General features: G+C 35.3%; 1 pseudogene; it reads left to right on the top strand.

The window, feature by feature from the left end:
- The first annotated feature begins 16841 nt into the window (after positions 1–16841).
- Positions 16842–110227, top strand: LOC149554596 (uncharacterized; annotated as a pseudogene).
- The last annotated feature ends 33952 nt before the right edge of the window (positions 110228–144179 follow it).

Raw genomic sequence — 144179 nt, forward strand, 5'->3', positions numbered from 1 at the left:
CATCTTTGACAAATTACTTTAGGATTTTTGTTAGCTCAACTTTTGAAGGCCATAACTCACGAACTGTTGCTCCAATTGGCTATTATAACCACTTTTCAAAAATACTAGCTCATGATCTACAGGCTTGGAACATTGCTAGTGCCCTTTTGATGAGTTTTTAGACCTCATCTAGGAACTCTAAGGCTTTCAATGATGATACTGAATATTTTTCTATAAATTTGTCCACCAAAAATTTGCAATAACTTGTTTGATACTAATTCTTGAGCAATGAGATTTTTATGGTAGGTTTACAACTCTAAAAAAACCTCCCTATAGAAAATTAAAAAATTCTAAGCTCATATGAAAAAATTATTAAAAATAGTAAGTTCCCATAAATAGTAACCACCCTGTCTATTAGTCCTTATTAAAATAGAAAAGACTGAAAATAAAATATTTTTGGGTGATGCAAGATTGCCCTTACACCCAAGATGCTCTTGTATCAGTCATCAGGGTAAATTGAGAAGTGACCCTATCATGTCTCAAGTGTTTAGAGGAAAACCAAGATGGTTAATATCCTCCTTTGCTAGCCATGATGAATCCTCAACTGGTCTTCCTTTCCATTTGACCAAATATTCCTCATAAGTTCTATTTTTGGTACTTTTTCTGACACGACTGTCTAGTATCTCCTCAATCTCCTTTGTAGCTAAACTAGCTACTAGAATGCTCCACTATGCTTTTGTAACTTCATCTCTATCACCTCCTTCATAATACTCTGTCAAATTTGAAATATTAAATACTAGTGAAATATTTAATTTAGCAAGCAACTCCACTTATACACATTACCAAAATCATGCCTATTCACTATCTTGCATGGTCCAAATTTTTTCATCTTCAACTTATTATATGAACCCACTAGAAAATGCTCCTTTCTCAAATGAACTATGACTTCATCTCCAATCTAAAATTCCTTATATCTCCTTTTCACATTTGCCTTAGCCTTATACTGTATAGTCATCTTTATAATGTGCTTCCTCACCTCCTCGTGGATGTTCTTCAAATGTTCATAAAAAATCTTCTGCTTTAACACTACTTATCTCTCCTTTATCCAAATGCCTTAGTTTAGAAGCATTTCTGGGACTACTCCCATATACAATCTAGAATGGTGATTTACTAGTACTCCTATTGACAGAATTATTATATGCAAATTTTTCCTATGGTAAAATCATATCCCATCCTTTTAGTTTAGCTCCAACCAAGCATCTCAACAAATTTCCCAAACTATGATTCACAACTTTTGTTAGTCCATCAGTCTATGGATGGTGTGATGAACTAAACTTCAAATCTATCTTCAACTTCTTCCACAATGTTTGCTAGAAATACTAAACAAATTTAGTATCTTGATCTGAAACTATACTCTTGGGTAGACCATGTAATCTCACCACTTCTCTGAAAAAAAACTCTTCTACATGAACAACATCATTAGTCTTATTGCAAGGAATAAAATGTGCCATTTTTGAAAACGTGTCAACCACCACAAAAATAGAATCATGCCTATATTATGTCCTCATTAATCCAAGAATGAAATCTATGTTGATATCCTCTCACATTTTCTCTAGTATAGGTAATGGCTGATACAACCCTATATTTTACTTCACTCCTTTTGCCATCTGACATACTCTGCAAATTTGTAAAAACTTCATCACATCTTGCTGCAACTGTGGCTAATAGTAATTTTTAGCAACCAAAGCTATGGTTTTATCTTTGCCAAAATTTCCAGCCAATCCTCCACTATGCTTCTCTTTGATGAGATTCTCTCTCATTGAACTTTTGGGAATGCACAACTAGCTTCCTTTGAATGTAACATATTATCCTAGATCATGAAATCCAGCCATTTTTTCCTATCAAGTGTAATAGGTTCTATAAAAGCCTTCCATGCTTCACCAAAATTAGGATCATCTGGATACAATGTACTGAGTTCCTTGAACCCAACCACCTCTATTTGCATTTATGTCAGAAAAAGTTGTCTTCTACTAAAAGCATTTGCAACTTTTTTAGACTTCCCACTCCTGTGTTTCAAAACAAATGTATAACTTTGCAAAAACTCAACCCACTTTAAATAACTTTGGTTCAATTTTCCTTGACTATTCAAATATTGTAAAGCTTGATCATCCGTATACAAAACAAACTCCTTAGGAAAAAGATAGTGTCTGTACTTCTTCAATGCTTGAACTATAGTATAAAATTCCTAATCATAAAAAGAATATTTTATTTTTGCATCATTCAACTTCTCACTAAAATAAGCAACAAGTGTACCTTCTTGGCTCAAAAAAACTCCTATTATAGTACCACTCGCATCATAGTCTACTTCAAACACCTTATTAAAAATCAAGAAGTGCTAAAATAGGTTGCTCAGTAACTTTCTATTTCAACAAATTAAAACTCTTATCTACTCCTACAGTCCACTTAAACTCTTTCCTATCCCCTCTCATTTTTTTCATCAAGGGTCCACAAATACTGCTAAAACTTCTTATGAACTTTCTATAAAATGTATCCAATCAATGAAAATATCTTACCTCTATCACACTCCTTGGAGTAGGCCATTCAAGGATAGCCTTCATTTTCTCTGGGTCAATTTTTAGACGTTCTCCTAAGACTAGAAATCCTAAGTATACCAACTCCTTCTTTACAAAATTACACTTCTTCAGGTTTATCAACAACTTTTATTCCCTCAACTTATCACACACCTTGCAAATTTGAATCAAATGCTCCTCCAATGTCTTACTAAAGATCAAAATATCATCTAGGTAAACAATGATAAACTTACCTATAAACTCCTTCAGTACCTCATTCATGAGCCTCATCAAAGTGCTTGCTACATTGGTTAGCCCAAAAGGCATGACTAACCATTCATATAGTCCTTCCCTTGTCTTGAAAGTAGTCTTCCACTCATAAGCTTCTCTGATACAAATCTAATGGTACCCACTCTTCAGATCTATCTTTGTGAAATACTTAGCTCCACTCAAACAATCCATAATATCATCCATCCTTGGCAATGGAAATTTATACTTTATTGTGATCTTGTTGATATCATGATAATCTATGCACATCCTCCATTCTCCATTGTTCTTTGGCGCTAAAAGTGTTGGTACAACACATGGACTTAGACTCTTTCAAATCAACCCCTTCTACAACAACTCATGAACTTGCCTGTTCAACTTTTTACTTTCTACTGGTGTCATTCAGTGTGTTGCCTTGTTTGCCAAACTGGCTCTTGGAAGCAAATCTATTCAGTGACTAATCTTCCTCATTGGGGGTAATCCATTAGGTACATTATCTAGTACAATATCAAAAAACTCTTCCAACATATCTGCAACTTCTACAAGTACCTCCTCTACTTTTTCTTTACTATCTTTAGGAATTATATCAAAACACATATAATTATATTTCATACCTTTAAGAAACTATTTTCCATCAATAAAACATATTCTGATAGTACTACATACCTTTTCTTCTTTATCGTTCAGTGGTTTCAACTTATGTTTCACTCCATCCTTAGTTAGAGTGTAGGTATTTGCTCGTCCATCATGTACAACATGCCTGTCAAACTACTACGACCTACCCAATAACATATGACATATGTCCATAGGTATGATATCACATAGTACCTCATCTTGGTAGCTTCCAATCTTGAATTTCACTGAGCACTACTCATTGACCATGACCTTGTGGCCATCTTGCACCCAAGCAATACAGTATGGACATGGGTATTTATACCTCTTTAGCTTTAACTTGGTGACTATAATTTTTGACACTAGATTGCTAGTACTTCCTCTATCAATGATCACATCACAACACTTATCCTCACATCTACACCTTGTGCGAAACAAGCTCCTTCTTTGTTTAGGTTCATTCTTACCACTTAGCAAGACTCTTTGGTTAACTAGGACTTCTTCTCTTTCAACATCTTTAGAATGGGAGGATCTAGTATCTTTATCACCATGTGCAACTCTGGCCTAGCCTTCTATTCTTTGATCTATCCTTCCTTGGTGCTAAGTACATTCAAATGCTATATGACCTTCTTCTCCATAGTGAAAACATTTTCCATGAAAGCCTCCTCTTCGAGATCCTTGTCCTCTACCTCTTACTCTCTAATTGCTATTGTTCTGATCATGGAAATAATTGAAATTGTTTCCCATCTAGTTCTGACTGCTACTTCTAGCCTCATCCTTATTATTTTGATCATCATTACAACCATCATAATATTGTTGACCAGATCTTCCACTGTGACCTCTTCCACTATTCTTATTGTCAAGCTTCTTGCTAAGTTTCTCCTCCACTCTTAGGGAAAACTAGTATACCTCCTCAATACTGCTCATTTGAACTAGACTTAGCTCATCCTAAATGTTGGGCCTTAACCCATTAAGAAAACAAGTGACTTTCTCCTTATTAACTTCTACATGGCCTGTTCTAATGAGAACTCAGTAGAACTCTTCGATACACTCTTGAATAGATTTTATTGCTTGCTTCAACCCTTGCATCTTCTTCAACAAATCAAGCTCATAATCCACAAGAATGAATAGTTGCTTCAGTTTATCTTTCATCTGATCCCATCTGGTGATTTTGTCCTTTCCCTTTCTATTTCACTTCAACTAAACCTCTTGCCACCAGATCTTTGCATGTCCCTTTAGTTTTTCCTTGACAAACTTGACCCTATCAAGATCATCAATATCTTCATACTCAAAGTACTCCTCTATTTCATTGATCCAATCGATCAAATCCTCTGAGTTAAGATTTCTCAAAAATATGGAAACTTTAAACTTAGGTCTTTTTCCAATCTTGGAGATGGCCCTAAAAATCCTCTATTCCTCTAGATTTAGAACTGCCTCTACTTCAACATTTTCTTTTACTTCATGCTCATCCTCACTTTTATCTCTTATGGGAAGATTCATTCCTCTACACATTTTTTCTTTCAATGCCCACATTTGTCTTTGGAGGGCTCAAAAACCCTCAAGTGTAACACCTATAGCTCTTTTTCCATGCTCTCTTCATGGAGGCATTTTCACACTTCTGCTAAAACCCTAGTGTAAACTACCTCACAATTGGTGATCTATCTACACACTCAGCCAAAACCATGGTCTTGGTGTAAACTACCTCATAGTCAACAATTTGTCCACACAGTCAAGAACTCTAGCTTTGATACCACTTGATGTAGGGAGCTTCCCTTAATACCATAAACTCATAACATAAATAAGAAACAACAACAAATGTAAGAACAAAATATGGACTTCTTATTTGTACTACAAATGTAGAATTACAAAATTCATAAGTACAATATGCTAACCCACATGGGTGCCTTCAATACAATAATTTTCAAGATAGGTTGTGAACTATCACCTAGAGCTCCCCTAGACAATGTTTGAGCCTTTCTTAAATAGGCAATTTTATGCTACTTGGGAAGGTTCTAGATGCTCAAACTTAATACCTAGGGCCAATAGACCCTAACAATATACATAGAGTTGGCCAAATACATCTTTAACAAATTATTTTAAAAATTTTGACAGCTCAACTTTTGAAGGCCATAACTTATGAACCATTTCTTTGATTGACTATTATAACCACTTTTCAAAAACCAGCTCTTGATCTATAGGCTCAAAACACCACTAGTGCCCTTTTGTTGAGTTTTTGGATCTCATCCAGGTACTCTAAGGCCTCCCACAGTGAGCCTGAAATTTTTTTTGCAAAATTTTCCACCAAAATTTTGCAATAACTTGTCTGATACTAATTCTTGAGAAATGAGATTTTTATGGTAGGCTTACAACTCTAAAATGAACTTTCCTATAGAAAATGACAACATTCTGAGCTTCTATGAAAAACTTACTAAAAATAATAAATTTCCATAAATAGTAACGATCTTGTCTACTAGTCCTTATTAAAATAGAAAAGACTAAAAATAAAATATTTTTGGGTGATGCAAGATTTCCCTTGCACTCAGGATGCTCTTGCATCAAAATGTTGGCATCTTGAGCTTGCAAAGCTGCTAATTGACCTTAAGCTAACATCAAATTTTTGAAATGAGACTAACTTTGACCAAGAGATTATTGTAAGATTTTATGTGTTGACTTTAAATCTCCCTCCAAGTGGTCAATGTTTCTCTTCACTTCTTGTGTGAATAGAGGTACATCACATAACTTGGTGTAAAGAGAGAAAATGTTCTCTAACACTTTCTTCACAATATTAATTTTGGTCGCTAACTCAACCTTACTAAGTGCAATGGTACTCGATATATTTTTGATGACCTTGGCATTAAATTTCTTCTAAACCATTCTAACAATTTTGCATTTGTGTCTAGGTCTTTATAATCGATCTTCTCCATAATTTTTGCCAACTCCTCAATGATTGGCTTGGCTTCATTAGGTATAGGTAGGCTGAATGCATCAAGAAATAGGTCCTCAATGTCATGAGGTGCTTGTTTCTACCTATGCTCCCTTGTGATCAGTTCTTGGTGTTTCATTATGGCTAGAGCATCCTGTAATATGCCCATTTTCTCTATGGTGATTGATGTTAAATCAAACTTTGGTAGTTTAATCACCTCATCTGAGTTAATATCAGCATAAGATGTGACCTCATCAACCTTAGGTTTACTAGGACTAGGCCTTTGATGATTGCAAGGGTGTAGCTTCCATACTCAGCCTATGCATTGCTTGACTAGGAATAGGTGTAGTAATATCTGGTAGGGTAGCCAGTGTCTAAATTGCTATCACTTCCTCTAGTTTTGTAGTCAAGGTTGAATCTTCAGGCTTATCTTTCTCCTTTTCTATGACCTCTTTTTCATCTTGTGCTTGTGTTTTAGGTGTAGCACTGGCTTCCTGACCTGTTTGGACTGGTGTCCCATCTTTCTTATTTGTTGAAATTACATGTACAAAACATTTTGTACAAATGTTCTTACATGTGAGGGTACTGTGTCCTTCCTTTGATATACTACTATAGGCATGGTAGTTTTCACTTCTATAGATTGTGGGGGGGGGGGGGGTAGGAGTGATATTAGATTATTCTTGAGTTTTCTCACCCGTAGATGCCAATTTTTCCTTCTCAATATCATGCACACTCACCAAAATAGGATGGCTGCATATTTTTTCCTTGGTGGTGGTATCAACCAATATCTTCTTCATATCCTCCTCTATTAAGGGATTGATGTTCTAAGTGGTGTTGTCAAAGACATCCTTGATCTTTACTATTTCTTCTTGTTGATATGCTTTGTCCACATGAGGGGGACTAGCACTTGGCATATGTACCTCTGGTACATTTTGTTCTTTCTATTTCTCTTCCTTATCTATAGCCTTTGTATTTGCTTCTTTTACTATGCCTTCCTCATGTCCTTCCCTTATAGATTCATCCTTTGTTATCTCGACAACCTCTTGTTCTACTTTTTCTTCACCTTCTTCCATAGGTGTCTATTTGATTGACTCATCTATTATCAACCCATATATCACTTTCCATAATTGGATGGACTTTTGGACAATATCTTCAATAATGTTTTTTAAAATGTTAAATTCTCTATATTTTGGAGCAAATTTTCCATTATGTTTATTTGCCATTGTAGACTTGTCCAATTCTGGCATCACTCCTACTAGAGTAGTCTCTTTTATGTTCCTTGATTGTTACACTTATGACAATTACCCATGAATTTATTCTTAGGGTTCTAATTTACATTGTTTCTCTTGTAAACTTTTTCTATATGACCTATCTTTCCACAATTATGACAAGTAGGTTTGTAGCTTTTAACTTTTTTGCTTCTTTGTTCACCAATTTTAGATGATTCTCCTTCTTTGGTGATGGTGGAACCCAATCTAGTAGTATCACTATTGGATCTAGGAGATCTCATCAATTTCTCAAAATACTTGATGGCTTCCCTAGGTCTATTAAAACTTTTAGCAAATTCTTTTCCTCTTTTTAGATTATTTCTTAGTTGTTCATTTTGCAACTTCAATGTTGTGACCTCAATATCCTTTCCATTCAATTCATGATTGGACATCATCATTTGATTCTTTATTTCCAATTGAATGTGAGAAATCCTATTTAGCTTTGATGTCTTTTCTTCTAGTATGTTGGTCAGTATCCTTTTGTCATCTTCAATCATAAATTTTTCTTCCTCAGCTTTCTTTTTCTACTTAGTCACCTCACATAGCAATACTAATAGGACTTCTTGTTCTATCTTAAGATTTATAACCTCTTTAGTTAGGGCATCATTCTTTACCATTAGATCTACAAGTACTTCATCAAATTCACTTGTGTTTCCATCTGCAAACAATTCAGTAGTGCCTTCCTCTTGGTAATGTGTGTCATTTTCCTCAATGGCTATATATTTCCTTCTCTTCAATGAACACTTTAAATCATATATTGCTTCATTCAGCTAATGTAGGACAAGATGGATTTCAATATTCTAAGTTTCAATGGTCTTTCCTCAAAGATGTAAAGCTTTCCTTCCCAAAGAACTAGGCTCTAATACCAATTGTTGGAAATATAATAGAAAAAGTAAAATCTAAGAGGAGAAGGTAATCATTCCTTCAAAATTTTAGCAATATAATTATTTACCACATATCCATCTAATAATTTTCATTTGAACTAAAATAACTAGCTAAACATATTTATCCATAGCATGAAAGAAAATATCATTCAACACATATATGACACAATATATTCAGTTAACCAGAAACCCTCCAATGAGAAGGTAAAACTAGGGTGCAGATAACACCCACAAATCTTCACTACTATAGTTGTAAAGTGTGTCCATTGAGGGTTACAATCTTTAATCATAAGCTTTTGAGAAACAATAGTCCACCAAGATAACTGGGAAGGGTGGTGGGGGGGGGGGGGGGGGGTTGAATTAGTTGTCCAATAATTAAAACATTTATTAACCTTAAACAATATTATCCATTTAACCAAAGTAAATAGTAACCATAACAAGATGCACATAGACAATTACACCAGATATGTTAACTAGGGAAACCCTTGATTAGAGGGATAACCCCAATGGAAATGAAATTCATAAGATGATGTACTAATATAATATAAATATTTCTTATTAGAGGATGGACCCTTTTAGGAGTCTATTACAACATTTAGTACATATGAGTGACTATCAAGAGAATTTGAATTTCTATTAGGAGATTCCAACCTTGTTAGGAGTTGTAGAAGATAATAGGACCCACTGTTCAAACAACTTCTAGGGAAAGACCATTGAATTCACTATCTAATTGATCTCTCAACTATTTATTGTAGAATAATTATGTGTATTGTACTTCAACTTCTTTTCTCTATCTTGTCAAATGAACCAATCACTTTTAGACCTTATAGACTAGGTCACAATCCTTGGATCCAAGTATCCAACTTCAGATTATACAATAAAACCTTGACAATGAAGTTTCCTTCACTTCCACTTAGCTCTACTTAATTTCACATTTTTCTCCTCAATCATTCACTTTCACAATACATACTTCATACATTTTTTTCTTATGATAAAGGAAAATTTCCTTCCTTATACCTAATCCATAAAATAATCCCTCGAGTCAACTATTACACCTTCTCAATTAATTATTATAAGACCACATTAAGAACATGTTACACTTAACGATAACATTAATCTTTCACCCTACAACTTAAATAACTTTCTATACATGTAACATTATGATGAGTGATCTTAGCCACATCATCACCAACATGTCTTCTTCACATCTATAACTTCAACTTCTTAGAATAATAAATCTACTAAGAGATATAACAAGTTTACCAGAACATGCCTCTATAACTCTATCTCATAATAGTCTTCATCAAAACTTGCGTACTTCTTCTAGACTTAATGTCTTATTCTTTAGAGGTTAGCTACATATACTAAACACATAGTATAATCTCCCTTTAACCTTGCTATTGAAAGTACTCAATGATCTATCAGTACCAACTTGATCTTTTAGTTCTTCTTCTATCAGATACCATAGAAATTTTTTATATTGACATCAATGACAAATAGAGTCATGAATGTAACATATCATCATGATAATGATCTAATCACATTTCTGCAATACTCCCCCATAGGAATATCATCAGCATTCATGCTTCTAACAATCTCCCCCTTTGGCATGGATGGCTACATATATGAAAAATATCTAGCTCCAAGAATACCATTTGCAAAAGACTATTAACCTTTCTTTTCAAATCCTCTTCATCAATCATTCTCCCATGTTGTACTTCTCCCAAACTATTTTCTTCTCCCTTCAATGTACTCAAACTTTTTTTCATGCTAAACTTCACTCCTATTGACATCAATGTCAAAGGTTTCAACAACTATCAAACTCTACAACAACTTATTCTTACTTAGCTAAAGTGTCCAAAGTCACTATTCAAAAACAACATCCAACAAGAGTCCTAGATGACTCTATACATCACAAATACTCCCCCATACAAGAAGCATTAGCATTCAATTCAGACAAATAATAGTGCTCTCTTACACTAGAATAACGCATTCTTGCATCTTCTACTCTAATGTAAGATGGGGCATAACCCATAGAATACCTCACAAATACTCAAAAGTCTCTTTGGGAAGAGGCTTAATAAAAATATCTACAATCTAATCTTTAGTGCTCACATACTCTAATCTATTTTTCTTTTCTACAACTTTCTCTCTCAACATGTGATACTTGATAGAAATGTGCTTGGTCTTAGAATGCAACACTGGATTAGTAGACATATTTACTATACTTTTTTTGTCACAATGTATGATGACAGGTTCACTGAATTCTATCCTTATATCCTTCATAATCTACTTCATCCAAACAACTTGATTACAAATGTTTGCTACTACAACATATTCTTCTTCTGCTATACTTTGTGAGGTACAATACTACTTCTTGCTTAGCCAAGAAACTAATCTTGCTCCAAGAAAGAAGGCTCCACCACTAGTGCTCTTTCTACCATCCATACTACCTACCCAATCAACATCAGTATAAGCACATAGAATGAAATCATTAGACTTATCATACCAAAATTTGAACTCGGGTGTTCTTTTAGGTATCTAAATATCGTTTTGACTATTGTAGAATGTGCTTCTCTGGGATCAACTGGGAATCTTGCAACAATTCCAATTACATTTTCTATATTCATCCTTGTGAGGGTCAAATATGACAAATCTTTGATCATAGATATGTGCTTCTTCTACTCAACAGTACGTGTATCATCCTTTGTAGATAACTTGTGTCAAGTTATCATAGGTGTTTCAATGGGTTCACATGTTTCCAAAATATACCTTTTCAATAAATCCTTCAAATACTTAGTTTGAGAAATAAGGATTCCTTCTTTATCCTATACACTCTATAATCCTAAAAATTATTTCATTTCTCCTATCACACTCATTTAAAATTCCTTCTTTATTTCTTCTACAAACTTGTCACTTTCTTTATTATTACCAAAATCATTAACCATCATCAATTTCTTTTCAATAGAGATTGTTATCTACCATACCCTTGTTATCACCAAACTTATTCAAATGCTTGTGTAACCTTGCATACTAAGTTCTAGGTGCTTGCTTCAAGCCATACAATCCTTTCTTCAATCAGCATACTATGTCTTTGTCATCTATTAAAGGACAACCTTTAGGTTGTTCAATGTATATCTCTTCTTCAAGTTCTCCATTCATAAATATTGACTTGACATCCATCTAATATACTTTGAATTTCTTATATGCTGCATATGCTAAGAATAACATTACTACTTCTATTCTTTCCACAAGAGCATAGATCTCATCATAGTCTATTCCTTCTTGCTATGAGTAACCTTTACATTCCAATCTTTCCTTGTTCCTTATAGCTTCACCTTGCTCATTCATCTTGTTCCTGAATACCATTTAGTTCCTTTTACATTCTTATCTATTGGTCCGGGGACCAATTTCCATGTCTCATTCTTTACAATTTGATCCAATTCCTCTTTCACAACTTGCTTTCAATAGTTATCTTTATATGCTTCATTTGCATTCTTAGGTTCAACTTGAGATATCAAACACAGTTCTTCATTGACTTTGCTTCTTGTCATCACACCTTTATCTCTACTTTTGATGATCTACTCAAGTGAATGATTCTTTATCATATGTTTACCCAAAGTAGGAGTTGTTATCTCAACACTTGGCTCTGCTGAAGGTTTCAAGCTTTGTTCTTGCCTTAGCTCTCCTTCAATCTATAAATCATTATTAGTCTTAGGGAATAATTCATCATTCTATGGTTTAGTAACAACATCATCATTTAAATTGTAATAAACTATTCTATCCTAAATTTCTCATCTAACTCTCACAGTTGTACCTTCCATAATAGTTACCAAAGCTATCTCTTCTATTACTTTGTCTTCATTGATCAATCTAGGCTCATTATCATATTCATTCAAGAATATTTGCGTACTTTCTTTAAATTCTTCAACTTGATCAGAAAGTAAACTCTTTCTAGTTTTCCTTAGTGGCTTAGGTCATTTAGATGAAAAATGATCAAATTCTTTACATGTCCAATAGACAAAAATTTTCATACCTTCTAGCTCTCTTTTTGTAAGTAGATCAATACCTTCCTTTATCTTTATGTCTTCTTTAGATCTAGACTTATCTTTTCTTGGGCTTCTATTCTTTTGTATACAATAGAAGAATTTTGGATCTGAAAATTCAATGATCTATTCTTTGCACAAATTTGATAACTCACCAAGAATTTCCACCATCCAGGTGTTGAAGTTTCTTCTATTAGATGTGATGGTCTGATTTTCCACAATGAATTTTTTTTCCTAAATTATGTTTGAAAATCAGATAAATTTATGTATATTTTGCAAGTTAGGGGTTGAACTTTTCAAAATTAGTTAACCCTATGAAAAGACCTAATTAAAAATAGTTTTGTGCCCTAAGTAAACCCTTTGGGTCATATGCTTTTACTTTGAAGATCAAGCAGGAAAATTATTTTGAAAAAGGCATATGCTTTTGAGAATCTTTTTAAGTTTTTCATTTTTGGCTTTTTTTTTACCCAAAATGTTTCTTACCATCATATCAGTACCAAAAATTGTAAGCTTTTTATCATTCACAACATGACGACCATCACAAAATAAATACATGGTAAGATCCAATTCCAAAAGATGGGCACTATGATTTTAATTACTATTTGTGAATTTTGGTGACATGATGGGATGTCAGAAATGTTAGGCACTATAAAAGAGATATTGGTTAGAACATGCCTTGTTTTACAACATTGGTTTTTTTTGAAGTCATGGTAGTTTCTATGCCACCAAAAATTGTAAGAGTTCTTTCGATAACGACATGGTGACCTCCCTCAAAAGGAAACCATAGTGGGCCAAAATTGAATATGGTGCTGAAAGTTCTATCTGTCATTAATGAACCATGTCCACACAATAGACTATTAGATGTGTTAGAAGAGCAGTAAAAATAGTCATAACTAGAGCATGTGTTATTTTCATGGTGCTAGAATTTTTTAGAATTATGGTGGTTGCTATGTCACCACCAGAATGTGTAAGAGTTCCACCCGGAATGACATGGCTACCTCCTAGGAAAGTGAAGCACGGTGGGGACTACTTTGAAGGTGGGCATATATAATTTCTTTGTCATTTACTAAGAGGTGTCATTATTGCAAAATATCAAAAGATGCGTTAAAGGGGCATCCTAATGAGAACATGCGCTTTTTCTTGGTGACTGGATTTCAAAAAAAATACAGCGGTCACTATGTTGGCACCAAAAATTATGAGATTTTATGACTTCCTAAAAATTAAAACATGATGGGATCTAATTTCAAAAGAGTGGTGACAAAAGGGTTGACATCTATAAATGACTATGCTAGCATGTCAAGAGAAATTTGATGTCACATACTACATGGACTTGCACTCATATAAAGATACATGTTGATTAAAGCCGTCAGATTGAAGATGCATCAATGGTGGTCATCTTGTCGCTATGGAAACTTGTTCAATGTTTAGTGCATGTAACATGGTGACCAAAGAAAAAAAAAAAGGACCCACCATAATTGCACTAAAACACTTATGAAATACACATCATTAGATTAATGAAGAATCAACAATGGTCACTATGTCGCATGCAAAAGTTGCTCAATGTTTATGCATAGTGACATAGAGAGAATTTGACATGTGTCTATGAATGCCAGTGGGGCCATAACAAGTTGTTGGCAATGGAAAGAAAAATCTATGTAGAGAAACTTGATTGGGTTGACTACTAGCCTATAAAATTGAAAACAAGTCATCCTTAGATAATCAATTTTTTTAGAATTGATGGCATGCTTTCAAAATAAAAGGTGTTGCCACCCTATTTCTTCTTATAGTTCATTTATGAAAATTGAAGGCTCCCCATATGAACTAGAACTAGAGATATATTGCAAAAAATTTCCAGTTCTTCTCTACATAAATGAATTTCAAGATTATAGAGAGCTCAGAGCTAGTTGAAGAATTATCCCTTGCACATTTAAAATTGAAAAATATTTTTAGTATCCACCATTTGTGTAGAATTTCAAGAAGGATAGCAAAGAGCCAAGTATCTGAATTTGCTATATAGTGAAGAGTTCTGGTATTTCTATGTTACTAAGTAAACATGCCTCCAAAGAAAGTTTTATCAGGAAAGTTAGATTATACTAGTAGAAATATACATTATGACCTTCTTGAATTATTTCCTGAGTCTAAAAATGAGTCTACCTAGATGAAAAAGCTATTTTCTACAAACCCTAGGCTCAAGATAGCAGATGGGTTTTATGATAGAGGGAATTGGGTTAGAGATACTACCACTACTAAAACAGGGCTCCATCTTTTCAAGAAGTGGTTCTCAGAAAGGAAATTGTTTAATGCTCCCCACAGGAATATTGTGAATTTCGATTTGAGAAAAATTGTGGTCCCTAGTGTTTTTATGGATTCTAATCTACTAATGGCTATTGCCCAAAATTATAACCTAGTAGCCAGGATAGTGAGAAGAATGGATGGTGAATGCCTAGTTAGAATAAATCCTGAAGAAATTTGAGAAGTTTTTGGTATAGAATTATTTTCAAATTATCATGTACCCATTGACCTGCTAGGATTAGAGAAAGAATACTTATCTAAGAAGGATAAGATTAGGTAGGGTGCACTGAGGGTACACATAGGTTCAATTGGAAAATTTTCAGTAGTCACAACTTCTACTAAGAAACCTTTTAAAAGGAATTTTTCACTTCTAGGGCCATAGAAATATATATGACTATGTGTAAGGTTTTTGGTGAGGATGAGGAAAATTTTGTGCCAATAAAATCTATGTTTATGTTGATTCAAATTTCTTGTTTTGGTGCTGATATTATTTTTTATTTTACATCTTATTTAGCAAAGGAAATTCATATAGGGTTAGTTGGAATTATGAAGCGCAAGGTGGAAAAAACTTTTGGCCATTATTCACTATTAATGCACATGTTCCTATTTAAGGGGGCCACTTATTTTAAAAAGGAGATGATTTCAAACTAAAAGTAAAGAGAATAAGATCTGCCAATCTAGTTGTGGGGTGTAGACATGACCTGGGATGTATGGGAGGCTAGTTTTGTTAGGTTTGATAGGTACTTTGCATCTAGGTTAATATGCCTCATATTAAGGGACAATCCCAGAATCCCCAAGGCATTAATGGATCTTATCAGACCCATGGATAATCCTTCTAACTTGAAAGTATCACATAATTGGGAAGATATCATACCATACTCTATTTCAACTATTTTTAGGGTTTATGGTTTCAAAGGGACTCCCCATATTTGCCCTACTAGGTGGCTTTGAAGGTAGGAATAGATGAGATGTTGTGGTAGTTAGGGGGATTAGAGGAGGCATATTTGGTTAGAAGAAACACAAGCTCAATTTTTCCCACTTGTATTGTAACTCATAATTTCATAATCACAAAAGGTGGTTGGTTATTCTTGTATAAATTCCTTGTTCAGTACAAGATGACTATGTCGCACCCCCATTTTTGTGATATTGAGGTATTTTTTGATATGTTTAGACTAAGGGCTAAAGTTGGTTCCAAAAAACATGAACCTTAATTCCTTGAGGATATAATAAGGAATGAGTTCTCTTTGCAAGAGCAAGAGATCAAGAAAGAGAAATGGAGAGTTTATTCTAGAGTTTTTGAATTCATCCATTGTTTTGATAATAATTACCAGCCTCTTGTCAATGCAAAAATAGAGGCAAACAAATTGAATAAACTCATGACTACCTTTCTTGAATTTTTGTTCATGAATAAAAAGGAATTATTCTTTATTAATTATTTTCTAGACAAAGCCAAAGAGGTCATGAGGAGGTTATCTTTTACTCCCATAGTAGGATCAAGGTAGTTCATCATTCAAAAGAGACCTAGCTACAATGTGATTCAAAATAACATAACCACAATAGACGAAGGTAAACAAATTATGGGATCAACCAATGTGGTTTTAGAGGAAATACCTAATGAGCCTTCACCCAAGAGGTAGAAAATAATAAAGGACCAAACACCTCAGGTTGAGGAATAATCACCTACATGGTCCCCATTGCAATTAGGAGATGCACAACTTACTGGGGAGTAGATGGAGCAAGTGGAATCTCAAGGGGGAGAGTTCATCATTCAAGCAGAATTAGAAGAAGGAAATCCATAAGAACCTCCAATGCCAAGCCTTGAGTTAACAGTGGCAGATTATAGAGTAAAGGAGCTAGATCCTATAATGGAATAGGCCAACCATGAATTCATCTCTGTTGACAATTTTGTCAAATCCTAAGCCTTCTATCAATTTGTTTGGAGAAAAAACATGGGATAATTTGAAGAAAGATGTAATAAGATGAAAATAGAGCATCCAAAAATGGAGGAGGTAGATGTGAAAGTTCAGATAAAGGAAGAGATGATGCAAGAGTTCAAGAACATGACCTCTGAGGAAGGGAAACAGATTATAAAGGCATCCAGTGTTTTACTGCTACGTGATTGGGATATTGTAGATACTTTGGTTTATAATTCTATTGCAAAAGAAATGAAAGGTACCAAATTCAGTGAGGACCATGCTGCATTAGTCATTTGGTCAATAAGGAAAGGATCTAGGACTGGCTTTTCCCAACATGATGATACTAGGTTGATAGGCAACCTAATTATGAAAAGGGTTAAAGAAACCACTAGTGTAGAAGCTGCACATCTATGTGTTGGAACAACCCACTTTACCTTAGCCACAACTCTATGAGATGTGTTAGCCATATTGTGAGTTTCCCTATTTTGAACTTTTCCTAAATTGCCCATCTGGTTATTGAAGCTTCATATTGCCACTTCATGTTCTCTTGATCATCAAAAACACTATACAAAGCCTTCCAAAGCTTCCCATCATTCCTTGTGTTTGTCTAAATCTCTTTGAACCACTTAAAACCTTAGTTCAAAGTAGTTCAAAGAAATTCAATCAAAGGGTTCTGTGCTGACCATTTTCTTTTGTAAGCAATTCACACAAGACTACAAAGTGTTCTTTTGAACTACTTTGAACCCCTTTGAATCTTGGTTCAAAGCAATTCAAAGTAGTTCTACGGCTAAGGCTCCTTAGTGGAAATTGATTGTGGGTTATTAAAAGCTGTTGTTTTCCCATGGCATTAATTACCATTTCAGGAGGTAATCATTTAAAGGAGTGCTTTAATTTCAAGCCTGGGAAATCATCATCATGATTTAAAGTGGGAGATCTTTCACCAAAAAAAAGGATTGGGTGTCAGACAAAGTTAATCATTATTAGTATAGCCACAAAGGGAAGTATTTAATAAAAGGGTCATATCAAAAGATTTAAAATGTGTGAACCTAGCTGTAGTTGATTTGTTATGAATGCCTCATTATGAGGCTGTACTTTTGCATGTATGTTCTCTTTCCCTTAAAAAGAGCATAGTTTTTCCTTTTGTTTACCATGTGAAAAAGGGATTTGAAGAAGGAGCTACAAAGGGACAAGAAAAGAAGTCATTTTTCTAGACAAGTTGTAGGTGAGAACATAGAAAAACCTTCTTTTTGTTGTACCATCTATGTGTATTTCAAGATAGAATCAGTTTGAGCCTTGATTTCTTTATTTAAGATGAAATCTATGTTAAATTTCTTTGGGAATGTTTTAAGTTTGCAATGAAAGAGACCTATTATTTGTTATACCAATTTAGAAGATGTTAGACTGGAAAAGTTGAAATTGATTTTCCTTGAGCAAGCTGATGAATTGAATGGTTGTATGGAAATTTTGACTAGTGGTCTAATTGAAGCTACAAGTTTCCCTCTTGCCCTATTAAGCCTTGAAGTGCTCCAACTCTGTATTGATCATTATGATGTGAGGAGTAAAAGTATCTTAAACAAAGATGGGGAACCTGTGCTATCAATCTCCATGGAAACTATTGCCTCAGTGCTATGTCTACCAGAATGCACATTCACTACATTTTCTCCCATACAATCCCTAGTTGAGTACCGAGAAACTCCAAAAGAATACTGTAACATCTTAGCTAGGAAGTGGACAAAAAATAATTATGGCAGAGGTTCAAGGATACCTAAGATAGTCACAAGAGATCATTTAAAACCTCATATTCATGATCTTGTAGTACTGTCACACTGAGTTAAGGGTTTTGTTGATGTCTTCCTTTTTGTTATGTAGAGATCATTTTAAAGGGGGAACAATGGATGGATTGGACTAAAATAATTGCTATCTCATTAAGAACATAGCTTAAACATGCAAAGGAGTCTAACAAAAATTTCTATATGACCTCTTATCTCACATATTGTATTGCTTGTGTTAGTAATCCTAATTCCCTACCTCATGAAATTTGTAGTGAGGAAATAATAGTCTATCAATATTGTCCCCTACTTCAAAGAGATAAAGTGTTATAAAATTTTAGAAAAGTACATGATGTATTGGTAGAAAGTGTGCATCTATCTCTGAAAAAGGCACCCATGCCCATATTGTCCTTAGAATCCTAAAAACTAGTTCAAAACTATGGAAGCTGTTACATACAATTCCCTAAGTTCACCTATTTGAGAGTAGGTGGGTTTGAGGATGAGCTAATGAGGTTACCACGTTATGCACTTGACTATTTTGTTTTAGCTAAATTCTACAGGCAGTTATTCTCTATCATTAAAGATAATCTACCTAAAGAGAATTGAGAGTTAGTGTTTCCTATCAAACTCAATTCTTTGACTTGTAGCAACATGATCAACACCTCAACCATAGGAAGTAATTTTTTTGGTTTTGGTTTTGGGTCTTACCAAGGCAGAAGAGATTTTGATAATAAAAGATTTGCGGCTCAAGTTCTTGGTCTGAAGGGTTAGTCATTCACAATTCCACACTTGAAAGACCTATGGTCGGATTGTAAAGATGAAGAAGAAGTGTTAAAAAGAGACCACTCAAGATTAACACTTCAACAAATTAATTCCCTCAAATTGAAATTTTAACTAGGAGTAGTTGAAGATGGTTTAGACATTGGTTAACTAGAGTGGGAGGAGGCTAGTGAGTCAAGATAACTAGAAGTGGATTGGAATCAGGAAGAAGAAGATGACATAAATCTAAGAACTAGCTCCATTCTCACCCATATAGATAATTGGCTAAGGAGGTAGAGCATGAAAGTAGTCAATGAACTATCTCCAAAGATGGTTTCTTTTTCTAAACCACTGACCTTTGACATCCAAGTTTCATCTCCTGTTGCAGGTGGTGTGTCAACTCTTGATAAAAAGAAATAGGTTCCAACTCATACACAGAACACAACTCCTTGAACCAGATCTAAAACAAAGTCTAAAGCTTTGATGCAACAAGAAGTTTAGAAGGAAAAGATGTTGACCCAAGGATAGGATTCAGGTGATGGTCTTGGTTTTTAAGACAATCCTGATGGTGACATACAATTCATTGAAGCTCCTAGGGTGGACCAACCTAAATTCATGACCCCTACCTGAGGTACTCAAACAAACTCTGCTAATCCCATTGTTCCATCCTGGTTATCTAACTCATTCAGTAAGAAAAGGAATTTGCAACCAGTATGTACACTTGTGAAAGATATTGTAACTAAGTATACAACTCATGGTTCCAAGGTTAATTAGCTAAAAAATGATGCTTATTTAGTTAAAGATCCAGTAATTGGGAAAATCATAGTAGAATTGGCCATGTATAAATAGAAATTTGAATCTAAAGAAATTGATAGCAAAGGCTTCAAGATTACTTCAGTTGAACTTGGGACCATCAACAAAAATATAGGTAATAACTTCTTCAAGTTTTCTATTGATCATATGTTAACCCAATTAGAAAATGATAGTAGGGAGAAGGAACTCAAAGCCTTAGTGGTGACCATGGTCACCTATATAGATATACTGATGAATCTGAGGACCCTACTAATTGTTTAGACTCCTCAATATTTTGATCCTAATTCTATAGATAACCAACAACTGGTTAAATAGATGCAAAAGGGAAAGTTGATTTTGGATGCAATGCAGGATTGAGTGAATTCCATCATAAAAGAAGGTTAAAAGTTCATCCTAGATTTACCACTATGTATGCTAAAGGGGAAACACTCTTGGGTTGAATTCAAACCCTTATTCCAAGGTGGGAAATCAAATAGAGTCGGTGTCAAGCTATTGTGTTCCAGATGATTGAAGTTAAAAAGTATGGAGTGCTCAAATTTCTAAGTGAGATCCCTATGAAAATTTTAGATTCTTGTATGTTGTTCATTATGAAGAATAATATGGGTTGGAAAGAATCAATCTACACAGAAGCTATTAAAGGAATGTAGTCCATTGAAAACAATATTGTTGGGGTGCATGAGGAGCTTCTTAAAGATATGAATATAGTGAATCCTACAAGAATTATATAGTTTGATGATGGAAACATGGATTTTGAAGCATTAAAAAAAATCTTCAATGATGCTATTGCAAAGATTAAAGAAAATGAATCACCTACCGCTAGTGATTTCACCACACTAGTAAATATTAAATCCATGCTATGTTTAATTAGGAACCTCATGCCGCAATAGAGTCTAAAGATCAAAGAATTTAAATGGCAAAAAGATGTTTGTATGTCTAAGCTACTGAGTTTGAAGAACCCCCATTCCCATGCAATGTAGGAATTTATGAACACCTTCAGAAGCTGGAAGCAGATAAGAAAAATTGTGGGTGAGGGGGAAACAATCGGCGATGAAGTCTAATTGAGATAGTTACTTCTGGTTGTGTATTTTTGTAACCGTTTTAAAAATATTTTTATTTTACTGTAACTATTTCAACTGAAATGGTTGGGCCTTCATGGAGGCCTTTTGGATATGTAGAAAGACTATAAATTTTGGGGTATTGAACTGATTAAGGGTTAGAATAGAAAGCTAGAAAAGACTTTGATAAAATAGGTACTTTTTGAATAGCAATAGACATATAGCATATATATATTTTCTTTTTGAATGATTGTGTAGGAAAGAAGTTATATATATATATATATAAAATCTTTGATCCCACTTTAAAACTTGGTGTTTGAAGTGATTAAATCATTGTTACTTTGTGAACATTTGATTTATCATTTGAGATATCTATTATTGTTTCTTCTACAATTTACATTGATTAATTTTCTTGAATGGTTATTATGAAGTCACTATAGCATTCAATTTCTTTGAATAAGTGGTTATGGTGAAAATACTATGAGATTTTATCTTTATTGTATGAATGAATTATCACCTCACTACTTAGAAGTGCATGAGAGTGCCTTATGTGCTTTCTAGAAAAAAGTGCAAAATTGGTTTTTAATTCATTGAAAAATCTCATTAAGGAAGTTGTACCTATAAATACAAGAGAAAAAAAATAACATGAAGTTTTCTCAACTATTGTGAATATTTTTGTGCTTTCCAAGTCTTGGGCATAGAGTAAATTATCATTGTGTAATTAGAAAGACAATATGTTCACTAACAGATTTTTGGTGACTCTACTAGGGAGAGTCCCTATTAAATAGAATCAAAATTTTAAAAGGGCTATGAATTATGATGGTTCTCCCACATAATGATGTGTTCCCTGTGTTACAACCTAATCTTAGATTTGAAGATACACAGGAGGATATAGTCTTAGATTTAACTGCAACTGCCTGGACATTATGGTGAGATAGCCAACAATTTCAACAAGTGTTGAGTGTCCTAGAAAGAGAAGAAGAACGAGCTAAACAATTAAGGGGTGTGCCTAAAGTTCAGGAAGAAGTGATGGTTAATAGGCTTGCCCAAGAACCTATAAGACCTAAACAAAGAAGTGAGAGGTAGAGCTGGCTGCTAGGAGATATACAAGAGGAGAAAGAGAAAAGGGGATCCTAGATGAAAATTTTGAACCTCTAAAGAATTTGACTTTCTTGCCTAATTTTAATAATCCCCAAAAGAAGAGAAGTCTTGTAGTAGACCCAATTTCCCACCAAAACAATCCCCTTTCTCACCTTTAGTGTAGTTTTTACTCCCATTGAAAGCTCTTGTTCCTTCTCATTTGAATATCCAACCTCTACAAGTCATATTACCAAACATGGCTATCAATCAAACATGGGGGCAAAATATAGGTCCATGAAACCTTGGTGTCAATCCTGCAACATTACCTAAAGGTGCCATAGAAATCTTGCCTAAATTTAAAGGAGATGGTAAAGTTTCAATGGACGATCACTTGAGTGCTTTTCATATAGCTTGTGGCATTATAAGTGTCCCTACCCAAGAAATTGTTGTTAGACTATTTGTCTCAATGCTAACTAATGTTGCTACTGATTGGTTCAATCACCTACCCCAACATTCCATTACTAGTTGGAATGATATGAAAACTATGTTTTAAAATAGCTTCAAAGCTCCTGAGAATGAGTGCTCCTTGTTACTTCAACTTAGTCAAATGAAAAAGGAAATACAGGAACCTATGAGAGAATTTGTGACAAAATTCAATAGGTTAATTCAAAGAATTCTTATAGCATCTAGACCTAATGCAGAAAACTAGAAGATATTATTTGTCAATGTTGTCCCTCTGGATGTAATTTTCATCTCATTAAAGATGCAGTTGTCAATTTACCCGCTACTCAAAGGCTAGCTATTCAATTGGAGGATGCATTTATTACTACTGACAAATGGAGAAGACAAGTTCAAACTTTTGGGACCACTTCATCCTCTGCTCCTGTAGATCTTGTCATGTAAAAGTTGATGAATGATGTGGTAATGATGAAAACATAGTAGAATAAACCTCATGGCCCTTACCAAGCCCCTTATCAAGACATTCATAGGCATCAATAGCCTTCAAATTATGGAAAAACTCCCGCATTGATTGCCCCTCAAACAAGGTTGTAAAGAGATGATGTGTTCCTTTCATATGACCATGGATCATGATAAATGAACTTGTGCTGATTGGTTAAATTGTCTTCAATTAGAAAAAGATGCTCTTGCAGTAGAACAATCACCTAAAAGTGAAAAAGTAGAAAATGAAAGTGTAGGTGTTTATTTTCTTGAATATGAACTAGACATTGAAAGGGGACATGATGTTTTTCATGACACTTCAAGACCCTTCTTGTATAGTAATGACTAGGGGTCAAAGAAATAAAAAAACCTATGTAGGAACTAGCCCAAACCCATCAAATGCTAAAGGAAAAGAACACATACAAGTTGATTCTACAAAAAATGCAGAGCCTAGAATATTATCCAAAATAGAATTATCCACCGGTATGTTGACATTTGATATCATAGAATTATGTAAGTCTTCTTCTATATCTATTTCTCCAACCAAATATTTAAGATTAAATCCTAGGAAATTAAACAAGTTAGTCCAATATTTAAAAGGAGGTTTTGCTACTAATGCTCAGTTTACTGATAATATGATTGAAAACCTAAAGGCTTCAAGTGAACCTATTTTTACATCTAAAGGATACAAAAAAATGCTCGTTATAGGGAACCAACTATTAATACTATTGATGGAGAAACAAAAGAGAAGAAGCCCAACCCTTTCTATGTATCGTTATTATTAAATGGATAGAAACTCAATAACTAATGCAAGAGCATCTAGTGGTGTAAGGGCAATCCTGTATCACCCAAAAATATACTTAGAAATAGTTTATGTTTAATGTTTTTAAATTTTTGGATACCCATTTGGGTCGAATAAAGGTTCCAACTCTCACAGTTCCACTATTAGTTTTCATGGTTAGAGTTTTTAAGCACCTTAAGCACCTTGGGATACATGTAAATGTAGAAAATGAGTTATTTTGTAATTGAGCCAAAATTATGATGAGTTAGAGGGTGTAAATTGGAGGGATGATTATACTTGTAATTTACAATGCTCCAGAAAAAGAATCAGGTCAAAAGGTTTTACAGTTAGAAAATTATTACAGTCTTAATTTTCTTGGAGACCTCCTAAGAGCACTTCAAAGTTAGATTCAGGGCACTAAACACACTTGTGTAGGGCCAAAAAATGGGGGAGGGGCAAAGCTCATCCATAGAGCTATATAGTGCTTTGAGAGCTTTCTAGAAAAGTAAACAATTCGTCAAACAGAGTCATGGTTCAAAAGTTATGCCTCTCGGAAGTTGGACTACCATTTATGGATTCTCCTAATTTTACACCAACTTCTAATGTGATTTATAGAACCTTCTATTTTGGTGGTGGATGCCAAATGGCATATTCTAGAATGTGTTCCTAACCCTAGATGAATTGGGGTCTATTTAAGAACATTTCTAGCATTGTAAAAGTAGTTCTCGGTGGAGTTTGAGAGAAGGTACTATGTGGAGGATTTCTTTCTCTAGAATCATACTATTGTAAGCCCATAGGGTATTTTTCATTGATAATAATATTTCCCTTTTCCTGTGTGTTCTTCCTAGTCTTTGGTTGTGTTCCCATCAGCAACTATATTATTGACTCTAGAGCATCAGATAATATTATGCCAATACCTATTGCAAAAGCCCTCGGCTTAGATCTTACGAAAACTTTTGGGTGTTGTTATTCTATGGATGAGAAACAAGTACCCCTAGTTGGCCAAGTGAAAGATGTGAAAGCTGTTCTTTATGCCTACCCAAAGAAAAGGCTAAAAATTACTATCTTGTTAGCTGACATACCATCCAGTTATGGAATGTTGCTCAGTAGGACTTTCTGTAAAGATGTGGGTGGAGAAATCAAGATGGACTAGTCTGAAGTTTACATCCCAGTAAGGAAGAAAAGGATAAAACTGGAGCCAAAATTGAAGAATAAATACAAAATTGTACCTTTAGACAATCTTAAAGCTCAGATATTATATAAAGAATGTCAGTTTGGAAACTATGTTATATTGCTTGAGAAACAATGTGCAAAATTTGAAGAAGTGAATTATGATGAAGCCCTGTGGACTCTGGAGTTTGATGTAATGCCCTGCCTGGAGATCCTTGGAAACAAGGATGAAATAAAAGCTAAGAATTTTTATTTTTTTACAAGTATGAATGCACATGAAAATATCATACAAGGATCACAACAATTGCAACGGAAGACTTCACCACAATCCTAACAACCAATGAATCTCCAAATGCCACTACCAAACTGACACACAAAAAAAAAGCCAACAATGACAAACACACATGATGAGGGCTCAAGAAATGACCACTCATCAACAAAACACCAGGTTGGGGTAGAATGTAGAAACCTAAAATTTGGCTAAGCTTGAAATCTTGAAGCCTTGAAAATTGGCTAAGTCTGAATTTTTGCAGCCCTAAAATTTCCTAGAATCTTTAACTTATCTCCGGGAGGTCTGAAATCTATCTCAAAAGATTCGTTGCATATATTAAAATATATCTTAAGTATAAGAAATTAAATATACATCAACTTGTCATAAAAACCATGTGACAATTTATGAACACTATGTGATACTTTACCAGTGTTGTGCAACATTTCTCCAAAAGGAGGGTAGCACAATCAGGGGTTGGGTGATACTTCTCCAGAGGGCGTGCGATACTAGAAGTGTATCGTATGACATTTCTTTTGAGGGTGTGCAATAATTTAAAGTATCATATGACATTCCTCAAATGGGCATGCGACACTATATTGTATTGCACCATGCTGACACATGGTCACCTAGGGAAAAAGCAAGAAAACTCTAAGGACAAACAACAAGCTAAAATAAATAAAAACCTCCACACCGGGGAGTATTGGATCCACATAGATTGAGGAGTGAATAGTCAAGTGCGTAATCAACAAGATGCCAAGATCAAGAAGGAGATACATCTATCCATCTAAAAACTATAGCAGAAAAGAATGTACTGAAAGCAACATCACAGTGGACATAAGAAACATCGCAATGTACAGAGATAATATCACAATTACAAAACAACCAAATTAAGTATGCGGTTCCTCCCAACCATCAATAGCATCATAAGACCATCATGGATCCTAGCCATCCCCTACGTGTGACATCCCAAGCCACCGACCATATCGTCAGTACTGTCATAATAGGGACGTCACTACTAAAACATGCAATGATATAAGCATAAGGAATAAGCATAAGATAATCCTACAGTAGATAACATCACCTATCACATGCTAAACATCAATAAGTAATAGATATGCTACTACAACAATTCACATCATCTAGTCATATGCTAAACATCATAATATGGGAATGTGTCGAGTAAACTAACATCATCTAAACATGATATCCAAGCATTCCAATGAAAGCATGAATCACAAGAAAGCATACTCTGAAACCTAAAGTATCAAGTGAAAACATCCAGCAATGGTCGCACTAGGATAAAAGATCATCTTTGTACACTGGTCCCTAGCAGTGGTGAAGGTAGCTATGGCTCCCAACCATGTGGAATCTGTAGATCCACACCTATCATCTTGATGGAGATAATGATCCAACCACAAACACACAAAAAGTACAACATCCAAGGCTAACACTCACGCCAGATAGTATGATGGCTGCAACCAAGAACCTGAGAAAATGCAAGGAGTATAGGTCCTGATCAAACACTCAATAGGCTACTAAGTAGGGGCTAACATCATGGAGAGTTGCTTGGCATCGAAAAGCCCAAGCTCGGATTGTGTGTCCTCAAACTTAAACGGGTGTTCACACATTGTGTCCTCAAACTTAATCGGGTGCTCACACATTTTATTTTCTTAAGTTTTATTACCATTCACACATTTTTTTAAATTATAACTTATTTAAAACTTCTTTTGCCAACCCTATGGGACTAAGGTCACCAGTCTACAAGATAGAAGCCCTCTCCATATGCTACCCTACCCTATCCATGCTCATCCTATGACAAGTGCCCATGGGCATGCATACTCCCATCCCAACTCCAATGATCATAACTTTCAAAAGTACCACGAAAGATCGAGCCTCGTAAGTCACTCGATAAATGTACATGCACATACTTGTGTGTGGCACACCACCATCGTGAAGATCATAACGCAAAGATAGGATGAGAACACAATGCAAAACAAAACACCCAACCAAAAGCAACTCAAGATGAAAGATTCTACATGAATCCCAAAGCCAATAAAACCATACATCATAAAATCACTCAATTGGCCTCAATTTGAGAGTATGTATTCTACACGAATCCTAATGATGCAACAAGACCAAACATCATGAACTCACTCAATAAACCTCAATCCAAGAGTATGGATTCTACACAAATACTAGCGCTCATGAAACAAAAGCAAAGGTCTAAAAGAGACAATAACACCACGTATAAAATCGCTCAACTAAACACAACATCGGGAGTACAGATGTAACATGCATCCCAATGCAACATAAAAGTGCAATAGTGGTTTGACTGATATCCAAATTGATCATCCAAGTCCACGACCCACATTGTGTCAAGAAAACTCGAGAAAATAGGGTGGCACACAAAATGAGGTAAAAACTCCAAAATTTGGAAAAAATGCGAAATTAAAACCCATTTGGCCTTTGGGCACAAAAATCCCAAAAATCCAAATATAATCAAATTTGGACACCATATGCAAAAATGGCCAGCATAAGAGCGTAAAACCCTAAACCCTCATCTCAAAAAATAACTAGGTAGAACTAACATATAGAAATGGAGGGGAATACTAGTTCTAAACTTCCAAACAAATGGATACCAAAAACAAAAGCAGAAATAGAGCAGAAACAATAAAACAAGAAAGCCCTACCTCACAACTAAAAGGGCAAAACGGGAATCTGAACCATAAAATAAATATCTTGTAGAAGTAGATGAAAATTGTGGAAATCCAAGGTTTCCCTGAGCTGGATCCAATGAGCCTAACCTCGGGATGATCCCATGCCCGTAGCTCACACAACAAACAAAATAGTAAATCCTCATGAAGAGGATTTTGGATTTTACTCTCCAACTTTCTAATTCAAAAGTGAGAAGTGAGGAATTAAATTCCTTTTTGGATATTTATTCACTTTTCGAGTGAATAATTGATTAGGGCAAATAACTAGCCAATCTAGTTAAACCCCAAATCGACCCAAACAAAAATAGGCTATTCCTATAAATAGGAATTCATCTATGGCAAAGCTACCAGAAATTAAAATAAAACAATTTAAAAAAATTTGAAAACCCAAAACACAGAAATCTCCTTAACAACTTTCACGACAATGCGAAACTCTAAATGCATAGACACGCTTACTAGTCAAATCACATAATGCAAATGAGTTCAGATTTAATAATCACCAAAATGTTTAAATTTAACATTTAATTAAGGATAGGTTGACCATACAAGGATAACATTGGTAAAATATGAAAGGCTGAATCACTAACTCCATGTACCACTGCTAGGGATATAAATCCTGCACACTAAACAAAATGATCAAGTGTAATTGCATATAATAACATAGCTGAAGTAATAAATGCATTAAATCACCTAATTTAACCATTTATTAATTTATATTAAAATAATCTATTTACATCACTCACATTTGCATAACGCATACAATGCAGGAATAAAGTAAATAAGCACAGCATTAAATCCATCACAACATAATCAGAGGTATGTCCAAATACCAAATAACCAGATATCATCATAAAACACACTATCATCTCAAAATGGCATCGTCATGCAATATGATCAACTGAACAACATAGTAGTCTAAAATCTATGATACTTAAATCAAAGTATAACACCTGACCCTCAGGTTGTCTCAAATATAAAATATCACATAAGTAACAGATATCTCACAGATCAAAATATAACAAGGTAAATGTCTGCAACACACATGAACAATCCATTTCTAATTACTTAAGCATTAAATAATGATTGTTTAAAGAATCAACAAAAGGCACTTAAAACACATAAGCAAACATAGTCATAAACATGACTAATCACTGCTACAGGAACCTAGTCCAGTGTAGCATGGTAAAAAGTACACAGTGCAATCTCTGTACACATCTCAAGGTAATCACAGAACAACCTTATGATACCACATTGATCTTGGTAACCACTAGCACAAATCTCAGTGAACCAAAGATCACATCATAATCTCAAATCAATCAAAGCATAAAAAAAGCAACTGATACAGAAACATAAATCCAAACACCTCAATGGTGTAGACCACTCATGGTCACAATCATGACCCATCACAAAAAAAGATCAGCAAGGTTGCATCCATTAGGATGAATTACAGAAGTCAAATGGGAGAGGCACTACATTTGATGGAAGCTACTCAAATTTAGGGTCAAGTGTAGGTGTTGTTCTGATTTCACCTTCAAGAGACATATTTAGATTTTCTTTTAAATTTGATTTTCATAATTCAAACAACACCACAGAGTATGAAGCATTGCTCCTAATTTTTTAGGAAGCACAAGCAAAGGGGGTGATGTAATTGAAGGCAAGAGGTGATGCTAAACTCATTGTAAAATAGATAAGGAAACAATTTTCTAAAAAAAATGATAGCCTGAGACACTATAGAAATTTGGTTTGGGATGAGATTGAATCTTTGGAAGCCATTTCTATTGAATTTGTACCTCATTCTTAAAATACTAAAGCAAACTCTATAGCTATTTCAGCTTCGTTGTTATTACCACACCTAGAGTTCAAAAGTGATACCTACATGATTGAAATGATTTATAGACCTAGTGTCCCAAATACTATGAATCACTGGTAGGTTTTTAATAGTGATGCACAATTGAAGGATTTCATCAAATGCGTTTGAAATTTTGTTGAAACTTTCTTTGAAGGATCAAACCATGAGGGTAAACTTGTCAGAGAAGAATCAATTGATTTAATAGAAGTTGTTTAATTGAAAGGAAACTAGATCCCAAAAGGGTTGGTGTCTTTGGAACATCTCTTTGGAAGAAAAGATGATAGTGCCAAAAAAAGGAGAATTGACCCTAATAAAGGTGCAGAGGAACATGACAAAATAAATATCAAAAATGAAGGAAACCCCAAATGGATTTCCATTGGCTGAACTTGCTTCAAGAAAGAGAAGGACAAGTTGTCTAAACTCCTTGCCCAGTATTATGATGTCTTTTCCTAGGGATATGAAGACTTGAAGAGCTTCAGAAATGGAGAGTTTGTACATCATATACTTGAAGAGCTCTAAAGCCAGAAGCTACTACCTTTAGACAAAAGAGGTCACCCTGTTATGTTTTTCTATGATCAATTTATAACATGATCATATGAAAAAAACTTATGATGTTGCCAAGGATCTTTTAGAATTTGATGATAAAAGAGTTGAGCTATATAGGAGAATTGTCAGCTACCTAGATAGGTATAAGAGTGTTAATTTTGATTTTTTTCCCACATGCTCAAGGTAAAAAGAATAAATTAAAAAGTAAGGAGGAATGGGCCCAAGAATTATATGACCTATTTTGTGTAAGGATGAATAGAGTCATAAATGAGAGAGGAAATGCATGCTAGGTAGCTACTATTGAAGAAATTGTAAAAATTCAATTATTCTTTAATTCTTTTTTTTTTTTTTTTAAATTGAAATTGATAAAATTGTTGAATATGTCATTAAGAAACAACATGATATTTTATAGTTTAATTGGCTAGATGACACACCTTTTGACAAGTGGATGGTAGATATAGCTCATGGTAAGAAGTTAGAATATGTTAAAATTGATGATGATGAGGAAATGGAACAAGATGAGGTATAGATAATTGATACATCAGTAGGAGATAAAAAAGAATTAGAGAATAAAGGTGAGCAACCAATTGTAGTTGCTAGCATAGAAATCCATAATGATGACTTGGCAGAAGATAAAATAGATATAACTATTTTCTTATGAGTTCATGATGATATACATGGAGAGCCTTGAGTGGAAGATAGTTTACAACAAGCAAAGCTAGATATGTTATAGTCAATCCTATTGGCTACAACTTCCAAGGAGTAATAATAGGTAATAGAGCCAATCATCAAATTTTTCACTCACAAAGAAATGCAAAAAAAGATGTAATAGAAAATTATCCCACTAAAAGGCTTTATGATGTAAAGTTTTTCTTGTTGAACATTTCTTTGTCTCTTTTGATAGTAATGATGTAAATATTTTGTCTTAAGGATAGTTGTTGGTTCTCTATACCTAAAGCTTGTTGCATCTCACCCTATATAAGTGAGATCTAAAGGTTAGAGAAAAGGTCTATGAATTTTGTAATTTTGCCTTGTCTAAAAGTATAGTCGGTGCACTTTTATGTTTAGTCTTCTGAGTTTATTTTCAAGCTTTGTAATTTCTTAAAGTTTTCATATCTATGAAAAAATTAGTAAGATATTCTGAGTTTCATTGAGTTTCTATTATTTATTGTATCAGTCTTTTTCAAAGGATAATACAAAAAGGCACTTACACTACATCTGTATCATCAATCTTTGTCTCCATTTTATGAATTTGTCTACTTTGAGATTAGTTAAATAAGGTTTAATTGATTGAATACAATTTGGATAGGTTGTATATTGATTCTGTTGTTGCTTTTAATTCAAGGAGTTAAGGAAGTGCTTCAATGAATTAGTAGGGTCTACAAGTTTATAAGAGGGATATTTCATAAAAATGGGAATTGGTGATTACAGTTTATATGATTAATTTACAAGTTATTTGAGTTGGATCCCCTGCTAATAGTTGACTCTGTGTAACAATGGATAAGGCACTAGTCATATGAATTAGAGACCAACTGAAGTAAATTATGTTGCATGCATCCAATTTATATTCAAATCTAAATCAAACAAATATTGTATCAAGTGTATAAGGGTGATCATCATCTATATGTGGGAATTTATGGGTTATTGTTGGCTACTGTATCTCATCTTTATCTCAGAAATATCAAAGAAATTGGACCATGTCTGCTATTTCTAAGGATTAAGGATAAGATTCAAGAAAATATTTGAATCCCTAAGGTACTCCCACCTTGGTTTTGTAGAGCCAAAAGTGTATGAAGCAATTGGGCTTTATGCAGTTGGTCTAGAAAGATAGTTTATTATGCTAAATATGAGCACTGACTACCTCTAGGTATAATAAATTTTATTGTCTGCTAGTAATAATAATCATTGTTAAATTAGGAGCCAACAAGATGTAGGACTATCTTTCTTGAACATGCTTGCCATGGATCTCCCAAATTTTTTTAACTTCATCTTCAAGGACCTGATGGTCTAACACCAATTTTTAGAAACAATAGTCCACTAAGATAACTACGAGGGGGGGGGGGGTGTGAATTAGTTGTGCAATAATTAAAACATTTATTAGCCTTAAACAATCTTATCCATTCAATCAAAGTAAATAGCAACCATAACAAGATGCACATAGACAATTACACCATATATGTTAACTAGGGAAACCATTGATCAGAGGGAAAACCTTCACAGGAATGATGCCCACAAGATGATGTAGTAATATAAGTATTCCTTGTTAGAGGATGGACCCTGTTAGGAGTTTTAGAGGATAGAAGGACCCACTATCCAAACATCTTTTGGGGCAAGATTGTTGAACTCACTATCCAGCTGATCTCTAAATTATTCCTTGTAGAATAATTGTGTGTACTATACTTCAACTTCTTTCCTCTATCCTATCAATCAGACCAATCACTATCAAACCTTGTAGACTAGGTAACAAGCCTCAAATCCAAGTATCCAACTTTGGATCATACAATAAAACCTTGGCTATGAAGTTTCCTTCACTTCTACTTAGCTCTACTTAACTTTGCATTTCACTCTTCAATCATTTGCATTCACCATACATACTTCATACATCCTTTTCTCATGATAAAGGAAAATATCCTTCCTTTATACCAAATCCATAAAATAATTTCCTAAGTCAGTTGTTACACCTTCTCAATTAATTATTATAGGACCACATTAATAATATGTTACACTTAGTGATAATATTAATCTTTCATCTTACAACTTGAACAACTTTCCATACACATAACGTTATTATGAGTGAGCTTAGCTACATTAGTACCAACATGTTTTCTTCACATCTATAACTTCAACTTCTTAGAATAATAACTTTGCTAAGAGGTAGAACAAGTTTAACAAAACACGCCTCTATAAAATCTATCTTAGAACAGTCTTCACCAAAACTTGCATAACTTCTTCCAGACTTAATATATTATGCTTCCAAGGTTAGCTACTTATACTAGAAACATAGTATAATATCCCTTTAACATCACTCCTAAAATCACTCAATGATCTATCCATACCAACTTGATATTTCTGTTGTTCTTCTGCCAGATACCACAAAAAATTGCTATGTTGACATCAATGACAAACATAGTCATGAATGTAACATATCATCATGATAATGATCTAATCATGTTTCTACACTACTCCCCCATAGGAATATCATCAGTATTCATGCTTCCAACAAAACTCTGATCTACACTGTTAAAGGTCTTCCCTATTAAAGGCTTACAAGATTGTTAGTCTTGTTGGAAGCATGAATGTTGATGATACTCTTATGGGAGAGTATTATAGAAACATGATTAGATCATTATTATGATGATATATTACATTCATGACTATATTTGTCATTGATGCCAACATAGCAGTTTTCTATGGTATCTAACAAAAGAATGTCAATAAAGATCAAGTTGTTATAGACATGTAGTTGAGCATTTTCACTAAGTGAGGTTAAAGGGAAGGACATGAGGAAGGCATAAGTTATTAAGTCTAGAAAAAGATATGCAAGTTTTGGTGAAGATTATTTTGAGATAGAGTTTACAAAAGCATTTTCTAGTAAAGTTATTATATCTCTTAGTAGGATTGTTATTCCAAGAAGCAAGGTTAAAGACATGTAGAAGATATGTTGGGGATGGTGTGGCTAAGCTCGCTCATCATAATATCACATGTACAAAAAGTTATTCAAGTTATAAGGTTAAATATTAATGTTATCACTAAGTGTAACATGTTCTTAATGAGGTCATATAATAATTAATTAAGAAGGTGTAATAGCCGACTCAGGTAATTTTTTTATGAATTTGGTATAAAGGAAGGACATTTTCCTTTGTTATGTATGAATGAATCAATGATTGTAAGAATAACAAAGAGTAGAATAGAAGAGGATAAGAAGAGCTAAGTGAAGTTGAAAAGAACTTTTTTGCCAAGGTTTTATTCTAAGATCCAAGGTTTGATATTTGGATCTAACATTTGTGACTTGGTCTACAAGGTCTGACAATGATTGGTCTAGTTGACAAGACAAAGGAAAGAGGATAAAGCATAGTATGAACAATTATTTTGTAATGAATAGTTGAGAGATTAGTTAGAAAATGAAGTTCAGTGGTCCTAATAGAGATTTCAAGTCTCTTAATAGGGAATCTTATGTACTAAATATTTTTCTAGGCTCCTAACAGGGTCCATCCTCAAACAAGGAATATATATATTAGAATATTTTTATGGGCATCATTCCCACTAGGGTTTTCCCTCTTATCAAAGGTTTCCCTCGTTAACAAATCTATTGCAATTGTGTATGTGCATCTTGTTATAGGTGTTGTTTACTTTGATTAGATGGTTAAGATTAATTAAGGTTGATAATTTTTTTAATTAGATAACTGATTCACCCCCCCCTCTCCCCACCCCTCGCCCCCATCCTCTCACTTATCTTAGTGGACTATTATTTCTAACAATTGGTATTAGACCATCAGGTCCTTGAAGTATAATCTTAAAAACTTTGGGAGGTTAGTGGTGAGTTACTTTAATAAAGATAGTCCTAAATTTGATGGAGGAAATTTTGACATCTAGAAGATGGAGCTTCCTAGTGAGAGGTCAAAATTGTGTATAGAATTGAGCATTGACTTGCTGGGTAGAGGCACAAGTAAAGATAGACCTAGATCTAAAGAAGACATGAAGATCAAGGAATGTTTTGTTCTACTTGTGAAAAGAGAACAAGAAGGTATGAAAATTTTTGCTTGTTGGATATGTAAAGAATTTGGTCATTTTTTATCCAGTTGTACTAAGAGAGTAAGAAAATATAGAAAGAGTGTGCTTTCTAATGAAGATGAATAATTTAAAGTAAGTATGGAAAGATTCTTGAATTCTTATGATGATAAGAGCAAATTAAAAAAAGGAATTATTAGAAGAGACAACTATGGTAACTATTATTAATAAAAGGTTTGGTACTAATGAGAAGATGGTAGATTACAATTCTAATGAACAAGAGGATAATTCTAGAATTATTAGACAAAATGATAAATCATTCTTTAAGGCTAACAATAATTTGTAGAATTAAGGAGAGAAAAGGAAAGAACAAGGTTTGGAACCTAGAAAAGAACTAAGAGTTAAGATAACAACTCCTACTTATGGTAAGAGTATGACAAAGAATCATCCACCAGAGCAGATCATCGGTAGCAAAGATAAAGGTGTGATGACAATAAGTAGAATCAATGAAGAACTATATCTGATATCTCAAGTAGAACCAAAGAATGAAAATGAGGCATGTAAAGATGACTACTAGAAGCAAGCTATGAAAGAGGAATTGGATCAGATAGTGAAGAATGAGACATGGCAATTAGGACTTCCCTAGACTAGAAGACAAGAATGTGATAGGAACAAAATGGGTATTGAGGAATAATATGAAAGAAAAAGGTGAAGTTGTAAGGAAAAAAGAAAGATTGGTATGTAAAGGAATAGGCTATGATGAAACATATGCTTGTGTGGGAAGAATTGAGGCAGTAAGGTTATTCTTAGCCTATATAGCACATAAAAAATTCAAAGTGTATCAGATGGATGTCAAGCCAGCATTTCTAAATGGAGAACTTGAAGAAGAGGTATACATAGAAAAACTTAAAGGTTTTCCTTTTACAAAGGACAAGGACATGTTATGTAGATTGAAGAAAGCATTGTATGGTTTAAAGCAAGAACCTAGAACCTGGTATGCAAGGTTAGACAAGCATTTGACAAAACTTGGATTTAGCAAAGGTGTGGTAGATAGTAATCTATACTAGAAAGAAATAGATGATGGATTGATGATTTGGGTAATATTTGTTGATAATATCATATTTGGAGGAGATGGTAATGAAAGTGACAAGTTTGCAAAATAAATGAAGATGAAATTTGAAATAATTGTGATAAGAGAGATGAAATAGTTCTTAGGATTATAAATTATGTAGGATAAAGAAGGAATCTTTATTTCTCAGACTAAGTATTTGAAAGATCTATTGAAATAGTTTGGTTTGGAAACATATAAACCAGTTGTATCACATGTGGTAACTGGACATAAGTTATCTATAAAGGATGAGACACCTGCTATTGAGAAAAAGAAGTATAGATTTATGATTAGAGGATTGCAATATCTAACTCACACAAGGCCAGATATCGCAAATGGAGTTGGAATTGTTGCAAGATTTCAAGCTGATATCATAGAAGCACATTATGTAGTTAAAAGGATATATAAATATCTAAAGGGAACGCCAGAGTTTTAATTATGTTATGACATATCTAATGATCTCACTTTATATGCTTATTTAGATGCTGATTTTGCAGGTAGTATGGATGACAAAAAGTGCACTAGTTGTGGAGCTTTCTTTCTTGGAGGAAGATTAGTTTCTTGGTTTCTCAAAAAGTACAATAGAGGCAAAATATGTTTCAATAGAAAATAATTGTATTCAAGTTGTTTGGATGAAGTAGATGATGAAGGATATAAGGATAGAATTCAGTGAACCTATTATCATACATTGTGATAACACAAGCATAATAAATATGTCTAAGAATATAGTGTTCCATTCTAAGACTAAGCAGATTTCTATCAAATATCACATGTTGAGAGAAAAAATTGCAAAAATGAAATCAGATTGGAGTATGTAAGCACCAAAGAGGACATTATAGATATTTTCACCAATCCTCTTTCCAAAGAGACTTTTGAGTATTTGCGAGGTATGCTAGGGGTTATGCCCCTATCTACATCAAAGTAGATGATGCAAGAGTGCATTACTCTAGTGATACATAGCACTATTATTTTTCTAGACTAAATGGTGATGCTTCCTATATGGGGGAGTATTTTTGATCAATAGAGTCATAAAGGACTCCTAACATATGTTGTTTTGAATAGTTTCTTAGCACACTTGAGAAAATCAAAGATAGTTGTTGCAAAGATAGATCGTTGCTAAAACCTTTGACATTGATGTTAATGGGGAAGAGATTACAACATCAAAAATAGTTTGATATAGAGTACTGTGAAGGGATAGATTATAGTTAATATAGAGTACATCGAGGCATATCAATGGGGGAGAATGATTGATGAAGATGATTTGAAAAGAAAGGATAACAATCTTTTTCAATTGATACTCTTGGAACTAGATTTTTTTCATCTATGTTGCCATCAATGCCAAAGGGGGAGATTTTTGCAAGCATGAATTCTGATGATACACCTATGGGGGAGTATTTTAGAAAAATGATTAGATCATTATCATGATGATATTTTACATTTATAATTGTGTTTTTCATTGATGTCAACATAGCAGTTTTCTATGGTATCTGATAAAAGAATGACAGTAAAGATCAAGTTGGTATGGATAGATACTTGAGCATTTTCACTAAGCAAGGTTAAAGGGAGATATTACTAAGTGTCTAGTATATGTAGCTAACTTATGAAGCATAAGTTATTAAGTTTGGAAGAAGTTATGCAAGTTTTGGTGAAGACTATTTTGAGATAGAGTCTATAGAATCATGTTCTAGTAAACTTATTATATCTCTTAGTAGAGATGTTATTCTGAGAAGCAAGGTTAAAAGAACATAGAAGAAGTGTTGGAGATGATGTGGCTAAGATAGCTCATCCTAATATCACGCCTATGGAAAGTTATTCAAGCTACAAGGTGAAAGATTAATGTTATCACTAAGTGTAATGTGTTCTTAATGAGGTCCTATAATAATTAATTTAAAAGGTGTAATAGCTGACTCAGGGAATTTTTTTCTAGATTTATTATAAAGGAATTAAATTTTCCTTTGTTATGTATGAATGAATGAATGATTTGAAGAAGCACAAAGAGCGGAAGAGGATAAGAAGAGCTAAGCGAAGTTGGAAAGAACTTCATTGCCGAGGTTTTATTCTGAGATTTGAGGTTTTATATTTGGATCCAAGGTTCATGACTTGGTCAAGAAGGTTTGATAGTGATTGGTCTAGTTGATAGGACATAGGAAAGAGGATAAAGAATAGTATGAACAATTATTCTACAAGGAATAGTTCAAAGATTAGTTGGAAAGTGAAATTCAGTGGTCTTACCCCAGAAGTTGTTTCGACAGTGGGTCCTTCTGCCTTCTACAACTCTTAATAGGGTTGGAATCTCCTAACAAGGATTAAAATTTTCCTAACTACAACTCTTATGTGATGAATGTGTTTATAGACTCCTAACAAGTTCCATCCTCTAACAAGGAATAAATATATTAATATATCTTTGTGGGTATTATTCCCACTAGGGTTTTCCCTCTGATCGAGGCTTTTCCTAGTTAACAAATCTGGTGTAATTGTGTATGTGCATCTTGTTATGGTTATTTTTTACTTTGATTGGATGGTTAAGATTATTAAGGTTGATAATTGGTTTAATTAGATAAATAATTCACCCCCCAGTTATCTTGGTGGAGTATTATTTCTAACAGATCTTACCCTGTTAAAGGATTTCAAAACCTAGTTAGAAGTGTGCCTAATTAAAGGACTTAAAACTTATAATGAATTAAGAACCTTGTTAAAGGACTTACAACATCCTATTAGGACTAATGTGTCAAGAGATTTAACTAATTCACCTACTAGAATGTTTCAACAATGATCCTATAGTTAGCACTTTGCTACTAGATAATGGATCACCTCTTTGCATGTATCCTTGATCCTCTCTGATTAGATGTATCTCTTCTATCCTCTAACTCCTTTCCTTTCTTCTCCTTTAACTCCTTTTGTAATGTATCTCAATTCACAATTCCTTAGCCACCATGAATGCTCTGTTTCTGCATGGAAACTTCTTTTTTCACACATACAATGTTTAGAGTTTGTCTTCCTTAAGAAGACCTAGGTGACTTAGGGTTAGATATGAATCAACAATGGTGATTCACCCATTTTTTCACTTAATCCATCCCTTTAACTAATTTTTTGCATGTATTTCATAGGGATCCATAATATATATTCATCCTTATCATCTAGAATCACAAAAAAATCCTTAAGTCAATTCAAAAATAGTTTACATAGAAGTTTGTGCATTACAAACAACTATGTCCAAAACTATTTTACTCAGCACTTGAAGTCTCTCATGCTTGGTACTCAATGTATCTTTAATACTATAAATTGGCCTCTAAATGACTTTCCATTCATTGATCACTCCACTTTTCATTCACTTGGCATCAACTATCTGCTCGACACTTACTAGTTACTTGGCATATATGGTATATCTGGCTCCACATATACTATCCGACAACTTATGCTTAGCATATATTACTTTTTTAGCATGAAATAAGTCCTATCTTGTAAATGAATTAAGTGTATTGTCAATCATATGTGAAACTAATCTAATATTAACACAACCAACTATAAGGTGAAAATTGAAAGCACTAATCTTAAAGAACATGCATGACTATGGTGGGAACATCTACAAACCAATAAAAGAAGAGGAAAAGATAAAATCAAGGTATGTGATAAGATGATTAAAAAATTGAAAGCTAAGTTTCTACCCTATGAATATATCAAGGAATTTATCATTCTGATATTAAATTTGGACATTTAGATGATGAGGTAGAAAGGGTTTCTAGACATTTGAATGGTTTAAGGACATCTGGTTAGGATGAGAAAAGTTTGGTTAAGATGGATACTATTGAGGAGAATTATCAATTTGTATTAAAGATTGAGGATACATTGAATAAAAGGCATGAACAAAGGCAAAGAGTTAGAGGTAAAATAGTTAAACGAGGTAGAGGTAGATCTTATGGTAAAAATGAGAGGTCTAAATCAAATTTTAAAAATCAGGACAAAGGAAAGAGAAAACAAAAAATGAGAAAACACATACCAAGGAAGAGGCGAGTATCAACGAGGTGGTTACAATCAAGATAAAAGAGATGATGGGAGTTGGTTCAAAGGAACGTGTTTCAAGTATGGAGAATAAGGGTGTAGATATTTTGAATGTATGAATGGAGACAAAAAATCTCAGAACAGTAGGTAAAATGCATTAATAAAGGAAGAAGTACATGATCTGAAGGGTATGGCTTGAGGATGGAGGAAATCTAATGATCAAAAGAACACTATAGGATGAGAAGGTTGATGGAGATCCTTTAACGAAGATTTTTTTTCAAAACCAAATACAAAGTCACTAAAAATTGTTGTAAACTAATCAATAGGCAATGACAATTTGAATAATTTGGCTTCAAAAGAGATGGTTTGAAAATTACAGTTATCAAGGCTGAAGCATTCTAATCCCTATGAGATTATGTGTATTGGAGATGAGCATAAAATCATAGTAAGTGAAAAATACCTTATGAAATTGAATATTGGAACATATCATGATGAAGTTTTGTGTGATATTATGCCTATAGATTATCATCACATTCTTTTGGGTAGACCTTAGCAATACAACCAATGAGTTGTGAATGATGGTAGATTGAGCAAATACACTATTATTGCTAATGATATGAGATAGATATTGATACCCATGTTTGAAGCATCTACTAATGATAATTTCATTGCTATTAGATTTTTTCTAGTAGAAGGAATGAAGTTAGTTAAGGATTTGAAAAGAGAAGATGAGTGTTATGCTTTGACTCCTAATAAGCCTATTCAGAAGATGACAGAAGAGATACCTACATAAGTGAAATGATTTCTAATAAAATATGAGGACACCATTTTTTATAATTTCTAGATGGATTCCATCTATTAGGAACATAATTTATTGCATAGATTTTATTCTTGGATCTTTTTTACTAAGTAAGAAACCACATTGGTTAACCCCTACAATGAACAAAGAATAGAATAGATAGGTTCAAGAATTTTTGTAGAAATTTTTGACTAGAGAAAGTTGAGTCCTTATGTAGTTCTAGTTGTAATATCACCTAAAAGGAGAATGTGCACCAATTCTAGAGTGATAAACAAGATTACAATGAAGTACTTATTTCAATTGTCAATAATGGATGGTATCATGGATAGCTTGAGTGGAACAAGATATTTTAACAAGATTGATTTGAAAAGTGGCTATCACAAGATTATGATCAAATAAGGTGATAAATGAAAGGCTTTTTTTAAGATGAAAGAATTTTTACAAGAGTGCTTTTGATTTAAGGAGTAGACTAGCTACTAAGAGGGCGGTGAATTGGATTCTATAACAAATTATACTTTTCAAAAATTCATCCACATCTATTAATAACTTGTGCATGAAAAAATATATATGTAAAAATGTTGTAAAATGTAAATCACTTCAAACAAATGCATGAAAGTAATAACACATAACACAATATTTGATACTAGAAACCCTCCAAGGTGAAGGTAAAACTAGGGTGGGGATGACACCCACAAATATTCATTACAATAGTAATAAAGTTAACTAGTTATGGTTACAATGATTTACCATAAAATATTATCTACTCTGTGAAGAGTCTATCTTGTTAAAGACTTGAGAAATTATTAAGTTTCACATTGTTAAAGGATTTGACACTTACAACTAAGTAAGGACTCTATTAGGAGATTTACAAAGATCTATTAAGACCACTCTATTAAGAGATTTACCCCAATTCAAGTCTATTAAAACAAATCTAGTACTTGACTCTCAGTTTTCTCTACAAGCTAATTTTGAGTCTCCTCCATAATAACTAATCCTATGCTCTAGTTTGATAAATATTGACTTTCCCTTTCACATTCACTACTTATGAATAAGTCACTTTCTCTATCAAATGATAACAAAACCCTTGAATGACTTATGATCTTCTCAGTCCTTCATAGTACAATGTTTCAAGTTCCCACCTATACTCTTCTCTTCTTCTCTTGCACTTCCTCTCTCACTCTTACTTTGATCTAGGTTAACATCATCACTATTTAAAGATTCCATGAAGATTTTACTAGATGGTTCCATGTTTTTCCTCTTCATCTGGATGGTTGAACATACACATAGGGATATTTGATCCATGTCATATAAATATTTGGTAAAAATATCTTCAAGTATTAAATTTTTGATAAAAACTTCTTCAAAACCTAAATAAACTTTCCAAGTTGGCCAATAATCATTTTGCCTAAAACTTTGTTCCATTCCTAACTTTTATGTAAACTCTACATTGCTCAACCTTTACTTTTTTTGATACTCAAATTTTTTTTTGCTCATCCTTTGTTAACCTTTTGATGCTTGACATATATTGTGGTTGACACATACTACATCACTCAAAACTTACATACTTGGAATTTCACTCAGTCGTTGATAACTCACTTGATTGCTAATGAGCTCGGTACATATAGAAAATTACTCCATGAACATACACTTACTTAGCTTCTATTATAACTTGCTTGGTACATACTATCTTATGTATATGACTCATCTTATGTAGAGTATCTTGATCATAGTGATGATCGTCTAACTCTGCCTTGTAAATGATTAAGTGATTGACACTAATAGATGACAATGGTAAGAGATACCAACAATCCCCCCTTCTTGACATGAGTGGAAAAAACACTTTTTCAAATAAAAAAATGATAAAATGACCTCTCCCCCTAAGTCTTTTGACTTATTAAAAATGAAGACAAAAATTCATTACAACCTTTATACTATGCATGTATATTTCTTATTTCCTTCTGCAATATAGTCCTTCTATATACATTTCTCCCTTGCATACATTTCCCCCTTATTTTTTAACACTTGATGTCACTACCATTGGGGTTGAAAGAGTTGAAGTAATCCATATGTTTTAATGAATTCCTTGTGAACTCTGGAAATCATGCTTATTGCATGATTCTATGTGGTTATTGCTACCTCTAAATTCTAATTCTACACTTGTAGTTTTATCGCTAAATAAATTATACTCTCGACCACTAATAAGTTATAATCTTTTGTAATAAGATCCTAGTTTGTTTTTAGTTTTCTCTACATGACCTCCAAATGAGGTATTATCAATGTTTGGATTGAGATCAATTTTGATATCATGATTTTATCAACTCCCTGAAGCTTAGCCATTATGCCTTGAGCATTCAGTAATATATTTTAGTGACCAATGTGAGATCCTACTAACTCAGAGATAATACTATTGGATGTCTTCATCTCAGCCCGAGTCTTATCTATCTGTGTCTAAATATTATCTGTAAATCTTGGCACATCTTAAAAAATTATGTACACATGTTGTACTCTCTATATAAGATTCAGCATTACCTATTCTTTTTCCTATAATAGCAATTTCTACTCATCTATAGCTATGAAAACTTTATTCACAACCTTGGTCTCAGTTTCTCTTTCTAACCAATCCATTAGCTTCTCATTTGATTCAAAAAATTTAGCATTTACTTGATCAATTATATAAGTTGGTCAATGATTGGTTTCTCTTCATCTAACTTTTTTATGTTAAAATCATCAACAAAATATGATTTACATCTTGTAGTATTGGTTGTTTCTTTTGCCCTATTTGTAGCTCTTCTTACCTCTTTTTCTTCTTCAAATTTTCTTGTAGAAGTTTTTTTTCTACAAGGTGAGATTTTCTAGATGAAATTGTGGCATCTCAATGATTTCATCTAGACTAACCTCAATATATGGTAATATATCTTTTATTTCTTTTATCTTCCTATTCAGTGAAGAGGTGTTGTTGCTTGACACTACCTTAGGAGTAGTTGAGGGGGTGTCACCACTTGGTCTTTCTTGTACATATATGCTCAAGATAGCAAAAATTGTACTTGGTTCAGCCTTATTTAATTCTTTATTTTCCTCAATTTGAGTTTCTAAAACAATCTTTTCATTTTCATTATTGTCTTTATCTTCACCATCTTCTTCTTCATCTTAAGCTTTGACTACTTAGTTTCTGGCATATTAGGGGTGTCAGCATGTATAGGATACATGATGCCTTGTAGACTTAGTATACTTAAGCTTTCTCTAATACTGTGTTCATCATCAATATTTGTAGTCTCTTCTTTCTTTTTAGTTAGCTCAAAAATACTTTTCCAAAGAAACTCATCTTTCTTTTTTGTCCAATTTCCTTTTTATTTTAAAATAGTAAAAATATTTTTTACTTAGAAATAAATCTTCTCCTATATTTCTCCAAAAATGTTTCTTGTTATTCTTGTAATAGATTAGGCATGACTCTGACTAATGTGTCAATTCTTATCTATGTTTCTAGTTCCTCTATCTATTGCTTCCTTTTCTGTAATCTTTTATAAAGGTCTTGAGGTATCCTATCCTCTATTTCACTAGGGGCTAGTTTATTATTTGCAATATTTTTCACCATAGCCTCTTCTACCTTATTTTTATTAGAATCATCTAATGTATCATACTTTAAAAATCTAAAGCTAGATAATCATGTTGATCTTTTAGATCTAAGCATACCTCATCAATAGACTTGTGTTTCTTTTAATGTGTTCCTCTAACCAATCTCCTTCTCTTGGTTTGAGGTTCACTTGGCTCGATAGTCTATTCTACTTTCTACTTGGCAATAGCAGTTGCCCTGGTCCTTGTCTTGTTTGATGGTGGAGATGTCACTAACTTCTTCTTCTCTATTCTTTGAGCCTTCTTTCTTAGTAGCATGACAAGAACTATGGATTTACCCTCATTAGCTTCTACTTCATCTTCATCATCACCACTATCTTGTTCTTCATCTTCACCAAGACCTTGTATTATTTGCAATGGTTCTTTACCCTTGCCTAGGGTGCCTAGTTTATCTTCTAGGTCTTTAACCATCCTCTTTATTTTCTTCTCCTTGGAAGCTATCTTTATGTTAATTATTATCCTTTTCTTTTCTTCTTCATATCTTCCAAATGGTTCAGCCTTAACATCTATTTCTTCTTTGAACAGTGCATCAATGCTTGCACTTACATCATCACTATCTATCTCATAGTCAAAGCTCTGTAACAACACCTTCCTTGGCTTCATAGCTTGTATAAATGTATTGTCTATATCAACAAGAAAATATATGTCATAGTAATACTTTGTGACCAATTCCTCTTGAATTCTCATTCTCCTTTTCATACTTAACTTGAATTCATCAAAATATGTATTCATTGCATTTTCAAAATTGTCTCACAATTGAGTAATAAATTCATTAATTTTCCTTGTCATTGGTTTATCTTGTTCTCATACAACATTACCTATAATAGGAGAGTACTTTTGGATATAAAATAATATGCAAACTATTAGGGAACCAAACTTACACATTGAATTATCTTCCTTTCTTATTTATGATAGATTTTTTGCCAATTGTAACATTTTTAGCTTGGCAAGATCATACTCATGATCTTTCATCACAATCTCGCATGTGTGGTCCAAAGTCATAATCAACACACTATTCAATATACTCAATTGATAGAATTTGTGAGCAATGACTCTCACTAAAAATTCTATGAGTGGATTAGAAAAAATTTTAATGGAAAGACCACATCCATTCCACTTGGCTCCTATATTTTCCTCAACTTCCCCTTAGCTCAAGCATCACATGGTTTTATTATTTTCTAGGGTTGGATAACATGTAACCCTATGTATCATTTTCTTCATGATCTCACTTGGTCCATTCTGTAACTAATGCTTCATATCATGAACTCTTCTCAAAATAACTTTGATTTATTTGATTCTAAAATTCCTCAAAAATTCTAGGGCTCAAGTTAACCCTTTCCTCTCAACAATCTAAAACTTATCCTTCAAAGTTTCTTCATTATGCAGCTTCTCATAAGCTTCCCTAATTTAAAAATCTCCCACTTCTCCAATTTTGCACATGTAACAACTTCTGACATCATGAAACATAATGACTTTAGGTAGTATCAAGGATAACACACCCATTGAGTCTCCTCTAATAGTAATTTCTTGAATAGAACAAAATTTAGGCAGAGGACAAGCGTCACTTTTTACCAATTAAAATTTACTAACCTTTTGACTCATCTAGCATTCGATGATGCTCTCACAGTTATAACTAGGGTTTGATGTTCCTCCTTTTCAAGATACTCAACACTTGTTCATGCTCTTTTTACTTGTTTAAACTTCTTGATTGAGTTGCTCCTTGAAATATTTGTTGGTTTCTTTAATTTTATTAATCACTCTAAGCTCTTAGAAAGATCTAGATGTAAGGTATGAAGTAATATCATTCAAAAAAATTATATACCTAATATTTTGATCAATCAGGTTCATCGTTAATGTGCATACTTCATTGAGTGGAAGTTAGCTAGCATAATAGCTCAATCTCTTCTATAACCTTTGGTCTCTACTAGAATGCTCAGTCTATGTTGAAATGCTTGGTCAACATAGACATATTTACTCATTCTTAGCAACATTCCACAAAATTTGTTCTCATGCATCTTATATATGTAGATATGAACTTTTGGCACACATTTATGTAAGGAACTAATGTATGAAATATTATTTAGGTATACAGTTTCATACATACCTATTTTTCTCAATTAGAGATGACATGATCACCTTTTCCATTGGATTTGGTGATCTTAGTTCCATTAGCTCCACCATTTCCATCTTTTGGTTTCTTTTTCCATTTCTAGTTCATTTCATTCCTCACTTTCTCAATGTCTACTTTTCCTTAGCCTTTAACCTTTGCCTACTTTTCTGAATGTACATGAGTCCTATAGTTCTTTCTTTGATGTCCAAACTTGTGATACTCTGAACATGTACTTTTAGATGCACGATTCTTCTTCTTCTTATTTGGATAGTAGGGTTTTGTCTTTGATTTGAATTCAAATTCTCTATGCCCATATTTTTTACAGTTATATTAGTATCCTTCAAATCTAGGTGCACTAGGTGTATTCATCAGTCTTAACCTACACTCATGTATTTGATGTCCTTGTTTCTTGCAGTAAAATAGCAACCAATCACCTTAGGTTTAGAATTTTTCATACCATGTTTTCTTTGACAAATATTTTTAGTATGGCCAATTTTTCCATAGTGATAGCATGTTGGTTTGTCTTTTGGCTTTGCATTTCTCATTTCTCCATTCCTGGATGATTCTCCTTTCTCAATACAAGAATTTCCTAACCCATTAGAACAACTTGATGACTTCATAAGTTCTTCAAAATATTTCATTACTTCCTTTGGTTTATTAAATTTCTCCATAGATTCCTTATCATTCTTTAGTATCTCACTATGAGATTTCAAATTTGCAATATCCACATCTTTGTGATTCAATATTTAATTTGCAGTCATTAATTGATTCATCATATCTATTTTTGTATTTGTGAGCTTTTGCACATCTGATATTCTTTCTTCAAGTTTGGTAGGCATTACCCTTTTGTTGTCTTCTTCCATAGTCTTGTCTTCTTCAACATTCTTTCTTTTTTCAATCACTTCACATAGTCTCACTAATTGGATTTCATGTTCTCTTTTCAGTGCCCTTATCTCTTCATTGAGGAGTTTTTTCCTTTCAAGTAATTTAGTACACAATTTGTCATTGGGATTGATTGGTTCAAATAGTCCTTATTTTTTAACTTCTTCACACGAGTATTGCTTTATCTAAATGCCAATTTCCTTTCTCTTTTTAGGTAATCCATCAGATCTTGTCTTGCCTTCTCAAGTTTTTGCAGTGTGAGTTGGATGTCAATCACCTAATTATCAATAGTCATTTCTAGTTTGAAAGCCTTCATCTTCCAAGATCTAATCTCCAAGCCTTTACGCATCTTTTAGAGAACTAATGCTTTGATGCCAATTGTTGATCTATGGAGGAGTAAACTAGATACTAACAGGGGGATGAAGGGGGTGAATCAAAATCTATAACAATTTATACTTTTCATGGATTCATCCACATCTATCAATAACTTGTGCATGCAAAACTACAAATGTAAACTTGCTATAACATGTAAATCAGTTCAATCACATGTATGAAAGTAATAACACAATATCTGTTACCCAGAAACCCTCCAAGGTGAAGCTACAATTGGGGTGGGATGATATCCACAAATCTTCACTACTATAGCAATAAAGTTAAACAATTAAGGTTATAGTGGTTGACCATAAAATATGATCTACTCTGTAAGGATTATGTCCTATTCAAGATTTAAGAAACTGTTAGGTTTCACCTTGATAAAGGATTTGACATTTACAACTAAGTAAAGAAATTGTTGGTAGATTTACAAAGATTTGTTAAGACCACTCTATTAAGAGATTTACCCTAATTCAAGTCTATTAAAATAGATCTAGTACCTGACTCTCAATTTGATCTGCTAGCTAATTTTGAGTCTCCTTCTTGCTAATAGATCCTCTCCTATGATCTAATAACTCTTGTCTTTCCCTTTCACATTTATTATTTATGAATAGGTGACTTTCTCCATTAGATGATAACATAACCCTTGAATGACTTCTAATCTTCTCAATCCTTCATAGTATAACACTTCAAGTTCTTACCTATATTATTCTCTTCTTCTCTCACACTTCCTCTCTAACTTTGACTTTGATCTAGGTTAAGATCATCACTATTTGAAGATTCCATTAAGAGTTTTCTAGATGATTCCATGTTTTTCCTCTTCATCCTAATCATTGAACATACACATAGGGATATGTGAGCCACACCATGCAAATGTTTTGTAACAACCTCTTCAAGTATCAAATGTTCTACAATAGCTTCTTCAAAACTTAAATAAAATTTCCAATTTAGATTGATAATCATTTTGCCTAAAAATCTTTTCCATTCCTAACTTTTATCTAAACTCTACATTGCTTGACCTTTATTGTTTCTGATACTTGGCATTATTGTTACTTATCCTTTATTAACCCTTTGATGCTCGACATATATTGTGCTTGACACATACTACATCACTTAGTACTTACATAGTTGGAATTTCACTTGATTATTAATGAGATCTGTATATATATATATATATATATATATATATATATATATATATATATATATATATATATATATATATATATATATATATATATATATATATATATATATATATATATATATATATATATATATATATATATATATATATATATATATATATATATAGAAAATTACTATGTGACCATACACTTATTCATCTTCTATTAGAGCTTGCTCCATACGTACCATCTTATTTACATGACTTGGCCTATGTAGGGTAGATTAGCCATAGTGATGATTTTCTAACTCTGACTTGTAAGTGACTAAGTGTTTGACAATAATAGAAAATAATGGTTAAAGATACCAATAGAGTGTTTGGTTATGCCATTTGATTTAACTAATGCACCAAGTACTTTTATGTGGTTAGATGAAGTTCTAAAGAAAGTCTTGGATAAGTTTTTAATTGTAGGCCTAGATGATATTTTGATATTTAGTAGGTAAAAAGAAAAGTATTTGACACATTCGATACATGTATTATAGAAGTTGAAGGAAGAAAGGTTATTGATTAATTTGAAGAAGTGTTCTTTCATGAAAGTGGAAATTGTGTATTTGGGATTTGTTATCTCATCTGATGGTTTGAGAATGGATCTTGAAAAGGTTAAGGTGATACAAAAATTGGCTACACCTTTAAGTGTTGGAGAGCTAAGATCATTTCATGGTTTGGAAAGTCTCTATAGAAATCTTATCATAAATTTATGTTTATTTGTAATGTTATGACTAAAACAATGAGAGTGGATAAATAGGATTTCAAGTGGACACATAGAAGTGATAAAAAAAATTAAGTCATTGAAGAAGAAGGCTGTAGAGTTACTGGTACTAGCTTTTCCCAATTTAAATAAAGTATTTCAAGTTGATTTTGGTTCAAGTGGTTGTGTAATAATAGTTTTTTTGAGAAAAGAAGGTATAGTCATTTCTTTATTTAGTGAGAAGTTTAATCAAAGTTTAATCAAGTGAAGTCAAATAAATTTTTTGATGTGTTGAGCAGAAGAAGATATTTGTTGACTGAGATGAGAGTTGAAGTTCTTGGCATTGATGAATTGAAGGCTTTGTATGAAAGTGACCCTCCTTTTGCACAAGCATGGAAGGCATGTAGGGCACTGATTGATGACTGATAGAGTAAGTGGGATGACTAATTTATTTAGCAAGTTATGTTGTGAAAAGGAATTTATTTGTGTATACCAAGAAGTTCTATGAGGATAATTTGATCAAGGAAAATCATAGTGGTGGATTAGCAGGATGCTTTGGTGTTGATAATATTGTGATGTTTTTAAAGGAGAAGTACTTTTGATCATAGTTACATAGGATTTATAGAAATTTATGAGTGTAATCACTTAAAAATGGTCATCTAGACTATTAGCCCCTTCTTAGCATTTTGGCTAATTTAATTAATCATTTACTTAGACCAAATTGCTAGTAATCAATTAATTTTATTATAACCTATATTTTGACTATGCTATCCTAAGTTTATTATTTGATTAAGAGAACATGTCCCCTTTTAATTAAATAAAAGACCCCATTCATCTTTCAAGGATGTCATGGACTAGAAGATTGGGGGCATGGGGCATGTTTTCTCAATTTTTTCTTGTGGGTATACTTTATTTGTCTATAGTGTTTAAAGCATTCGTGCTTATCCTATTTGACACTTTGACTTATAAATGTATCATCCTTTCCTATTTCACAAAACCACACTTAGGGGTTATCTTGGTGCTTATGCCTTGATACAGGTGTAATCTTGCTATACTAAACTTAGGGAATCTAATTGCATAGTCATCTTGACTTATATGACTCCAATGCTTAGATTGGATTTTCACATACCTATTAGATATTGATCATATTCATGTTCTCATAGTTATACTAGTGATGGTTGTATGATCATGATGTCCCTAATAAATGCTCAATGATGAAATAAGAGTCTAAATGTTATGTGTTTCTTGCTGGTAAATCACTTTGCATATTAGCTTGCATTATAGGTTCATTCTAGTCTAGTTTTACATTCATGCATATGGGGAGAGCTCTCTCTTCATTCTTTTTTGAAGACATACTAGCTAACTATTTTTGCATCTTTCTTTGATTTCTTCTTTATCATGTCTTTTCACCTTCTTGATCTTTTGCTTCATCTCTATTTTGCTATCATGTCATCACAAGTGGTTAATCTAAACATCACATTTAATTTATCCAAGTGTACATATTTTCAAAAACATATGTCTATATCATACACATAAGAACTAAAGCATCATACATGAGAGGGATACATGATCACATACACATAAACATAAAAGCAATGCATACATGAGCAGGAAATAGAAACTAAAACATCACATGAAACATAAAATGTTGAAACATCCATCAAAATGAGACAACTGCACAAATTTTTTGATCAAAATCTAGTATCTCATATATATATCTCTATGTGTCATCATACATATATACAAATGTGAGATCCACAAATCTAGATATCCATCTCAAAAAATACATGGTGTACAATGAAAAATGTCAAAATTGTGACAAATCAGCCTATGATTGGCCCACACCCTCTCCAGCTAGTGGTGGCCATGGTGGTGGAGCCTCTCTCCTATCTAGAAGTTGTACTACACCCTCTAACTTGCCTACCCACTATGAGTAGTCAAGAAGCCCTAGCCCTAGTGGCACCACACCTCTATAGGTAGCATAGTAATATGTGACATGTGTACCATGATGAGATGTCTCTCACCTCGGCACATCTTTCTCCCTACTAAGCTTATCCCCCCATGCTCAATCATCTAGGAGCTACTGATCTCGTACTACAATGGTCACTTGGGCTACCTGTAACTCTGCCTCCAAAGTATGGATCCTCACATCCTAATCATCATCCCTTCACACTAGCTACTCTACCTCCACCTCCACCCGTACTACTTGTTGTCACCTTAGTGGCACCTCCTCCTCCTCCTCCTGCTCCCTAGTAGCTTGTGCCTATGTCCTCCTCCTCCTAGAGTGGGAACTCTCCCCAAACTCCAACTATCTCCCTTCACTACCTTCACCTCCTCCTCTACCTTCACCTCCTCCATCTCCCTTGCTATAAGTAATGCATCTAGCTTTGTAAAATATGGAAATGGATGTCTCTACATCTCATATAAATATGTTGGATCTACTCCTACATCTACCACATCTAGGTGATAATCTCAGGGAGTCCATACTAGAGCTGCCATCTCCTACACTACTATTTAATAATCCAACATTAGTAGCCATACCCATGCCTCATCAAAGTGATAGTGAGCATAGGTGGTGGTCTCCACTGATATCACATATTGCTCTGCAAACTACCACTATACCTGACTGATCATGAATCACTCCATGATCTCTAAATGCCTACCCACCACTAGCCTGCTATATCTCATGTAATCTAACTCCTAAGCATTTTACCACTTGTGGCACTCTCAGTAGGGCCACCATTTGAATGTTGTTAGCTCATCAAAAATGTGGTGATAATAAGTCACATCCCCACTATGAGTTGTGAGGAAAAACTTATATACCCAAAAATGTAGGGTTGGCTCTGCTTTCGAGGCTACACTTGTGGTCAGATCACAACAATATGCTCCTAGGCCCAGATCTTTGCTAGTACTACCCCGCATGCCCAAGAATGACCACTATGGTATAGTATCTCATGAAGCTCATGATACATATCTACCACTCTCACTAGCCCCCATGCCATCCTGCATGGTCGTGTAATTAGATCAACCACCAATCGACCCCATCCTAGTGGGAAGCCCTTCTAGCTCCTATCTGTCACCAAGGCCTAAGCTATTAGAGAACATAGCAAGCTTAGAAGAGGGTGATCTACCCCCTACTCATTAATGAGTCACTCCCAACTCAAATGTTAGTCTAGGAAAGTGACATCCTAAAACATCTGCTACATCATCGCTCATCCCTTTGTTAATGTTTGATCATAGTATATCTATGACACATAGTCAAGCTTGACATCGGTACACCTTACATCAAAAATCAAATTGCAAAAACTCAACAAAACAATCAAACTTACAACTTATTAGATCAACATAACAAGGCACTCAAAAAATATGATACACATCCTCTAATGTGATCGAGGCCTCTTCAATTTGCAGATGGAAGGTGTTATGCTCACTATGCCACTACTCAGCAAGTGCGGTTAGTAGCTCATGGTTCACCCATATATGGGGCATCTGTATAACCCATCTCAACCTCATAGTCAATATGGTAGAAAGATCATCATTAGTGAAATTTTGTACAACTCACAACCCCACCACTTTGGGGGCTTTGATAAGAAGTGCTAGAAACACCTTGATGCAGGAGCATCTAGAGGTATAAGGGCAATCCTATGTCACCCAAAAAAAGTACTAAGATTTAGTTTCTATTTCATGTGTTTTCATTTTGGATACCAATTTGGGTCAAATAAAGGTTTCAACTCTCATAGTTCCACTATCAATGTTCTGGGTTAGAGTTTTTAATCACCTTGGGATACGTATAAATGCTGAAAAAATAAGAGTATGAAATTGAGCCATCATTTTGGTGAAATAGAAGGTGTAAATTGGCTAAATGAATGTAATTGTAATTTAGCGGATTCCAAAAAAATAATTAGGTCAAAAGGCCACATGGTATAAATGTTATCGTAGTTTTTTAGTTTTGGAGACCTCCTAAGAATGCTTCAAAGTCAGGTTAGGGGCATTAAATGACCTCAAACAGGGCCAAAAAATGGGGGACAAGCAAAGCTTTTCTATAGGGCTATAGAGCACTTCGAGATATTTTCAAAAATGTAAATGGTTTGTCAATCGAAGCTACGGTTCAAAAGTTATGCCTTCCGAAAGTTCGGTTACCATTTCTGGATTCTTCTAATTTTGTGCCGACTTCTAATGCAACTTCTAGAGCCTTCTATTTGGTCAGTGGATGCCAACTAGCACTTTCTAGAATATATTCCTAATCCTTAACCCTTTGAGGTCTATTTAAGAACATTTTTGGCATTGTAAAAGGTAGTTAGGAGTGGAGTTTGAGAGAAGGTACTGGGAGAAAAATTTATCTCACAATTTATGCTATTGTAAGCCCATAGGACATGTTTTGGAGTCTGTTTCTCTACACTAAGTGTAATAGCATATTTTTTATAGTTAATAAATTTTTTCCTTTCCTATTGTGTCCATTTTTTTCTTGGGTCATGTCCCCATCAAGTGGTATCAGAGCTGGTTTTCTTGAGTGTGTAGATAGAGCGCTGACTATGAGGCAGTTTGCACTAGGATTGTGTGGTTGTGGGTTTGAGTTAAGAAGATGCCTCCATGAAGAGAGTGCGGTGGAAGGGCCAGAGCTATTAATCTTGAGGAGGTTAGAGCCCTCCAAAGGCAGGTTCAAGCATTGTAGGAGGAGCTTCGTAGAGGAACAAATGTTGCTACAAGTGACGAAAGTGAGGATGACAATGAAGAAGAAGAAATTGGACTAGAAGGGGAAGTTGACAAGAAAGTTATGGATCAGGTAGAGGAAAGGCTTTTTAGGGCCATTACTAAGTTTGGTAAAAGACCTACAATTGATGTGGGTGTATTTTCAGGAAATTTGAAACCAGATGAGTTGATCGATTGGATCAATGAACTGGAAGAATACTTTGAGTATGAGGATATCAGGGACCTAGATAGGGTTAAGTTTGCAAAGGCCAAACTGAAAGGACATGCCAAAATCTAGTGGCAAAAGGTTTAATTGGAAAGAAATAGAAGAGGAAAGGATAAGATCACAAGGTGGGATCGCATGGTGGACAAACTAAAGAAGTTCATTCCTATTGACTATGAGCTTGATTTATTTAAGAAGATGCATGGGTTAAAGCAAGCAAAAAAATTAGTCCAAGAATATACAGAGGAGTTTTACCAACTTCTGATTAGAGGAGGGCATGCAGAAGAAAATAACAAGAAGGTTGCTTGTTATATCAGTGGGTTGCGACCTAGCATCTAGGAGGAATTAAGTCTAGTAAGAATGATCAGTGTTGAAGAAGCATACCAGTTTCCCCTATGAGTTGAAGAGAAGCTAAATAAAAAGTTTGAAGGGAGATAAAGAGGGCATGGTCAAGGAGGAAGGGGTAGTGGTAGGTCATCTAGAGGCCAAAATGAAACCCAAAAGAAAAATGAAGATGTGGGTACTAGCAGGAACCAGAGGAACAAGGGTTTCAACTTCTCCTGTGAACAAGATTTTGGAAATCAAAGAGGAAGAGGGAGAGGACGTGGACAAGGAAGAGGAGGCTTCTGTGGTACCTATTTCCATTGCAATGAAGAAGGTCATTGTGCCTTTGAATGCCCCCAATGACAAGGAAGGATAGATAGGAGAGTTGACGGTCAAGCTACGGTTGCTCATGTGGATGATGATGCACAATCATCACATTTAGAGGATGTAGAAAGAAGAGAGACTTTAGTAAATGAAAGGGTTCTACTAAATGGTGAGATTGAACTAGGACAAAGGAGGAGTTTATTTTGTACCAGGTGCAAGTGTGAGGTTAAATTTTGTGATGTGATCATTGATGGTGGTAGCACTGATAACTTGGTATCAGAGGAGATGGTCTCTAAGCTGAAGCTCAAGAGGGAGAAACACCCCCAGCCCTATCGGATTTCTTGGGTGAAAGATGATCATAAGGTCCTGGTAAGTGAACAATGTTTAGTGAAGTTTAAAATTGGGAGTTACCATGATGAAGTTCTCTATGATGTTATTCCAATGAATGTTTGCCATTTATTATTGGGTAGACCATGGTAGTTTGATAGGCATGCAGTACATGATGGTCATGCAAACACCTACTCTCTAACAAAGGATGGAGTTCACCACAAACTGAAGCCCATGAAAAGGGAATCTGAAAAGGTATGCAGCAGTGCTAGGATCTATTTTGTTGATGGAAGGAAGTTTTTAGATGGCATGAAACATCAGCGTATGTGCTATGCTTTGATTCCTAGGAAAGATAAAGAAGGTAGTAGTGAAATACCACTTGAAGTTTGAGATTTACTAGGTGAGTTTGGAGATATCATCTCTAATAATATTCCAGAAGGATTGCCACCGGTAAGGCAAATCAGTCACCAGATAGATTTAATTCCAAGAGCTAGTTTGCCTAACAAGGCTACTCAGAGGATGACTCTTAGTAAAACTAAGGAGCTAAACAAACAGGTTCAAGAGTTATTGAGGAAGGGTTTGATTTGGGAGAGCCTGAGTCCATGTGCAGTACTTGCAGTACTGGCACCAAAGAAGTATGGAGAGTGGAGGATGTGTACAGACTCTCAAGCTATAAATAGGATAACCATCAAGTATCAATTTCCTTTACCAAGAATGGATGATCTTGTGGACTGCTTGAGTGGAGCTCAGTACTTCACAAAGATAGATCTCAAGAGTGGCTATCATCAGAATGAGGTACAGCTTATGAATGAGGTACTTGAGAAGTTCTTGGGAAAATTTGTTATTGTCTATTTGGATGATATTTTAATTTTCAGCAAGACTTTGGAAGAACATTTATTGCATATTTGTAGTGTCTTTGAAAGGTTAAGGGAAGAGAAACTATTAATTAATCTGAAGAAGTGTATCTTTGCAAAAAGGGAGTTAGTCTACTTAGGGTTTGTTATATCACCTGAAGGTCTCAAAATGGATCCAGAGAAGGTAAAAGCCATCTTGGAATGGCCTACTCCAAGGTCTACGACTGAGGTAAGATCATGTCATGGTCTGGTTAGTTTTTACAAGAAGTTCATTAAGAATTTCAGTGGCATATGTGCACCCCTGACTGACACAATAAGAGGGGATAGAAAAGAGTTCAAATGGACTACAACATCTACAAGAAGTTTTGAATTGTTGAAGAAGGTGATAGAACAATCTGTGTTGGCACTTCTAGATTTTAGAAAGGTGTTCCAGGTGGATTGTGATGCTAGTGGCAGCGCTATTGGAGCTATATTAAGCCAAGAAGGTAAGCCTATTGCATATTTTAGTAAAAAATTTAACGATGTGAAAAAGAAATATTCTGTTTATGATCAAGAGTTCTATGCAATAGTTCAAGCCTTAAAGAAATGGAGGCATTATTTATTGCCAAAGGAATTTTTTTTGTATACTGATCATTAAGCATTAAAGTACCTAAATAGCCAAGGTAAATTGAATCAGAGGCATATGAAGTGGGCAGAGTTCTTGCAGAGCTATACATTTGTGTTGAAGCATAGAAGTGGAAAATCTAACAGTGTTGTAGATGCATTAAGTAGGAGGCAGTTGTTACTAATAGTAATGTAGGTTGAAGTAGTTGGGTTTGATGAACTCAAGAATCTGTACCCTGAGGATCCTAATTTTGCTGAAGCATAGAAAGCTTGTAAAGAGCTTGTTGCTATAGATAGAACCAAGTGGCTAGACTATTTGATTCAGGATGGTATGTTGTTCAAGGGCAGTCAATTGTGCATTCCAAGAAGTTCCATGAGGGAAAATTTGATTAAGGAGAAACATAATGGAGGGATGGCAAGACATTTTGGTCAAGATAAGACCATTGCTATTCTCAAAGAACATTATTTTTGGCCTCAAAAGTCATAGGATGTGAAGAAGTTTGTACAGAATTGCCAGGTTTGTCAAGTGGCCAAGGGATTTAGTCATAATATTGGACAATATCAGCCATTGCTTGTTCCATCAAAGCCATGGGAGGACATAAGTATGGATTTTGTTCTTGGATTGTCGAGGACACAAAGGGGTAATGACTCAATATTTGTGGTGGTTGATAGGTTCTCCAAAATGGCACATTTCATTCCATGCCATAAAACTCATGATGTTGTCCATATTGTAGACTTGTTTTTCAAAGAGGTGGTAAGACTACATGATCTCCCAAGGAGTATAGTTTCTGACAGAGATACTAAATTTGTGGGGTATTTCTAGAGAACATTGTGGAAAAAGTTGAGAACAGACTTGAAGTTCAGTTCTACACATCACCCATAGACTAATGGACAAACTGAAGTGGTAAATAGAAGTTTGGGCAATTTACTGAGATTTTTAGTTAGGGATAAGCCCAAGGGGTGGGATTTGATTCTACCACAAGCAGAGTTTTCTTACAATAACTCTATAAATAGGAGTACTAGTAGATCACCATTCCAAATTGTATATGGAAGTAGCCCAAGGACTACACCAAAATTGAGGAAGATAGAGCAAGGGGAGAGGACAAGTGCTAAAGCTAAAGAATTTGCTGAACATATCAAGCATCTACATGAGGAGGTTCAAGCACACATTACCAAGATGAACCAACAATATAAAGCTAGGGCTGATCAAAGGAGAAGACAAAAGGAATTCCAAGTAGGGGATCTAGTCATGGTACACTTACGAAAAGAAAGATTTCCAGCTGGTACTTACAATAAGCTAAAAATGAAGAAATTTGGCGCCTGCAAAATTTTGAAGAAACATGACTCAAAAAATACATATGAGGTGGAGTTTCCAAATGGTATTCACATTTTTCCTATTTTCAACATTGCAGACTTAATAGAGTATCATGATGATGGTGCAGATGAGGAGCTGATGTTAGAGCCATTTCCAATTCTTGCTTCTAAGAAGGAGGAGATAGAAGACATTCTAAATCATCGTGTGGGTAGGAGTACCAAAAATAGGTAGTATGAAGAGTATCTAGTCAAGTGAAAAAGATGGTCAATAGAGGACTCAACTTGGATATCAGCAGCCGAGGTTTCCCATTTGGGATTTCCTCTACCATTCATAAAGTGATAGGGTCACTTTTCAATATACCTTGGGTGTCTGATGCAGGAGCATCCAGAGGTATAAGGGAAATCACGTGTCACCCAAAAAAATTTACTTACATTTAGTTTCTATTTCATGTGTTTTCATTTCTAGATACCCATTTGGGTCAAATAAAGGTTCCAACTCTCACAGTTTCACTATCAGTGTTCTAGGTTAGAGTTTTTAATCACTTTGGTATATGTGTAAATGCTAAAAAATAGGAGTATGAAATTGAGCCATCATTTTGGTGAACTAGAAGATGTAAATTGGCCAGATGAATGTAATTGTAATTTAGAGCATTCTAAAAAAAGAGTCAGGTCAAAAGGCCCCGCGGTTTGAGAGTTATCGCAATTTTTTGGTTTTTGGAGACCTCCTAAGGATGCTTCAAAGTTTGGTTAGGGGCATTAAATGACCTCGAATAGGGCCAAAAAATGGGGTACAAGTGAAGCTTGTCCATAGGGCTATAGAGAGCTTTGAGAGCTTTCCAAAAATGTAAACGGTTCGTCAATCAGTGCTACAGTTCAAAAGTTATGCCTTCTGAAAGTTCGGTTACCATTTTTGGATTCTTCTAATTTTGTGCCAACTTCTAATGCAACTTCTAGAGCCTTCTATTTGGTTGGTGGATGCCAACTAGAACTTTCTAGAATATATTCCTAATCCTTAACCCTTCGGGGTCTATTTAAGAACATTTCTGACATTGTAAAAGGCAGTTAGGAGCGGAGTTTGAGAGAAGATACTGGGAGAAGAATTTATCTCCAGATTTATGCTATTGTAAGCCCATAGGGCATGTTTTGGAGTCTGTTTCTCTGCACTAAGTGTACTAGCATATTTTTTATAGTTAATTAAATTTTCCCTTTCCTATTGTGTCCATTCTGTACTTGGTTCGTGTCCCCATCATATGTACCTCCTGCAAACACAGACCATGTAAACATCAATAATGCATCATAAACATGATCACAACACAAAAATCCATGAAAAATGCTCAAAAATAGGTTGTGATACTTCATCCTACATGAAAATGACATAAAATTTTGAAATGATATCATATGATACTTTTTCTAAAGCAGTGTGATACAATTTTGTCATGTGATATTTTGTACTAGTTTAGGTGACAATTGGGTGTGTCCCATATGATACACCTAAATATACTCATGTGACAATTTTTTTGATGCAAAATATTGTGCAATATTTTACAAATTACGATGCAATACTTTTAAAATATCACCCTATATTCTGCATCATACTTCTAAATATGTGTGAAAAGACTAATAATTCTGAAAAAATGATAAAAAAGTAGTCACTTACCGGTGCCCTATAGTGATCTAGTTGATTGTGCAACTAGTTGTGCTTGAAATAGCATCGGTGAGTTGGAATGTTTGCTAAATCCATGATGCTCTCTCAACCACTCACAAGCTCTCAAAAAATCACAAAAGAAAAATGAATTTGAAAATGACACTTGGGCCCCTTTTATAGCCTCCAACCTCATTTTGACCTAATTTTCAAACTCCTCAAAATTTTGAGAAAATTGCACCCCTGGCTAATTTTGACATCCTGGATCCATTTTTGGGATCAAAATTAAAATCCAAGTTCATCTTGATAGTAAAAATTGCATTGTAAAATTCTACCTTCTTCTGAATAGTTAGTTGACTTTCTGAGGTCTAATCTTTGAATCATCACAGGGGCATCTTCATGTCTTCATCATCTCTATGCTTCATATCTACTAAAATTCACCCTTTTATGTCTAAAATAATCTTTTTACTTGATTTTACCTTTAAAAAATTATCATATATCCTTCATGGTCAACTCTAGTCAAACTAAGGCACTTTTTTACTCCTTAATAGTCACTCTTTGGTTCTAATCATCTGTCTATCATCTTAGACACTACTATATCTTAATTTACTCATATCTAGCTTATTTCTAAATCCCCTTATCTTATTTTTATTTTGATCTCAAGGGGGTAGAAATACTCTATCATCACTTGCTATAGCTATCTATTTCCTAGGAGCATATGTGTGATCTTTTCATTTGCTCTTGGTCTATCTACTTTGCTAGGTGTTAGCATTCTTCTTGAATTTTGACATCATATTTTTTCTAGTGTTCAATACTACTGCTATTAGGCTATACATTCAAGATGTTCTATCTTTTTCTACATTTCATTCTTCAAATTTAGATATCTATATCTATCACTACCTACTTGGCTTCTATTTTCTTTGATGTAATGTGTTCCCAGATTGATCATGCATTAGACAAAGCAGGGCAAATGCAATCATCTAATAATGGTCATCTATACTATTAGCCCCCTTCTTAGCATTTTGACTAATTTAATTAATCATTTACCTAGACCAAATTACTAATAATCAATTAATTTGATTACAACCAATAGTTTGACTATGTTATCCTAAGTTCATTGTTTGATTAAAAGAACATGTCCCCTTTTAATTAAATAAAAGGCCCCATTTTTCTAACCCACTTAAAGTGCACACATAAAGTCCTTTTCTAATTTTCAAATTAAAAGAAAAGGCTTTGTGACTTTTGTCTTACATGATGAGTCAACTTATATTCTATTTGTTGACTTGTGTGTGCACATGGATCACTCCGCTTTTTAAATTCCACTGTTGATCTTCCACCATCTTCATCTTGATCTCTACTATATATATGACTTTAAAAGGGAGAGAGCTTTCCCCCTCAAAGGATCCACACACTTTAGTATTATTTTTTATTAGATAAACAAGTTTTACAGGGAACCTAAAACCTGAAAGTTAGTACATAAGAAGGTTGATAATAAGCGTGACATCCCAGCCAAAAAAGTAAAAGTTCAAAGGCTGATAATAAACATTAAGCACAGTCAAAGGAAAGAGTACTGAGAAAAGACCTGGGAAAGGAAACAAAAAAAGCCATGGCCAAAAGCTAGAACAAAAAGCCAAAAGACAGCGATAAACAAAAGAACAGGCAAGAGTTATTCCTCATTCTTTTGCTCCAAATCATGCATCACCTGAGCAGCCTCAAAGGCCTGTTGATTCTCCTCCACTTCCATCTATTGTTCCCTTTGATTCACCTGGTCCTGAGCAGGAGTGGAGTTTTCCTTTTCAGGGTCATCCTCCATTCTGGCCTCGTCCCTATCATTTCCATCCTCATCATCGTGCATTTCTTTGTCTTTGATCCAGCCCATGGGAGAGATGATGTTGTTATTGATGGAACTTAATAAGGAAAACATCTGATTCGCAAGGTTGTGATTGTAGTTTTCTAGATTGTGTATCCTCTATTTCGCCAGAGTGAGCCTATCAATTGCATCTATCTTCCTATTGGCATCCATTCCTTTTCTTGTTGCCTCAATGTGTTTCACTTGGTCTTTAACCTCCTCAAGCTCGTGGAAAAGCCATTTGATTGATCTAAAATTATCAATCATGTTTCTATGAGCATTATTTAAAAGGTTCATCCCTGTCTCCTTGGCTCTGTTTGAAATAGCCACAATCACCGAATCAAATAATTCTTCTAGCTGCTACTCTTCTTGATTATCCACAAGGATTTGGGGATTCATGGCCTCCGTAAAGATTCCCATTTTGGCTATTTTGACATTGAAGTTGATCCATGCTTTCCTCCTATTATTGGTTTGCACTTCCCCTTCTGCATACACATCTTTCTCCTCTTTCTGCTCCTCAAGGTGGAGATGGACAGGAGAAAGGGGTAGCACAGATGTCTCCTCATATTGAGAGCACACATCCTCCAGACTCTCTGTCTTGCACTTCTTCCCTCCAGTGTCCTCCTTTGTTTCCTCCTATGTCTCCTTCACCACCTCCTCAGAATCTAGATCCTCCTCTTCTTCACTACTTCCCTCCTCAGCCTTCTCAGCCTGCTTCTGCCCTAGATCCCTAGGGCTTTTTCTACTTGGGGTAATGGGGGGGGGGATTTTTTTACATGATAAGTTGTTACTTTCCCTGAAGAGGAAATCTCGCCTTTCTCAAAACTGAGGCTCTAAATATCATCTGAGTCAAAGGAGTAACTAGAACTTCTAGACTCCACTATCTCTTCTAAGGGGGGGCATTTCTAATAGTCTAAGCTTTGAAGTGCTCATGGATAAGTGGCAGTAGTCCCTCATGCAAAGCCGGGTTAGCAATGGGATTCTTTTTGAAGCTGTCCATCTCCTTACTCATAGAGGTTAATAGATAAAAAGGGAAAGAAATTCTAGCTTTCTTTCGAAAATGATTTAAAATAACAAAGTGGTGCGTTCGGGCTCTATCAAACCTTGGGTCTAGAGTGATATACTCAATAACAGCTTTCAGAACATACCTTCACTGCTTCTTCATGGATTCGGGGACATAGTAGGTGTCAATTTTTTTCAATGCCTTCAATTCCTTCTCACTCTCCACAAAATTCTTAACCACATTGGCTGAGAGCTTCTTATCCCTGAAGAATTTGAAACCCTTGATAGGGATCCCGGTGACAGCCGCAATCACCTCCTCCATAATCTAGAAATTGATGCCATTCACCTTAACCCTGCCATCTTTCCAGGACCCCACCATACTGTTGGTCACCTCCTAATCAAAATTGTGCTTCATGAGATACTTGGTTACCCCACCCTCATCCATCTTTTCCCAAACTTTCAGCCTGCTTCTCCATTTCTCAAAGTACCCCACCGGCTCATTTCTGCATCTCTCGCCCACCATCTCCACACACTGCACACCTGCTTTACTGATAAGCTCTTCACTGTGAGACTGGAATGGACCACTAAGATTAAGCAAAGAGTAGAGAAAAATAAATCTGTTGTTGCCCTTGAAATGAATGCAATAAACAACCCACAAAGTGTGGCAATTAATCAATGAAGGATATCTACATTTACAAATTCCCACTCTTCTATTATGAAAAGTACCCATATATCTTAACCCTTTCATATTCATAATTACAACTTGATATCCTCTGTACTTCCTTGGATTTTATTCGAGTCAATCTGACACTTGACGTCTACCAAAAAAGAAGTTCTAGGAAGCCAAGTCAATTTTTTGGTCTGTGTTGACCCCTATATTTTCCAACCTATCAGCAACTGGGTGCTTCCCAAAAAGTATGGGTGACGTGGAATTTTTTGAATTTGGCAAGGGTCTCTCTAGTCTCATTGATAAGATTTGCAATTGTCCAAGATGGAAACAAATTGCCATTGATGCACTTAATAATGTTATTTGAGTCCCTTTCTAGCCATAAATTGGTGACCCCAATTTCAAAAGCCAGTTTAACAACATTGCACATGACGTTGGCTTCCAAAAAATAATTTGTTTGGAAACCCAATGAGAGAGCGAAAGCCACAATACTATCTCCATTTTTATTTCTAACCACACCTCCACTATCCGAGGATCCAGAGTTGCCCTTGGAGGCTCCGTCGAAGTTGGGTTTGTGCCAACCTTCAGGGGGGAGGAGCCACTTGGCTTCCTATCTTTTTCTCATTTTGTCTTTTACCTTCTCCTTATTCCTGCCTCTTGTCTCAAAAGCTCCCCCCTTCCTCAGGGAAAAATTTTCCTTTATGTTACTGAAGATCTTCCTTCCAACAACCAAAGTTGGCTCCTCCCTGTCTCTGAAAATCCAATTGTTTCTCTCCTTCCATATGCTCCAATGAAAATGGGGCATGAGCTAGGAGCTAATTTCCTTCAAGACAAACCCATTGAACATACCATGCCATTGGCAAAAAAAGTCTAGAAGGTTGGAAGGAATGCACCAGCTGTGGTCAAGGTCCTGGGTGAGCAAGTCCTAGACTGTCCTGGAGCAAGAGCAATGAACAAACAAGTGATCGCCAGTCTCTGACTCATCTTTGCATAAAAAACATCTATTGGGCATGATATGACCTCTTTTAATAAGATTTTCCTGGGTGAGATTTTTGTCTTGAAGTGCCAACCAAAAAAACATGTTGACTTTTGGCATTAGGCCTGGGAGCCAGGCCCTCGACCAAGGGGGGGACACTTCTATGCTCCATAAAGCAAAGTACCCAGAGGCAACCGAATAGAACCCATTGGCATTATCCCTCCAAACCATTTCATCCTTGTTAGTGCTAAGGGATAAGGAATTAAGCATGATCATAATTGGTTTAAGGTCCTCTGAGATAATAGAGAGATCCTTCCATCCCTTTTCAGTCTTGTAGTTGCTGACTTTGTGCCCAAAAAGGTTCATGCAATCATTAGCCCAAACACCATAGCTAGGGTTATTAATGAGGGGGCCCTGAGGAAGCCAACAGTCTATCCAGAAAAGAATGTTCTCCCCATTTCCCATCTTCCAAGAGACCTTAGAGTTAGCCAAATACCTAGCTTTTAAGAAGCCATTCCAAACAATTAAGCATTTGGGGATATCCTCACTGAAAAGAGTGAACTGAAAAGAGGGCCTTTTATATACTTGTTCACCACAGTGTCTCTCCATTCCCCCGTGCTACTAAAGATGCACCAGATTTGCTTTGTTAGGAGAGCCTTGTTGATATGAGTGAGTTTCCTGATTCCCAAAACGCCATTCTTTTTAGGGAGACAAATTTTGTCCCAAGCAACAAGGGGGTACCTTTTAATCCTTTTAGTTCCCATCCATAAAAAATCCCTTTGGATTTTCTCCATCCTCTCGGTGTATTTATCGGGTATGGTAAAAAGGCTCAAGGCATATATTGGCAGGTTTTGATGGATGGATTTAACTAGTTGACATTTTCTAGCTTGGCTGAGAGAGGCTCCTTTCCAACCAACCAGCTTCTTATTGAACCTATCCAAGATGTCATTCCAGAAGGAATCAAAGGGGGATGTGCACAAGGGGAGAGCCAGGTAGGAAGAAGGAAGCTTCCCCACCTGACATCCCAAGATTTTGGAGATTCTCTGATGTCTTCCCTCCGGAGTGTTGATAAAGAAAATAGAGCTTTTGTCCCAATTGATGAGCTTCCCTGACCCTCTGGAATAAGTGTTCAAAGTGTCTTTCAAAGCCTTGGCCTCCCTGACCGAAGCCTCTCCTCCCATAATGGTATCATCAACGAATTGCTGATGTGTGAAGGGGGTGCATTTGGAAGAAGGTTTAAAGCCTTTCATTCTTCCTTCTTTCTTTTTCTTCTCCATGAGTCTACCAATACATTCCACCAAGATGATGAAGAGAATCAGTGATAGAGGATCCCCTTGATGAAGGCCTCTAGTAGGTTTGAAGAAATCAAAGGGGGATCCATTCACTAAGACAGCTAGCGAGGGGGTGGTGACCAGCTTAGAAATTAGCTTGCAAGATTTGACATCAAAGCCAAAATCCTTCAACACCAATCCACCCGATCATAAGCTTTAGACATGTCAAGTTTGAGTAACATCCCTTCTCTCTTACTAGCTTCCATAGAGTGAATTACTTCATGCACCATGATAATCGAATCTAAAATCTATCTACCCAGGACAAAGCCTGATTGTTATTGAGAGATAATCTGGGGGAGAAGCTTAAGTAGCCTCAAAGTGAGCACCTTCGAGATGATCTTATAAAATGAGTTGCATAAGCTGATGGGTCTGAACTTATATAGAGTGTCAGCCCTTGGCACTTTGGGACTAAGAACTAAGAATGTGCAGTTGATTTCCTTCAGAATGCTTCTGGCTCCAAAGAACTCCTGAACTGCCTTAACAATATCCTTCATAATGATAGGCCAGTACATTTGGAAAAAGAAGGTAGGAAAACCATTAGGTCCAGGCAATTTATTTTCTAGAAGAGAAAAAAGAGCTTCTCTCACTTCAGAATCAGAAGGAATGGCCCGGATTAGATTATTATGGTGCGGTTGGAGGATCTAAGGGATACAAGAGACAATGTCTTCCTGGTCCACCTTAGAGAGAAAAGGATCCCAAGAAAGAAGGGAGGAGAACAAACAGACAGCTTCAAGTGAAATATCATCTTCCTTAGTTAGCACACCCTGATCTTTCTTCAGGCCATAAATCCTGTTGTTAGCTCTATGTTTAAGAGTGGATAAATGGAAGAACTTTGTGCTTTGGTCTCCTTCCTTGAGGCAATTGATTCTAGATCTTTTCCTCCAAAACTTTTCTTCCTTACTAATGATGTCATGTAAATTAGAAAGGATGGACAGTTCTTCATCTCTTCTCGAGGCATCATACTCATTTTCTTGAATGGAGTCTTGGATGGAAGTGAGATTAGAAGAAAGATCCTCTTTCATAGAGAATAAATGACCAAAATATGACTTATTCCAATCTTTTATCATCCTTTTAACATTGTTGAGTTTTCTAGCTACCCTGAACATAGCAGTGCCTTCCACATCTATACTCCACCAGCCCTTAATTCTCTCATGAAGGTCAGGGTAGAACGTCCACATTTTCTTGAAATGGAAGGGAGGAGGTCTACAGGGGTCAAAAGGGACAATCGAGAGGGAGATGGGGGAGTGGTCGGACCCAATTCTAGGCAAAAGAGCTAATTTGCAAGAAGAGGATTGCAGCCAATCAAGAGAAATGAGGGCTCTATCTAGTCTAACTTGAATACACTCCTTGCCTAAGAATTTATTGGACCAAGTAAAGTCACCACACATAAGGTCCAAATCCAGAAAAGCCAAATCATTAATGAAGTTAGAAAGATCATGCTTGCTATCCTAGTCCTGAGGTAGACCACCCTTCTTTCCCTTATCCAGAAGAGGGGTATTGAAATCTCCCAAAATGATACCTTTTTTTAGGTTACTATTCTTAACCAGCCCTTCTGTTCTAGACCAGTAGGATTTACTTTCTCTCTTGTTATTGGGGGCATAAATGTTGAGAAAGAACCAAAATTCATTGGAATGAATATTGAACATTTTACAAAACAGAAAGTTACCTACATTGGAAATTGATTCCACCCTAAAAAGATTTGACTTGTATAAAGTTAGTAGGTCCCCAGAGGCTCTATCAGAGTCTAAAGCCTCACCGCTCATCATGTTATTAAACTCTATGTTTCTCAAAGAATCCTTTTTCATTTTTGTTTCTTGGATCATCAAAATATCTGGTCTCTGGTCTCTAATCAAATTCCTAATGATTTTTTTTTTATGGGTGCCATTTAGACCCCTAATATTCCATGAGATGATCTTAATTTTTTACTCTTGGAAAAGTCCTTTAGGGTGCTTTGGCACCCATTTGCCAAACACCTTTTGGTCTCCTCTTCTCTGGACTCCCTTTCTGATTTCCTGCCTGCTTTGGTTGTAGAGCCCACATCTGGTTTGCAACTGCTCCTCGTTGCCACCAAAGAAGCCTTGGACGGATCTCTGATTTGGTTTTTCCTAAGTATCTCTCCCTTCTTTTTGAACTTCAAAGATCTAGAAGCCTTATTAGCATTCCTTGGGGTGATATGAAGATCAACCCTTTGGTCCTAATCTTTCACCAAGTCCTCCTTATTTCCTATTCTGGTCGCTACATCTCTGGTGGAGACCAAGTTTTCCTCTGGTTCCTGGAAGATGATAATTTCCTTATTTTCTCTTTTTTTGATCTCTTCTATGGAGCCCAAAACTGTCTGTTCCTCAGTGGGGAGATGGTCCAAACCAGCCTACTAAAGACCTTTTTGCAAGACATCCTTAACTTCCTCTTCTCCAAGCTTGAGGGTCCTTTCCTTGACCTAATCAACCCCTAACAGCTGGGGTTTAGTTAAAGGTAGAGAGGAACTAGGTCCAGACTTGAGTAGTTCTCCTTCTTTACTTGTCTTTCCCTAAAGTTCTGGGTTTGTCCTCTTTGGGGATTCTACTGCATACTGGGTCTCTGAAGATAGGTCCTTCTGGCCTTATGCAGAGGTCTTCTTTTTCCAAACTTTCTTCATCCTCAGTTGAGAAGAAGAAGGGGGATTCTTCTTTCTAGTCAACTTAGATTTTGGGCATTGAAATGCCTTGTGACCAATTTTTAGACAATGAAAATGTAGACACCTAAATTTGATTACACCACTTTGGTAATCCTATTTAGTTATCTCTAAAGACATCATTAATTAAATTCCTATTTATATAATCCTTTGCCATCCCCTAGCTAATTAATTTAATTAATTATCTATAGTCCTAATTGATAAATCAAATAACCTATTATTTATCAATTAATTCTATTCTTCTATCTATTTCAAAAATCCTCATTTATTAAATAAATCTATTTGATAAATAAAGCCCTCAAATCTAATAACCCCTAAACTATCCTAAATCCCCTTTTTAGCCTAATCCACCCCATCCACCCTACTAACCAAGCTTAGCCACTAACTCACCCACCCTCATGAATGCCATCCACTTGCATATCACTAACATCCCTAATCTAATCCTAAAACCAAGCCTAATCCACCCCCTAATGTTGTCACATTCCCTAAGTAAGCTTAAGACTTTCCTAAGCCAAGGAAAGTCAACAATCTCAACTCCCTCCAAAATATCTCAACCACCAAGCCTTCAATGCTCTTACAAAGGCAATAAAGACTCTTACAAGCTCTTACAAGCCATAATGAAGGGTCTTTTTGAAGATATTATTACTTGAGCCTCCTTTGTTGACTCATCCATCCCCTTGCTTCCATCCACTCACCTTGTGACATGTGTCACTCCCTGGTTGGTACTAAACAAGCACAATCCATGTGCTCCCCTTTGAGTGCATCCTAGCCCTCCTTAAGCTTTCATTTTTCTTTCCATCTTAGCCCTCCATCGCTCAAGCCCTTAGCCTATAAATTGAATCCCCTCCCAATCCATTTCATCACAACTTTTGAGCTAAAGTTATAATGCCATTTTAAGACCAAGTTTTATACCAATCTCATACATCCACACCAAAAATTCCAAAAATCTCCATTGAAGCTAGTTTGAAGCTTGAGCATACATCCCATAATCCTACCAAACTAATCCATTAGACTCATCCATACATAAAGAGAATAATCTCATTGAGAGAGCCATTCCATGGCTCATATTCTCATTTGAGGGTTTCTCTTTTGGTCTCTCTTATATGTTATGGTTTTTATGCTAGTTAATGCTTTTGTTCTTTTAATAGATTATTATTACTTGCTAACATATTTCTCATATACATTTTGGCACACTTGGTGGGGCAACCTTCTTGCTAAAACATCTTTCTCATATTTCTCATATCTCTAAGTCTAGTCTCTCCTCTTCTTATCTGAGATTGGGGCAACCTTGTTGCTAAAACATCTTCCTCGTGTTGTCTTCATTTGAACTTCTTTGAAATAGTGTTGTCTCAACACTATGTCAAAGAGAGGCAAAATTTAGACACTTAAATTTGATTACACCGCTTTGGTAATCCTATTTAGTTATCTCTAAAGGCATCATTAATTAAATTCCTATTTAATTAATCCTTTGCCATCCCCTAGCAGATTAATTTTATTAATCATCTATAGTCCTAATTGATAAATCAAATAACCTATTATTTATCAATTAATCCTATTCTTCTATTTGTTTCCAAAATCCTAATTTATTAAATAAATCTATTTTATAAATAAAGCCCTCAAATCTAATAACCCCTAAACTATCCTAAATCCCCTTTTTATCCTAATCCACCCCATCCACCCATACTAACCAAGCTTAGCCACTAACTCACCCACCCTCATGAATGCCATCCACTTGCAAATCTCTAACAAGCCTAATCTAATCCTAAACCATCTCTAATCCACCCCCTAAACTTGTCACATTCCCTAAGTAAGCTTAAGACTTTCCTAAGCCAAGGAAAGTCAACAATCTCAACTCCCTCCAAAATATCCCAACCACCCAACAATGAATGCTCTTACAAAGGCAATAAAGACTCTTAAAAGCTCTTACAAGCCATAATGAAGGGTCTTTATGAAGATATTATCCCTTGAGCCTCCTTTGTTGACTCATCCATCCCCTTGCCTCCATCCACTCACCCTGTGACATGTGTCACTTCCTGATTGGTGCTGAACAAGCACAATCCATGTGCTCCCCTTTGAGTGCATCCTAGCCCTCCTTAAGCTTTTATCTCTCCTTGCATCTTAACCCTCCATCCCTCAAGCCCTTAGCCTATAAATTGAATCCCCTCCCAAGCCATTTCATCACAACTTTTGAGATAAAGTTATAATGCCATTTTAAGACCAAGTTTTATACCAATCTCATACATCCACACCAAAAATTCCAAAAATCTCCATTGAAGCTAGTTTGAAGCTTGAGCATACATCCCATAACCCTACCAAACTAATCCATTAGACTCATCCATACATCAAGAGAATAATCTCATTGAGAGAGCCATTCCATGGCTCATATTCTCATTTGAGAGTTTCTCTTTTGGTCTCTCTTATATGTTATGGTTTTTATGCTAGTTAATGCTTTTGTTCTTTTAATAGATTAGTATTACTTGCTAAAATATTTCTCATATACATTTTGGCACACTTGGTGGGGAAATCTTCTTGCTAAAACATCTTTCTCATATTTCTCATATCTCTAAGTCTAGTCTTTCCTCTTCTTATCTGAGACTGGGGCAACCTTGTTGCTAAAACATCTTCCTCATGTTGTCTTCATTTTAACTTCTTTGAAATAGTGTTGTCTCAACACTATGTCAAAGAGGGGAAAAATGTAGACACTTAAATTTGATTACACCGCTTTGGTAATCCTATTTAGTTATCTCTAAAGGCATCATTAATTAAATTCTTATTTAATTAATCCTTTGCCATCCCCTAGCTAATTAATTTAATTAATCATCTATAGTCCTAATTGATAAATCAAATAACCTATTATTTATCAATTAATCCTATTCTTCTGTCTGTTTCCAAAATCCTCATTTATTGAATAAATCTATTTGATAAATAAAGCCCTCAAATCTAATAACCCCTAAACTATCCTAAATCCCCTTTTTATCCTAATCCACCCCATCCACCCATACTAACCAAGCTTAGCCACTAACTCACCCACCCTCATGAATGCCATCCACTTGCAAATCTCTAACAAGCCTAATCTAATCCTAAACCATCTCTAATCCACCCCCTAAACTTGTCACATTCCCTAAGTAAGCTTAAGACTTTCCTAAGCCAAGGAAAATCAACAATCTCAACTCCCTCAAAAATATCCCAACCACCCAACAATGAATGCTCTTACAAAGGCAATAAAGACTCTTACAAGCTCTTACAAGCCATAATGAAGGGTCTTTATGAAGATATTATCCCTTGAGCCTCCTTTTTTGACTCATCCATCCCCTTGCCTCCATCCACTCACCCTGTGACATGTGTCACTTCCTGATTGGTGCTGAACAAGCACAATCCATGTGCTCCCCTTTGAGTGCATCCTAGCCCTCCTTAAGCTTTTATCTCTCCTTGCATCTTAACCCTCCATCCCTCAAGCCCTTAGCCTATAAATTGAATCCCCTCCCAAGCCATTTCATCACAACTTTTGAGCTAAAGTTATAATGCCATTTTAAGACCAAGTTTTATACCAATCTCATACATCCACACCAAAAATTCCAAAAATCTCCATTGAAGCTAGTTTGAAGCTTGAGCATACATCCCATAATCCTACCAAACTAATCCATTAGACTCATCCATACATCAAGAGAATAATCTCATTGAGAGAGTCATTCCATGGCTCATATTCTCATTTGAGGGTTTCTCTTTTGGTCTCTCTTATATGTTATGGTTTTTATGCTAGTTAATGCTTTTTTTCTTTTAATAGATTAGTATTACTTGCTAACATATTTCTCATATACATTTTGGCACGCCCAGTGGGGAAACCTTCTTGCTAAAACATCTTTTTCATATTTCTCATATCTCTAAGTCTAGTCTCTCCTCTTCTTATCCGAGACTGGGGCAACCTTGTTGCTAAAACATCTTCCTCGTGTTGTCTTCATTCGAACTTCTTTGAAATAGTGTTGTCTTAACACTATGTCAAAGAGGGGAAAAATGTAGACACCTAAATTTGATTACACCGCTTTGGTAATCCTATTTAGTTATCTCTAAAGGCATTATTAATTAAATTCTTATTTAATTAATCCTTTGCCATCCCCTAGCTGATTAATTTAATTAATCATCTATAGTCCTAATTGATAAATCAAATAACCTATTATTTATCAATTAATCCTATTCTTCTGTTTGTTTCCAAAATCCTCATTTATTAAATAAATCTATTTGATAAATAAAGCCCTCAAATCTAATAACCCCTAAACTATCCTAAATCCCCTTTTTATCCTAATCCACCCCATCCACCCATACTAACCAAGCTTAGCCACTAACTCACCCACCCTCATGAATGCCATCCACTTGCAAATCTCTAACAAGCCTAATCTAATCCTAAACCATCTCTAATCCACCCCCTAAACTTTTCACATTCCCTAAGTAAGCTTAAGACTTTCCTAAGCCAAGGAAAGTCAACAATCTCAACTCCCTCCAAAATATCCCAACCACCCAACAATGAATGCTCTTACAAAGGCAATAAAGACTCTTAAAAGCTCTTACAAGCCATAATGAAGGGTCTTTATGAAGATATTATTCCTTGAGACTCTTTTGTTGACTCATCCATCCTCTTGCCTCCATCCACTCACCCTGTGACATGTGTCACTCCCTGATTGGTGCTAAATAAGCACAATCCATGTGCTCCCCTTTGAGTGCATCCTAGCCCTCCTTAAGCTTTTATCTCTCCTTGCATCTTAACCCTCCATCCCTCAAGCCCTTAGCCTATAAATTGAATCCCCTCCCAAGCCATTTCATCACAACTTTTGAGCTAAAGTTATAATGCCATTTTAAGACCAAATTTTATACCAATCTCATACATCCACACCAAAAATTCCAAAAATCTCCATTGAAGCTAGTTTGAAGCTTGAGCATAAATCCCATAATCCTACCAAAATAATCCATTAGACTCATCCATACATCAAGAGAATAATCTCATTAAGAGGGCCATTCCATGGCTCATATTCTCATTTGAGGGTTTCTCTTTTGATCTCTCTTATATGTTATGGTTTTTATGCTAGTTAATGCTTTTTTTCTTTTAATAGATTAGTATTACTTGCTAACATATTTCTCATATACAGAAAACACCCAAAAGGAACACTTTCAAAGTCCAGCTGTTGGATATGGGTGCCAAGTTTGGACTAAAAACAAACCACTTTGGGCATATCCTCCCCTTCCCGCACTCCAATGTAGATCCTCGCATAAGTTAGCCTACTCTTTGAAGCAGTGATTGGGTCAATGGAGAGAAGCTTTTCGAAAGAGCTGGCCACTCCCTTGAAGACATCCTCATTCCAGAATTCCAATGGTAGCTCCGAGAGTCTGACCCATACCGGAGCTTGCTGGAGGAAAGATTCGTTTAAGTCCAATTGGGACAACCATCTCTGAAGCATGAGGGTGGCCCTTTCAAAGCTCCAGGGACTTTTACATAGGATGTCAGCCATGTCCTCTTGATAGGTGAACTCAAAAGAGAGAAAACCCTTAGCCATTGCTATGACACTAACTTGACCTTTCAAGGTTAATTTTTTTAAAGTGTAGGCCCAGACCACATCAATGTTTGGTCTTGGGCCAATAAAATTTCCAACGAGCATTGAGGACATGGAGGAAATGCTATGATCAACAATCTTGTCTGGAATAGTGATTGTGCAAGATCCCTTTTCCAGACTTGACACAACCTTAACCGAAGGGAAAGAGGATTTACCTGATGGCTTGAATCCAAAGAGTGAGGCCCAATGCTTTGGGAGATTCCCTGGTATGTCCTCACGTGGGTCCCCATCTCCTGACTCCTCCCCGATGCCTACCTAGATCCCCTCCTGCATACTTGGTGATCGAGGTCCGCCTCCCTGTGAATTCCCACCTGTCTCCAGATTTGAATTTTGGACTTACGCTCCCACTCCCATGTCTCCCATATTTACTCTTTAGTATTATTATGTTGTAGGTTTACCATTTGAATTCTTAAGAGTTCTTTGTGGAGAACTTCTATTTCTTGTCTACATTCTCTCATCCATGGCATTTTTAGCATATAGCATTTTAACATAGTTACATGTTAATATAGTTTCTTTACAATAGCTTAGCTCACATAGTAATTAGTTGGATTTGTAACACTTGAATATTTCTTAGAATAGTTGCACTTTATATTCTCATTTCTAGCTTAGCTCCCATCTAGCATTTCATCATTAAGGAACTCCTTGTAGAAATTTGCACTCTTGCATCTTGTCTTTGAAACCTCCCATTGCATGGTTTACTAGCAAGAAGAGTATTCCTAAGGCTTAGCTAAAAGCTCTTGTACTTGAAACACACTCTCTTCCACTTTGTGGATAGGGAGCTCCATGCCGGCATCCAAGCATTCAAAATTCAATGCAATCCCTTGGATAGAAGGGTTTGGAGTGGGACACTTTCTTAGTGTACAATGAGAAGTTACATAATTTTTCAATTTGAAGAGTGAGTGTTAGAATATTGGAGTGTATGCATTGTTACATGTTTCTTGTAGACCTTGGGAAGATATTAGTATGTATTTTTTTCTTGGATCACTGAAGACATACGGAGGTAATGATTCTATATTTTTTATGGTGGATAGATATGTGAAGATGTCATAGTTCATCCTTGTAAGAAAATGATAGATGAAATTCATCTAGAAGAGCTTTTTTTTTAAGGAAATTTTTTGATTGCATGGGTTACTGAAGAGTCTAATAGAGATAGTAGGTTTGCTAATTATTTTTGGAAAACACTTTAGAAGAAGCTGGGTTTATATTTGAAGTTTACTTCTACTTCTCACCCACAAGTTAATGGATGGAAAGAGGTTGTGAACAAAGATTTAGGAAACCTTCTACGATGTTTAGTTGGAGATAAATTATGTACTTGGGATTTGCTGTTAGCATAAGAAGAGTTTGCATATAATAATTTAGTGAATAGAAATATAGGGAAAAATTAACTTCAAATCATTACTAGGCTACATCCTAACATAATATCATATTTGAGGATACTTAGTTTAGAGGAAAAAAGGAGTGTTAAAGGTGAGAATTGTGTAGATTTCATGAAGATTTTACATGATGAAGTAAATCTTAGTTTAGAGAAGGCCAATTAGAAGTAGAAGGAGATAGTAGATAGGTCAAGAAGACATAAGTTACTTGAAGCTAGGGATGAAGTAATAGTTCACCTGAAGAAAGGTAGATTTCCTATTGGTACTTATAGAAAGTTGTGTATGAAAAAGTTTGGCCCTTGTAAGGTCTTGAAGAAGTTTGATAATGGAAACACTTATGAGATTGAGTTATTAGATGACATGGATATTTCAGCTATCTTTAACATTTTGGATTGGCACAAGTATCATGAGAGAGGTGACAAAGTTAATGTTAAGTTTGATTATCTTAAGAATCATTCTAAATGAATTGAGTAGATTATTGATGCCATAGTTGGAAGAGGTACAATAGGAAGAGATTGTTGATCTCTAAGCCTTGTTGCCTATTAGTGTCCAAAATTTAGTCATTTCTAGGTAGCATTGGTCATTCATCATTGAGAGTGAGCCACCTAATGAAGGTTGAGCTACATGGACTTGTTTATATTTTCATTACAAGTTGAGAAAGTCTAAGGTTTTCAAGAACTCTAGTATATATTGAGTCACAATATATGTCAAGTAAACAATAGGAAAAGCTGAGAACTATGAATATAGTTTATGTCGAGTGAGTCAGTAATTGTTGAGCATATAGAAGTTGAGGGACAACATGAATATCAGTTATGATCAAGCATCAAGATATTCAAGTGCCAAGTAAACTAGTTTTGGCATATGTATTTTTAATGGCACAAACACTTATGTAAATCATTTTGGCCTACTTTAATGCAATATTTATGGATTATAGAGATAGTTAAGGAGATAATTACATGTTTTGTCAGAGGACATAAATTCCTAGGAAGGAAGAGTAAGGAATTAGAAAATTAGAATGATTAAGTAGCAAATGGGAGAATTCTAGATTGTTGATCTTGATCTAGAACCTACTCTAGATGTCTATTTAAGAAGGGTTCAAACCCTAAATCATAGAGAATGCAATGACAGATGATCATGTATGCACAAGAAGAGAAGGTCAAGGACAGAGTGAAGGAAGGCCAAGTTTGATAATCAGAGATAGATATTAGACTGAGAAACCTAGAAGTGAAAGAAAAAATAGAGTTTATTAGATTAGGAGATCAATATTGACAAGGATAGAGGAGATCTATCATCTAGCATAAAATTCTATTGTAAGGATTAGGTACTAAGACATTCTAACAAGTAGAATGGGGTAAATCTCTTAACGGAGTGGTTTTATTGGACCTAACTAAATCTCCTAACATAATGGTTACTTAGTTGTAAGTTTAAATACTTTAATCAAGGTAGACCTATCAATATTTTAAAGCTCCTAACATGGAAAATATCTCACAAGGTAGATCACTAGAAGTTATAAAACATTGTAGCCTCAATAGGCACACTTTATTGATACAGTAGTGAAGATTTGTGGGTGTCATCCCCACCCTAGTTTTATCTTCACCTTGGAGGGTTTCTAGGTAACCAAATCTTTGTGTTATGTGTTTACATTTCTTTTCATGTTGATGGATGTGATGCATAGTTAGTGTTAGAAATAGATAATACTAAGAGGGTAGGGGGGTGAATCAATATTCTACAAACTTTTCCCCATAATCAAATATTATTAATTACTTTATAACTTACATATGAAAGTAAACCAACAATGTTGAATAGTAAATATAACCATGCACATAGAGAACTCATAACACCATTATTTTTTACTAGGAAAACCTTGGCCAAGGGAAACCCTGTGGGGATGATACTCACTAGATGATTAACTAAACAATAGGATCATATTAAGGATATTGACCTTGTTAGGAGTTTGTGAAGTAAATATAGTGTCTCAAGTCCTTATTAGAGGACTAATCCTTGTTAGAGTCCTCAACCTTATTAGGAGTTTCTTCTACCCTATTTTGAGTTGATAGAAAAAATAAAATGTATGCAAGAAGAGCCCACTACCCTAATATGCAATTATATAATTTAGTTCTTCACAAGAATAGATATACATACAATACTTTCTCACTATTCTACTTGACACTTCTCATCGTACATTAGAACTCAATTCACATAAGGCTCATAGATAGTTCTCACAATATTTTGCATGTCATATACATGTCACATATGACACACACAACTTCTTCTAACTATGCAAGATAAGATTTTTAATTATACCTTGCATATTTACAGAACTCTAGTTAGTTGGCTTTCATTTCTTCACATGCTTGACATAATAAAAAATAACTTATGGAATAATATCAACATATGTAATGGGCACCCTGGTTATAACTTCGTGAAAAAATTTGCAAGAAAGCTCTGATACCACTGTAATGGACACCCAGGAATGCCCAAAAGCTGAACCAACTACTAAAATTATATTAATTCTAAAAAATGCTGCAATCAAGTACAAAGAGATGTATTCAAAAGGCCAAACCCTAAGGGAATGACATCTAGAATGTTACAACAGAGAATGAATGTCCCCTATTGCCAAAAAAAAGAGTGTGATTCACACATCCAAGCTCTTATCAAATGCAAGTTATAATCATCTGATACTCAGCAATGAGACTTTCAGCCCTATTTATCCTTTTCTTAATCCTTTTGGAAGGAACTAAAACATTAATTAATTGCTAAGAAGCCTCCTCCTTCCAATAATTAATGCATACCCTAGAAATTTCTCCCTGGCAATAATTAATTAAATCATGAGAGGCTTCCATCCTTCCAATAATTAATACAAACCCTAGAAGCTATTAATACAAAGTCACCTTTTAATTTTAATTGAATGACTTTAATTTTTTTATCCTCCACTTAGACTTTGGAGAACGTGAGAGCTAAAATTGGGATCATTACAAATCCGCCCTCCTTGAAATTGCTTGTCCTCAAGCAATCTGGCAATACAATGAACTCCAACCTCCACCCGGATCCCAATTGAAGTAGTATGTGACATCCTTGTGGACATTAAACTAACTACAAATTAGCATGATCAGGACCAACCACATGTCGTGCAACCTAGCACCCAATACTTGTGCTGATGGTGAAGAAGCCAAAATGTCACCAAAAGGTAACTCCATATAAGATCTATGAAATCTCTTCTTCCCAACTATTGCAACAGAAAATTGAATCTTTGTAGATGGTGAAAACTCATAATCATCAACCATTGCATTTATACCATTAAAATCCTCATTGGATGGTTCAACTGACACAGAAGTGGTTGCTGATATGACAGTTCCCTTGCATTCTCCTAGTTCCACTATTGCTACATCATCATCCCCTGGCAAGGCTTCATATGTGGTCTCCTAACTTTGCGCACATGTTTCTACTGATTTCACTAAAACACCCATATCACCAACATCATAACTAGCCATCTCTATATGTGTCTCGATCCCATCTGAGAAATCGACTACCTTCTGCTTTGGAGCAACATACAAATCATCAATGTTGATGCCCATCTGTCTAGCCATAAGTTGCAACATCATATCCATTCACCAATTCTGCTCCTATTGCATCGTATTCTTCTCATGTTGCATACATTTTCCCTTCTCTAATGTACGCAATAACTATCTGAACATCACATCTTGATCTGGACTAATATAAATCTTTATCTGGCTATCAATATGATCTCCATAGGATGGTAGGACTTATAGCTCTGATACCACTGTAATGATTACCCTAGAAATAGCTTTGATACCACTGTAATGGGCACCCTGGTTATAACTTCGTGAAAGACTTTGCAAGAAATCTCTAATACCACTATAATGGACACCCAGGAATGCCCAAAAGCTGAACCAACTACTGAAATTATATTAATTCTAAAAAATGTTGCAATCAAGTACAAAGAGATGTATTCCAAAGGCAAAACCCTAAGGGAATGATGTCTAGAATGTTACAATAGAGAATGAACATCCCCTATTGCCAAAAAAAAGAGTGTGATTCACACATCCAAGCTCTTATCAAATGCAAGTTATAGTCATCCGATGCTCAGCAATGAGACTTTTAGCCCTATTTATCCTTTTCTTCATCCTTCTGGAAGGAACTAAAACATTAATTAATTGCTAAGAAGCTTCCTCCTTCCAATAATTAATGCATACCCTAGATATTCTTCCCTAGAAATAATTAATTAAATCATGAGAGGTTTCCGTCCTTCCAATAATTAATACAAACCCTAGAAGCTATTAATACAAAGTCACCTTTTAATTTTAATTGAATGATTTTAATTTTCTTATCCTCCACTTAGACTTTGGAGAACATGAAGGCTAAAACATGGGAACATTAGAACATAATTAGCTCATCATAGCCTAGTAATTATTTTGTAACCAAAATAATTCCTAAGTTCATACAATCCAATTCTCTACTATGCTTCATTTTGCACTATTAAATACCCACATTGGTATAATTAATCATAACGCATGTCATACTATTTGTACACAACTACACACTGGCACATGTGATCATGATATTGCCATGAATATTTTGTCAATTTCACATAAGATAACTCTCAATGAGTCTTTTGTACACTTAACATATGTTCTCTGTATTGCTATAAACTATTTAACACTTAGACAATTTTCTAACTCTAAATGTAGAAATGAAATGTTGAATGTAAGTTAGCATAAATGAAAATCATCAAGACATCTATCTAACCATATTGCCAATAGTTAGATCTATTTTAGAGTTTATGATTATATTTTATATGATCTAAGATATGAGATGGATTAGGAGTGAATGTATTTAATCTATTATTTTATTTCAAGGAGTTAAAAATTTTGTAGATCTTGATTCACCCCCCACCCTTCCTCTCAATATCTTGCATCCCAATTAGAATTCCAATAATTGGTATTAGAGCCTAGCTTAGATCTTGGAGATGGAGGATTACAAATTGGGAAAGACTATTTAGAATCATATGCTTAACATCTAGATCATACTACAACAACTTGAAATAGTAAGAGAGGAGTTAAGGATATCCTTAAAGAAAAGAAAAGATATGACCATTTAACAAAATGATACACTCTACCAAGAAGTAGACACCAAATAACTATTTGAAAGTGGGAATTTTAGTGAAAGTGATGTAGAAATAGTAGACCAATTAGAAAAGAACAATATTTTGAATTAAGAAGTCAAAGGATTGAAGAGAGAACTTGAAATCCAATCAAGGGGACTATGTCAAGTGATTGAAAGCTAAAGAAAATAAAGTCATTGCTAAAGAAGACAAGAGACAAATGGCTACCAGACTTGAATAAATGTCATCTAATGTATAGAAGCTTATAAAAAATCAGTTGGACATGATAAATTAATTTTGACTTTCTAATCAAGCGCTAAATAGAAAGGACATAGAGATTGCATATCTGACGAATGAACTTAGATCTGACAAGGAAGTAATAGAGAGAATGAATAATCCTAGTGAAACTATAAGATACTTTGATGAACTAATGAGATCACCAAGGCTAATCAGTGACACCTCTAGTTTAGGACATATCAAGCACTCTTCATCTACTAAAGAAGGAGAATCATCCAATAGTGGAGAGCAAAGAAATGAAAAACCAAAATGATAACCTACATCCTATCACTGTGGCAAACTAGGATACACAAAAAAACATTTGTAGAAGCAAGATTGGTAAGAAGAGTCCTAAGCCTAAGTTTACTGGTAACTATTCTTATTACAATAAAGAAGGAAACCAAGCACATGGATGCAAATGAAAGGAAAGTGATATACCTATTGCATCTAGATTTGATGATCATTTCTACAACTATCACAAATATGGACACAGAACTTAAGAATGTAGATTCAAGAAAAAATCTAACCAGACATCTAAGAAGAAAGCACATGCACCTAAGCAAGGTAATTCTTACAATTGGGATTATAACACAATACATGATTGTCATTATTGTATATAATAAGGTCACATTCCAAAAAAGTTGCATTAAGACACATTTTAGAGGCAATTACAAGAAATGGTTAAATGGAAGCTTAGTTTGTTTTAGTTGTAACAAGATTTGACATGTCAGTAAGAATTGTAGGACTTGAGCATTAATACCAAATAATAAACACATCAAAGGAAAAGGAAAAGTTAACATAGAACAAAAAAAGAAAGAGATGGATCAAATCTAGAGAAAGAAAGTAGAAGCTGGAAGTAGTGGATCAAGTGAAGTCGAGATCACCCAATCGAATGGATTAGGTAATCACACCAATTCCAACTAAGAAAATAAATTATGATAGGACATATTCACTTGAATGACAAATTGTATACCAACTCCTAATGAGAGATGTGATCAAAAGTCCATATCTGCATGAACCAAGATACACTAGGAAAAATTTGAGACAATAATTGAGAAAAATATTCATATGCATAGTAGATGTCAAGTATTAGTGTTATTGTCTATAGTGATCAAGTAATACCATATAAGCCAAGTGTTTATACATAACCAAGTTGATGTGTTGACTAGGATAAGAATGTAAAGGCAATGAAGACCAAGTGATGGAAGGAAAGTAGTGTGGACAAAATTTTATGTGAAGGAAGAGACAATTTTAATGCACCTAATATAGTACAACACATTTATTGCAAACCTAATTCGACATATTAAAGCTATATATGCAATTTTTTTGAAGTTAATTTGCATTTACCAAGAAATTTAGACAACGTAGGTGATTCCAAAGTAATTCAAAGGTGATTTCAGTGAAAGTGTGAGTGAATCTCAGTGTGTCATCAAAAAAATTATAGAACCAAGTAAGACTTGAAATGTTTAGTTTAGTTTTTTTTGAAGTTATTGAAGTTAAGTTGATAAACCCTATTTTTTAAATGGAATCTTCCATGTCTACATCTAGAAAAGAAACATTGAAGGAAAGCAATGCACAAATTGTGAGGAATGATCAGTGTCCTCCACCAAAATTTGAGGCATAGCTTGATATTTTGATGAATGAAGATGCATCAAGTACCCTATCATTGATTCCACCCAGAGTTTTGATAGTTCATGATGTTTGATCATATTACATATGTAAGGTTGGAGAGATTAGAGATTATGAGTTGTAAGCTTCTTATGATTAACTATGTGACAATGGAATCCTAAATGACAACTACAATCTTGATTGTTGTTGAAAAAGTGCTTACTTGTGCCCTAGAATTTACAAAGGTATTTAAAGTGTAATGGATAAGTATTGTATTGAGATGAGTATAGTACATGAAATTGTGGTTATAAGGTGGACCGATCAAGATTAACAAAGCAATAATCCACTGAGTTATATGTTATCCAACTCTAGATAGGGTAAAGAGAATGAGATGTGTCACGAAGAACATCATTGAAGATCATACAAAGGCCAAGTGGAATGGTCATGGAATGTCAATTGATAGAATTAAGGATCATGTTGTTTAATTTGAAGTATGTGTAATTGCACACAAGCTATATCAGTTGAGTTGACTGAATAGTGTTCCACACATTGTAGTTGAGCTAGGTTATAAAATTGTCAAGAAGGACCACAGCTATGACCTAGTCGAGCTATAATTGCAAAAACTATCTAAAAATATTGGAGCAATTAGGAAAGTCAAGAATACATCTTGTAAGTTTGGATCTTTGTTAGTTTATATATTTTCTATTTACAAAATTCATTTCCTACTTGTTAGTTCATGGTTTTTCAGAGTCACCATTTTTATTCTTAATTTTTGGTTCACTCTTGTTTTCAAATGTTTATGTTGAACCATCAATTCTACCAAGAGTCAAATGTAATTTTAGGTATGATAACATTTCAATCATTCATGTGTGAACCTTTTCCTTTCAATTCCTTCTCCCTCCAAGCCTATTGTTAACCATGTCCAACCCCTGGGTTTCCTTTGCAAACAATTTGGTTAAGGAAATTATTAATTTGATATATTTTTCTTTGATATTTCTTGAACCTCTTCTACCATTTGTACAATTTGAACTAAGTTCAAAAGGTTCAATTGGTTCATTGCCCCAAACTATTTATGATCTTCATGCAATATGGTTGGTGGTCCTATCTTTTTACACCATGGAGTTTGATTCTTAGAAGATGTGCTACAGTTCGATGCCTTTTTTGGTCTAATATAGACAAAGTATGATGTCATCAATCATGGATGGTTAATAAACCAAAGTAAGGTAATTATGAAATATCATGTTGAGAGTTATTTTTAAATGGTGAAAGAGAAATTTGGTACATGCGGAGGAAACATATCATTTAAATTACTTACTTCACATTTATTGTCACATGCCACCTTGTCACATCCTCCTTTTCCTATGGTATGTGTAATTAATTATGTCCTTCCCATGATTAATGCCCTAATTTTGCGATGAATTCTATATGAGTGAAATTTCCCTTCTTTTAAGATATGATTTTCTTTAGTTGATTAAATATTGACTACAGGAGTCTGAAGAAGCGAAATCATCTTTCCTAGTCATGATAATTTATGCTATTTAGGTGATTCTTGAACCCTTTAATCCTTTTTCTTTCTCCTGTTAGCAAAAGAAATTGTGTTTTCTTCTTTAAACTTCAATCAACGGGAGAGAATTTTAAACCATGAAGTCTACTCTACACTTTTTTTTGGGAATACCCATAGTTTGTGTAGTATATATCCTATTGTATCAGCCATAGATCTTTTAAGGGTTGATTTAGGCAGGATAACAAAGAGGTTGTGTGAGAAACTAGCACAACCCTTCTCTACTAAAGTCTTGGACACTAACTTTCTTATAACCTCCACTTTACAAAAAAACTACCCATGTCCAAAGTTTATTCAAGAATGCATTCAGAGATATGATATACCTAATGGAAATATTTTGAAGAAAGATAAAAGCATATTGTTGAATATCTCTAGGGAAACCATGTCTAAGTTGTTCCATCTTGAAGAGAAAGAATTCTTAGATTTGAATCCTACTTATTGTAGGATGGATTTCTTGATAAAGTCAATGCTTATAGAAATGTCATTACAAAGAGTTGGAGTATAACTCCTTATAAAGGTGGCTCTAGGTTTCCCAAGATTCTCAAGAAAGTTTAGATGACTTCTCAAGTCCACGATGCAATAGTCTTGTTGTACCAAATTTGTGGTTCCCCAGATGTGTCTTCTTTTAAAGAATGGATGTATTTTTATATTCAAATTATTTTGAAAGGATCTCAATTTTTAGACTAGGCCTAATTGATTGCTAGTTCTCTAAGAAGTCAGCTCAGAGGAGCATTAAGAATGAAGAAAGATTTTTATATGTCTTCCTATTTGACATATATCTTGGCTAGTACACAAGATTTTCAGTATCTACCTAATGATCCCTAGGCATAAAATATCACAATCTATAACTATTACCCTATGTTACATAGAGATGAAGTTTTGGAAAGCTTCAGGAAAGTTCATGAATTTTTTTAGGGAAGCTGTGTTTCAAAATAAAAGGTTCTCCTCATTTTAGATTTTCTTTTGAATCTCTAAAATTTGTAACAATCTTTGGTAGCATTTATATCTAATTCCCCAATTTTACCTATGCGAGGATAGTTGGTTTTGATGAAGAACCTTTGAGACTCCCTAGGTTTGACCTTGATTGTTTCTATTGGTGTAAATAAGTATTTACTATTTACACTTAAGTTTACTTAGGTTAATGCATTATTTTATTATTTTGCATTATTTTATTATTTATTTAGGTGAGACACTTAGGAGTTTGTGTTCTCTCACAGAAGTACACAACTCTAATTATGCACATGGTGTCTACAACATAGGATTTTGCATCATTCACTAAGTTTTCATGTTGACAACACAATTATTTGCACTCCTTATTTAGCATATGTTGTCTACACCACTGCTTTGTGTGCTACACCGTTGTAGGCTTATCCTCACATCATCACACTTAATTTCATGCTTAATGAAGCATAACCCACATCTAGTGGACATGTGCCTAGTTGTATGACTTATCATGATAATGACTTCTATGCATTCTAGAAGCTCTCCAGAGGCCTTTATATATAGGAACTCCTAGTGTACTCTTGTAATGGTTGTATGGCATATTGAATGAATCTATCATCATTCTGATCATACTCTCTCTATTTGATATACTATTGTGTTTGTGTTTCAGTTCCTTGGTCTTGGGTGAATTCTAGCCTAAGCCAAATTCTTACATGGTATCAAAGCTAAGGGAGAACTCTATACATAGTCATTCAAGACAATTCATGCTTTAGCACCTCAACCTGAATCCAGAGCATCTAGACCTAGATCTAAACCTCACCATTGTGTCTAAAGCATCGATTCAGTGAAGATCAACTATAAATTTGCCTATGCTAGGTGAAAGTTGATCGTGAGGTAAAAAAAAATTGTAAATCACAACCTAGAGGCCACGAATTGTAGTTTAGGTACGTAATTAAATCTGAGTTAAACAAACCCATGGGCTGAACTCCACATATTCAGGGCCGAACTAGTGTAATCCAGCATTCTCTCCCAAAAATCCACTGAGAATTCCCTAAACCAACCAACGCACTCATCAGCATGCATCAAAAATTTTGGGTGTTGTTATTTGTGTAATGTGGATTGCAATTTTTAAATAGCACCTATTTTTCTCTACCCACAAATGTGGGACAAAAATTGAGAAAATCTAGCATTGACAGATGGGTTCATGACAACTAAATAATAATCTGATGTGGGAGATAATATACAATTCAGCACTAAAATCATTACCTCCAATGAAGATCCCATGCACATGAGTTGGAAATCCGCTAGTCGGTATTCAAACAATCTGGCACCACAAAGTTAAAAATCCAGCTCGCCTAAATCCCTTTGACCCTGCCAAGTTTTTTTGGTATCCACAGAGTAATTTTTCAACCATAATTTAAGCACCATGTGGTGCTCAAACAAAGAAACACATGGTGAAATATAATTTTCCCACACAATCTCCAAACATGCCACACAACATTCATGTCTGCCAGGTCTATAGACACATGGCACGATTTCATTCACCCACATGGCCGATTACCAAATCAGCCACCAACTTAGTGACTTAAAAATGAATCTTCTGCCACCATGTGGCTAGTAACCACACCAAATCTATATGACACATGTAGCCTAGTCAATAGGAAAATGGATGCCATGTACCCTACCCTATCAAATTTTTATATACAGTCCATAAGGTTCGCACAACAATCATACCATGCTGACATTATCAATATACTATCTTAAAATTGATGGTCATCTGAATGTCATTCTAGGCCAAAATTAAACTACTAAAATGGTTGTATGACCATAAAATTTAACCTCATCTTTTCCTGATATAACCCCTCTTCAGATTGATTTTGGATTTTGCAGTCCAACTTTGGGAGGACATAACTTGGACATCTAGAATCCAAATTAGGTGTGATTTCTTTTGAAATTGGGTAGATTTCTTTAAAAAATTAGTGGTACAGCTTTTTTTTGGTTTTGGTGCATGGATTTGTTAGAATTTGCATTTTTTGGTGACTATACCTCCATAATCCTGCATTTTGTAACTTCAAATGCTCTGTATGGGTACATCTAGAGTCAACAATAGGTTCAACTTTTTTTGAAAGTGTGTTATTTTTCGTCTTCTTTCTAGATTTGCTATCAGATTATAGGGTTGTTTGGACAAAAGTGTCACTTTCAGCAATAGGGCCTTTCTTTGCTTTGTATTGCTTCAAAATTGTAGCACATTGTAAAGTTCTAGATTTGTAATCCATTAAGAAGTTGTAACAAGTAAAATCAAAAGTTCACAAAGGCCAAAATTGGCAAGTGGCCCATTGTAATTGCACTACTGATAAAGAACCCAAAGCATCTATTTTGGGGGGGTTTCTTGATTTAGTGAAAAGGGGGGGTGTTCTTGGTGTTGTGTTCTCTCTTTTTTGCACTTTTCTTTCATTTTTTGCATTATGGTAAATTTTAAGTTTCCTAAATTAACTCCTCATAACTATGCTACAAGGTCCATTAAAATGTGGTATCACTTAATGCATAATGGAGTTTCACAATATGTAGAAGGTATTCTTCCTAAACCAGTAGGTGATAAAGTATCAGCAAGTGATATTTCAGCTTGGGTAGCAATGGATAGGAAAGCCCTAGGTGATATATGTTTGGGGGTAGATGATAAGATCATGTATCAAATAAAGAAGTGTTCTACATACAAGGAAGCTTGGGATACCCTCAAAAACCTTTATGGTAAAGTGTCTGAAGAGGATGTTTTCAAAATCGAAGATGAGCTTGTCTCCTTAGATCCTAAGTCATATGATTCAATATAGGATTTCATCATCAAGGTGAATGAACTAAGGACAAAGCTTACTGATTGTGGAAGTTCTATCAAAGATGACAGATTGATCTATTTCATACATAACAAGTTGCCATCAGAGTATTCCACATTTGTATATTCTTTAAACACCTCAAAGACTACCTTAGGGTCTACCTATAAGAAAGTTACTTTTGATGAATATGCTAATCTAATGAATACTGAAGAAAAGAAGTTGAAATCAATGGGGATTCTCAAATCACCTTAGTCTAAAGCATTGGTGGCCAATAATGAGGGTTCTCACAATTCAACTAGTCAATCTTCAAGTAAAGGAAAGGGTAAGAAGAAATGGAAGAACAAATCACATGATGCAGAGAAGACAACACCACAATCCAATCAACAAGGCAAGTCCTTAAATTCCCACAAGAAGGGGGACAATAATAAGGAGAAGAACAAGTGATGGGGACACAACCCAAGCACAAAATGGACATAACAGGAAAGGGAAATTTTTATTAACTGTGAAAATATGCTAGTACACTTAGTGTAGAGAAACAAACTCCAAAACATGCCCTAGGGGCTTACAATAGCATAAATCTGGAGATAAATTCTTCTCCTAGTACCTCCTCTCAAACTCCACTCCTAACTGCCTTTTACAATGCCATAAATGTTCTTAAATAGACCCTGGAGGCTTAAGGATTAGGAATACATTCTAGAAAGTGCTAGTTGGCATCCACCAACCAAATAGAAGGCTCTAGAAGTCACATTAGAAGTCGGCACAAAATTAGAAGAATCCAGAAATGGTAACCGAACTTCTGGGAGGCATAACTTTTGAACCATAGCTCTGATTGACAAACCGTTTACATTTTTGGAAAACTCTCAAAGTACTCTATAGCCCTATGGATGAGCTTTTCTCCTCCCCAATTTTTCAGCCCTATTCAAGGTCATTTAATGCCCCTAAACCTAACTTTGAAGCATTCTTAGGATGTCTCCAGAAATCGAAAAAATTGCAATAACTTTCAAACCATGGGGCCTTTTGACCTGATTATTTTTTTGGAATGCTCTAAATGACAATGATAATAATTTGACCAATTTACACCTTCTAGTTCACCAACATGATGGCTCAATTACATACTCCTTTTTTTTTGGCATTTACATGTATCCCAAGGTGATTAAAAACTCTAACCCAGAACACTAATAGTGGAACTATGATAGTTGTAACCTTTATTTGACCCAAATGGGTATCCAGAAATGAAAACACATGAAAGAGAAACTAATTCTAAGTACATTTTTTTGGGTGACACAGGATTGCCCTTATACCTCTAGATGCTCCTGCATCAAAAAGTGTGCCTATTGCAAGAAATTGAGTCATGAAGAACATGAGTGTTATCTTAACAAGATTGATGAGTTGACCAACATCATGAAGAGACATAATGTTCCATTTCCTAATGCTTATAAGGAAAAATGTTCTTCTTTAGATTCCAAGGGAAAAGGGCAAGCACTCATGGCAAATTCAAACTCTTCGAAGGAATTGATATTTGACTCAGGTGCCTCATATCGTATGGGTTCTTCAAAGGAGGATTTTTCTTCAATGAAGCAGTCCAAGGTACCACACATCTTCATGGGAGATGATATCAAAATGGAATTTGAAGGGAAAGGAAATGTGGAGATGGAAAATGGAGAGTTTCAAGATGTTCTCTATTTTCCAAACCTAAGTTCAAATCTCCTATCAATCTACCAAATCACTCATCTTGGAGATGGACATAGAGTTGAGTTCCTTCTAGACTCAGTAAAGGTGCATAGTCTTAAAGATGAATCATTGGTTACAATGGAAAAAGTGAATCATAACAAAAGGTTGTACTCGTTCTCTCATTTTTTGCCTAAGTCTCCTTTAAAGGCCTTGTTATCTCAATCAAATTCAAACATGAAATTATGGCATGAGCAGTATGGTCATCTTGACTTCTGTTACCTACAAGAACTTTGCAAAAACCAAAGGGTCAAAGGTCTACCTCGAATCAACCTTTCTAAGGGTGAATGTTCAATAGATTCAATGGATATGCATCTAGAAGGGAATTTATAGAGAGGGAAGTCTTCAAGAGCACCAGGTGTTCCATAGATGGTTCACAAGGTATTAGCAAGTCCTTTTGCATTCAGCCAGGGTTGCTACATACTTACCTTAGTTGATGACTTTTCAAGATACACTTGGGTGTATTTTCTTCATAATAAGAATGAAGTGTTGGACAATTTTATAGCCTTCAAGACTCATGTAAAACAAAAATCTAGGAAAGCCATCAAAATTCTCTAAATGGACAATGGAAGCATGTATGTGGACATAAGACTTATGGACTTTTTCAGATGTGAGGGAATTGATCATAAGACTCTATCAGCATTTAGTGCACATAAGATAGATGTTGCAGCAATCTCAAGTGCCACTCACATTCTTCATCGATCTCCTCATCCAACCTTAGATGGCAAGACTCCTTTTGAGGCATGGTGTGGTAGAAAACCAATTGTGACGCACTTTAGAGTCTTTGATTGTCCTACATGGGAAAACATATCTTCCAAGGGATGTAAGGCACAGTCACCTCAACCTTTTTCTTTTGTTGATTATGAAGATGGTGTGAAGGCATATAGACTTCTAGATCCTGAGACACATTAGATTTTTGTAGAGAAGGATGTTCACTTTGAGGAAAGTTCACCAAGCTTTTCCTCTACTCCTCTCCACACATCATATCAAGTGGAAAATGATAGTGACACCAATGATAGTGCTTCAACATATTCAAACATGTGGGGTTCTATCGATAGTTACAGTGAGAGGTCACTTAATCAGTTCAGTCTGCATGCATACATCACCATAGTGATAGGTCTAGCACAGTAGGGTACATCCAGTCTTCTAGATAGAGGTTTAGTGACAAATTTGGAGGACAATATTGATGATCTACCTCTTCTTCTTGATGCAAAAGTACCTTCTTTAGTTGTCACAAGGGCGCCATCCGACTATCTTGTTCATTCTCTACATGATCAATTGTTACAGGTTGCAGTGATTGTGGATACTTATGATCAACAGTTATAGAGGGGTTCTTCATCAATTGCAGAGATGGATAGTTCTTTGAGGTAGGTTCTTTAGCCAGTTGAGAAAGTTTTAGAGACATCACTTATCCATGGGATTCTTTCCAAACATAGCGAAAGCATCTCATTTGTACCCTTGGCATTATTTCTTCCTAAGGGGAGGAACATCATTCTGCAGTCTTGGATCAGCTTCTTCATCAGAGTAGTCACTAGAAAGCATTCTTCTTTGGGGGGGGGAGCCTATCTTGTCTCTCATCCTCTTCTCATCATTATCTTATGTATATACTAGATGTATGTCATAATGGAAGGGGGGGGGTGTCTTGATTACTCCATCCATCCATACATCATTTTATCTCTCTTTTTGAGGGAGGGTTTTTCCCGTGAAGTTTTCCCTCTTTCTCCACTTTATGAGGGATTTCATTTTCATTATGTACATGGCTACCTAACATGGTCTAGTAGCCAAGATCCATCCTACATTGCATCCTAGATTTCATAAACTTAAGGGAATTCCCCTAAGTTGCACTTAAGGGGGGGTGTTGGTGTAAATAAGTATTTACTATTTACACTTACTCAAGTTTACTTAGGTTAATGCATTATTTTATTATTTTTCATTATTTTATTATTCATTTAGGTGAGACACTTAGGAGTTTGTGTACTCTCATAGAAGTACACAACTCTAATAATGCACATGGTGTCTACAACACAAGAGTTCACATCATTCACCGAGTTGTCATGTTGAAAACACAGTTATTTGCACTCCTTATTTAGCACATGTCTACACAACTTATTGGCATGCTACACCATTGTATGTTAGGATAAACCATGGACAGAAATAAAAACTACATGCAAATATAACCAATAACAGAAAAATAATAGAACACACACAAAAATGAACACAAGGCACCAAGATTTAACGTGGTTCACCCAATCCCTGGGCTACGTCCACCAAACAGCAAGTCCAATCTTATTACAATCCAGTGATTACAACTTGATCAGTCACCACAATCTAACAATCTCCCACTTGGAGACTGATCAGGCTCCACACTAAACAACAATCTCCCACTTGGAGACTGATCCTGTAGCAATACAACTATCGTATGGGGCTCCCACTGGATCAAACCACCCTGGACTTTGTTGTTCTTTTATTCTCATTTAGTCTAAAAGACCAACTGAAGCTGAAGAGGAGTTTAGCTTCTCCCTTGTTACAACCTTTGTCAACATATCTGCTGGATTTTCGTTGGTATGTATCTTCTCTAGCTTTAACTGTCCATCCTCCAAAACTGACCGAATGAAATGGTACCGCAACTGTATGTGTTTGGTCTTAGAATGCAGAGCTGAATTCTTAGCAAGATGAATGGCACTCTGACTATCTGTGAACAAATAATTATCCTTCTGAGGATGTCCCAATTCTTCCAAGAAGAACTGAAGCCATATCATCTCTTTGGCTGCCTCTGTAGCAGCAACATACTCTGCCTCGGTAGTGGAGAGAGCATTAATCTTCTGTAGCCTAGAGACCCAGCTCACGGCTGCCCCACCAACAATAAAGACATAACCTGTAGTACTCCACCTGGTATCAATATCCCCAGCCAAATTTGAGTCAACATAGCCCTGTAAATCAATAGTAGAGCCCCCAAAGTGTAAACACTTATTGGATGTTCCTCTCAAATATCTGAGAATCCACTTGACAGCATTCCAATGCTCAAATCCTGGATGACTCATATACCTGCTAATGACTCCCACTGCATGTGCAATATATGGCCTAGTGCATACCATAGCATACATCAAACTTCCTACAGCTGAAGCATAGGGTACCTTGGACATCTTATCCTCCTCTTCCTGTGTCTTGGGACACATCTCCTTAGTCAATTTCAAATGACCAGGTAAAGGTGTGCTGACAGCTTTAGCATTCTCCATAGAGAAACGTTGCAACACCTTCTCAACATAATCAGCTTGAGATAGCGTCAATGTTCTGTTCTTCCTATCTCTTCAAATCTTCATACCAAGGATTTGTTTTGCAGCCCCCAAATCCTTCATAGCAAATGCATGTGCTAATTGGCATTTCAGCCCCTTAATATGATCCATGTTAGACCCAGCTATAAGCATATCATCAACATATAAACATAAAATAATGTAGCTATCATCATCCAACCTCTTAAAATAAACACAGTAATCTGAATGACACCTATTATATCCATGCTCATGCATAAAACTGTCAAATTTCAGATACCATTGTCGAGGTGCTTGCTTCAAGCCATATAAACTTTTCTTCAATTTGCACACTAAGTTCTCCTTACCTTTGACCTCAAAACCCTGTGGCTGAGCCATATATATTTCTTCATCCAAATCACCATGAAGAAAGGCTGTTTTAACATCCATCTGCTCTAAATGCAAATCTTCAGTAGCCACAAGACTTAAAACAGTATGAATAGAAGTCATTTTAACAACAGGAGAAAATATCTCATCAAAATCAATTCCCTTTTTCTGTGCAAATCCTTTTACAACTAACCTGGCCTTAAATCTTTTCTTACCTCCTTCCTCTTCTTTCAACCTGTAAACCCATTTATTCTTTAAAGCCTTTTTACCTACATGCAACTTGCACAAATCCCATGTCTTATTTTTCAGCAAAGAGTCCATTTCATCTTTCATGGCAGACTCCCACTGAATCTTAGTATCCACCTGCACAGCTTCATCATAACTTTCAGGTTCACCAGCATCAGTAAGTAAAATAGAATACAAAGAGGGAGAAAACCTTTGTGGAGGTCTAATTGGCCTTTATGACCATCTAACATTCACTGGTGTGTGTGGTATTTTTTGTTGCAGTTGTTGCACATCATGAGGAATGGCTGGAGCATCAACTTTTGGAGTATCATCCAGCACTACATAATCATCTTCTTTCTTCTCATGTTGCTGCAACAGATCTTTGTACAACACTTTTTCATTGAATATGACATCCCGGCTTCTTATAATTTTATGATTTTCAAAATCCCAAAGCCTATAGCCAAATTCATTAATGCCATATCCAACAAAAACACATTTCTTTGATTTAGCTTCTAGCTTGGTTCTATTTTCAGAGTCTATATGAGCAAAAGCTTCACAACCGAAGGTCTTGAGAAAAGAATAACTCACCTTCTTACCAGTCCATGCTTCCTCTGGAATACCACAGCCCAAAGGAGTAGAGGGACCTCTATTAATCAAATATATTGTAGTATTGACAGCCTCTGCCCACATGTGTAAGGGCAACCCAACATGCAACCTCATGCTCCTTGCGCGCTCCATTATAGTCCTGTTCATGCGTTCAGCCACTCCATTTTCCTATGGAGTCCTTGGAACAATTTTTTGTCTATGAATACCATTAGTGGAGCAATAATCTTCAAATTCATGACTGCAATACTCACCACCATTATCAGATCTGAGACATTTTAATTTTTTACTAGTCTCATTTTCAACCAAGCATTTCCATTTCTTAAAAGTTTGAAATACATCATATTTCTGTCTAAGGAAATAAACCCATACTTTTCTAGTTGCGTCATCAATAAATGTAACATAATAATGAGAGCCACCAAGGGAAGATACCTGAGCCGGTCCCCATACATCTGTATGCACAAGCTCTAATTTCTCCTTTTTGTTTTCCTTCCCTGTCTTTACAAAACTCACTCTCTTTTGTTTTCCATACACACATCTTTCACAGAAATCCATATTCGCACATTTTAGACCTGGTAAAACTTTTCTTGAATGAAGTGCTTTCATACCTTTCTCACTCATGTGCCCAAGTCTATTGTGCCACAGCGCTGTATCAGAATCTACAGCAGCTATTTGTTCTCCCTGCTCAACTGCAGTAATTGTTCCTGAATATTCATTTTTCTCTGAAACAATCAAAGTAGAAGGAACAATATGACCTGTACAAAGATATAAGGTGCCTACTTTCACACCTTTTGCTACTACAAGGGAACCTTTTGAAACCTTCCAATTTTTATCATTAAAAGTAACTACACAACCCTCATCACTGAGTTGCCCTGCTGAAATTAAATTTCTACTTAGTTTTGGAACATGTCTTACCTCATGTAGTAGCCAATGATTTCCATTTTGCAACTTAATCTTAATTTTTCCCTTTCCAACAATCTGACGGGGTTCATTATCCCCCAAATAAACAAGCCCAAAATCCCCTTGGACATAATCAATGAAATAACCTCTATGAGGTGTAGCATGAAAAGAAGCACCAGAATCTAAAACCCATGAATCATCAACACTCTCTAAAGATAGAAGCAAAGCATCCTCTTCGAATTTGTTACTTACCACATTTGCCTCTTTGTCTCCATCTGATTTATCTCCTTCATTTTTCTTTCGATTCCAACAATCTTTCTTTTTGTGCCCTGGTTTCCCACACTACCAGCAATCATTTGGTCCTCTCGATTGAGACCTCCTCCCCTTTGACTTTCCTCTTCATTTCCCACGATTTCCAGAGTTACTTCCTCTTTCAGTCGTTCTGCCCCTGCTTTGTGCATTTAAAGCACTTCCTGATATAGATCCACCTGAGGATTTTCTATGAGTTTCCTTACTTAAAATAACGCTGATCACATCATCATATTTTAGGGTACTAGATCCAGGAACAGAATTACTCACCGCCATTACCAAGCCATTCCAGCTTTCAGGCAAAGAACACAAAATCAAGAGAGCCCTAATTTCTTCATCAAAATTGATACCCATAGAAGATAATTGACTAGTAATAGTATTAAACTCATTTAAATGATCTGCAACAGATCCACCTTCTGCCATTTTCATATTAAATAAACGCTTCATAAGAAATACCTTATTTGAAGCGGAGGGCTTTTCATACAGTGTCGCTAGGGTTTTCATCAAATCTTCTGTCGTCTTTGCTTTTGTAATATTAAATGCCACCGATGGTGCCAAGCATAACCGAATGCTTCCGAGTGCCTTTCTGTCCAAAAGATCCCATTCAGCCTCTAACATAGTTCCCTGATTCTTGGCTTTTCCTTCCAACGGCTTCCATAAATCCTTCTGATATAAATAGTCTTCCATTTGCATCTTCCATAACTGAAAGTTCTGCCCATTAAACCTATCAACCCTCAACTTACCCTCATCTGCCATCGCTCCCACTCAACTATGAGACTCCCACTTAACCGTGAGACTTTCCTGCAGAGGATAACTGAAAGACAACCTTGCTCTGATACCACTTGTTAGGATAAACCACGGACAGAAATAAAAACTACATGCAAATATAACCAATAACAGAAAAATAATAGAACACACACAAAAATGAACACAAGGCACCAAGATTTAATGTGGTTCACCTAATCCCTGGGCTATGTCCACCAAACAGCAAGTCCGATCTTATTACAATCCAGTGATTACAACCTGATTACAATCTGTAATCCCTTACAGCTCAATACCGCCGCAAGAACCAATTTCGTATCACCACATATAAAAAATACCCAACCCTAAGCCCTTTTTATACAAGTATTAAACCGCTTTAGGGTTATAACATGTCGGCCATATGTCGGCCATAATATGTCGGCTACCATGTCGGTTACTTCCCAAAAAAAAAAAAAATTCGGGGCGATGCCCCAAACCCCACTATTTATGAAGTATGTACAGTACTTTCCTGATCAGTCACCACAATCTAACAATTTCCCACTTGGGGACTGATCAGGCTCCACACTAAACAACATTGTAGGCTTATCCTCACATCATCGCACTTAATTTTGTGCTTAATGGAGGATAACCCATATCTAGTGAACATGTGCCTGGTTGTATGACTTGTCATGATGTTGACTTCTATACATTCTAGAAGCTCTCCAGAGGCCTTTATATACAAGCACTCCTAGTGTACTCTTGTAATGGTTGTATGGCATATTGAATGAATCTATCGTCATTCTAATCATACTCTCTCTATTGAGTCTACTATTGAGCTTGTGTTTGAGTTCCTTGGTCTTGGGTGAATTCTAGCCTAAGCCAAATTCTTATAGTTTCATATTAGCTAAAGTATCAGCAACTTGTCCTAGCCTTAAATAAAATTTTAACTGATGAAACTTCTAATGTCATTTTTCTACTCAAGCTAGGTAAGCTAACCTGTAAGAGTGTGGAGGATGCTATGTGCGTAAGTTTAGATTTAATCAATTTCCATCTTGGCTTCTATCATGCTAGATAGAACTTTGATAGCAAAGGAATAACTTTTAGCCTATTTAATTCTTGTGTGAAGTTTTTGCATGACCCTAATGTTAAAGACTATTAGGAAGATTGTGTAGATGAGCTAGAAGTTTGGAGGAGAGAATATAGCAAGCTTATCATTCCCTACATTAGACTTTTCCATTTAAATGTGGATATTGATGTCTCTAGTATAAAAGAAGATAAAGCATATTTAACAAGCACTCAAATAATAGAATCTTTAATTTTTAGCAAATCAAATATAAATTGGGAGTCTAAAGAAGAGGACAATAGTCTTGAGAGAACAAAGTCAGTGTTTGAGAGAACCAATTCTTGGTTAATAATGAAAAAGACACAACATGTTGAATAATCATATAATTCTTGTTCTAATATTCATTTCAAATCTACAAGTAGTAGGAGATTTGCATGGATTAAAAAGGTGCAAAGCAATAATCCCTCTCTAGTGAAAAAGGCCCATTCTAAAAGAATAAGCAATATAGAAACACCTGTTGAGTTAGGTTAAGCTATTCAGGTTGATAGTGAGCCTGACAAGGTTTCTGGTGCCTGATTGATAACCTTTATTAGGTTTAGATGATAGTAGGAACATCTCCATAGAGGATGGAGAACTTGAAAACTCTAGTTAAATACTAGGAACCTCAAAAGGCCTCAGATTTTGCATCACATTGGCTAGTGGCCTCAATTAATAAGAAAAAGAGATTAGTCCATGTTTTCTTCCTTGTCGATGACATCGTGAGTAAATACATTGCTAAAGCCCTAAAATCTAAAAGGACTAAAAGCTCAGCCAAGATAGTGTTTGACCAAGACACGGGTAAGAACATTGCTAAGGTGGAAACTATAACCCAAAATATGATACTAGTACATTAGACCTAAGTAAACTTGAGATTATTCATACCATTTTGGGGGTCATTAACTAAGAAACAAAGGAGCATTGAGTGGAATCATCCACAAAACAAATTATTTTTCAATCATAAAAGGATGGTGTTGAGAAGAAGAGACTAAAGGCAAAAATCCATATGATGGCAGAGTACATTAGATCATTAAAAGGGCAAAGTGTTGCAACTAATAGTTCATCTCGGCTCACATTTGGTCCCAGTTCGCCTAAAAATCAATAGCTAATGGATGATTTGAGGAAGGGGAAGGCCATAATCTCTATCATTCATAATTGGATTGATTGTATGATAAATATGGTTACTAAGTGTGTACAAGACCTGCATAAGATATTTACTCTTGCTGAAGTAGTGATAGGTGAGGCTCATATTCAAATGATAGTACGGAAAGTGGAATCTATAAAGATTGTCTGCTATGGTTACGCAGCTAGTAGATGTGGAAGAGTATGGTCCTGATCAATTCCTAGAGGAAAATCTATTGTAGATGGTTGATGTGAGGCTGATCTATAATTGCAAAATAACATAGCTTGGTGGGTCTCTAATTATGGTTCATCCATTTCCCACATTCAATCTTTTGAGAAGCAATTCACAAAAATTTAAGATAGTGTGAACAAAGACTTATGGACCATCAATTCTGTTAATAAATTGAAATGTCCCTTTTCTAAATTTTTATGATATTTCAAGCCTCTAATCAGATTTTCAAAATCAAACAACCAATATTACAAAGATCTACCAATTTCTCAATAAACCCCAAATTGGGTATGCCGGAAATAGTGCCAAAAACTTCACAGCTTCACATATTATTAGTAAATCTGAAAGTGGAAATTTTTATAGAAATTTCAGTAGAATAAAAGCCTAAAAAATGACATTTTCAGATATATATAACATTTTCACAACAGCTCCCAAATGGAGGATAAAAACAATGCTCATCGGGCTCCCGAAAACAACATAGAATAGCTCGAAAACACCACAAAAACACTAATAATCTATCACAAAAGTATAATCATGAACAAATACATATATTTAGCTCTATTTTATCATCTAAAAGTCTGAAATACAGTAGCAACCCAAACTGATATTAAATACTCAATTGGAAACACCAAACTCTTACAAAAACACACCCGAAAAACCCACAAATCTGCACTGTTCAGCACAAAGGCAAATTCTACATGAGCATGCACATGGAATGGCTTCAAATTCCTATCCTTAGCCTTCCTAGAAACCTAAAAACTCCCATTCTTGGGTCTCCTTCTCCACACGTTTGGCAACCTCTGAAGAACAACAAAGAAATGAGCAAAAATCAAGTTCTGGAATCAGCCCAAAATGCCTCCAAACCCCTTAAAAGAGGGAATAACCCTAATTCAAATCCAAGAGGGGTTAATAAAATATAATTTAATAATAATTTTTATTTATTATTCCATTGCTTTCCAAATATTAGCCCCTTTTTCCGAAACTTCACCTTTTTGGAGCCTGCCTGCCTTAGCAATGTTTATTATTTTTAATTATTTGAAAAGGGGACATGAAAAGTCCTCCCCTCCTAAATATTTCTTGTCCTCAAGCAATGAAGTTTGGAATTCTCAAGAATATGTGCTCCTTCCCAAGTTGCATCCTCTAGTGGTAATCCTTTCCATTTGACCAAATGTTCTATGACACTCCTGTTTCTCAATCTTTTCTCTCTTGTATCAAAAATATCTTCTAGTATCAAAACTAATTTCCCTTCATCATCAAGAGGTGGTAATTTTGTAGATACTATGGTTTGCTGGCCTAGAACCTTCTTCAGGCAAGATACATGGAAAATATTGTGTATTTTTCTGTTTGGTGGGAGCTCCAATTCATAAGCTACCTTTCCTACCTTCTTGATGATCTTATAAGGCCCATAGAACCTTGGCTTGAGTTTCTTTGCCCCACTCCTCTTCAAGGTGCTTTGCTTATATGGCTGCAACCTAACAAATAGCAAATCTCCCACCTCAAAAGATCTTTCAATCCTTTTCCTATCAGCATATAACTTTTTTTGATTCTGTGCATGCTATAGATTATCCTTGAGGGACCTTATTATGTCTTGGCTTTGCTTGACGAAGTCACTTGCTGCAGGTACTCTACTATCGAAAAGTATTAGATCAACGAAGGAAAGGGCATCATAACCATAAAGAGAATGAAAAGGAGGCATACCAATAGACATGTGATGAGATGTATTGTAACAATACTCCCCTAGGTGTAACCATTTCACCCAAGCATGTTGTTGATTTGAAACATAGTTCCTCAAATATCCCTCTATCCATTTATTAACTATCTCTGTTTGTCCATCTGTTTGAGGGTGATAGCTAGTACTGGGAGTGAGTTCAGTTCCTGCCAAATGAAAGAGCTCCTTCCAAAAAGAGCTAAGGAATCTATTATCCCATTCACTAATAATGTTTCTAGGCAAGCCATGTAATCTAAAAATTTCCTTGAAGAACAATTCAGCCACTTGTGATGCCTTGAAATTAGATGTGATAGGAAAGAAATGTGCATACTTAGTTAGTCTATCTACCACCACATATATGCAATCCTTACCTTGAACCTTGGGCAACCCAGTGATGAAGTCCATGGAAATACTTTCCCATTTTTGTTCAGGAATAAGAAGTGGCTGCAACAACCCTGCAGGAAAATTTTGCTCACTCTTGCTTTATTGGCATACCATACATTCCTTAATGTGTTTAAGCATATCCTCCTTCGTACCCTTCCATGAAAACCGCTCTCGAATTTGCCTGTATGTCTTGAAGTATCCCTGATGACCAGCCAAAGGTGTGTCATGAAAGGCCCTTGTACCTGTTATCATCCACTAACTTATCCAAAATCTTGGTGGCAAAGGAATCTTTAGCATACTCTAGAATTATGGAGACTTTCCAATCAGTAGAGATAGATGTTAAGGAACACAAAGTGGGCTTTCTTGAGAGAGCATCAGAAACCACATTATTCTTTCCTTTCATGTACTCAATATCAAAATCATAAGCTTGCAATTTGCTTACCCATTTTTGTTGACAATCATTCAAATCCCTTTGGTTCAAGAAGAACCTGAGGCTATTATGGTCTGTCTTTACAATGAATCTCCCACATACCAAATATTGTCTAAACTTATGAAGTGCATGCATGATTGCCAACATTTCCTTATCATAGATGGAGTAACCTTTCTTTGATTGATTTAATTTTCTACTCTCAAATTCTATTGGATGTCCCCTTTGAGTTAGGACAGCCTCTATACCTTCTCTAGAAGCATCACATTCAACAACAAAAGGTAAAGAGAAATCTGAAATTGCAAGCATAGGGCATGAACTCATTACCTCCTTAAGCTTATCAAATATTTTTTTGTGCCTCTTCTGTCCAAACAAAAGCTCCTTTCTTTGTCAAATTAGTCAAGGGGGTAGCAAGCTAAGAAAATCCCTTGGCAAATCTCCTATAGTAGCTACACAACCTGAAGAAACCTCTCAACTGTGTGAGATTAGTGGGTGGAGGCCAATCCAAAATTGCCTGAATTTTTTGTTGATCAACCTGTACTCCTTTAGAACTTATAAAATGTCCCAAATATAGGATCTCTATCAAACCAAACTCACATTTAGATAGCTTAGCATAGAAGGATTGCTGCTCCAAGATTCTCTAAACAATTTCTATGTACTTTAGATGCTCTTCCCATGTTTTACTATAAATCAAGATATCGTCAAAAAATACCAAAACAATTTTTTGAAGATGCTAGCTGAATACCTTATTCATACAAGATTGGAATGTTGCAGGTGCATTAGTGAGGCCAAATGGCATAACAAGAAATTCAAAGTGCCCATAGTGACATCTAAAAGCAGTCTTTTCCACATCTTCACTCCTCATTCGGATTTGATGGTACCCTGATCTTAAGTCAGATTTTGAGAAGTATACAGCACCATGTAACTCATCAATGAGTTCATCTATGCATGGTATGGTATACCTATTTTTTATGGTCTTCTTTTTTAGATCCCTTTAGTCTATACACATTCTCATTCTACCATCTTTTTTCTTGACAAGTACCACAGATGATGCAAATAGACTAGAGCTAGGCCTTATGAATCCCATGTCTAAGAGTTCTTTAATAGTTTTTTCAATTTCTTCCTTATAACCTCTTGGATGGTGGTATGGGGTTGTTATAACTGGTTTGGCACCCTATTCTAACTCTATAACATGCTCAAAACCTCTATCTGGTGGTAATCTTGGAGGCAATTCATTGAAAACTATACTATGCCTATCAAGAATATTTTGAATTTCAAAATAGAAATTACCTTGATTCTTTGGAGAGCTTGTTGGATGGATTATGACTCTTGTTGCCCATGCTACTTGTCCTCTTTTCATGACAAATCCCTCATCAATAAAATTGTGAGTTTCCCCACTATCAAAAAGAACTGTCAACCTTTGCCCTGCTAGTACCCCTCAAATTTGAAAGGGATGGTATCTTGGGACTCCTGATAATGTTGTTAAAGTGCCATCTTTGCTGATTTATTTTTCTTTCTCTTCTTCTACCTCCTCCTTAGTGTCATGAAATTCATCATGCTCATCTAAATCAGATTCTGAAGCAACTTCAATATAGTGCACTTGACCTTTCCCCAAACATCTGTGTCCTAGAACCCATGGTTCTCTACAAGTAAAATAAAGCTTTTTCCTTCGTAATGCACTCCTAGTCTCTTCATCTACCTTCTTTTTTGCCACATTTACCACATCTTTTGGTGGTAGTGATGGGAAAGTCTTTTTCTGAAAATTTCCCTTATGTTGCCAAAGATTTGGGGGTTTTTGATTAGTGACTGGTTTCATAGGCACGCAAGTTTCAAGTTGCAAGCTTCTTTTGATCGCTTCCTGTAAGGTTGAGGGTGAGAAAGCCTTAACCAAACCCTTAACAGAATCTTCTAAACCATCAAGAAAAAGATAAACAATCCTCTTTTCACTCATATTAGGTACCATAATGGCCACTTTTTGAAACTCTTCTATATACTCATTAACTAATTTGGTTTGCTTCAACTTTGACAATTTTTTAAAGTACTCTTCATCATCCTTGAGGTCAAATCTATCTATCACTCTTTGACTGAAATCATCAAATGTAGTTACCTGATCATGACCTTGAGTAGTCATTCCATGATACCACCAATCATAGGCTGCATCTTCCAAGTGTAGACTTGCAAATTGAATAGCATCACTCTCCTTCATAAGGTTAAGTGTGAAGAAAGTCTATAATTTTTGTAGCCATGCTCTAGCTGAAATTTTATTTGTTCCATCAAAAGTAGGTGTTGTAAACTTGCTTATTTTATTTTTGAGCTCTCTTCCACTTATTTCATGCTCCCTCCTATTCTCTTTCTTGGGAATCAAAGTGTTCATCATATCCACATATTCTCTAAAAGGAACCAAACTGCGAAAGTCATCATCTAAGCCATTGTAAGTAGCTCTTAATGCAATCAAGTTACTTGTAACCTCTTCCACGGGATTAAGGGTTGGATTTGATAATGGTGGCTCATTTTTGGGCAAGAAAATAGTTTTGGTTGATTTAGGTGGTCTGGATTTCAGATTTCTTGGCTCCTCTAAAGCACTCCCTTTCTCATTAATAGATGCAACTCCTTGCAATTTTTCTGTCAATATTCGCAAAGCCTCTCTAGTTTTTGCCAAACTATCCACTGTTTGCTTCTAAGTATTTTGGATGTCTTGGAAGAATTTCTTTGCCATCTCATTTGGATCAGCCATACCTTTCCCTTCCTTAGGTTTTTTACTTTTACTGTCAACTAGAGGTTTGATCAAAATTTCTTTATTCTTTTCTCGTTGCAAATATATTTTTTCTCTTTCACTTAGTTTCATGCAACCATAAATTTTGACATGCAGCTAATTAGAAGCAACATGAAACCACCAAATTCATCAAGGGCTAACATGAAATTTATTAGAAGTAGCATGCAACAATAAATTTTGACATGCAGCTGATTAGAAGCAACATGCAACCATAAATTATGACATGCAAGATTTGGGTAGTTGTCAAAACTGACATGCAAATTTCTACAAACCCTCAGGCTAGCAAGATCATAGCTCTGATACCACTGAAATGTCCCTTTTCTGAATTTTTATGATATTTCAAGCCTCTAATCAGATTTTCAAAATCAAACAACCAATATTACAAAGATCTACCAATTTCTCAATAAACCCCAAATCGGGTATGCTAGAAATAGTGCCAAAAATTTCACAGCTTCACATATTATTAGTAAATCTGAAAGTGGAAATTTTTATAGAAATTTCAGCAGCATAACAGCCTACAAAATGACATTTTCATATCTACATAAAATTTACACAACAGCTCCCAAATGGAGGATAAAAAAAATGCTCATCGGGCTCCCGAAAACAACATAGAATAGCTCGAAAACACCACAAAAATTATAATAATCTATTACAGAAGTATAATCATGACCAAATACATATATTCAGCTCTATTTTAACATCTAAAATTTTGAAATACAGAAGCAACCCAAACTGATATGAAATACTCAACCGGAAACACCAAACTCTTACAAAAACACACCCAAAAAACCCACAAATCTGCACTATTCAGCACAAAGGCAAACTCTGCATAAGCATGCACATGGAATGGCTTCAAAATCCCATCTTTAGTCTTCCTAGAAACTTGCAAACTCCTATTCTTGGGTCTCCTTCTCCACAGGTTTGGCAGCCTCTGAAGAACAACAAAGAAATGAGCAAAAATCAAGTTCTGGAATCAGCCCAAAATGCCTCCAAACCCCTTAAAAGAGGGAACAACCCTAACTCACATCCAAGAGGGGTTAATAAAATATAATTTAATAATAATTTTTATTTATTAGTCCATTGGTTTCTAAAGATTAGCCCCTTTTGCCAAAACTTCACCTTTTTGGAGCCTGCCTGCCTTAGCAATGTTTATTATTTTTAATTATTTGAAAAGGGGACATGACATAAATAGATTTTTCCATTCAAAGAGAAATGTAGATAATGACTTGATATGCTTGAATTGGAGAAACAAAATGTACTAATAGTTGGATGAGTTATCATTGATTCATAACTCTCCTCTAAATTGAGAGGTACATCTCCTTCATGAAAGGATATTCAATGAATGTAAATGAAAACACATATCTTTACCCTGAAGACACAAAGGATTTCTAACATTTGTCCATCAACATGGATTGAATGTGATTACAAGGTTTACAATCTAGATAATGACAGAAAGATAAAGAAATGGCCATAGAATCACCTATTGAGTCTTTCACATTACTAGAAGAGAACAGAGAGAATCAAACATATCATTTTTCAATAGACAACAACACAAGACTGTATTTAAAATAGGATAGAAGAGAACATAGGATCTTGCTCTATTAGAAAATAAATATCCAAACCTCAATATCTAACATACAAATGTTCCCTTCCATTTCTAAAACATAACAAAATGACAATAGTATTATTTCATCCATGCCATTACAATCAGATGCAATAAACAAAAAGCAGTCAACTCTCTACATTCCCTGTTAAATTTAGAAAATATTCTTCTCTCTCCTCCTACAACTACAAAACTCTATAACCAAAAAAGAAGAGCCTATTACAAATGATTTTCCCCCATTAAATTATTTTTCAAAGAATTTTGGCAACCACTGCAACTTCTTACCGAACTCCCTTTGTCTTCTCTAATACTTTAATATAATAATTAATTGTTATAAAAGAATTAATTTTTTTTACATCCTTTTTCAACTTTAATCAATTGCCTAAGAGCTTTTACCTCTACAAACTTTCCCATAACTTCATGTCACAAAAATAATTATTTCTTTTTAAAGAATTAATTATTTCAAATTCTATTTTTTACATTTACCTTACCCCCACCAACTTGCCATTTATCATTTTTATTTTCATGATCACCTCAATAGTAATAATCAATTATTTTAGAATTAATTACATGAAAGAACATATTACCTTGAAAGTTTTGATATTTAATTATTTTGCAAATGTTAATATTTAATTATTTAAATAATTTAATACAATGCAAAATAATTTATAATGATTTATTTTGAAAGTATTTTAATTTTTTACTTTTCGAGAGGGGTAATACCTAGGGTTTCAGAACCCTAGGTAATTGTGGCTCTCTTTGGGGCTACATTTTGTGCCAAGATGCAAAGAACTTCTAGAATCTCTCGCTACTACTATTTAGTGTCTATCTATTAGCCTTAGAGTTGCTATTAATAAGCACTCCTTTGTAGTCTAGCTTGACCTTTTTGTCGAACAAGGGTAATACATGGGAATATTATGGAACTTGTGATGTGTTTCCAATTTCCATTAAGCATTAATAGAATCCCTTGATGTCATACCTAATGCAAATGAAGAATGAGCATCCTTCCACACCATGATATAACAATGTGTATGAAAGAAGAGACTATTTTTTCAACTTAAATTTGTTCACCATATGTTGACTCAATTATGCAAGCATCAAGGAAGAACTGCAAGCATCATTTAATGCACAAAGGTGATGATCTTCCTCACAGAAGAAACCAACAATACAAAATATATGTATCCCAACATGAACATTGTTACACCAAGGACATGTCTCACTTCATAAATCTAGAATTGGATACCGTTAACCTTTGCAGTCTCTTCATATCATGTCCAATCTTCAATTTCATGTGATTGTTTAGATCTACCAAATATCCACCTACAAATAACCACAACTATAGAAGATGGTTCTATATATACACTCCCTATTCATATGTCATCAAAAATTAATATTGGCAAGCCTTTATAATTTAGAACTTTCTTTGGACATATCATTCTCAATGTCACAAGCATCTACATTTCAAATATGCTAGTTGGTCAAATTGAGAAACACAAGGAGGTTACATTTGAAGTATGCATCACATATAAACTCTAACATGCTTTTACATACCCATGGTAGTGTCTAGATCAATATTAATCATTGGCCTTCATCTTTGTATATGTAAGCATGATGCAAGAGCCAATGTGAGTAGCTGTTTGCCAAAACATTTGTAGAGTTATATGAAATCTTTTCAATAGTAGCATTAATTGTTCATATTTGATAACTCTTCATACAAATGTCAATAAGATGCATGGATACCTACAAAACCCATCATAATTGGTGAATTGAAGATTAGTGAATGCTTAGGTTTCGATGATTTTTGGACTACCAAAGCCATAAAACTCTTATGTGGACCAATATTTTGATACCCCTCTAACTTGTGAGAAATCAAAATATTATTGGCAAAGCTGATGATTCAAAAACTATATTCATTTTCCATTGACTTGGGCTACATGAAAATCTTCATGGGCTAGATCCCATTGTATAGCACTATAACAGTCCCATTTATCTATCTGAATCTTGCCCAAATGCCAAATGAGAAATAAATCTATCAACAATTGAAAGTAAGTGCACCATGTGTGTGATACTACCCACCTTTACTTTGGCTATTGTAGAAAACACTGAGGGTTCAACTTTCTTGATCACATAGCTACAAGCTCAAATACAGGTTCCTCTTTCTTTGCAACTAGTTGATATGACATAAGCTTTTATACTAGGGTGAACCCAAACATCAGCAGCAAATGCAAAGGAGAAGAATGGTGGATCTCGTTGGTGAAAATTTTTGAAATTATGGATTTGGCATTACACTTGTTTGCTATCTCAATGATTTTGGCTTGTGTAGTTGCATACTTTTCTCATCCAATTGTGATAAAAATACAGGGGTTCTTCATGTTTTGTGTCCCTACCATCCTCTCAACAAATGTATTCTATGTTTAAATAGATAGTTTGACAAATATATTGCTAACCCTAGAATTATTCGAGTTCAACAAAACTCATTCATTCATTATGTTGGGACTCAAAATTGCCAAACTAATTTGAGTACCATTACAAGCTTTTAAGCCCTTGAAAGTTCTTTTAATGCAAGTTTACCCAATTGTTCATTTGAGGCATAAGAGGTATTTAATGTTTCTAACACCTTACACTTAGCATATCCACTCATTCCATGAAGATAAGTTTCCATTCTGAGTAATTTTGTGAAGTTCTGTTTTGAGCACTGTCCAAATCTGCATTTTTTGCCAAGTGTCAAACACTAATAGGAGGCCTAGATTGCAATTGGATATCTTATACCTAGTTATGTTTCATAACTCATCGCTTTGGGAGTGTTTAGTATGCATATTAAAGAACCTATATTTCAGATTTCAAGTCATTTTGACATGTTTTGACTAGGTTTTGAATACTTTAAATTCGGTTGTTTATTATTGTCGTGTTGATGTAAATTATTCAGAATTATGGGAGGCCTTGTTTGATCAATTATAATTTTGACCAAATTAACTAAAACGAGAAAATTCCTTTTGAATTGCACTCTAGAGGTCAAATACTTGTTATTTTCAATTTTGAGCTTATGACAAATCCATTCGATCAATTTTAAATGTGATTCCATATGCAATTTGTAAAGTTTTACTAGTGTCAATATGTATAGATTGATCGATATTCCTATTTGAGATGTCATAAATCTGAATCCGTGATAGGTGAGATCAAATGGATTGTACCGTTGAGTTCTAATCCAAAAAAAATTTAAGTGTGCTAGTTTGAAGCCTTGAAAAATCCATCTACACATTCCCAGATCCATTCTATTTGAGAAAATTATTTTTCTACCATTGTTCCTAATTTCTGCAAATCCAAGTAGCCCACTTTGATGACTTGCCAAATGCACCTTTTTATTCTTCATGAGTCCAAACCATAGATTTATACTCTCCTCATGATAGTGAACTAATGCCCCAGTTTTCACACCCTCAAGTGTCAGTTAGCCTTGTTTTCAAAGCCAAATCCAAATGTATTTTATGGTTTCCTAACATTTGCTTGCAGAAAATTTTGAGAAAGCAACTTTGATAGTCAATATCTTTTGACTGAGTGATCGTCATGAGACAAGATTCAACAGGGTAAGAGATTGTTGAACAAAGAATTAGTGTGTTAGAGCTTAGGGCCTAGTTACCTATTTCAGTTAGTTTTTAAGGCTCTTTAGAGGACCTCTTGGCACAAAATTCATCGCTTTAATAAATTTTTTAAATGAGTTTTAAGTTTTCAAGCAATAGTCTAATTTGAATTTGTTTAGTGCTAGTTGATTAATGGATCAGTCTAAGATGTTAGGTGTTTCAATTTTATTTTTTTGTTAGGTCCGCCTCTAGACCCAGCCTTTTTGTCAAAGTTGACTTGGCGGTAGGTATGCATCTAAAGCCTAATTTTCTAGATCTAGATTTCTTAAGAGATGGTAAGGTGCACACTATTTTAGGAATGGAAGCTTATGAAGTCATGACCAAATGAACTAGAAAATAATCAAATGTGATTATTTCACTCTCAAATTCATAGGGAATGCATGCAATCTTTTCTAGCACCAGTGGAATTTGAATCCAGTGTATGTCACGACTTCCTCAAATAAACCATGAACTTGCATAGTTTTCAAACCTAAAATGGCTTTTAGTTGCAAGAAATTGTCTTTAGAGTTTAAAAGGAATTGAAGGTTTATCAAAGCTCACTGTATTGAATGAAAGTCATAATGAACTTACATCCATGGATGAGGTTTCACTCCTTATAGACCTTCGGGCTCTCATCTTGAATGACAATGAGATTTATTCAATTTGTAGTTCAGATTGATATATTAATATCAATACTCTGGTGCTCTCATATAACCCTATTTGTGAGTTGGGAAAATCATTGGCAAAGGTATCATCAATCTCAAAACTATCCATATCGTATTATCAATTGCAAACAATTGGAACATGATTAAAGTGTTGTGTGGATTTGAAAGAGCTTTGTCTCTCATAATGAGCTAATGAATCTCTCGAAAGAATTGGAGCAAAATGGAAAGCTTCAAATCTTAGACTTGGGACATCTTCATCTCTGGTAAGAAATATAGGTTATCAATGTTCTCCATGAATTAAAAAACCTCAATTTACATGGGAATGGTGTATGTGAAGACAAGCAATATTAGTAGAAGATCAAAGAATTGTTTCCAAACTTGTAGATCCTTGACGAATGTCCTGTTGCTAGCATTCAAAAATACTAGAAGAAAAGGAAAAGATCATTAGAAGAGCCATGATCATGAGGATCTTACTGAGGATGCCAATGATATAAGTCCAAGTCCAACAACTCATAAGAGTAAGGGACACAATACAACTCGTAAAAAACATTCTTAAGAAAGTAAGAGTGAAAATAAAGCTCAATGTAGTGGGACTGTTAAGCTTCCTTGCTAAGCCATTATGTTGATAATAATGGGATTGTTGTAATGTGCAATGATTTAGAAAACTTGTGTAACAAAAGTCATTCAAAATCTAGTGCACGCACATGTAAGTGAAGTATGGCATTGACTATAGCAGAACATCCCTAATCTGTCGTCCTTTTTCAAATTGCCCCTCTATGGTTTTGATTCATTATGATATGTTGCATGGAATTATGTTTGAACGTTTTATTCATTTAATGATGTCTTTCAATGATAGTAAAGTAGGACTTTGTGGCAACAAAAAAATTTCACAATTTCAAAGGAATTGCAATTGTTCATGTAAAGGAGGTGGAAGCCCAACCAAAATAGTATGAGTTGAACCACATGCAAGATGAGTGGAAACGTAAATCAGTTTAGAGGCTTTGCAAATGCATCTTAAAGAATGAGAATTGCCTCAGGTGTATTTTGTGTCATCAAGTTTGGTTCAAACATGGTAGATTTCCTTCATGTAGAGAGGAGAATATGCAAAAGATGTGGGTTGAGAAGAAATGTGTTGGAAAAAACTCAAGGTTTTAATCCCACATCCATTGTGTTGAAGTATTTTTTAATGTTCAAACAGTAAATCACATAGTTGTAGTTGTCTTTGAGATGTGTGTTTTTTAAAAGGCAATACAAGGCTTGTATGGAGGTCCCACTTCATGGCTAGCTAGACAAGAAGAATGAAGAAATTTTGAGCAAACATTTTACCCAAGATGATGATGTCAGCTAATGATTTGGATATGTAGACCAACCAAATCATGATGTGTGGTGTCAGAAGGATGAGTTGTGGAATGACATGTGGCAGAGGACTCCAAATGTGGCATGCTTCCCAAGGTGATGACATTGTAGGAATCACATGTGGCACAAGGTCACTATGTCATGATGATGTGGCACTATTTTCAAGTGTCATAGTGACATGGTGACCAGCCAATAAGGTTGACATGGTGATGTGGCATGGTGATGAGGCAAATGATAGAGTGATGACATAGACAGAGGTGCCACATGTTGTGATGTCGCTATGTCACTATGACATGGCATTGTACTGAGGTATCATGTGATATAGTGACCCAATTAGAGCTTGCCACATGGTAGAGGGACCATAAAGACTTGGTAGAATAGGGACCAATCTAGTGGCACCACATGGCACCAGGATGGCAACTCACAGTTCAGAACTAACCAATCAGAGTGTAACATGTGTTGAGCTTAGTAAAACCTAGTTTGACACAAAGGAAATTTTGTAGGGAAAAATCAAAAAATGAAAAAATATATATTTTATTATCTTTTCCTTCTAAAATCATGTGAAGAAGTCTTTAAATAAACTGGATGATTTATCTAAAGTTTTGACTTTAGGTTAAAATTAAATATTTGCTAAATGTAGACCTATGGACTAGTCTAGGGACCTAAAATTCAAATTGAGATTCTAGGTGTTTCTGGTAAGCAGATATGGCACTATTATATATCATTGAAACTAAGAGAGAATGATCATTCCATTTTGGAGTTTTTTTTTTTGCACAGGAAGCCACTGGTTCAATTTATTCAAGGTTTTGTCTCAGGTATCCATTTTTCAATTTTATTTGGTTAAGATAGTTCAAATTGGATATTCAATTAAATGGTGAACTGGATGAATGCTAGATGCAGTAAAAATGTAGTTAGGGGCAGATTTTGTCATCTCTGAGTCAGTTTAGTTGATGGATTATCAACATTTTAGATGCATTTTAGATATTTTGGAAACACAAAGGTTTTCATCATTGAAGAAGAAATATTTCAAGTTTGTTACACAACAATGATGAGAATAATATCAGATTTTAGTTATAGAAAGATGAGAGATGTTTTACAACAATAAGGAATGAAGATTCAAGTGGACACATGTCACTTCCAAATCAAATCTGGGACTTCATTATTTTCCTATATATCTCTCTTTCTAATTCATTGTGGGGGTTCTAATCTTGAGTTTTCTCGATATTGTGAGACCAAGGTTCCAATTCTAGAGAAAATTTCCCATTGTTGTGATACCATATTGTTTCTAGTTTGTATGCAAGACCACATTGTTGGATCCAGAGCTATAATTCCACCATTCTCTTTAGCATATTTCTCTCTTGTGTGAACAACAATAGTTAAGCTAATATAGATAGTTCTAATCTATTTAGTAGTTCCATGAGTTGTTTGCATGCATATTGAATGTATAGTTGCAAAGAAATGAATATAGTGCACAAGAATCTTCTTAGTTTCATTATGATTCTCATCTCCTATCTCTATAATCTGTAATGTTTTGAGGTTTAGGAACAAAGAACTTAGACCCATTTACATCCTCGTAATGTTGTATGTCTAATATTTTTTGTTGTTAGAAAAAAGGGCCAATTAAATACTTGATGTATTTGACAAGGTTGTTGGTTATATGAGAAGGATACTTCATGAGAATGAGGTCTTTATGAACACCAATGTCTAATTCACAAAGTGATAAGATAGATATGATATCTTGATGTATGGAATATGTCAATGGTATCATAGATGTATGTGTGATTTATGGAATTTCCCAATAGATAATGCACTAATTAGCTACAAGATCAACGTGTTCTTACTATTGTATATTTGGGGATTTGTTGAAATCAACATTATATCATCCATTTCCCTTTCCATTTAAGAGTTGAAAGGATACCTTCACTTAGCTTATCAATTTCTTAGGTCATGTTATTAGATATTTTATGTCTATGATCTTTGCATAAGTACAAAAGATATAAGAGTTTTAATCTAGTTTGTTTTAGATTCAATTGTATGCTTTGAATACTAGTACCATGTGAAGAATCTCTAGGTCCACCTACCTAGGTTTTGCAAAGCCTAAAGTAGAAGAAGGGTCTAGCCCTATAGTTGGCCCAGTGTCTGAAAGGATATGTTGTAGATGGGAAGTAGCTTCCCCTAGATGTATTCTATTCTCATTGTAGTAATTTGAAACTGTGACATTTCAAAACACCAACATATTACTGCATTAATCTATGCTTCTTTACAGCATGTTATCGATAATCTTAGGAAATATCTCTCCCTATCTATGGAGTACAAAGGCTCTAGTGACTCCCATATTTACATTGAAGACATATAGAATGATCAATGCACCATAAGGCCAATTTCAAGTAATCATGTCCCAATACCTTGAAATCGATAATTTCTACCACCAAATGTCATTCATTTATCACTATATTGTCTATGCTTTTTCCACCGTTCATTTTAAATTTGTTTTGATGTTGCCAATATAGATACCAAATGTGCAATGGTCCCAATCTTGTGACCATTTTTGTAAAATGAAGCCATGCACATCATTATTTGAAAATATTCTTCAAAAAAATAGCTCATTCTCTGAAAAGAACTATCATAGCTACCCAATTGTATTTTTTTTGGAGTTTCTATTAAATCACATGTTAATATCCATTCTTAAAAGAAAATTCCACCTTTATCTAAGACTCTACTTGTCACTTGATGCCTTCAAATTAATGAAGAGGGCCCCCTTTCTTTTGAAATTTTTAGAATATGGGCTGAATTAAGGAAAGGAATAGGTTCAAAATGATGCAACTTTATTGGAGGGGAAACAACATTTAAAACAAAACCAAAACAAATCAAGACAAAATTTGCAAAAATGGGGCAATTATTTACAATGGAGAGGGGAAAACCCTAAAAAACCAAATGTGACCACTCATAGGCTAGAAAAAGTATGAGCCTTTCCAAATCAATTCTTGGTGATACGAAGGAAGAACAATAAGAAACAACACCAGTATGTTTTTTATTTCATGTACAGGAAATGTACATAAAGGGGGGAAATGAATACAGCTTCAAAATTTTCCTTGACATTATTCATATCAATACTTCCTTTCACAAATGTAGGTAAAATGTCAACAATTTTATCCATAACTTTTGTCTTTAGGTCTTTGGATTGCTCATGTGATTTTTCCACTATAAACTACTACATTTATGGCCATGAATCCTTTTCTTCTTCTTGATCCCTTAATTCCTCTTCAAGAGTGATTTCTTGTTAATGCATCACATCACCAATTTCTTTTTATTTACACATCTTTTCTTGTGTATGTTGATTCTTCATACCTTCCTGAACAACTTCATTTGATGAAATAACATTAACAGTCCCAAATATAAAAGAATTAAATTCTAAATTTTTAAAATATCCTAATAATTTTCCATTTGATCTTTCACCCTCCAAGCCTTATTCAATGGGAGCTATATCAAGGCCAATCATTGAGTCAATTGACTATGAGGTGTATTCCTCATCATAATCAACATGTTGATGGTAGGCTCCAACTACACAACAAGGAGTGCTTTCAATCATAGGAAGGATTAGGAAATCTTCATCATTGAAAACTGATAGATTTTGATAAAAAGAGGTAGGGGTGTTGATTTTACTACTTTGAGAATGAGCCTTTTCTATTTAGGTTTTACCTTTAGATAATTCTGCTATTCATAGAGATAAATTCCTACCTATACAATTTCTTACACTTCATTCTACTTAGAATCATGTCATCATCTAAAAAAATAGCCTCCCTTTGTAACAAGTTCAACTCCCCTAGCACCTTTCAAAGAGGTAGGTTCAGATGTAGAAACATTAGTTTAGTATGAAGAACCAATATATGTGATTAAAAATGGAACTTACTTGACCGTGGTAGACCTTACCAAGCTTGCTTAAGTTGAAACTATGATTATCATGTGCAGCCCATAGCTTCTAGAATACCTAGATAGTGTCACTAGAATGAAACAGGATAGAGGCACATGGAAGAACCACTTGCAGAGCATAAAGAGCCCAAACAAGAATGTCATATCAGAATTCATTGGTGCATACAGAGTCTGGAAATTGGCACAAGGACTTCCTACCCAAGATGACAATGAGGAAGAAGAAGAGATGTTGAAGAAGCATGGTGATGATTCTCTCTAGGGAATATTTACTTTATGCTCTTTTCATTTCAATTTTTAAATTAGTTGCTTCAAGGGTCTGCATACCCATTAAAGACTTGGTTATTTTAACTATTTTTAATCTATTTGAGAATTAGATTTTGATGGAGATTCTTGGACATCACTTTATTTAAGCTAGAAACGTAGTAGTGTAGAGGGTTGGTATTTTTGGATGGATATCATAATGTGAACTATTATATAAATTTTAATAGCTATGCAAATGTTTTAAGTTATCCAACATTGTATCCAAATAGGATTATTTTTTGGAATGGGAAAGATCTGATTATTCAAAGATTATATGCTTTGGATTGTTTGATTTGATTTAGTATTGAATCAATACTAAATTGTTAAGATTTCTTCCTAGTTTTGGATTATTACATTGTGTGTATGTTAGATAAGTATCTATTTTTTATATCTTTTGAGAAGTGATTGATAGAGAAACTATGTGTTCTCTCCATTTTATCCTTTCTTGTTTATTTAATTGTTGTTTATCTTATTACCCCTCTATCCAAGAATAGATGGGAAGCCATATTACTTTCTAGTTAAAAGTAATTCTCATTTAAAAAAATGTTTTGATTGAATATCTAACAAAGGAGCTAAACCTTACAAAAATTTAGAGAGGAATTAAAGAAGTTAAGATTCCTCAATTATTCAGAAATTGTATTTGTCTTATATAGTTGGGCATAGAAGTCCTTGATTATTTATTTTATTAAAAGACAAATTTGTACACCAATACTATTGTTTGCACTATTGTACGGGATAGAACCAAAACCATAACCAAGAAAATCAATGATTTCATTGAATAATTGGGTGAAAATTTTGAGAACATAATGGATGGTTACTTTGAGGAGTTTAAGGCTAAGATGAAGAATAGAATGAGGACACATATTTCATTTATGCACAAGCAGTGTTACCAAGAGTTGCATGCTTGAGACCTATGTAGTATAAAATAAATTTTGATGAAGTCAGTGCAGTAGTAACTAAACTATTATCTAAAGAAATTGACAATAATATTGATCCCTTCGATTATTATAAGTAAGCCAATATTAAAATGATGATGCAAACTAAAGTGCCCAAGATGAACAAGAAAAAGTAAAAGATGATAGTTGATCTTAAGGGAAAAATTGGTGGACCCCTCTAGATAAAAAAAGGCAAGGGTGAAGATGAGAAATTTGAAGAAGAAGAGGAGGAAGGGGAGAAAGAGTCAAAGGGTAAAGAGCTAGTTGTCAAGACCTAGGCAAATAAGAAGAAGAATATTATAATTTTTGATCCTAAGGTAAAGAGGGATCTAAAGAAGAGTGTGAAGAAAGTGGTTACCCCTCCTATACCTAAGCGTAATAGAATAATAATCATAAGATCCAAAGTAACATCACCCTCAGTTACTGAAACAAAGAAAAGTCTAGCAAAGAGAAAATATACCATAAAAGGGACCAAGAAGAGTCCATGAAAGAGACCAAGAAGGAAGTTGGTTGTTATGCCTAATGAGGAGGAGGATGAAGGAGAGAAAATAGAATATGATGATTTTAGAAAATTTCAAATTGTACCCAGATGACCTCCTATAATAATTGACCAAGTATGTGAAACAATCAGGAACTTAGCTGGCATAGCAGACTTCAAATATTTGAAATGTGATTCTTTAAATAAGGAAGGTTGGGAGAAAATTGAGAAGACCATGCTAGATATGATGGAAAATTTCAAATATACACTTGTAGAATTAGGCAACGGTATTCCTGAAGATTTATACAATAAATTAGATGCAAAATAAAAGTGAGAATTATCCATTAAAAGGAAAATAAGGGAAACCACACTGGCCCAAAAAATGCTTGACTTAGGGAAGAAACGTATGTTTATTGCCCTAAAAGAATTTACTAACAAATATGTGCCAAAAATAAGGGTATAAAAAATTTCAAAAATAAAGTAGAGGATGTAGTACAAGAGAGAATTTTAATATGGAAGAAAGCATTTGGGTTGTTACTTGAATTGGTAACAGAGTAGAAAGAAGAAGAAGGCATGGATTCTTTTGAACTTAAAAGTCAAGATGGCTATGATGAGAATAATGAACAAATAAGAAATATGGTAGAGGGGAGTGAAAAACAAGATGTCATTATAGAGGATACGTGATTCCTCACCTTTGAATTAGACTATCTTAACTAGGGAATATTTGAACAATGCATAAACAAACTCCTTAGACACCTCTCTCCCATGCACCAATCTAGTTTTACTAAAAATTTAATACTATCCATGGATTTATAGTGCATCAACTGATGGTTATCAAGTTACATCGATTGCATTTGTTGATTTATATATGTGTTTTATGTAGTAGGGTAAATGATGGGAAGCTTCTTCAACTAAGAGCTTTCTAGCTCTTCCTAGGATACGCTTAGCCCTCTATAGGGTTTTATCTCCTTACCCTAACCTAGAGGATCTTTATACAACCCCCTTTCTCCAAGAAACTCTCCCAACAATTAAAATCTCAATGTCATTCCACTAATTCACCTAAAATGTATCCTTTGTTTGAGATTGCCAAACTTCCCTAAATGCACCAAGTACCTCAAAAACAAGGTTAAACCTTCCTAATAAGGTTATTGACTCATTTCCCATAATTATGCACCATACTTTCAAGTTTCCTTCACACAAATCACCAAATTGACTAGTTAGGCCTTGTAGGCCTAAGATCCCCTATTAGCCCTTGTAGGCCTAAGAGCCCCTATTAGCCCTCCTAGAAACAAGTAAAGTGCTATAACTCACAAAACCCCTTAATAACACCCCTTGGTGTATACTAGTATTTTTTTTTCCATGTGACTAATCCTTGAAGATTTTTAAGGTCTTGGGTTCTGTTGTGGTCTCCACAAGACACACCTCATTCCTTACTAGGAATGGGGACCTCATACCTTTTTTTGACTCCCAGACTCATAGTTCAGGAGTCGGGAGAAGAAAACTCAGTTAAATAAGTTAGAATTTAAAAATCAAAAAAAAAATAATAATAAATTTTTTTTTTTTTTTAAAAAGAATAAAAATTAAAAAATAAATAATTTTTTGCGCTCATGCACTTAACAAGGTGCGTGCACTTTTGCAAAAGCAAGCAAAAAGGGAAGGGAGGTTATAAAACCCCCCTTCCCCCCTTTTTTTACCTCATTGTTTTGATGAAGAAGAGCTGAGGAGGGAAAGGTATGGAAACCTTTCCCCCTCCACCTCCATGCAGCCCTAGTGCTCGCACACGCACGCAACCAGAAGAGGAAGCGCGCATCACGGCACTGTGCATGCCCTTTTGGATGCCTGCACGCCACTGCAGTGCCCTTCTGGGCCGCGCGCGGTCACCACCACCATGCCCATTTGGTAAAATCTTGAGATTTTGACCTAGATACCAGAATTTCAATTTTGACACTTAGTAAAATTTTGAGATTCTGACCCAGTCGAGGTCTGCAGGTCCACAGATCCACAGCTCCGCAATTTAGAGGTGCACCGCCAATTGACTACCAGTTCCAAAAATAACACTTTCCATGCATTCGAAATGCGTTTTGATGGCAAGTTAACTCTGACAAACATCAAGTGAAGGGCCAGCTTCTATTTTTGGTGTCTCCATGCACTTCTACTTCGACTGATGGCTTCCTCCTACTTTCTCATTCGTGCTTTCATTATTTTTGACATGTAAAGGGCTCATGCATCCAATTAATGAATAAAATATGGATGGAGTCCCTCTAAGCACCAGTTAGATTATTAGTTTGTATATATTTAGTTTGTTTTAATGTTTTAAAAGCATTTTATTGCATCAAGATATCTCTCACTCTCAACACAAATTGAGGAGACAATTTCTTATAAATACCCCATTGTAAAATGTAAAAAGGGTCGTCGTTATTATGCAATAAAATAATGCTTTTGGTGCTAGCATTCAAAGTGTAGTTATTCTTGCCTGAATGTGTCATTGTTTTGTGGATTTTATTCATGAGATTGTGATTGAGCCAAAGGTTTATTGCATTGTTTCTGGTTGTGCGATCTTTTAGTTCTAGTGTTTGCTATAGATATATGAATTCTGTTGACGTAATGAGCTTGAGAAGAAATCACCCGATTGTGTCTACATAGCTTTTTGTCTCGCATGAGTGCACTTTTTGTGGCCTTGCGATTTGATGAAGAGTGAAACATCATTCAATTTGTTAAAGATTCTCACCGACAATTGCATCAGTGGATTCTAGGAAGCGTTGCTCCTATTTTCATTGGTTTCCTATCGATTTCTTCAAAGGTTTAACTCGCAGAGTGTTGTGTTTTGTAGCTTACATCCGTTTAGGAATTTCACTTTCAAGTTATTTTATTTCATGTTATTTGCTTTGCTAACCCCCTATTAGAATAGGACCTCATAGTAGTTGCATTGTTAGAGTTGCATTCATTAAAAAATAGAAAATACAAAAATATTGTTCTTTTGGTGTGATATTTTGAGACAGCAAATAGATTTTACTTTGATTCCAAGACCAAAGAGTTTTTTAGAACCAGCAAAGACTTCCTCATGAACATTTACATTTATCTTCTACTGAGTGGATTTTGGTACGTCACAAGACAAACACTAAACCTTGGAGTGGATCTTTAAAAAGATTTGCTTTTCAAGAGAGGAATTACACTATGGATTCCTGCCATTGACCTCGTGCAAAATGAATGCCCAACAGAAGTGGCACTAGAAGGAGGGCCAATACAAAGAACCTATTATTGGAAACAAGAAATATTTGATAAAGTTTCAAAAAATTTGCACCCTTGCAGTAATCTGCACTACGTAAAAAGTTTAGAAATCACTTCTGAAATTTTCAAAAATTCAGCTCCGCAGGTTTGTAGCTCCACAGATCCACAGCTCCACAGCTCCACAACTTCGTAAATCCACAAGTCTACAGCTCTGCAAAACTCTGTGGTGCACAAAATTCATAAGAAGTGAGGAAGTGTACTTCTACAGAGGTGCGCTTTTTCCAGAATTGATATAAGCTAGAAGATATTGATCTGAGATCCCCATTCCAGTGAGCGTTAAGATCTTCACCAAGTGCCCAAGAATTTTTAGAGCTTACTCATTTTTTTAAGCCACATAGTGACAGAGGAATACCCCAAATTCAACCACTTCCATTCAACATTTCATCATCTTCTTCTACTCCACCACCCATTCAACCACTACCTGGACCTCCACATATTCCAACACTCCCATCACCATTCCAGCCACCTTTAGGTCCACCAAATCAAACGATGGCCTTTTTTGCAAATGGAGTTGATTCACCCCTTAGCTTGAGAGGTGACCTCCATGACCTCCCTAAGAATCTCAAGAAATTTTGTCCAAGGTTTATTTATGGAGAAACAAGAACTGCCAAAGATTATGTCAAGATTTTTAAGGAAATTTGCAACCGGAAGCAAATTGCTAATGAAGATGTGGTTCTTCAATTATTCCCCTACTCTTTGGAGGAAATTGCCTTCAATTAGTATGTGAACCTACCACCAGGATGTATTGGAGACTGGGACACTTTCAAAAAATTGTTTTTGGAACAATTCAAAACATTCATCAATCCAGCAATGATACATCAACAATTCATATCAATAAAAAGGGACCCAACTGAAACAGTTTCACACTTCAATCATCATTTTCATATGGCCTACTGCAAGTTGGAAACACCGTACACAATTCTAGTTGAAGCTGCCATCCAAGTTTATTTCAATTCCATGGATCCTCTTACTGCAATTTTTCTTAGAAGACTTCCTGCAACAAATATTGACACATTGGACAAAGTCTTTGCAGAAGCAATCACGTTCACAAAGCAAGCTAATCCTAATGGAGGAGGAATGATGCTCCCTACGTAAATAGTCCCTACAATGCCAATGGTTCCTGTGGGAGCACCCACGGTACCTAGTCAATTCATACCTATGAACCCAGTTCCATTACAATAGGTACCCGCTCCACAAACTCAAGCGATAACATATCCAAGGTATGAGCCCCCGAAAATAGCCTTCTTTGAACAAAAGGCAATGGTTCCTATGGAAGCAGATAATAATTTCCTTTTAGAATTTGGTCAGATGAAGAAGACCATGTCACAAATGAACAATGAATTGACTCATCTTAGATTGTCTCAAGGAAAAAATAACAACTTCCAAAGAAATAATGTTGGCCCCTACAACAACAATTTTGGTTAGAATTACAATAGGAACTTCAACAATAACGGTAACAACAACACAGGAAACAATGGTGAAGGAAACAACTTCAATCCTCCTGATCACAACAATGGCTTCCAAAGACAAAACTGAAAATGGAACACTCGACCAAATAATGGAAGTATTCCTACTAATAACAACAAAATTCAGTATGATGATGGCCAAAATATGCCTAGCAATGATGGTGTGTACTATAATGGTAATCAGGATGTGAATCAAAACCCACAAGTGAATGATAATCCTCCTCCTATTCAATTCAATGCAATGCTATTAAAATCTTACGATTCTACATAGAATGTACAAGTGGAACAATAGGCAAATGAAGAATTCTCGTTCCCTTTCAGTCAAGAACCCGATCTTCAACGCGATGAGATGTTTGCCTTTCAAAATGATAATTGAAACACATATAATCTCATAAACAAAAAGGATCCCTTGACCGATGGAATTTCTCCTAGTTTGCAACCAACCCCACTTGATCCTAGAGCAAGCAACAATCCACCATCGATAAGGCCAGCCCAATGAGGACCACAGTATCAAAATCAAGTGAACATACCAACAATACTAAAGAACCCTATTTGGTCTACTAAAAAATATAATGTGGTTGAAGACCTGAAGAAAATGAAAGCCAATATGTCCATGTTTGACATGTTGCAGAATTGTCCACAACAACGAGAAGCACTCATGAAGACACTGGATAATACAAAGGTTTCCCATAATATGAATAATGTCCCTCAAAATATGGTGTTGCAACAAGTAAATGTTGCAGAAGCAATGCCCACTATGTTCAAGGACAAAGTTGAGGTATCCCTATTTTTGTTGAGCATAAGGATATATGGAAAGAATCTTCATAATTATCTTATTGATTCAGGAGCTTTGTGTAATGTGATGCCATTATCAATAGCTCAAAGGCTAGGAGTTAATCCTCAACCCTCTAACTGAGTGGTAATACAGTTGGATAAAACAAAGGTAAAAGTCATTGGAGTATTGAAAGATGTGCAGATATAGCTAACAGTTGATCCTCAGATCCAAGATATTGTTGATATACATGTGGTCGACATCCCAGAAACATACGGATTACTCCTAAGTAGAGAATGGACAAAATGTCTCAGAGGATTGTTCTCTACAAATTTCACTCAATTATGGTTGCCATAGAAAGGTTTGAACAATCAAATCAAGATAGATGTTGAGCCCAAACTGAAAACAATGATCACAAATTACAATGCCACGAATGAGGTAGCATTCTTACAATCTAACTTGGGTTCGTACAAAGTGATGGTATTGAATATGGTTCCAAACAAGACATCTCAAGATCAAAATGAAGAACCTAAGGCATCGGTACCCAAAAGTGAGACCATGACACAATTCATAAAAAGTATGGTGACTAATCTACATTGTTTAGGAGAGGAAGCTGACCCTAGTATCCTCCTCCTTCCAAGATTTTTCCAGTTACACAAAGTGAGTCATTCAAAGTTTGAATGTTTAGTATGCCAAGAAGCAGTAGCAAAGGTTTTGACACAAATAATAGAAAACAAGAGTACAAAGACATCAAGTGATGGAATTATTGAAATTCAAGATTCAGTGAATTCATCCAACCTTATTGAAAAAACTGAAGAGGAAAGTGAAGATCTAAATGTATCATACAACAATACCTCTTCAGATGGTGGAAGTTTATCTTCTCCTCCTCTCGGGATGATTAAAGTTTAGAGAAGAAGATGATATGTTAAAGGTAAAGGATGGACCTCAGTAGTCATTCATCCTGAGCCTAAAGTTGAACAAATTAGTGAGCTAATAGGGGAAATTTAAGAGAAGCAACAAAAACACACTCTTCCTCTATCCATGGGGTATGAAGGAGATTCATCAAGCCCTACATGAGAAAAGTTAGAATGGGTTCCCAAGAAACAGTTGTTCAAGACTCAAGTAAAAGCAAAGTTAAGGACAAATAAGCAAAAAGTCAAAAAACCCAAGGAAAATGCAGTTTGGATACTTTGCTTCGATGGTTCTAGATGCAAATCAAGAGCCAGTGTAGGTATTGAACTAATCAACCCAAAAGGTAGGTCTTTCTATGCCGCATATTGATTGCAATTTAGATGTACTAATAATGGTGAAGAATATGAAGCTTTCATCCGAGGGCTTCTCTTTGCATTGGAAAAAGGAGTTACTACTCTTATAATCGAAGGGGATTCTCAACTAGTGATAAGACAAGTAAAATCCATATACTCATGCAATGAAAAAAGATTAATTGCCTACAAGAAAAGGGTATAGGATATAATGGATGACTTTGAAGCTCTGAACATCAAATCCATTCCAAGAAGAAAAAATGTGGTACTAGATGCCCTTGCTATTTCAGCCAGCGCTTTGCAACTAGTAGAAAGAAAAAAGTTGAAAAGATTCTAAGTTGAATTAGTTTTCGTTCCTTCCATTCTCGACAATATCACAAACTTTCAATTCTTTCAAGATGATCAACATATACTCGAGTTTGTTATGTGCAGTTGCCATTTTCAAGGACAAGAGATTGATGATACACTTCAAGACAAGCTTGAAGATGATGAGCTTGAGGATGATGATAGAATCCTTAATTTGAAAACCAAAAACATTTTGAAAGGGATGGTTGAACTTGAACGCATCTTCGACCATGACGAATCAGCACTTAATAGAAGGGAAACTCAAGAGAAAGGAATCAAAGAATGTGACTCGTACAATTTAGGTACTGATGAAGAACCAAAAATGGTGCAAATAGGAAAAGCATGCAATCAAAAGGAAAGGGATGACATGCTCAAATTGCTTACCGAGTATAAATATGTTATTGCTTGGAGCTATGAAGAGTTAAAGACCTATGATCCTGAGATTATCACACATGACATCCCATTGAAACCAAATGCTAAACCTTTTCATCAAAGACAACAACCAGTAAATCTGATAATTGAACCACTGATTATGAAAGAAGTTAAGAAACTATTGGATGCTAAGATCATATTTCCTATTCTTCATTCCACTTGGGTAGCAAATTTGGTCCCTGTACGAGAAAAGATCAAAGAGATTCACCTTTGTGTTGACTTTCGTAACTTGAACTTGGCACGTCAGAAGGATAACTACCCTCTACCCTCATTAGATGAGGTGTTGCAAATAATTAATGGTTCAAAGATGATGTCATTATTGGACAGTTACTCAGGATATAACCAGGTGATGGTCAATGAAGAAGATAGGCTACAGAATGCTTTCATAGCCAAGTGGGGAACATTTACCTACAGAAGGATGCCTTTCAAGTTTATTAATGCGGGAGCTACATTTTAACAAGCAATGGATGAAGCTTTCAAAGGATTGATAAACAGGTGTATAGTCATCTACATGAATCACTTGACTATCTTTTCAAAAGATCAAAGTACTCATATTGCTGATCTGAGGTAGGTATTCAATAGATGTCGTAGGTACGGCATATCGCTCAATCCCAAGAAATGTTCATTCGATGTTACTAAAGGGAAGCTCCTGGGACATGTCATTTCTGAAGTTGGAATTTTCATTGATCCAGATAGAGTTGAGTGTATTTTGAAGTTAGTGCCTCCTCACAGTTGGAAGGAATTGAAATCTTTATTTGGAAAGATAAACTTTGTACGCAAATTCATAAGTGGTTTTGCAAAGATAGTCTGCCCCCTCAATGATTTACTCAAAAAGGGGGCTAAAATAGAATGGCTACCAGAGATAAAGAAATCCTTCCAAGATATTAAGGTTTCCATTTCCACAACCCAGGTTTTGGTAAGTAAGTCCAGATTACAAGTTACCATTCAAGATCTATTCCTTTGCTTCTGAACATTCTTGCACAGGGATCTTGATGCAAAAAAGAGAGAATGAGGATGAGTGACCCATTGCTTTCATGAGTTTTCCTCTAAAGAATGCTGAGTTGAAATATTCAAATCTTGATAAAAATTCCTTTGTGTTAATCAAGGCAGTAAAGAAGTTCCTTCACTACATACTTAGAAGTAAGGTGTATGCAATTGTACCTGACCTAGCAGTAAAGACATTTTTGATATAGAATGAACCTGGTGAAAGAAGAGGAAAGTGGATGGCAATACTTCAAGAATTTGATCTAGAGATTCAACCTATGCGATTAGTCAGAGGCCAAGGATTATCAAAAATGATCATTGACAACCAAGTACAAAATCAAAAGGAATTCAAATTTGATGATGAAATTGATGAAGATGATCAAAAGAAGATGGTTGTATAACAAGTTGATATCAATCAAGGTGTGGTGACAGATGTGTGGTACTAGGATATTGTCTATTATCTCCTACAAGATCAATGCCTCGAATGGATGAACAGTTCACAACGTAGGGGACTTAAGATGAAATGTGAGTCTTACAAGTTACTTGGTAGCAAGTTGTATAGAAGGAACTACGAAGGGATTTATTTGAAATACTTAGGATGTGAAGAAGCTAAGGATGTCGTGGAACATTTTCATGATAAGTATGGTACGGGACATAGTTTAGCAGAAGCAACAGCTCACATCATTTTAAGATCGGGTTATTTTTGGCCCTCAATATTCAAGGATACTTTTGAACATGTGAGTTCCTGTCATACATGTCAAACTAGTGCTAACAAAGAGAGGCACCCAGTAATGCCACTGCAACCAGTATACGAGGTGTATCCTTTCACAAAATGGGGACTGGATTTCATTGGCCCAGTAAACCCACCATCATCAATTAGACACGCATTCATCCTTACAGCTATGGATTACTACACACAATGGATGGAGGCAGAGATTTTCAAAAATTGCACTGCTAAGGTGGTGACAGACTTTTTGGAAGAACATATTGTTACTAGATTTGGAATGCCATTCGCTCTTGTATGCGACAATGGATATGTATTTGCATCTGCATTCTTGACACAATGGGCATTTGAAAACAAAGTCATCATCAGATTCTCCTCAAATTACTACCTGCAAGGAAATGGGGTAGGGGAGTCTACAAACAAGAATTTAATCACTATGATAAAATGATTGTTGAAGGAGAACCCTAGGGATTGGCATACACAATTGAAATATGCCTTGTGGACAGATCGGGTCAGAGTGAAAAAGGCCTTGGATACTTCTCCCTATCTACTTGTTTACAGGCAAGAACTGGTATTCCCGCTCAATCTCAAGATTTCTATTTTAAAATTCATGAGTGGGTATGTTGATGACACTAATAGAGTACAAATCTGACTGATGAATCTTCTAGAAATGGATGAGAAATGAACAACTGCATTAGAACACATGTCTAAACATCAAGTTGTTGTTAAGAGATGGTTCGACAAGAGGGCTACGATAAAATCCTTCAGGATTTCGGACCTAGTCCTACTTTGGGATAAGGCGAAAGAAAAGTCAGGAAGCCATACCAAGTTTCAACTCTTATGGACAGGCCCATATCAGATTGCAAAAATTATCGGAGAAAACACATTTAGGCTAAGTTCCTTACAGGGGGAGTTTCTACCTTTTCCCATAAATGGGCAATTTCTGAAACATTATTTTGAAGCCTTACAAAAAAATTATTTTAAAAAAATTAGTTAGGTTTCATTTCCACATATAGATTAAATTTTCATTTCTGCAAGAGTGTTTACTTCTGCAAGTGTGTTTCCTTTTTTCTAAGTTGTGTTTTTGCTTTCAGTCATGTGTTTTCTTTTAAAGTTAGGTTAGTCCTAGGGGGTAAGGTGTACTTGGGATTTTTTCTTGATATTTCACTAACCACTCTTGGGTCCCGATTTCAGGAGGAGGTATTTCTTTGTCAAAACATTTGGGCAATTAGGTGTTTTATACCAACCAAGCAATAGACATCTCTTGTGGAATTAAGGGACTTTCAGTCTGGAAATCAAAATCCTAGACCAACAAGCTCTCAACACTTTGCAAATTTAAAGATTTGATTGTGTTAGGTGTTGTTCGATTTCAAGTCAAAGATGACGAGAAATGATCCAAATTATGACTAGTTCAAACAGGAGGAGTCTCCTCGAAAGGTTGCTAAGATCATTGTTCAACATAAGAGTTTCCTAAAAAAAGTTCTAAAAGAGGAACACAAGGGATGTTCATAAGAGATCGAATCCAATAAATGACACCGATGTTCTGACTACACAATCTAAGCATAGTCAGGATACAAAAAAAAAAAAAAGCGACGGTGTTAAGTCAGAAGGATTCTACCAATCTGAAATGGCTAGAGATACATTACAAAACAAAGCGCCTTGTAGTCAAAAGTATTGTTTCATCAAAAATAACGTTTTAAATGATATGGAGAAATTATGCAAAAAGCCTAAAATTAAAAGAACGTGACATCTTGCCAAGAGCCCTCGAACTAATTCTCTTATTTGGTCAAGCAATTGATTAACAAAGAGGTGGGAGGGGTGGAAAATTATTTTGAGTTGATAGAGGACTTTGATTGATGACATCCTGATACGTTAAAGAGAATGAATACACAATGTACACACTGAGTTTGAAGGTTTTGACTTCAAAAATTTAGATTGCAAGGTCATCTAAGATACACTCGAGGTGTTCAAAGTTCAGTTGGTGTTTGACACACAGTGGAAGAATGTTTGCTGATGAAAAAATGCCTTCGTCATTTCTTCCTTTTTTCAGGGCTATTTGTTGTGGTCTCCACAACACACACCCCATTCCTTACTAGGAATGGGAACCCCCTACCTTTTTTCGACTCCCAGACTCATAGTTTAGGACTCGAGAGAAGAAAACTCGGTTAAATAAGTTAGAATTTAAAAATAAATAATAAATAATAATAAATTTTTTTTTTTAAAAAAGAAGAAAATTTTTTAAAAATAAATAAATAAATAATTTTTTGCCTGCGCGCTCTTCGAGGCACGTGCGCTTTTGCAAAAGTAAGCAAAAAGGGAAGGGAGGTTATAAAACCCCCCTTCCCCCCTTTTTTTACCTCATTTGTTTTGATGAAGAAGAGCTTAGGAGGGGAAGGTATGGAAACCTTCCTCCCTCTACCTCCATGCAGCCCTAGCACTCACGCGCACATGCGACCAGAAGAGGAAGCACGCAATGCGGCTCTACCTGCGCCCTTTTGGATGTACATGCAATGTCGTTTTGCCCTTCTAGGCCATGCGTGGTGCGCCACTGTGCGTGCCCTCTGGGCTTCGTGCAATCTCTGCCACCACACCCATTTGGGCATGCAGTGCAGTGCCCATTTGGGCACGTAGCGCGACCGCTGCCGTCGTGCCCTTTCGGGGCGCGTGGCACAACGTTACCGACATGCCCTTTTGGATGTGCGATGTTGTTTTGCATGCACCCTCTGGGCCACATGTGGCGTGGTGCTATGCACTCCTTCTGTTCCACATGTGGCTGCCGTCGCGCACCCTCTAGGACGCACGCACGCACCCATTTTTTTTTTTTTAATTTAGCTTTCTTTTATAAAGTGAAAAAACCCCAAAAAAAAAAACACAACAAATTAAATAAGTTCTAGGAGATCCTTTTTTTTAAATGTTTTATATATATATATATATATATATATATCCAATAATTAATCATTCTTTTTCTCTTTGTGACGTGCAGGTAATATAATCAAATGGCGTACACATCCAGATCAACAGCAAAATCAATTGTGTACAAGTTCTAAGGTGTAACCCTGAAGTCATAGTTGCACGATGAACACTCTGAGATCAAAGACACAGAACTTAGACACATGGACTTGGGAGAGTTTTTCAGGGTTTGTAACAACCCAACTGAAAGATCTTCTTTGAGATCTGCCTTAATTTGGTCTGGATTGGTAAATGCAACATCACATCCTTGGACTATTCAATTAGCTAAATTGATTATGACCTTATCTCGACATTTTGTTCCTGAGGAAAGGGTGGTAAAGAGCGTCACTGGGGAAGTGGTCTTAGATCTATGACTTGATAATATCAAGAGGTTTTTTCACCTACCTAGAGCTGATTAGTTTATCAGGCTTTCATATGAAGTAGCTGAGAGGTGGCATATAGATCATTACCAGGAGGCCATCGACATCATATATTCATCATACTTCATTGAGAAGCCATCTCAGGGAAAGACAATCAGTAAAGTAGATATGACTCGAGGATACATGAAGGATGACATTGGATATTCAATCATTCTCTTGAGCAGAGTTATGGGATTGTTTGCAGCAGGTCATCTTGCTTCATTCATGGTTAACTTCATTGAGATCATCTGACATGCAAAGATGTCACTGGATTGGGCCACCACACTTAGTGAGAACTTGTGTGACCAATTGTGAATAGTAAAGGACAAAAAGAAGTTCTATATGACTTCTTATGTGGTATATCTACTTGCAATGAGAGCCACCGACTATCCTAGGTTGTACAAGAAGGTAGTATGCAGGATCCTAACACCTGGTCATATATAGTTTATCCTTAGCTAGTTAAGAAGAAGCTCTCGCCGCAAAGAAAAGAGTATAGGATTGTGAATGATGCCTTCATCTTTGCCATTAGTACAAGATTATGGAAAGAGATTGTCTGATGAGGTCAAGGCACAGATCACAGCTCTTGGTGCATATTTCACCCAATTTTAGACATTCACATACATTTAGGTTGGTGGTGCATCTATCCATCCAAAGAAGCTCCCAAGATACCCAAGTGACAAGTTAGTTCTAATGGAAATTTCTCGGCAGATTGAGTCAGCTTATGAGAGGATCAAGAAACAATGAAGGCCTTGTTGGAATTGGCCTTTTGTAATAGGAGCATACCAAGTAAAGAGAAAGAAGGATATCCCAACTTTCAAATGGGAATGGGAAAATTATCCTCTTGAAGAATATAACTCTCACTAGCCATTCTTTGACAATGTTGGTAAAGTGGAAAATCTGGTGGGAAAAGAGTTCTACCATGGAGACGCCATTGAAGATCATTGGATGAATGCCACAAATGACTATGATATTCGTATCAGGGACTATTCTACAATGACTTTGTATTTAGCAAAGAAGGCTCTCCATTTGACCATCCCAGATGAGATAAGGTTACAGGATTCACAGGAGCTACTGGATCCCTTATTCAATACAGATAAAGTTGGCGAAAAGCCCATCCTAAATGCAGAAATTGATAGAGAGGAAGGAGATGATATTAATCATCGAGCAAGACATGTCATCAAAATGACAAAGAGTTGGATCAAGAAACCCTTTCCACTTGATCCAATTCTAGACACAGTGATATTCCATGCACATGCTCACCCAGAAAGGGTAAAGGGGAGGAAAGTCACAGTCCTTATCTTTGCACTCCAGTCTCCTATCAGGCTAGAAACAATTTACCAACTTGATCATCCAGTGGGATACTACCATCCTTCAGAGAAGAAGAAAGAAAATAGGAAGAGAGCCTCTCCTTAGAGGATCCAGACAGAGCATGTTGAAGAATAGGCCCCTTTGCAGCAACAAGAATCTACTCCCCAGGACCCCCGAGACCCTAGAATTTCTCATATCTAGGTTGATTTTCCATTGCCTCTTGTTTTGTCAAGCCAACAAGAAGAGGGAGAGATTCTAGAGACATCTATTCATCTGATGCATGAAGAGCCCTCTTCTCCTATGGTTCCACAGAACCAAAAGAGGTTCAAGGTTAGAATGAACAAGAGGAAAAGAGTTTGTAACAAATTAGTGCCTAATCCATCTGTTCCTGAAACCATTCCCAAGGAAGAATTAGATGAGGATGAAACATAGTCAGATGGGGAGGAAGAGAAAGTGCCTCTACAAGGGAGAACCTGATTGGCCAAAGCCATAGAATTGGAAAGAAAGAAGAATGTCACAAATACCCCACCACCCACCCAAGTTGAAACGGTAGAACTCTCTTCTTTGGAAGATGAAGTACAATGATGGGTGAATGAGCAAAGGGAGCTAGGTGATGATATTCTCTCCATTCCATATTTTGATTTCATGCCAATGGGTACATAATTGGTTGGAGATAAGATTATAGATACTCCTACATGTGAATTTCAATAGCAAGATTGGATGCAGATGCCACCTAAGACACAAGGTCCTCATCCAACGCCCCCATCTTCACCTCAGGTTATAATGGTAGATAAGGTTTCAGTGACACTTCTACCTCTGATTTCAAAAGAACATGTTCAGAAGGAATTATCATTACAAGGAGAACTACAACCAAGGGTTATTGATGAGCCCTCAAAAGAGGCACAGGTAGTAGAATGTATACAACAACCTCCCCAGGAAGTTGAGGATCAAACTACGAGATCTACAAAAACTGAGACTACAGAAGAAGAACCCTCACAATAGGAGACTCTAAGTAAGAGAGAAAAAGGGAAGGAGGTAGTTGAACACATCCCTTCATCATCTAGAGCCAAGGTTACAGAAAGACATGTCCTAAGATGGTTCTTGAAGGAAATAATGAGAAGTACTAAGCATCAATTCCTTGCTTCAGAGGATGATATTTGTGACATTGCAGAGATTTTGAACAAGCTTGACTCTCCATTATAGGATGCAACACCATTTGCACTCATTACTACTACTCAAAACCAAGACTTATTTGCATAGGTGGCTCACCCTTTTGAAAGGTACAGATGAAGAAGCTGTCAGCCTTCAGGACTATGAAGTGAAGGATATCATGTTAGGAAATCCTACACGGGATACTTCTCGAAAAATGATGACTATGGGAGTCAAGGAGGTTCTTAACCATATGGAACATGATGAGATTGAAATCAGAGCACTTCAAAGGCAAGTTGAGATCTTCAAAGGATATTAGCTGAAATTATTGGTCCTCTTGATTCTGAAAGCCCTGAGGAGACTTTGACTACCATTCTTAAAGAAGAGGAAGGTGTACAGCTTAGTCCATTTTCAAGAGCTTGTCATGATTGGTGAGACAACCTTGAGGATAGGGGTGTCACTATAATTATAGGAAGTCTGAAGTTATTACATACAACATAAGAGAATGTTGATAAGATCATGGAAATTTTGAGAAAGGACTTCAGTATTATGGATGAGGTATGAGTTTGGAGCAAGGATTTGTAAACTCTACAAGCCATAAAAGGAAAAAGGTATCACATTTTGATTGATGTATATATTGAAGAAGAGTTAGACATGATAGATGATTGGATAGAAAAGATTGCGGAGGGAAATAAAGTGATGGAAACATTGCATGATGAGATACATAGGCTCAAGGACCAAGCCTGAGAGCAAATTTTGGAAGCAGAAAAGTTGTACAGTGATGCATGCTTGGATATTTTTAAACATGAAGAATGAGAGAAGCTTTTACCAATTGAGGTAGTTGTGGAGAACTTTAGAAAGACTTTAGAGGAAGCATCCAGTGATGAAGACATCAGACAAGCCTTCAAGACAGAAGAAGCATTGTTAGAGTTGGATACCAAACTAAGAGATTTTGCAAAAACTCGAATTGAGCTGGACAACTACAGATAGAAGGTCAAAGATAAGTATGAGGCTTTGGATCTTCCCGATGTTACTAAGATTACTGAGATTATAGAGAAATTCAAGGGGAAACATCCAAACATATCTTTGGAATAGAGATGAGAAAAACCTAGATGCTAGAATTTCAATTTTGACACTTTGTAAAATTTTGAGATTTTGACCCAGTCGAGGTCTGCAGCTCTACAGATCCACAGCTCCACAATTCAGAGGTGCACCAACAGTTGACTGCCAGTTCCAAAAATAGCACTTTCCATGCATTGGAAATGCATTTTGATGGCAAGTTAACTCTGACACACATCAAATGAAGGGCTAGCTTCTATTTTTGGTGTATCCATGCACTTCTACTTCGACTGATGGCTTCCTCCTACTTTCTCTCTCATGCTTTCATTGTTTTTGACATGTAAAGGGCTCATGCATCCAATTAATGAATAAAATATGGATGGAGTCCCTCTAAGCACCAGTTAGATTATCAATTTGTACATATTTAGTTTGTTTTAATATTTTAAAAGCATTTTATTTCATCAAGATATCTCTCACTCTCAACACAAATTGAGGAGATGATTTCTTATAAATACCCCATTGTAAAATGCAAAAAGGGCCACTGTTATTATGCAATAAAATTATGCTTTTGGTGCTAGCATTCAAAGTGTAGTTATTCTTGCTTGAATGTGTCATTGTTTTGTGGGTTTTATTCATGAGATTTTTATTGAGCCAAAGGTTTATTGCATTGTTTCTGGTTGTGTGATCTTTTAGTTCTGGTGTTTGCTACAAGTATATGAATTTTGTTGATCTAACGAGCTTGAGAAGAAATCATGCGATTGTGTCTACATATCTTTTTGTCTCGCATGAGTGCACTTTTTGTGGCCTTGCAATTTGATGAAGAGTGAAACATCATTCGATTTGTTAAAGATTCTCACCGATGATTGCATCAGTGGATTCTAGGAAGCGTTGGTCCTGTTTTCATTGGTTTCCTACCAATTTCTTCAAAGGTTTAATTTGTAGCATGTTGTGTTCTATAGCTTATGTCCGTTTAGGAATTTCACTTTCAAGTTATTTGATTTCATGTTATTTTCTTTCAATTTCGTTATTTTCTTTGCTAACCCCCTATTAGAATAGGACCTCATAGTAGTTGCATTGTTAGAGTTGCATTCATAAAAAAATAGAAAATACAAAAATATTGTTCTTTTGGTGTGATATTTTGAGACAGCAAACAGATTTTACTTCGATTACAAGACAAAAGAGTTTTTTAGAACTAGCAAATGCCTCATCGTGAACATTCACATTGATCTTCTACTAAGCGGATTTTGGTACGTCGCAAGACAAACACTAAAACCTTGGAGTGGATCCTTAAAAAGATTTTCTTTTCAAGAGAGGAATTACACTATAGATTCCTACCATTGACCTCATGCAAAAAAAATGCCCAACAGGTTCCAACAATGTCTATACTATATGGATTCATACCGTACTTTTAAGGACTTTAAAGGCAATGTTAATGTTTCTTCCTCCACAAGTGTCAAACTCCATTCCAAATCTCCTCCTTTGATTTTTTCTCCCTTAATATATTTATCCTACACTACCAACTCAATACTGACCCATGTCAATCCTCTGTTCATTCCAAAATCCCTTTACAAGAATTTCCTTGCACCTTGCCAAGCTTGTCTCCTTACCTAGGAATCACTTGTAAAAATAGAATTTGGCCTTTCAAAAAATACACAAACCATATTTAAACTATTTATAGAGGCTATTTCTTGGTCTCCAAGATCTATCATGATTAGACCAAGAACACTCAAGCTATAGCCCATTCCATACTTGGTACACAAAAACTAGACAGCGGGATTACTAGAAATAAATAATTTTATAAACCCTATCAAATGATTATTTGAAAGCAAAAAAATTGCACATAGATTAAAGGCATAAACACGTGATGATATTCCAATTATTTAATCCAAAAACTCCAATCAACCTCCAAAACTACACTTCAAATGCATAAAACTATTCTGTTATAGGTATTGTCCGTTCAAGCAACTATCCAACCCTTGGAAATGAGTTGGAAAAGTATTAAATAGAATTCATGCTCCATATTAGCCTATAGTTCAAATCATAACTTCCTAATTTGTTGGTTTTGCAAAAACTGCCTAAAAGTTGTCAAGCAATTTTGAACAAATTGCAAAGTTGTCAATGCAACTTTTTGACAACTTTTGCAATTTTTCTCCTAGACTCTTCAAACTTGCATAGGATGTTATCAAACCTTCTAGGATAACCTTATAACTTATAAGGAGCATATTTACACATTTTTTTCCTCCTTTTATGGAAATTCATCTTATTTTGCCTCTTAGAGAAACTTTTGGAATTTTCCCCTTATCAGGAACTAAGTGACAAAATTAGACTCCTAATCCAAAATCTATCAACTCAACCTCCTAAACAAATCTTAGGAATTTATCACTAGTCCTTATTACCCCAATGGTTTTTTAGACCATCTACAAACCAAAAATCAATATTAGGGCTTTAACTTACCCTAGGTGCTCCTGCACCATTCTACCCCTACATGAAGAAGTCTAAGGTACTACTGGATATAGGTACTACTGGATATAGGAACTCCTTGCTAATGCCTAGCTTCTTGAAGTCACCTTTAGCCATCCAAGTTTCCTCAGCCTTGGGTAAATCAATCCATTTCACCAAATTTTCCTTATAGACCTTGTTTCTTGTGCTCTTCTCCACCCTAAAATCCAATATCTTCTCAACCTATGGTTACTTCTTTTCATGTACCTTTAGGTCTAATACATCCTTGTTCAACTCTTCCTAATATTTTGTGTCATCTATCTTAGGACCTTTGTATGGTACTAGGTCTTTCACATTGAAAATTGGAGAGAGTGACATGTCCTTTCGTAGATCTATCTTCTAAGCATTGCATCCATACTTCTCAAGCATTTTTCATGGCCTAAACCTTCTCATTCATAACTTGCTAGGGATTCCTTTTTGTAACCTAGACTTGTTGAGATACACCACAACCAAGTCTCCCACTTGAAACTGCAACTCTCTCCTCCCCTCATCCTTCTTCTCCTTTAACTTTTAATTGGCTTCCATCAAGGTTTGCTTCACTTGATCATGGACCTCCTTCATTGATTTCACAAAGTCATCATCTTGTCCACTGATTTTTTCATATGAAGGTAGGTCCCTCAACTCCATTATTCCTTTTGGGTGAGTTCCATACACCACTTGGAAAGGACTTAACCCTATTGTCCTATTCTTGCTATCATTGTATGCAAATTTAGCTTGGGGAGTGACTTTATCCCAACTTTGTCCATACTCTTTGGTTAGGCACCTTAATAGGTTGCCCAATACCATGTTTATTGCCTCGATTTGACCATCAATTTGAGGATGGTAGATAGAGCTATGTGCTAGGTTTTTTCCAAGCATCTTCCATGGTTTCTTCCAAAAATGTCCCATAAATATGACATCCTTGTCATCCAATGCTCCTTAGGAAGCCATGTATCCTTACCACCTCCTTGAAGCATTGCTTGGCAACATTACTTGTATCATGTGTAGTCTTGCATGGTATGAAGTGGCTCATCTTGTTTAACGTATCTACTACCACAAAGACACTATTCATCCCTATCCTAGTCCATGGTAATCCCACTATAAAGTCCATGTTGAAACATTCCCAAGGTCTACTAGGAATGGGGAGAGGTTGGTATATCCCTTCATTTAATGAAGCTCCCTTTTCCTTTTGACATATGTTGCATTGCTCCACATACCTCTTAATATATCTTTGCATTTTGGGCCAATAATAGAATCTTTCCAAAAGATCCAAGGTTTTGTTTAGACCAAAGTGCCAACTCATGCTCCCATTGTGCTTCTCTTATATGAGATTCTCTCTCATGGATCCCCTTGGGATACACAACTATTGACCTTTGAACAATAGTCCATTCTATAAGGTTTATTCAAAAAAATCACTATGGAATTGATTAGCAAAATTAGTACATACCTTGTAAGCCTCTATAGAAATCAATGTCCTCCTCATATAGATTTTTGAAACCCTCCAATCCAATGCTCTACAACTTGACATCTTGCACTATCAACAATCTCTAGCTCAAATCATCTACCACCTTATTCTTTCCCCCCTTCTTATGCTTGATAGTAAAAGTATAGGATTGTAAGAACTCCATCTATTTGATGTGTCTCATACTTAATTTCTCCTACGAGTGAATGAAACTCAAACCTTGGTTATTTGTGAAGAAAAATAACTCCTTAGGAAACAAGTAGTGCCTCCACTTCTTGAGATCTTGGACAAGTGCATAGAGCTCTAGGTCATATGTTGAATACCTTGTCTTGGCTTCATTAACCCTTTCACTAGAAAATGCCACTGGTATGCCCTCCTAGCTCAAAACTACTCCAACTACTATATTGTTAGCATCACACTCCACCACAAATGGTCTCTCAAAACTAGGTAGAACCAAGATAGGTTGGGTTGCTAACTCCGTCTTCAATCTCTCAAAACTCTAATCTACAGACTTAGTCCACACAAATTTGGTCCTCATGTCCCCTTTGATTGTATCAAATAATAGAGAAGAATATTGAGTCACTGAAGACTCTAGTGAGTTTAAATGAGGTCATTACACTACCCAAGTATGACCCTGATAATATGGCAGTAGAACAAATGTAGATTCTACAAGTATTGTGAGTTGTAAGACAAAGCAAGAATAACTCAGAAGGGAGTTTAAGTAGATATAGGTACTCCATGATATAAAAGACATTTTTGTAAATGTATTTGATATTCATGATGTGAATGAGAAATAACCAATTTTGGAATAATTAGCTCATATAGGTGAGAAGGTAAATAATGAGGACATAGAGACCAATGAGAAATTGATTGATGGTCTAAGAAAAAGTTTATGCATAAATTTTGGTAGAAAGTCTCCATAGAGATTACAATAAAATAGGTTGAGTTTTCAAACATTGTAAATAGTTTGGAAGGGATTTTGTAAATTATTCATTCTTTGTATATAAAAATTTGTGATGTTGAATTATTTAGTGTGGAGAACCAACATTCAATTGATCAATTACAAAAATATTTGAAGGCTATTTCCAATTCTTTGAGCAAGAATGCAAGTTCAAGCTCTCATTTATTTAATAAACTGGCATTTGTTTGAGGAAGATTAGTTGAGTTGATGGTTAAAAGTAGTAACAAAAGAACCAAATTGATTTCTATTCAAACCATGTTGCTACCTCATATAGAGCTAATGTAGAAGGTTATATTAGTTGCAATAGACTTAGTAAAGAGAGATCCACATCTCATCATTGCAGATAGTTTAGTAGATCTAGCTACCTAGCTAGAAATCTAGATTTGGGTACTAGAATCAACAATATCAAGATGGAATCATGGATTATAGGTGTTTTTACTAAATCAAAAAATATTTTTGGATAATACTAGTTGACCCCTACAAACCCCAAGCCATAAGTGTCAAAAACAAGGAGGAACAATGTTAATCATGACTCAATAAAGGGGGAAATAATAATCATGACACAACCATAAGGGAGAAATTAGAATCAAAATTAGGAATTAGAATTTATACCACAAGAGGAAAATCAGAATCACATATTATACCACAAGGGGAATTAGATGTATGAAATGAAATATTTGATATCACAGATCATAGGTATGAAGAGACATGCACATATATTGTATATAGTGAAGTCAAGTCTTTTTGGAGATTGAATCACAATCTAAGGGGGAGTGTTATTTTTGTTATTTCTTAAATTTGAAAGGATTTCTAAGTCATGAAAAACTGTTTTTGCTACTAATGTCAAATGGGGGTATTGTTGATCTCTAAGCCTTGTTGGCTATTAATGTCCAACACTTAGTCATTTTCTGAGTAGCATTGGTCAATAATCACTATGACCAAGCCACCTAATGAAGGCCAATTTACATGATTTATATTTTCATTACATGCCAAGAAAATCTAAGGTTTTTGAGCACTCCAGTATAGACCGCGTCACAGTATATATCAAGTAAAGGATAAGAAAAGCTAAGAAATGTGAAGATAGTTTATACTAAGTGAGTTTGTAACTACTGAGAATATAGAAGTTGAGGGATAACATAAATATTAGTTATGACCAAGCATCAGGATATTCAAGTGTTGAGTAAACTAGTTTTGGCATATGTGTTTGTAATAGCACAAACACTTATGTAAATCATTTTGGTTGACTTCTATTTGATATTTATGATTTGCAGAGATAATTAAGGAGATAATTATGCATTTTTAGAGGACATCAATTCCTAGGAAGGCAGAGTAAATAATCAAAAAATTAGAAGGATTAAGTGGAAAAAGGGAGAATTATGGATTGTTGAACTTGATCTAGAATTTGTTCTAGTTATTTATTTAAGAAGGGTTCAAACCCTAAATCATATTAAATGCAACAAAGGATGATTGTGTATGTAGGAAAAGATCAACAACTAATTGAAGGAAGTCTAAGTTTGATAATCAGAGAAAGAGATCAAATAGAGCAACCTATTAGTGAAGGATAGAATAAAGTTTATCAAATTAGATGATCAATATAGACAAGGATGGAGGAGATTCCTAATCTAGCATAAAGTGCTAACTGAAGGATCAAGTACTAAGACATTCTAAGAAGTGGATCAAGGTAAATTTTATTACCCTCATCTTGCATTCTTGAATAACGATTTTTTGATGGGCATGGCTAGAGTTAATGAGGCAATGAATTTTAGGAGAGCCCTAATATTGTAGATTTTTTCTATTAACTAACTCTATTTACTTAAGCTAAAATTTAGGCATAGATTAATTTATTCTTTTATTAATTATTATCATTCAACCTAGGTTTTATTGTAATGTTCCCATTATAAAATAAATCATTAATCAAACTATTGTTAATGGGTTGATGGATTTAATATATCTCAAACCCATTTTTGTTTTGCTTTCATAGCTTGTGTCACCGTCGGCTATCTTTGTACACCCTTAGAAAGATTTCCCAATAGGTATTTAAGGATAATTTGTAGGTAGTCATTAGGCATGAAATTTGAATTATTTTCTTTGTACTACAAATTCTAGTTGGGATTCTCTATAGTTTACCATTTCAGAAGTGAAAGATTTTCCCTACTTGGCTATTTTTTATTTTGATGGGATTCAACCCTCACCCTATTCTGTCACCTATAATACTTCACTCAAATCTAGCAAATCAAAGCACCATATTTTGGAAAATATAATTGAAAGGTTTTGTGTTCTAATCTCCATTTTGATTCTATCTTATAAATTTGGGTCTCTATGTTATTGTATGTTTAAGCACTACTCCTCTATCTATACACCTTTTTTGATACAAAGTGCATCTCTCTATGTGACTACATTACCCTTTATGACCAACGTCCCAACTCCCTCATACCATCATTGTACAACCATTGGGCCTTTCCCTTCCTTCTACCATTCAACCAACAATGTACAGTTGCTTACTCCACACCATATGGCCAAGAGTACGGTTGATTGTTGGTCATCATACCTTATACAACACTTATATCCCCCACACCATATAGCCTCTTTTGTCACCATATGGCCTAAGCCACTCACCACACATCATTCTCCCACCCTCACCATATGGCTAATCCTATAGCCTAACACCATACCATACAATCTATATTGTATGGACTCCAATCTTTCCCATACTTTGGTCAATTTACCTAGTCATACTGCCCTCCTAAATAGTATACTTTCTCTATCAAATTGATATTGTGTAGGAGAAAGGATTTTCTAAAAGTAGTTGTAGGAACAGAACATTACAGTGGTATTTTTATCCTACCATCTTGTGGATAGTGAATGAGAGTTTATAGAAAAAAGAGAAGAAGAACCCATTCTATTGATAGAATGGGTGTTGAACTGGAACCCACAACTGTTGAACTTGTGGCACTATAGAGAGAAATTACAAGATATCAGGCATAGATCAATGATACTCAATGACTCATGGAAGAAACTCTCAAGAATTTGGTAGACAATAAAATATGTGCTAAAAAAAATGGTCATAGCACAGACTCGATGTCAGGGAAAGAAAACCCTCATCCAGCACACTTTTAAACTTCCATTTCATCTTTTTCACCATGAATGGAGGCACCACATGAAGGGAAACAACCAACCTTTGAAGAAATACAAGAACAACTAAAAGAATATTGGAAGAATGCAAATTTGAAGGAAGATATATCCTACAAAGATTATGTAGATCTAAGAATGAGATACTCGGGGAGGTAGAAACAAAGGATATTTTAATGATGATCTTAAGATGAAGTTGAGTAAAATAAATTTGTCTCCATTTGATGGATCCAGATCCATATCTACACAAGCATGGGTAATGAAGGATGATACTTACTTCCAGCTTAATCCCATGCCAAAAGAAGAAGCAATTAAATTTGTGGCATTGCACTTAGAGGGAGTTGTGCATGAATGGTGGAATCATGACACCATCAAACTAGGGCATAATCAATTAAATACTTATGTAGAATTCATCGAGATATTGATAGATCAATTTGATGGTAAAGATCTAGAACTCAATTTCAAAGATTTGGCTTGGCTGAGACAAACTAGATTAGTCAACCAACACATTGTGGAATTTCATAACCTCTCTATTTTGGTCACAAAAATTTCTAAAAGAAGATGGGTAGTGCTCTTCATGGATGAGCTGACAGAACCACTGAAAGGTTGGGTAAATGGGTTCAATCCTACCACCCTGTTGGAGGCCATTAAGAAGGTGTGGAGTATGGCATCATTATCAACATCATCCTCATGAAGTTACTCACATTCCAAACTATCAATTTTTCCAAGGAATAGAGATAATAAAACTTTTCCAAGATGTCATTGTTGGATAAAGCCACTAGATGGGAGCTCTGAAGGAAGAAACTGTGTTTTAATTACAAGGGACCTTGGGAACCTAGCCATAGATGTCTTGAAAAAGGGAAGATCCATTACATTGAGGTTGTGTCTGATGATGAGGATGAATAGGAATAAATACCTGTCAAAGATAACCAACATCATGATGACACCAACATGATTAGTTTGAACTACACAAAAAGAATTGCAACATTGGTATGCTGTAGGGGAACTATTGCTCTAGCTAGTAGCCCAAGGTGCATGGTTTTTTGTGTATGGGTAACCCTTCAAGGACAAAGAGTTATGGTAATGCTCAATACTAGAGCCACTCTAAACTTCATAAACTCTTCTTTGGTGAAATGAAGAGGCCTACCTATGGAGACACATGTAGGATTTCAAGTCAAGGTTTTTAGAGGGACTCTTTAGCCCTACACACACCTTATTCCTCAACTAAGTATCACAATGAAAAATTACATGGTAACCAAGGATTTCTTCATAGTGGACCTTGATGTCATGTAGGTTATTTTGGGCATATAGTGGATGGAGACACTTTATGAATACACTTAGAGCTTTGAACAAATGAATTTCACTTTTGTTGTCAATGGAAAGGAGGTTTTTCTCTATAGAATGGAAAATGAAGGTCCAAAGGAAGTTTTTGCAAGTCAAATGGAGGAAATTTTTTGGTGTAATGATGTTTCTTGGCCTACACATTGTTTTATCTTGAAAAAATCTATAAAAGGGCAATAGACACCTCCCTAGGATTATGATCTCTAGAATATTTTGAGTAAACATGATAAAGTTTTTATAGACATTCCTCCTGGCATACCACCTCATCACGGGTTTGAACATACTATCAAGTTGGAAGCAGGAGCAAAGCTAGTCATAACCACATCATACCACCATTCTAAAAATTTCAAAGATAAGATCAAAAAGATGATTTAGGAACTACTAGAGAAAGGATGGATCTATCCTAGTTCTAGTCCTTTTGTGTCATTGGTGGTATTGGTCAAAAAGAAGGACAGGACAATGGGCATGTTTGTAGACTACCATACATTAAACAAAATAATAATAAAGAATAGATATCCCATTCCAAGGATAGATGAGTTTCTAGATGAATTGCATGGCATAGTCTATTTTTCAAAAATAAAACTCCATTATGGATATCATTAGATCTGCATGAGGGAGGAAGATGTGGAAAAGATGGCCTTTCATTATCACTACAAGTAGTATGAGTTCCTAGTCATGTCACTCAAATTAATAAATGCACCTACTACATTCTAATCATGCATGAATCACATCTTTAGAAAACAATTGTGTAAGTACTTATTAGTATGATTTGATGATCTTCTTATTTATAGCAGGACATGGGAGGAGCACCTAAAGCATATAGATGAAGTCCTAAGGATCATGAAGGAGCAACCTTTGTTCACCAATAAATCTAAATGTGATTTTGATATGATAGAAATATTGTACTTGTGACATGTCAGTAAATATGGAATTCAAGTTCATTAGGAGAAGGTTTAGGCTATCCTTGATTGGCCTCCCCCAAAATCACTCACAGATTTACAAGGGTTTTTTAGACTGTGAAGTTATTACCAAAGGTTCATTAAAGGCTTCTCTCAACTCATTACACCCTTAATGGATCTAATAAGGAAGGGGTCTTTCTAGTGGATCGAAAAGGAACAACTCACTTTTGATAAGCTGAAAGAGACAATGAGCATTTGTCCTGTACTTGCATTACTTGATTTCACTCAACCATTTATTTTGGAGTGTGATACATCTGGAGAAGGCATTGGTACAATACTGATGCAAGATAGACACCCTGTAGCTTATGAGAGAAGGAAGCTTACACAAATAGAATGCTTATATTCCATCTACGACAAAGAGATGTTGGCCATTATACATGCACTAACTATGTTTCGACAGTATCTGGTGGGTGCCATGTTTGGCGTTTGTATGGATCAAAATAATTTGAGATATTTTTTGGAGTAATGAGACTTGAATGAGTGGCAACAAAAATGGGTAAGAAAATTTCAAGCTTTTGATTTTGACATTGAATATGTGAAAGGAATAAATAATGTGGTTGCAGATACCGTATCTAGGAAACCTACCATCTGCGCACTAAACCAAATTTTAGCTAACTAGAGGGCACATTTATTAGTAGAATATTCTAATAACACATTTTCCTATGAGATAATGGATGGTAACACTTAGGATGATCAGTACAAAATGTTGGATGACATCATTTACTATAAGAATCAAATATTTTTAGTGTCAGAATCCAAATTGAAGTAGAAAATCTTGAAGAAGGTATGTGACTCACCATGGGCAAGACACTTGGGC

The sequence above is a fragment of the Cupressus sempervirens genome, chromosome 5 (genome assembly GCF_028749045.1).
Source record: "Cupressus sempervirens isolate cs-2001-9-10 chromosome 5, ASM2874904v1, whole genome shotgun sequence".
NCBI classification, from domain to species: Eukaryota; Viridiplantae; Streptophyta; class Pinopsida; order Cupressales; family Cupressaceae; genus Cupressus; species Cupressus sempervirens.